Source organism: Liolophura sinensis, chromosome 10 (genome assembly GCF_032854445.1).
Source record: "Liolophura sinensis isolate JHLJ2023 chromosome 10, CUHK_Ljap_v2, whole genome shotgun sequence".
NCBI lineage: Eukaryota > Metazoa > Mollusca > Polyplacophora > Chitonida > Chitonidae > Liolophura > Liolophura sinensis.
The window spans coordinates 11,711,725-11,833,620 of record NC_088304.1 but is presented as its reverse complement, the minus strand read 5'-3'; the positions used below and the strand labels follow the sequence as shown (position 1 = coordinate 11,833,620).

The following is a 121,896-nucleotide window of genomic DNA, read 5'->3' as shown; positions in this document are numbered from 1 at the left end:
TGAATAACGTCAAAGGATGTCAGAAAATTCGTTCCTAAGAATAATTCCGCCATACCATAATTTCAACAGGTTCAGCGTGGAGCAGGAGTACCAAAGGGCACCATGGTGTAATTAAGATCAATGCATCGCCGACTGTCAGGTGGTCTTTGAATGAATTGAGAAACGCGTGCTTGGAACGAGAGTTCTAGAAATGTATGATGTACTCGGAAAACTACACTGTATGTGCTTCTAGGTCGTCTTTGACCACTAAAGGGTTATGCAGTTTGCTGGAAAAGAGTCCCGATAAATGGTTAAACAAAATTTTGATATCGTTAAATGCAGAACACAGCCCATTTAGTCCATCCCGTATATGTGGTATAAATTTATGCGTTAGGGGCGTAGATATAATCAATAAGTCTCTTTCTTTTGACGATTCTCTAGCCACTGGTTTTCGTTTCATCCAGAAATACATACGGTCGATATACTGAAGTGTAACTTGTCAATCCATAATTTAGTCGTAGCCTACGCCAGTGTCAGCTCCGCATTTGTAAATTCTTTTGGCTTTCTTTGTTTGTCGTAGGTTTAATGTGACTTTCAGCGTATCGTCCTGCTGGATATGACAACATAATGGCCATGCAGAAGAAGGTCACGTCCCATCATCTTTTCTCAAGTATCCCGTTTTGTTTTCTTGGTGTTTCTATCACCAAAGGTGCTAGCTACATATATTACAAAATGAGAATATGGAATTAAAGTTTTACTTCTATAAAAGAAGCCATACAAGAGCCATATAATAGGCTACAGCTTCGAAATTAAAACCAGAGCATCGACGACAATGTGATTGCTGGCAAATGGTCACATGCAACCAGCGAAATATTTTTGTCAATTTACCTCAATTAGGTATTGATGTTAATTGACGTGATCATTTGCGACTCATTTACATTGCTTATTTTCTTAAGCGCCATGCCGAAGATACCAGACAGGATAACCCAACCAGTCACAGTATACTAACACCTGATCTTGGCGCACCAAATCCCCAGGCACGGTTTCAGTCTGAATCGTGGTTCCAAAGAAAACACAACCTATGTGTACCACTGAACTGACTATTGAGGATACCATTGATTGCTTCATTGGGGGAACAGGGAGTTGAGTAGGCCTAATTGGCTTTGAATATCTCTTGACTAATGCTGTTTCAGGTTTGAATCAATACCCTGCTTCTCGCCTAAGACTTGAACGCCAGAGTGCCTATCAGCTCTTTGGCTATATAGATGATTTTCACCTGCCACAAATCCTGCAACCATCTTCAAAACGAGATATATTATCCATTAGGGATAAGTCAAACACTGAAATATATCGGATTATAAACGTGTATAAATTTCAATGACATTTGTTCTTTGCTAATGTACATCACTGCACTCCAAAACGTTTTAGTAATTATTTGCACTGGAGTGTGCATGTATACGCACACGTGCGTACAAACCGTGTCTAATACATTTTTGTTTACTTGCGGGTTTACTTTATTTATTAAGTTAGCATATTTTACATGTAGATCGATGCTCTGTGCTCTCGGAAGTGCCTTTCGTTCCTTGCCCACTACATCACGTGATAGAAACCTTGAGTCGGGAAACTCAAACTGACGTCATGAAACCTCAATTCTCTGACGTCATGGATCTGCGTCACTTATGGATGCTGTCTTTTCAAGGTTTAGCTGTCTGGCTATCAGATGGCTATTGCCATTAGATGACATTCCACGACACAAAAACTTGCATTAAGAATCTATCTACACGGCTTCTTCATTTCTTATTCAATTTAGGTTCCATTTTTTTTGTCTAGTGTTCGAGTTTTCTCCGGCAGAAATGCCGATTAGTGTGTACTTAAGCAGTCAACACTTAGTGAATAAAAAAAAAGACAACTGGACAAAGATTAAATCCAGAGCTGCGACGACATCGTGATAGTTGGCAATTGACAAATGGTCACACGTAGCCGGTGACCTACGGCCTCTTGTCATACAATTATCTATCCGCACCTTACGTACCACGATTTCAACCCTATGTGGACTTAATGCGGGCTTAAGAATCCAGCGTCATTCAGCTTTTAAAAAAAGAAATGAATCTATCAGCTTATTTTTTATACCCGTCGAACAGTCTAATGGATTTTTGTTGATGACGTGTTGGATGATCGTGTTAAAATTCAGCTGAAAACCACAGCTTTAGGTCAGGAGGTGTGCCGGGTGAAGTGCGGCGATTTCCCATGGGCTCATTTTCCAGTTTCTTCCACCCTATAGACCTAACGGGCCGTCAACATATTGTAGTGAAATATTATTTTGTACTACGTAACAGGCCATTAAAATTAAATGAAATAACATAAGGTGATTAGATTCAACTGGAAAAGAAATTGCTGCGACCACTGAAGTGTCATGCTGAAGAATTGTGACATGACAGCTGCTTCCTTGTAGCAGCAAGTGCCATTTTTAAAGTGTTGGTATGACAATGCCCGGCTTTAATCCCGGGGTCTCCCTACTTGGCTAGAGATATCTGATAGAGAGACTTGTAGATATATGTGTGTATATACGGACGTTCTTACAGAACATGATTATGTCTACATATAGTACATTTTATTCTCTAAGGAACTTATTATTCCAGAGCCTACGGATCAAATCATCGACTTTTAATCCAAACATGTTGCTCGCGAACTCTTCTGCTAATGACATACGACGCATAGTCTTACTAGTTCAAAACAAGTGGTCACGAGCAAGCGTCATGCAAGAGCATTGTGGAGAATGTGCATTGCGACCAAAGTGCCGAGAACAATGGAAGCGGGAGAATCCTGAAACTCCCCTGTCCAACATGTTCACGAATGAGACTGAAGCTACATTTCGTGTTTCCTAGCGAAAACCTTTACCATCAGTTGAGAATTACCGTCTGGAATTAACATTACAGATTATAAATACAATTACGAAATCGAAGACTTGCTTTCCCTGGTAGCCATAAGTGTAGTACTTTTGTTGACACCACATGGTCAAAATCTTTAATATCTACGAAGGATGACCAGATCAAAAGGTACCATGTATGGAAGTACAGGGCCTACTAGTGTTTTTATATATGAGTTTTCAGTTATATGAGTTCTAAGAGCATCTCAACGCATATACACATACTGTGTCTTCTTGTGGTAATGTGAAACTGACAAAGTCTCTGAAGCCGTAGACACCAAACATGACACCGAGTCACATTATACTGACACCGGGCCAGCCAGCCCTGTTTCCTTGCTCATACGTCTCAGCGATGAGCGCGAAGCGAGGAAGCAAAAAGGATCACTTTTTGACCCCAGATCTCACGACTTCGATTCAGGCCAAGAAGTGGGTGTAGATTTGGCACTGATGTAGACTGAGTGATGATACTGGCTCTTCACCTAGACAGGCGAGAGTCGTTGCCATGAATCGATGATTTCACACCATTTGCAGATAATTCCATAACCGTTATCACCCAATATATGATCAGATCGATTGCTGAGCCTTACCAAATCGTTAATCAAACGGCATTTATTACAGCCAAATAAATAAATAAGCCGGCTGTCACAAAATCATAACACCTAAGGTCGGCTGGCAAAATGAAGTGGTGATTTCACACTTTGTCTAAACAGTCAGAATCCTGTGTTGTCAAAATTACAGATTGGTTTCCAGACACAGACACTGCTACACAGTCAAAATCAATATTATAATGGTTGATGATCGGATCAAATGGCAAGACGGGGATGCGGTGTTTGAGTTCACGTTCCATACATTCATACTGACATCTAGACCAGACGATAAACTGAGCTGCCATGATGCTGAGACAACCCCTACTCCCGGGGTCACGTGCGCACGAGGTCAGCAGGACAACGATGATTGATAATCTATGATGTTACAGCAAAATAAAACTTAAAAGAAAAGGCAACAAGTAATGTAACTTTTTGGTTATTTATTGAGAGGACTGGAAACAGGAGAAAACGGCCATGGCCATTTTCCCTGCGGTACTTATAGAGAGTACAGATCTACCTTTAACCTTGACTTATTACATGGACATGGGATGCGCCATGATAGAACAACAGGAAACACGATACATTTATACATGGCTGAACAGAAAAAACATGATTCTAGTGGCGTCAGCGATATCGGGCTCTAGAGGTAACTCGTGCCTGATTGATTAGAATTGTTAACATGGCGGCGCTCTCCTTCTTCTCCATGTTGGCGATTTTTTCTTGTTTTGAATTGCGATATCTCGGTTATGCAACGTCACACAGAAACAAAAAGAAATGTTTTTCAAACTTTGTGAAGGATGTTTTATCGCAGTACATTTCATCTTCTCCTTTATGTAATCTCGACATTGTAACAAAAAAATGTCCACCAGGGAATGTATATAAATTAAGAAGAAAGTATATAAATAACACAGCCATGCGAAGAAAATCTTATCTATACCAATGATTAACTTATCTACATCAAAGGCACCAGGGGCGTTCTAAGCGGGTACATTTAATCCGCATGATATTTGTGTAACATTCTAGTTTCTAAGCTGTTGTTAATCAATACAATATTACTGTTCGTATGCTCAACGCCGCCATTTCTGACCAATAGACGAACCATTTTAGGTTGACTTTCTCTGATCTAATTGGTGAATAAAACTACCGTGAAGTCAAAATCGTCGAAACAGACATTTGTATAGTAGCCGTCAAACAAAATAGGCGTATCGAGTCAATAATCACAAGGCCAGTTCCCAAAACGTCATTTAACACAAACCACCAAAGAACTAAGAAAGTATATAAAGTACGAAGTTAGGAGGGGTACAGGTAAAGAAAAGCAGTCAGCAGTTTTCATTGATGTTGGAAGAAGTAGGCACATGACTGAAATCAAAATTCAAATCGTGTACCATGTTATTGTATAAGTTGTTGACAATCAAAATAAGTAAGTTGCGCTTTGATGGCGGCTGTTCATATAGCCCACGTGGCAATCACGATGAGGAATATACGTTACGTAAATTTAAGTTAAGGATGACGTTGTCAAGCCAAGAACAAATCGCGCATTATCTCGCACAATCTCGCTCATCAGATGGATCTGAAGGTGCAACTGACCCTATATGAAGTTATTAGTAAATGTTTGCATAGTGGAAAGTATGTAAGGGTACCATTCAACCGAAGTCGCCATAATGGTAAAGGAGTTTCACACCTGATGCTAATGCCCTAGTATTCTGGTGAAAATTCATCTTTCTCACTCGGAGATTCAAAATGTATACTTTTGTGTTTTATCATGGAATATGTTTTAACAAATCTCACGTGAAATTTTGGAGAGATTTATTCCAGTCTTCGTGACTGGTGTGGTAGTGGTTCGAATCCATTTCAGTTCAAATCTAGATTGGTTTGGCCATTAAGATTTCCGGTTATCTGACTAAAAAAAATCACTGCGGGTGCTTTTTCAATTCCCTAGTTTCAAGATGACCATTCCTTAACTTTCAAACAGCTTGGTTCTTAGTTCAGTTTACTTCAGGTCTGCAAGTAATTTTCGAATTGATGAATTCTCGGGCTTTTTGTCTTTAATCCTGTTGGTTTGAATGATATTAAGTATGAACAAATTAAGGCACTTGTTTGGAATCAATATTCAGTATAGTAAATACAGTCCAGTGGTTCCACAGATCAGCTAGGCATAAAATAGAAAGAAAGTAACCCCGATTATTCAAGGCATAGTTGATCTATACTTCGCTACCGTGTTTGAGCGGTCATCAGGCAATATGTACAGTAAAGAATAAATGGGCATGTATACATATAGATGTAACTTGCTTGTTCATTCACCAGCAGTCAGAATACAGATGTATACAAAGATATAGTAAAGCTGATTATTAGTCTAAACATATATGATTATAAACAAAACAAATGTTTAAATGACTGCAAGGCGGGAATCAAGCTTGGGTTGACTTGTTCTATCCCTTCATATATATGCATACAGTAAGTATAATTAGAGAAGAAAAGCTAGACATGCATATAAGTACGGATATGACAAGATACAAGGCTGGCTGATGGTGATACGATATAAGTTAGTTTGTCGCTAGAAATCTGATTCCATAATATTCATGAGTTGATAATTTTTGATTTATTTTTAAAAAGAAAAAAAAGAGTTCATAGTTTTGAGATATTGAAGAAGTTTGTTCCACTCTCGAGGGCATTCGAATGGATTTTTAAATAGAGAAAAAGAGTTCATAGTTTTGAGATATTGAGGAAGTTTGTTCCACTCTCGCTGGCTTTTCGAATGGATGGAGAGGTTCTTGTAAATGACATTTAGTCTTTGAATACGTGTAGGGTAAAAGTGTACATCAGACTGCAGTTTGAACATGGTTTGAAACGATGTTGGGAGGTAGGAGGAACTATATATTAACGTATTAACAAATTTGTAGGCAAGAGAAGGTGTTGAGTTGAAATAATTTTTTTTCAAGGATTTGTAATTGATGGAATAAGGGCTGGGTGTGTGTAAATCTGTGTGATGAAGTTATAATGCGGATTGCCCACTTTTGCAAAATATACAAAGGATTTAGGTAAGTCCTACACAGTTGATGACGTCACAAACATATTGGCCGAAATATAGGTGAACAATGCCTTCAAAACTTTTACTTTTACTTTTCTTCTATTTTAAATACACAAACTTTTGCCGGTTTTGTAGTTGGTACCGGTACCTCTTTTGATCTAAATTACCCCTTTATGACTCCTATACAATATAGCACTACGACTTACCTAAGTGTGTAGTTTGGCGAAAGAACCCCGTCTTTAATGGCATCATCAAAGGCTAGTGTTATGGCGGAAGCCGAGGTCGGCCAGGATAACGCTGGTCCCTTGGCGGGAATTAAGAACCCTAGGGTCACTTCTTCTCCCCACCCGCCATGGTGGGGTAGCACTAATACCAGGAACGAGGTAAGTAAGGCCACGGGGTAAGGAAGCGCTGCTCTCGTGTGATAGGTCCGCTCCATGGTGCTCTGTTCTTGTCAGTGCATACGTGCGGAATACTATATAAAATATGAAGTCCTTCCGGCCATCAAATATCCTTGTGGTAATGACCTTTGCTCCTTTTTCCTGGTATTTTCGCCCGAGTTATATACAGCTGAACCCCAGATGTCTGAATTGAGTTGAGACAATAACACAGCAGTTCTCCTGCATTGGATTTTTGTGTCGTAGAAGCTCACCAGTTATTTACAGTTACCCCCGTCGCATCTTTTGAAATAATCCCGACAAAGTGTGCTCGTTTCATCCTTGGTCGGTATTCTCAATATTTGAAAACCGGGATGAAATCCAACCAGATGATTCTCGGCCTCGTGAAAAAGACTTGTTGCTTTAGAGTAATGTTTGTTTTTCTGTTTTCCAACACTCGTTCTACCCGCACATGCACAATCCCGTCGATCTTTTAAAAATTGTTCCCAGTTATCACCACACATTTATGCGCAGTTCCGTTTTCATGGAAGCAAGGGTCCTCAACTCCATGCTTACAGGAAAATAATTGAAACACAAGAGTCCGGAAGACACGCCTCAGCAGAAAAGAAAACCTTAATGTTTTTCCGTAGCTAAGCACGTGGTATCTAGCCTTGTTAACTAAATCTACTCCAGTATCAGAGTGGAAGGGTGTTATACGCTACACATTATCTGACATTTGGACACCTTTTATCCAGGAAATCCAACGAGAAAGCGCGAAACATCAGCCATCATATGATCCGCTCACAACTCTTCCAAGGTAACCATGGTGCGAGTTTACTCTGTAAGCAGTATTTCCTCTGCAATCGGAAGCCAAAATTCTTGTAAGAAACCAAATATTCGGATTTATGTCTTGCGGCTCAAGCTGGAACCGCCCCACCTTGAAGGGTTACAGTCCGCTCCGATCTGCTACACGAGCCGTATTGTTGGCTCCGGGTCGCTAGACTGGCCAGCTCTCCCGCGGGGACGCTCTCACCTTTCTGTCGGCACTATCGATCTTTACCTGTGCTCTATCTAGAACCTGGATGATACGCGACTGTCTAGGCGACGCGTCGCTATTAAAGGTACCAGGTGCGGTATCATAACACTCTCGTAGCTTTGTGTACCTTAGGTTAGCCCGTGGGTCTCTGTACACACAAAGCTTTAACGCCACTCCGCCAACCATATCTATAATTAATACCATTTCATAAAAACACTTTTGTACAGGTAATACATAAAAAAAACAGCAGCATGTAATATAACATTCCTTCTGTGTACATAGATCTGTCTCCGTCATCCATGCGCTAATAAAATTACTCAGTCAGTAAATCACAAAAGTCGACTCAAGGCATCAATCAAACTGCGAGATAAAGCTCTTGTTATAACAGATCAAGCAACCATTAATCTAACCTTGCAGCAAGGTGTAGTAAATCACAGAGCATCGCAGCCTATTAAAGCGAGTAGATGCGTGACTTCTTCTTCAGATTATTTTGCGTCGTGAAAATTGTATAAAATTACCAAGGATATAAATCTCGCAGGTAGGATGGTGGTTGGGTGGGTGGGTGTCTGGGAGAGGTGGGAAAGAATAAGCCACTCTGAGTCATCACAGCAGGTATATGAAATAACGCGCATTTCTAGAGATTAAGGCTGGCCTTATATGCACCTTGTTCCACGAAAAGGTAATCACATAAAACACGAGGATGAAAACCCCATAGGCCGAATGGTGATGGAAAGAATATATCAATCACTGCAGGTCAAAACAAAAAAAATAACGCGCATTTGTACAGTTTTAGTTTGTCATTGAGGTACAGTGTATCTGGGGCAAGGTACTGTATATGCATCATGTTGCATAGCATCATCAAGTTGGATATATCAACAGCAGCATTCCAGCGACAAGAACATGCGTATTTCCATTTTGTTTGTCAACAGTAAATTATATTATATTTATTTATTTATTTGGTGTTTAACGCCGTACTCAAGAATATTTCACTTTTACGACGGCGGCCAGCTTTGTAGTGGGAGGAAACATGGCAGAGCCCGGGGGACACCCACGACCATCCGCAGGTTGCTGTCAGCCCTTCCCATGTACAGCCGGAGAGGAAGCCAGCATGACAACAACTTTTAAATATGGTACATGATTTGAAGCAATGTGTGATAAATTGTTGGGCATTATAGAATACCACAGTGAATTGCCGTGTGAATTCTTTATGGTTGATTTTGCGTTGTGAAATTGTTTAAATATATACGGTCGGTTAGCACGCCAGCGCAGCGTAATAACCCAGGAGTCCCACCAATGCGGTCGCTGTGAGTTCAAGTCCAGCTCATGCTGGCTTCTTCTCCGGCCGTACTTGGGAAGATCTGTCAGCAACCTGCGTATGGTCGTGGGTTTCACTTGGGCTCTGGCCGGTGTCCTCCCACATGATGCTGGCCGCCGTCGTATATGTGAAATATTCTTGACTACGGCGTAAAACACGAATGAAATAAATAAATAAATAAATATATATATACGAGATTTAAAACCTCCTAGGAAGAATGATGGGGTGGGAATACATTATTCTGAGTCATCACAGTAGGTGTATAAAATGACGCGCAGTTCTAACTTATTGTCTAAGCCTGTGGGGATAGGGACTGTATCTATATCGTCGCGGTTCGTTACACGAACAGTTGCAATCAGAGCTCAACTGAGATACATTTTTTGTATTGACGAAGCTCGCATTAAACCATCCGTTGAACAGAATAATTTTAATATTTCGAGCAAAAAACAAAAGCTTTTCAGTTTTAAGCTTAGAATAATAATTAAATGCATACATGTAAAAGGCTATTTACTAATCTGACATTCCATATTCGCATAATAATTGTGGACCACCTCGGTGACCTGAGGAAGTGAGCGTGCGCCTCGAACTGGGAAGACCCGAGATCAAACCTAAGTATGGGCATATCAAAGACCTTAAAAATGGTATTTGTTGCTGCCTCGTTTGGCGCTCAGCACTGAGAGGTTAGAGCAAGGAAACTGGACAGATTGCATTGGGTGGGGTGTCATGCCTGGTGTTTTCGGCATGATACTTCGGTGGCGGTAGCACTCTGGCGACATGGATTCGCCCTGCCACAAGAAGACAAAGCATGTCATTACACACATGCCATGACTCGTCTTCGTCATATGACCTAAAAATTAGAATGACCGAAAATGCCAATCATAAATACGTATATATATATATAAATGCTGATTGTCAACCACTACATTCACTTTGTGTTGTTTGCAGACTTCCAAGTTGAAAGACTATTGCACTGGCCCGGATAATGACAACTAATTATTTCGGACAGTGGTTTTTGGGGTTTCTCAGACAACTGCTAACCGCAGCTTTTTAAACTTTGGCAAGATGCAAAACTTTCACGGTTATTGTCTTCCAGAGTTAAATCCTTTCTGTTAAAGGCTTATTATTGAGTTTGTCACACAATCACAGGGCTTTGGGGCCACTGAATTTCTAGCACAACCTTTAAACATCTTATCAAAAACATCCTTCTGAAATTTGAAAAATAAAGGCATTTAAATCAATTAAAAACTTTAAACACTCGCCATTACTTGAATAAATGACGTCAGAAAAAGTTTTGAATGTTGATATAACTTTGGTCCCTTAGCACTGTTTTAATGTTATTGTATGTTAAACACAGCACTAATAATGTGCAAGTAATATCACTGCATTTTTTTGACCGAATTCTGCTTGAGCCATAGTGATAGTTGCGCGTGTGATTTGCTACTGTTAAAAGAATTTATGTAAAACGTTGGAGTGAAATCCTGCTTGAAGTGGGTTTACAGAGTCCGTATTTTACGGTTTACGTGTGACCAATTGGAAATTATCACACTGTCGACGTTGCTCTGGTTTTACTCTGTACGCTGTAACGTACGTTTTTTATTATATCCGAGTTGATCCGGAATCTACTTTTGACTTTGTACATATTTTTTATTTGAGATATAGCCAAAAACAATTTATGAGTGGTTTTCATGTTACTTAATTTCAATGTGATGCAAATTGAAATCTATGTTCGCTAGAAATCTACATATTAAGCCCATGGTGGCCACTTTCCGTGGCATCGGAACACATTTGAGGTGCCGCTCATGCTGGTTTCCTCTCTGGCTGTACATGGGAAGGTGTGACAGCAACATGCGGATGGTCGTGGGTTTTCCCCAGGCTCTGCCAGGTTTCCTCCCACCATAATGCTTGCCGCCGTCGTATAAGTGAAATATTCTTGAGTACGGCTTAAAACACCAAATAAATAAATAAATAAATAAATAAATAAATAAATAAATAAATATTTGAGCTACCATTCTCAGTTTTCCTGCTTAAGTGTTTTACTGGCATTCCAAAAAATTAGAAATTCAAGGCCATTAAACTAAGACCTAAATGGGAACAGGACAAGTGCTCTTGCTCTTGAACTGCCCAGTTAAACATAGCCCTATTCATTTGTGTTTTAAGTCACATTGTCATCACAGTCATTTATATGCTTAAATCTGAAAATCGGTTTCCCCCGAACATAACGGTTGCCGACGGGGATAAAGGATTGACATTACTCGGTGAATATGGCAGACGTTCCCCATTCTGGACGGTTCGGACTTCCAAACAATTAGTGCAGCATCTACACAGCATCCTATGGTAGCCGACCGAAAACATGGCTGTGTGGTTTTCAACTATATATTATAGCAAGAGGTATGACAGATATTGCATAAAAATGGTGCTCCGGCTGGTGCAAGGATGCCTGGTTCAAAACAGGGGTTTCTGTGCAAGTGAACTGGAAGTTCAATAGAGCGATGGTGACAGTTCCTGTGGTGATGGAGGAACTGTGAGCAAAAAGTTAGGTGACCACGTTGATCTATGCGTCGAAACAGATATTCGTATACAAGCCGTCAACCAAGATGGACGTGTTATGTCAATAATCGCAAGACTAATTACCGTAACGACGTTTAACACAAGTTACCCAAGAACTAAAATAGTGTATGATGTACGAAAATAGGACGGAATCATTCAAAGAGAAGCAGGCAACAGTTTTTAATGATGTTGAAAAGACGCAAGGTATGTTCTAGGCGAATGAGTGAAATCTGTATTTAAAATGTGTACCATGCTTAAATATAAGTTGTCGATAATAAAATATGTGTCTCAGGTGCGCTTTGATTGCAATTGTTCATATATCCAACCCGGTTTACGCAGTGTTAGACACAACCAGATATTCTGTACACTCCGTCCATATTTACTAACGAGAGAATTATACTCACTGTAAAACCTATTTCAGTTGATCACATGTTTAGGGTCAATCAAGTAAGGGCGCTAACCTTAAAGCCAATCCACCAGAGGATAGGGTAGGCAACACGTTAATATACCGTTAAATAAATTACGGCAACCGGAAATAATCGGATTACCTGCAAATAGATAGGCCCTAACGCGAGGCTGTGTTTGTGTGCTTATCGTCCTATAGCTATGTTTAAACAAACTGATGTGACAACAGATATGAATTCCTCGTGCTGCCTTTACAATGAAAACAAGCGATGATACAAACAGATGATGTTTAAATTTCGACTTAATCTATCATCCCTTTTAAATTAATGGAATACTAAAATCGCTGCACGTTCTGCGTATGGACATTTTTTTACATCTCTCGTCGAGGTATTTGTTCCGAGGTTTCAGAAGTTTTGGATAAATATAACGTCTTCATTAAATGATGCACTCTGGCTAATCCTTTCTTGCACTTCTGTCGAAACAAACATGTTTTTCCCCTATATTACATACATGGAGGGCCGTGGTATTTAGTTTCAAGTAAACACAGCGGTAAACAATGTCGCGTGGTTCCCAAAGGCTATATGAGTGATGTAATTTCCAATTAATACTTATCATATTGACCTTCTGCTTTCATTGCACGCAGTTAAAAACAACTGCAGGTAGTAAAACTAACAGTCATTAAATTTAACTATGAATCAGAAGTTTTGAAATTTGATTTGGATTTGCAAATAGTTTTATCGATTAGCTCTTGATAAGTGTAGGACGCTTAACTGTAGCAAAGTATAGCAAACGGTATAGTGTCTTTCTAAGCTCTGTCTGTCAGTCAGTCTGTCTGTCTGATAATTAAAAATGTTGACATCCTATCTTTCAACAAAAGCCGTTCACTTAAGAAGAACACAGGAAGAAATTTTAACGCAGTTTTTATTTTATTTTTTGTCTTCGCTCCCTTTTTGACGGCAGCCGACTCTCTATATTATAAGTGTTTTATTATTTCGGTCCCAATCACGTAATGCGTAAAAAACCAATCAAATCAAAAAATAAATGGATATGCGTTCAGTTGCACAGACAGTATTATAGTATTTAAATTTGAGCGTCATTTTCAGTACACACGTGAAAGTTAACATTTGAGTACGCATGTACAGGCCAGAATGAAGCTGCCGTCAAAACAAAATCATTCTGATTATCGTCGTCATTATCAGTGACACAAAGTCATTGTAGCGAAAGCAGTTAGCGAAAAACTCAGTGTAGGCCTACGCTAGCAAATGTTGTATATATGTATAATTATTACTTTTTGGCTTTTAATCAGTTTTGCTTTTGACGCATTTTTTTGTCTCGGCTTTACTAATCAAAAGCACAGCGTTTGTATGAGAATACCATCACACGTGACAATTCATGGCAGAATAAATTAAAACCAAAAAATTTAAATCAATTCCTGTATTCGCATTTAATCCGTAACTTTAATTTAAACCGGAAAACCAAAAAAAATCCAAGGCAAAAACGCTTCCCAGCTGCTGTACCCCCATCCTCGACCCCAGCAAAACCTACATTATGGAGGTAATAGAAAAGATGTCATAACTAACACTTGATTTTCACTATTCGTTACTTCTTCCCTATTTGACCCACGTCGGTAGCCTTTGGTTTTATTCATAATTTTTCCCTCTCTGTGCCGTTCTGGTTGCCACTCCTCCGCGTACCAGAGAGTAATTAATCAAATACAACGTAGTATATCGGTTATATATAGATTAACAAATATTATACCGGATGGACGCCACACACCCGAGGCATCCTGTCTGAGAAGTTTTCATCTATGCAGTGGCTACATACGCCGCGGCTGTATCGGTACGCTGATGGCTCCGACATGCAGGTCTAGTATAGATGTACCTCTATACCCCAGATTGTTGATACGCTATACCAGTTCAGGTTTTGACCGTTTGAACTAGCTAACATTATTCACATCTGGCGGAAATTCTAAATTATATTACCCAATATCTGTCACCATTCTCAGTATAATTCTTGTCATAACATTTGCTTCTGTAAAAAGAGAAATGCACCTGTAGACTGCATGTAAGAAATATCAAGATTTGGGCCTTTTCTCGAATTTTCGCTGTATTTAAGTATTTTCATAATATCGTTGCTATGTTAAACCCAACTCTTTTATTCTCTGAATAATAGCAAAATTGTTTAATTGAGAGATAATTAATAGACTGATTCAGTCATAAATTGGATCATGCAATTAAGTTCTTAACTAAGTATATAAAAGGTGGCGGTAATTTCCAGACTGAATGTAATGGATAGTTTATTAGTGTTATCATTCTATAGTTTTATATGTCTGTCTCTAAAATCTCTGAAGAACGAAAATATAAAAAAGACTTATTGTAATATGACTAAGATTCGTATTATTCCAGCTTGACACATTTCAGATTATAACATATAGATATACACACTGCAGAGTAACATATTACAGATTCACATATTAAAGAACTTATCACAGGTTCACATATTAGAAAATTAACTGATTACAGGCTCACATATCAGAGAATTAACTTATTACAGATTTGCAAATTAGAAAAATTAATTTATTGCAGATTCGCAATGAACCCTACACAGGCCTACAGGTATATGATATGATCGTAGCTACATGTACATATGTATGGTTATACCACGTAGGTTAGTATGAATGTCTTGTTTAAATGTGATTGCATGTTAAATGTGACGACAACACAACATTTTGAGTAATTTTAGCCCAGTGACGTGTAATAAATTGCAAACATCACTGCATTTTTTTTTACCTAATTTTGCTTAACCTACGGTGGTACGGAGCGTGTAGATTGCTACTATTTATGCATTTACATGAACAGTTAAAATAAAACCCTGACTGAGGTAAATTGACAGGAGTCCGTGTTTCACCGGTTGCGCGTTACCCTTTGCCAGCTACTATATTGTCGTCGCTGCTCTGGTTTTACTCTCTATGCTGTGCGTTTTTAATCATATTGTTAACAATTTAACTTAAACTTAGCCATTTTTCGTGACCGGTATCGATCACACGGAATTTCGCATAAAATGAACAGCGGGGGAGGGGAAGTGACATAGTGCTAAGTGCGCGACACCCAACGTGAGTCACATGACAAAGGCGTTTCAATCTCAGCTTTGGTCACGGAATTTGTACATTTTCCTGCTCTCTACTGATAATGGTTGCCTAGGTGACAATTAGCTGTCGACGAAGCTCTCTTGACTGCGTGGAGTCTAAGGTTTGTCGATGACCACTTGTTTTAGTCACACATAATGTGCATATCTTTACATCACACGGTTTCCCTTGGCCACTCCTGTTCCGTACACCCATGCAACCCAACAGTATACGCGAAAACCGTAGGTGAGAAGGTCTTCCAGCAACCTGCGGATGGTCCTGGGTTTTCAAAGGCCTCTGTCCGGTTTCCTCCCACCATAATGCTGGTCGTCGTCGTATAAATGAAATATTCTTGAGTACGGCGTAAAACACCAATCAAATAAATAAATAAATAAATACATGCGAAAATTTTGTGGGTGCGGGCTTTAACCAATGAAAATAAAAAGAACTAGCAATGTAGAGTGATATATAGTATCATATACATTTCGTGTAAAATCGAGTTAAATATAGATTTGCTTTTAAGCTTGCTTGTACGTGAACATCTAAAACTTGAAAATGTGACTTCTGTGTAGATAAATATATTTTTGCTTAGGTCATTACATACAAAAATTACATCCAAGAACACTTTCAGGTAACGATCGTGTTTTCGGTACATTAATCCAGGCGTTTGGTTGTCATGGAAACAATTTCTGTCAGCTTCTTGTTGCTGGCAGGAGGTAAGCTGCATTTGGAATGAATATTTGCACTGAAAAGATAAGCCTTTATCGGGATCCATTTTTCTAATTGTTTCAGATATTTCCTGAGATACAGGATACTGCTTTGACAGGATTTAGAGTGAGTGAGTGAGTGAGTGAGTGATTGGGGTTTAACATCGTACTCAACAATTTTTCAGCCATATGACAACGAAGGAATCCTTCGGGTGTATGTAATTTACCTCTTTGTTGCAGCAAGGATTTCCAACGCTGTTTTATCTAGTGCTGCTTCACTGAGACGACTTACCGAACTAAGACGCCACGCCCGAGCCATTATACTGAGCCATTATGTATGTATGTATGTATTTCTGTATGTCTGTCTGTATGTCTGTCTGTCTGTCTGTCTGGATGTATGGATGGATGGATGTATGTACGTATGTATGTATGTATGTACGTATGTGGGTATGTGGGTATACTTTGGGTTTTAAGTCGTGTTTTAAAAGATTCAGTCATTAGGTGTGTGTACGGGGGGTCATTAGTTGCGTGTACATGTACTGTATCTTCTTGTGACAGGGCGAGTCCATGCCACTGGAATGAAAGTGCTGCTGCCACTGATGTATCATGCCGAAGACACCAGACATGACACCCTACACAGTCACATTACAATAGACTGACACCGGACAAACCAGTCATGTTTCCTTGCTCTATTTTAGTGCTGAGCACCAAGCAAGGCTATAAGAATCATCTTTCAAGCCTTTGGTATGGCCCGACCCGGGTTTGATCCTTCGTCTCCCGACTTTGAGGCGAAAGGTCTAACCATTAGACCACCGAACCGGTCTATACAATTAAGTATACAAGAGTGTATTCTGTACAGTAAAGTTGATGGATTGAGTGAAGATTGTTTGACACCATACTCAAACATTTTTCACAGATATCATGGCGGCCATTACAGCATGGGTGGTGGAACCTGGATTTCCTGAAGTAAACCACCGATCTTAGGGATTATACTGGCAATCTTTTCCACGTGTATATATATATATATATATATATATATATATATATATATATATATATATATATATATATATATATATATATATATATATATATATGTATGTATATATATGTATGTATGTATATGATAACACCGTCGACCATTGTCTGGAAGGCTCCAGAGCACAATGAAAAACTGTGGAATAAAATCAAAAAGTATGTATATGAAATAGCACCGTCGATCGATCATTGTTTGGAAGGCTCCGGAGCACAATGAAAAACTGTGGAATGAAATCAATCCAAAGGATTCGTTTTAACATGAGTAATGAATTGTAAATGGATAGATGGTTGGTTATAGATAAACAATTCGCTGTGAGTTCATAACGTTGCAACCAAGTGGAACTATATATTTATTTATTTGATTCCTGTTTTACCCCGTACTTAAGAATATACTTCACTTTTACGACGGCGGCCAGCAGTATGGTGGGAGGACAAATTGAACTGCAGGTATATAACATTGACTGTTAATGCCATTGTGAATGCCAGCTATTGACACATGTGATCAGCATTTAGACCTCTCAATATGATGTATAAACACCATGGGCCTGTGAGCAATTTGCGAAAGCAGAATGGACTTCCGCTTGCCTGCGGCATTGCTCCTGTGACTTTCAGCCAATTAAAGGTTATAGAGGATAGGATCAAGGAAGCGATTTAGAAAACCCCATTTTGGGCAAACTGACAAAGTCTTTTGTTTTGACGTAGTTTATCTGTGGAAAAACACGCACATACAAATGCTGCCGACGTTGTGGTGTGTATTTAGTATGTGGAGTTTGTCTAAGGCCTTAATGGCAGAACTCACAATCGATTAGGAAATACGATATGAGTAGAGATCAGAATCCGTCCACCGGGCAAAGTATGCTTCGTTAATGTGAACACCCTCCAGTCATGATCAACACAACGTTTGTTTAAATAGCTGAATACATTGTAACTGTTAAGCTGTAAGCACTGCGCTTCTAAGTATACTGGTGATTGTAATGCGGCGATGCCCATCCATATGGATATAGAGAAAGCGGGTCTTAATGTTATTGTGTTAATGTTATTGTTTTAATGTTGTTTTACGTTAAACGTGATGACAACCCAGCAGTTTGAGTAATTCTGGACCAGTGATGTCTAATAAATTGCAACTTACATCACCGCATTTTTTGTTACGTAATTCAGCTTAAGCCATGGTGCTAGGGGCGTGTAATTCCCAACACATTTATATTTGCACCCCTCTTCTTCCATATGGCTAATTTACTTGTTGTAGTTGTTTAATGACATTTCAGGAATTTTTCACTTAAACGATGCTAGTCAGTTATATGGGTTGACGAAACCGGATTTCCCCGAGGTATTAAGCGAAAAACCTTTGGCAAGTTACTGACAGACTTTCCCATGTGTGACTTGCACGCCATACCAGTGGATAATGAGTGATCTTCATTCGGTGGCTTAATGGTTAGAGCGTCTGCCTCAAAATGGAGAGATCTGGGATCAAACCAGGGTCGGGTCATACCAAAGACTGGCAAGTTGCCAGGTATATACAGCTCAAAATAATACCATAAAGTTACTCCCATTTCATAGAAGCGTTCCTGCCTTGTTACGGTATTTTTTTTTTTTTTTTTTTTTTTTGCATTCTTCCTGCAGTAGGAACAGCTGATGGTATATTCTTTCCGTTACTATTTTACCTGCCTTGCGCAAAAGTTTAATCCAGATCTCTAATGATGTTTTCGCCGAAATTCTCTAAGGCTTTCCAGCTTCCTGAACTTACTAATATTTCCATATGCAATGACTATTTGATTTAGAATTATCCTCGTTTTTTTTCTCATGACAAAACTCTAAAAAAAGTTACATCTGCCTTTGATAATTGGAAATCAAGACATGTCCATAGGCATGTACTTAACACATGTACTTGATTGTCTAATGATATTTGCTTTAAGGCAATTGGTCGGACAAAGATTTTCAAATAAATCAATTTGGAACGCATTCAGTTGAATTAAATGAATAGTGGAAAACTATTTTCAGGAATTCTGATCTTTTTTCTACAGGGCAGGTGAATCATATAAGTGGAAAATATATGTGGAGGGATGTCAACAATTCAACTAAAATCCATCAACAACTTTTGACGCCAAAATAAATACAGCAAAAAACAAACACTCTCCGCAGCTTCGGCATGTTCTGTATTTCCACAAAAGCAAACAAAAAATACATAAATTTATATATTAAAACCCCCCACAAGGAGAGTGTTGCGTATCCATTATGGGTAGTACAGAAAACCACAAACCTGTACAACATTCACAAAAAGTGTATTCCGCATAGTTAAGGAAGCAAGAGAAAAAGTATCTACAGAAGATTCGTCAATCAGCATTGAAGATTCAACGGTGGAAAAAACATGATTGTTAACACTTGCTCTGGTGCATGCTTTTCACTTTTGATACGCTCTGACTGAAATACCGCCGATTTACCGTCATTCCGCGAAGCTGGTATCTACATTTGCATACATGTATATGGAAGTTCAAATAAAGCCGACAACTCTAAATCCTGTAGTGAAAAACAGATGTACAAAGAAACAATTGGATTTGACCTTAACAGTTTACTCATACTTGTCACTATGATAATGTTATAACAATGACATATTCTGTCGTGGGTTTCTCACTGGCTCTGCCTGGTTTCCTCCCACTATAATGCTGGCCGCCGTCGTATAAGTGAAATATTCTTGAGTACGGCGTAAAACACCAATCGAATAAATAAATAAATCAATCATGAAGCGTTAAGCAGCCCTTGAGCTAAGTAGCTAAGTGTGGTTCATGCCACTGGGGTCTGACCATTTTTCGATGGAAATGTTATGTAACAAACTGATAATAAGTGAAACTACATGTACTAAGTTGGCCAATTCAGCTCCTGTAGTTTTTACATTCTCATTTTCAACTATGAACAAGCAGCTTTATGGGAAGTTGTAGTTTGGGTTGCTATTCTTCTTGACCTAAATTGTGGAGGTGCACTCTTTAAATGCACATGCATAGCAGTTTTTGGTCATTTTTCTTATTGTTAAATATAATAAACTTAACATAATAAAAATAATTATATATTTTAATAACAAATGATCAATATTCATGAGGTGCTCTCCTAATATGTGAAAAGCCAGGTCAATCAAGTCAGCTCAGCACATGTTCGCAAACTTTATATAAAAGAATAAATCATCTTTCTAATTTTAATTTGAAAATCACTTGCATAAATCTATATCAACTACGTTTCAAACCTCCTCAACACTCAGTATGGACAGCTACAATTACATGCTTGCACTATACTGAAGAAATTGTGCAAAAACCATCAGAAGTACACACAAAAAATTAACTTTTCAATTTTAATATTATGCTGCACACACTGTTTATAAATTATATTTAGCTGAACGACAAGAAAAGCACATTTCCTTTTTTAAAAGGTATCCCCACCAAGAAACAAATCCAAAACTGAATATATGTTCTATAAGGCATGGAAAATGGTACATGTGATTGCAAGTCTTTGAATAGATACAAAATTTATACCCAAAGACAAAGGGTATAACACTTGATGAGTTTTACAAAATGAAAAACTAGCTACTTTTTAACATTTAAATCGCAATTTGAAAACTGAAAGTAACAATGCCCCTCATCAGGGCACAAAAAATCCTGATGTGAAGTTTGCTGGACATGAATTGTAACTCCACATATTTTACGGTAAATCCTGGAACTATTTGAAGCACTGTTTGCAAACCTTTTATATTTATGTGGCAAGAAAAGCTTGTCTTAAGACTTCTGCCCACTGCACGCTAAACTCATTACCCCACGGTCTCTATAGTCTCTAAGTCTCTATAGATGCTTGTTACGACAGAATGCCCCACCTTCACTGTTTGGAAACCCAGCCTCTTGGATCATTTCTGTGAACAGACAGAGTTTTATCTGCAGTACAAGCCACGATAAAAGCTGTTGTTCAATTAGCAGTTTACTTTTTTGCATATGGAGGCCATATGTCTGCTTTTGGTTTGCCAGTTTGTGACTGGAATGATTTTGAAAAATTTGAAGAAAATTCCATTAAGGTGGTCACCATATATTCATGTAGAAATCACAGGCTTGCAAAACCTGATTTGATTTTTTCAAAGTCAACAGCAATTTACAATCCTGGCTTAATGATTTTAAAATCATCATCAGTATACTGCACAGCCTGACTTCATCTATACAAAATCATCATCAATATGCAAACCTGACTTCATGTTTTCAAAATCATCATCAATATCAAGTCATCACTAGAAAATAAAACCCACGTTAAAAGCTTTAAATACTTTACTTAAAAACTTCAAAAGATTCTAAAAAGTTTTTTACAAACCTGACTTCTTCTTTCTTGATTTCACGGCCTGTATTCAGGGCCTCAGCCACCTCTGACACAATAGGGTCAAAGTTCAGACTGGCTGCTGCCACAACCTTTTCACCCCTGGTAACCACAACAATATTTAATAAAACAATATTTAATAAAACAATATTTAATACAACAATATATATTGGATTCTGTTTTATTTCTTTACTTATTTCATTGGTGTTTTACTCCGTACTCAAGAATATTTCACTTGTACGATGGTGGCCAGCATTATGGTGGGTGGAAACCGGGCAAAGCCTGGGGGAGGAATCTTTCTTTTCAAAAATACTTCAATTACAATAACAGTCTGTGGTCAAAATGAACTTTTTGACCCCTTTCCCCAGTGGTAACCACAAAAAAAATCACATACGCCATCACAGGAATCAACTAAAATCTCTTGCCCTGAAGAAACTTAACACACCCGAGGCATGTTTACATGTGCTAATTTGACCCACGACAGTGGTGAATTTCAAGGATGCAGGGAAGTGGACTGTAAAATAAAACAACCACCAGTTTGTGGCCAGTAGCTGACAAACCCCCTTCGGAAAAGACATGCAGTATGTCACAATGCCTCACTTAACTTATTTCACGATGGCACTACACACAACAGTGCACTTAACTTATGGTGGGTCACTAACATGTACATGATACTTACATATATGTATTTAGTCCGTAATGCACTGAAGATAAAAGTCCCTCAAAATGAAAACAATTCAATCATATGACTACATGAATGACACACAAAACAGAGTGGATTTTTGGCTTACTCCACTTTGACGTTAATATATACGTACTTTGTGTAATATGCCACGAATTTCAGCTCATCTGGGTTACCATGGATAATGATGTCGTCATACCCTGGGCCATAACCTGGAACAGAAGTCAAAAAAAACCCCACAAAGATAAGAGAACTGCAGACAGTACAATGATGGCAAAATGCTATGCTACTAAATGAAAAAAATTACTTCTTGACATCCCCCCCCCCCCCCCCACCCACCGTCCCAGCTATATTGACAAGGGAGAAAACTCTGCAAGTCAACACTAATAAAAAAAAAACTTGAGGTTTTATAGCTCTTGCTTTTCAACTACTTCACCATCCTCAATATGCAAGTGCATCACTTTGCTGAATATTTATAGTGTTGATCTTGATTAGTGCTATGACACTTGGTACACTAAACTTCCAAACTGTAGTAAAAAGATAAAAGACAGGTTTAGATAAGACACACTTCATATTAAATGGAAAGCTATACTTTTTGTACCAAAAAAAAATTTGGATTTTTAAAAAAATTAAATAGGGTGGATTAAACTTTTCTAATGGAGGCAGGCATTATCATTTCATGCTATCACAACTCAAAGCAACTGAAACTGCCAATCTCCTAAGTCTCTAATGATTTAATCATTTGAATAGATGCTTTAATTCCTTTGAGGTATATGGTTAGAGGTTGAGAATATTTAAGATAGAGACACTTATCTGTGTGTATTCTATCCCTGTATAATATATATTTCTATCTGTCATCACAAGGGCAACATAATAATGCACAAAGCACGAATAAAAATGTTAAACACAAGATATTTATTTATTTCATTAGTGTTTTATGGCGTACTCAAGAATATTTCACTTATACGACGACAGCCAGCATTATGGTGGGAGGAAACCGGGCTGGGAAAATGCGACCATCTGCAGGTTGCTGACAGACCTTCCCGCATACAGGAGAGGAAGTCAGAATGGGCTGGACTTGAACTCACACCGACTGCATTGATGAGACGCTCCTGGGTCATTACGCTGCACTAGCGTGCTAACCAACTGAGCCACGGAGTCCCCTAAACACAAGATATGACACGCATAAAACTATGTTTACTGAAGAGTACAGACTCAAGGACTGTTATCGAAAACTGTTGCATCTGTTGTCCATGAATCACTTATTTATTTATTACATTAAGTTTTTCACTTACGTCACCCTAACACTAATGTAAAAAGTAATAAAACAAATACAATGTAAATAATGGAAATAAAAACTAACAGTGACACATGGACAACTGGTTTTAATAGTTTATACAGAGCCCACTGACCTGTGTAGCGTATGCTCTTGCCGTACTGCACCGTCCAGAAATACGGGACGCTATGAAGCTCCTCCAATTTACCCAGGATGGTATAGGCAGCAATACGGCCTGTTAAGGAGACAAAATGGTTCTGACCAATCACATAGCCATAATCATTTCATGCTGAATTCAACTGGATACAGAACACACATGTATCCTTCCACAGATGCCTCCACTCAAATGATGGTCGATAGTCATTGTGACATATGGTTTGGTTGAATCCATATGGTTTAAGGATTTGTATCCATTTATTAAAAGAAAAGACAAAAACTGGAGCAAATGTATACATTTATCGAAACAGTATCATAAGGAAGTTTAAACAGCTTCACTTTTTTTATTTTTGTTGCACAACCCAGAGTGAGTGAGTGAGTGATTGGGGTTTAACGTCGTACTCAACAATTTTTCAGTCATATGACGACGAAGGAATCCTTAGGGTGCATGTTCGTGTAATGTGCCTCCTTGTTGCAGGACAGAGTTCCACCACTCTTTTATCTAAGTACTGCTTCACTGAGATGCCTTACTGAAGGCAAGTAAGCCGCCCTGCCCGAGCCATTATACTGATATGGGTCAATCAGTTGTTACACTATCCCCTTTATGCTGAACGCGAGGAAGTTACAACTTCCTCTTTTAAAGTCTGAGGTGTGACTCGATCCAGGATTGATCCTGGATCTACTGGTCCCGAAGCGGGACGCTCTACCAACTGTGCTATCTGGGCCGGTCAGCACACCCCAGACATTGCAGTTTAAAGTAAGGAAAACCCGCATGTTGAGACAACTGAAAGACTGCCATGTGATCAAATTTAACCAATCAGGCACAAGTACTTTCTATAACCCAAAGACGCAGTGTTTCACCCTAACCCTGTTTTGCCTTTTAACCATATACATGAGTGGCGCATACATGTACATGACATGACATCATGTTTCTGGTTGCTTTAACACGGCTTTGTCTATTTCAATCTCTCTTCCTAAATAACTCGGCTTATATTACTTGCTAATTCAATGGCAGCTATAGATGTGTCAAAATGACGAACAGGGTCCAGAATTTTGAACATGCAATGAACTGTAGTATCCTATTAACTTGTATCATAAAGCTCTCAAAAACAGCCGCGTCTAATAAGGTACATGTAAATGTATCTCACAAACTTTCCAATGTAACATTGTAAGTTGACAGGTGCTGGATCTGACTGATGTATTTACTGTAATTTATGTATTTCATTGCTGTTTGAACAATGCCACACTCAGGAATTGTTCACATAAACAATGGAGGTCACTTCATTTTGTGGGTGTCTAAAATCATGTAGAGTATGAGTGGAAAACCACCCACTTTTGGCAAGTTACTGATGAACTTTACTACCTGTCAGGTACAGGCTAGCACATCATTTTCTAGTGGGTCTCGAACAATCATTAGACTGCGCAAAAAGTGACCTGAGTCATCAACTGGTTATTGCCAATCAGGCGCCATGACGAACGTGAGCAGTGAAATTTTTGGAAGTTTTACTGTACATGCATTATGTTATTATTTATTTATTTGCTTGATTGGTGTTTTACGCCGTACTAAAGAATATTTCACTTATACGATGGCTGCCAGCATTATGGTGGGTGGAAACCGGGCAGAGCCCGGGGGAAACCCACGACCATTCGCAGGTTGCTGACAGACCTTCTCACGTACGGCCGGAACATGCATTATGACATACAGTGGAGCTCAGATTGGAACGTCATGAAACAAATGTTTCCTTTTCCCCTTCATGGCCTAAGGGTGTATAATATCACAAAATGTGAAAACAAAAGCGATATCTAAACTAAAACTGTGCAAAGTCACACTTTTATCACTGAAAGGAATGTGTACTTAAAACCCCGATTTGGTTTATATCCAATGGTATCACAATTCGAGACAATCTGATTACCATGGTGATGAGCCATCTGCCAATGGCCAATGTTGACCTTCTCATCATTAACTGTGAACAGCGGAAACTCCACGATGTCTCCTGCAGCAAGCACGTCTGGCAGATTGGTCTTCATTTTCTGGCAAAAAAAACCCCCCAAAAAACAACAACTCACAACATTAAATTTCTTACAACAGGATGTGTCTCAAACTATGGAGTATGCTTGTACATCAGCAGGAATTGATAAATCTGGTTTCAGATATTAAGACTTTCTTGTTTGTCTAATATGTCAAGTGATAACTAAAGTTTCACATTCTGGCCACACTGTTTTTCAGAAGTCACATCTAAAGAGTGAGTACTTGGGGTTTAACGTCGTACTTGACAGGTTTTCAGTCATATGACGAGAAAGGAATCCTTAGAGTGCATGTAATGTGCCTCTTTGTTGCAGGACAGGAGTTCCACCGCTCTTTTATTTAGTGTCGCTTCACTGAGGCGACTTACCAAAGGTAAGTAAGCCGTCCCGCCCGAGCCATTATACTGATACGGGCCAACCAGTCGTTGCACTATCCCCTTCATTTTAAATGCCAAGCAAGGGAACTGCAACTTCCTCTTTTAAAATCTTAGGTGTGACTCGACCCAGGATTGACCCTGGATCTCCCGCATTTTTGAAGTGACACATTTTAACATGCTCTTGCTGATTCATCCATCTCTAAAATAGGACAAGTTTAAGAGGTTTTTTTGGGGAAGCTTCATTAATTTCTTATCAGAAAAACTCGAGAGTGGCCTCAAAAGTATCATTTTAAGACCATGATGTGCTTCTGAAAGTGCATTTGTATATACCGATCTTTAGGTGAAAACCAGTAATCTGTGCATGTGTCACATTTACTGTTCAGAACCAGTAATAAAGTTCATGAAATTTATAATATGACCTGTTTTATATCTATTCCAAACTGTAGAATCATTTTAACACTATAAATAGAACCAGAATTTCAGATATTTTCTGAAAAACAACAATTTGAGCTGTTCTTGGCAATAGAGAAAATTTAGTTTGATTAGCAAATATGGACTTTTTTGCAAAAAATCTGCCCCCCCCCCCCCCAAAAAGTAATGCTTCTTCAGGTTAATCCTACGCCACAGGGCAACAACAAAGTTATATGGCAAAACTGATTTATAAAGTGTCATTAAGTTTTAAACCATTAAATTTGATTTTCACAAATTCCACATTCACAAATTGTTAAACATTTATATCAAAGTTACTTAACGTTTAGTTAATCCACTGAACAATTCAGCACAATAAATAAGGAAAAGTGACTCCGTGGAATTCATTTTGATGATCTCAATATTTCAACTTAAATGAAGTCATCCTCAGGAGAGTATATATAATACTTAATATTTATTTCTCCCTAACATTACTGGATTGATGTTAAGACTGTACTCAAGAGTTACGTGTATTCAAGTTAAACAAAAGGTCAGTTTTGCAGAAAATTATTAGATGTATGTTTTATTACATACGTATACCAATAGGTTTTATACCACGTACACATATTTATTTATTTAGTTTATTGGTATTCACCTGCGGATGGTCCTGGGTTTCCCCCGGGCTGTGCCTGGGTTTCCACCCACCATAATACTGGCCGCCGTCGTATGAGTTAAATATTGTTGAGTACGGCGTAAAACACCAATCATGTAAATCAATAAATATTGGTGTTTACGCCATAAATGCGTCAAAAATATTTCACACCAGTCGGAGGAAATCGAGCAGAGCCCGGGGGGAAACCCAAAACCATCAACTGGCAGACCCCCGACATACATGTAAGACCAGAAGTCTTACATGTAAGACAAGGAAGTCAGCATGAATTCTTGAGGGGGTCCTGAGTTACTGTCCTTTGCTAGCATGTTAACCACTCAGCCAAAGGTTTATTTATTTGATTGGTGTTTTACGCCGTACTCAAAAATATTTCACTTATACAATGGCGGTCAGCATTATGGTGGGTGGAAACCGGGCAGAGCCCGGGGGAAACCCACGACCATCCGCAGGTTGCTGAGAGACGATCCCATGTATGGCCGGAGAGGAAGCCAGCATGAGCTGGATTTGAACTCACAGCGACCGCATTGGTGAGAGACTCTTGGGTCATTACACTAATGACAGGTTCAAAGTTAATCCTATTTGCCACTAATGACAGGTTCCCAGTGAATCCTATTTGTGACTAATGACAGGTTCCCAGTGAATCCAATTTGCCACTAATGCCAGGTTCCCACTGAATCCTATTTGCCACTAATGACAGGTTCCCAGTGAATCCTATTTGTGACTAATGACAGGTTCCCAGTGAATCCAATTTGCCACTAATGCCAGGTTCCCACTGAATCCTATTTGCCACTAATGACAGGTTCCCGGTGAATTCTATTTGCCACTAATGACAGGTTCCCAGTGAATCCTTAGGAACTAAATGAATACTGACCTTGTCCACTTGTATGAAGCCCTGTTTGGTCATGTTCAACCCAGAATCTTTAGCAAATTCTGTCGCAGGTGCCACCCCTTGAACAACAAATATGACAAATGACCATGATCAATACATATCACATATTTTTCCACTGAAAGCCTAGTATGTATTTCAAAAAAAAGACTGACCTAATTTACATTAATGCAGATGAAGCGGTTAAGAGTCAGGGCAGAGCACCAAATCAATTGTGCCGTGCTCAATTTATTTATTTATTTATTTGATTGGTGTTTTACACCGTACTCAAGAATATTTCACTTATACGCCGACTGCCAGCATTATGGAGGGAGGAAGTTTGGCAGAGCACGGGGGCAACCCACGACCATCCACAGGTTGCTGACAGACCTATGATGTATGCAAAAGCTGAGCTCAATACATGCAGTAGTTTCCGATATACCACCCCTAACATTTACTTTAGCATTCCTTTCCCGGTTATTGGATATTGATGCCATTGATTCCGATGTGACATAAACATAATGACTACAAGGCCACAGGACACAGGTTCATGTCATTGTACATGTAGGACAGCTTTTGACAGTGTTGCATATGATCCATCTGCACCATACTCACCCACTCCCAAGACCACAAGGTCAGCTGGCAGTCGTGTTCCGTTGTCCAGCACCACCTCCTTCACCTGACCATTCTCTCCCACGATCTCGGACAGACCAGCCTTGAAATGAAACTTTATTCCTTTCTCCTCATGCATCTGGAAACAATATCAAACTGAGGTTAGAATACATTATACACCGTGAATTGACACTGTTGTTTTAAAGGAGCACCTATACAGTTTTTATAATACTAAAAGAATACACGATACACAAGATGTCATATACATGTGTATTCAGCATCTTATACAAACTACCGGCCCGGATAGCACAGTTGGTAGAGCGTCCGCTTCGGGACCAGTATATCTGGGATCAATCCTTGATCGAGTCACACCTAAGACTTTAAAAGAGGAACTTCCTCGCTTGGCGTTCAGCATGAAGGGGATAGTGCAACGACTGGTTGACCCGTATCAGTATAATGGCTCAGGCGGGGCGGCTTACTTGCCTTCGGTAAGTCGTCTCAGTGAAGCAGCACTAAATAAAAGAGCGGTGGAAATCCGTCCTGCTACAAGGAGGCACATTACACGTACATTCACCCTAAGGATTCCTTCGTCGTCATATGACTGAAAAATTGTTGAGTACGACGTTTAAACCCCAAGCACTCACTCACTCTTATACAAACTAGAATACATCACGTTGAAGAAGTCATGTGTACATGCAGCTCCTATACAACACCTTCAATTCATCAGACAAACTGTGATACAGCACATTCAATTCATCAGACAAGTATTAAACTGCAATCAGACATACTCTGATACAGCACTTTTGTCAGACAAACTGCAACATGGCACCTATATCAGGCAAGCTCCAATACAGCACTTTTATCCCACGAACTGTGATACAGCACATTCAATTCATCAGACAAGTATTAAACTGCAATCAGACAAACTCTGACACAGTACTTTTGTCAGACAAAACTGCAACATGGCACCTATATCAGGCAAGCTCCAATACAGCACTTTTATCCGACAAACTGTGATACAGCACATTCAATTCATCAGACAAGTATTAAACTGCAATCAGACAAACTCTGACACAGCACTTTTGTCAGACAAACTGCAACACGGCACCTATATCAGGCAAACTCCAATACAGCACTTTTATCCGACAAACTGTGATACAGCACATTCAATCCATCAGACAATTATTAAACTGCAATCAGACAAACTCTGACACAGTACTTTTGTCAGACAAACTGCAACACGGCACCTATATCAGACAAGCTCCAATACAGCATTTGTATCAGACAAATTGCAATCTAGCACTTTCATCACAAAAACTACAATACACCATTTTTAACCCCAATGCAGTACTTTTAACAGACAAACTGCTGAAATGCATTCTTGTCACACACACTACAAGACAGCATCTTTATCAGGCGATACTGCGATACAGCACATTTTATCGTACCAACTACTATACAGCACTTTCATCAAACTACAATACAGCACTTTCATCAAACTACAATACAGCACTTTCATCAAACTACAATACAGCACATTTTATCGTACCAACTACAATACAGCACTTTCATCAAACTACAATACAGCACTTTTATCAGGCAAACTGCAATACAACACTTTCCTTATACAAACTGCAATACGGCACCTTCATCAATCAAACTACAGTACAGGACCTTCATCAGACTGCAATACAGCACCTTCACCAAACAAACTGCAGTACAGCACCTTCATCAAACAAACTGCAGTACAGCACCTTCATCAAATAAACTGCAAAACAACACCTTTATCAAACGGAGACAAACAGAGATACAGCACCTTTACCAGAGAAACTGCAATATACCACCTTCATCAGACAAAACTGTCGGATACATGCGCCACCTTTATCAAACAAACTGCAATACAGCACCTTTTATCAGATAAACTGCAATACGGCAAACTTATAAGACAAAATGTTATAATTAACCAGCTTAATTAAGTTCAGTACAGAATATTCATCTGAAAACAGCCACTACAGAAACTCACATGGAGAACCTTCATATTATGTGAAGACATGTCATGTGAGCTATTTAGCACACAAACTGCCATTTGAAAACTGGCAATCTTCTAAAAACTTCCTTATAATATATACCACGTGGGCATAAAAAAATGGGCTGTACTTTGATGCTGCATTGCTCCATTATCCTTTGTTCAAACCCTTTCAAACTTCAGACATTGAAATGGCATGATTTTGTTAATATACTGACCAATTTTCAAGGTCATAGCTGGAGTAGTCTGTTCACAGGGTGAAAATGAAAACACATCCTCAAAAATGCTCACTTCGGTAACCCACATTGCATCACCTGTTAAGTGTCTTGAGTAAAGCGTGAGCTGCACCTGTGTGACACATGTTAATCAAGCGTCGTCTGGAAAAATTGTCTGGCTCTAGTGTCAGAGAAACCCTTCTACCAGACAGGCACAAGTTTTGCTGAGTCAAGATGGTGTGGCGGGCAAGGAACTGATTGCCTTTTCAAGTAAAACAAGGTAGAACATCATTCAGAAATGTCTGGAACATACATTTTTGACTCTATTTCGATTTTGGTCCCATGAACAGAAATCTTAAAGAATTAAATTGAAATTTGGTCTGCATACTTAGGACATAATGGCTTTTGAGTGTGTAAATTTTTAGAAGCTGACATAAGAGGGTTTTAGAGATATTGAGTGTCAAAGTACGGCCCAATTTTTTTATGCCCACCCGATATATATGCATGCATGTGGTGAATGACAGTTTGGAATGTCAGATGTCTGCTAGAATTTAGTGTGGTAATGTCATTTATGCCACTCCTTCACAGTCATTATCAGAGGCTCAGAGCTCTCCCATGTGGGCCCAGTAAACAATGAGTACCTCCACTCTTTCAAAGTCATTATCAGAGGCTCAGTGCTCTCTTATGTGGGCCCAGTAAACACTGAGTACCTCCACTCTTTCACAGTCATTATCAGAGGCTCAGAGCTCTCTCATGTGGGCCCAGTAAACATTGAGTAGCTATAGTTCACATCGTTCCAAAATTTATTCTTGTTTTTGATGGGGGCTACACTTCACAATGTGTGACAATATGCAGTGTTGCTGGTGACACCAAATATCCAAAATATTTTTTTTAAGGTAGATGTATAAAACCTTTATATGTGTAAGGTAATTGTAAATTAATAATATCTAATGATACTTTCAATGCAATTAAAATTCGAATTTTAACTTAGATTTTAGCTAGTTTGCTGTTTACTCTTATTTTGGACATGTTGGATGTACATGTAATCAATCACATGTCATGAGATAACTGGTTTTTATCATATTCTGGCTGCCATGTTTGTGATGTTCAACCATGAATCAATCCATCCACAATCTTTCAATATGCCAAAGACGGTATAGTCTGCAAACTGGCTGATATTTTCATTTTACAGAAGCACATGTAGGTGTATGTATTTATAAATACAACAGTAAATCTCCTGGCCAATGAAGCATGATCCTTAAAACCATTTTTACACCCCTAAAAATGGAAGTTTGAGAAATTTATTTGCATGCATATACAGTGTATGTATGCTTGGAGTTTGACCTTGTACAGTGTATGTATGCTTGAGGTTTAACATTGTACTTGTACAGTGTATGTGTGCTTGGGGTTTGACCTTGAACTTGTACAGTGTATGTATGCTTGGGGTTTGACCTTGTACTTGTACAGTGTATGTATGCTTGAGGTTTAACATTGTACTTGTACAGTGTATTTGTGCTTGGGGTTTGTCCTTGTACTTGTACAGTGTATGTATGCTTGAGGTTTAACATTGTACTTGTACAGTGTATGTGTGCTTGGGGTTTGACCTTGTACTTGTACAGTGTATGTATGCTTGAGGTGTAACATTGTACTTGTACAGTGTATGTGTGCTTGAGGTTTAACATTGTACTTATACAGTGTATGTGTGCTTGGGGTTTGACCTTGTACTTGTACAGTGTATGTATGCTTGGGGTTTAACATTGTACTTGTACAGTGTATGTATGCTTGGGGTTTGACCTTGTACAGTGTATGCATGCTTGAGGTTTAACATTGTACTTGTACAGTGTATGTATGCTTGGGATTTGACCTTGTACAGTGTATGTATGCTTGGGGTTTAACATTGTACTTGTACAGTGTATGTATGCTTGGGGTTTGACCTTGTACAGTGTATGTGTGCTTGGGGTTTAACATTGTACTTGTACAGTGTAGGCATGCTTGGGGTTTGACCTTGTACTTGTACAGTGTATGTATGCTTGGGGTTTAACATTGTACTTGTACAGTGTATGTATGTTTGTGGTTTAACATTGTACTTGTACAGTGTATGTATGCTTGGGGTTTAACATTGTACTTGGACAGTGTATGTATGTTTGTGGTTTGACTTTGTACTTGTACAGTGTATGTATGCTTGGGGTTTAACATTGTACTTGTACAGTGTATGTATGCTTGGGGTTTGACCTTGTACTTGTACAGTGTATGTATATTTGTGGTTTGACCTTGTACAGTGTATGTACGTTTGTGGTTTGACTTTGTACTTGTACAGTGTATGTATGTTTGTGGTTTGACTTTGTACTTGTACAGTGTATGTATGCTTGGGGTTTAAAATTGTACTTGTACAGTGTATGTGTGCTTGGGGTTTAACATTGTAGTTGTACAGTGTATGTATGCTTGGGGTTTAACATTGTACTTGTACAGTGTATGTATGCTTGGGGTTTGACCTTGTACTTGTACAGTACATGCATGTTTGGGGTTTGACCTTGTACAGTGTATGTATGCTTGGGGTTTGACCTTGTACAGTGTATGTATGCTTGGGGTTTAACACTGTACTTGTACAGTGTATGTATGCTTGGGGTTTAACATTGTACTTGTACAGTGTATGTGTGCTTGGGGTTTGACCTTGTACTTGTACAGTGCATGCATGTTTGGGGTTTGACCTTGTACAGTGTATGTATGCTTGGGGTTTAACATTGTAGTTGCACAGTGTATGTATGTTTGGGGTTTAACACTGTACTTGTACAGTGTATGTATGCTTGGGGTTTAACATTGTACTTGTACAGTGTATGTAAGCTTTGTTAAACATTGTACTGGTACAGTGTATGTATGCTTGGGGTTTGACCTTGTACAGTGTATGTATGTTTGAGGTTTAACATTGTACTTGTATAGTGTATGTATGCTTGGGATCTGACCTTGTACAGTGTATGTATGCTTGGGGTTTAACATTGTACTTGTACAGTGTATGTATGTTTGTGGTTTGACCTTGTTCTTGTACAGTGTATGTATGCTTGGGGTTTAACATTGTACTTGTATTTACGTTTGGGGTTTAACCTTGTACAGTGCATGTATGCTTGGGGTTTGACCTTGTACTTGTACAGTGCATGTATGCTTGAGGTTTAACATTGTTCTTTCATATGAATTTCTACCCAGTTTTTTTTTGAACTGCATGAGGTAGAAGTGACCAACAATTAGGAATTGTTACCTTTTGAATAATGGGACAAATTTTTGGTCCGAACACAGCTAGACAGGCCTCTCCTCTTACTAGAACAGTCACCGAGTTTGCCTTGTTATGTAAATTAGCGGCAACCTCCATACCTATGGGTAAATACATGCAAAAATTGTCCTTAATTAATTAGCAGGTTGTACATGTGTATATATATATATAAAAGCAACAACAAAATCAAAGTGTTACAAAGAAAGCTAAAAAGCGAAGACTTAAGAGGAAAATAGAGAAAATTAGCAAACTGTTATATGTATATGTTTGTTCTTACCCGATTTGTGAACAATGTCAGTGAACCCTCCTAAATTGTGTGAACAGAGCTGGCTGAACTTCGTGAACACAGCCAGCTGAATTGTGTGAACAGAACACGCTGAATTGTGAACAGAACTAGCTAAATTGTGTGAACACAGCTGGATGAATTGTGTGAACAGAGCTAGCTGAAGTATTTGAACAGATCTAGGTGAATTGTGTGAACAGAACTAGCTGAATTATGTAAACACAGCTACCTGAATTGTGTGAACAGAGCTAGCTGAATTGTTTGAACAGATCTAGCTGAATTGTGTGAACAGAACTAGCTGAATTGTGTGAACAGAACTAGCTGAATTGGGTGAACAGCACTAGCTGAATTGTTTGAACAGGTCTAGCTGAATTGTGTGAACAGAACTAGCTGAATTGTGTGAACAGAACTAGCTGAATTATGTGAACAAAGCTGGCTGAATTTTGTGAACACAGCTAGCTGAATAGTGTGAACAGAGCTAGCCGAATTATGTGAACACAGTTAGATGAATTGTGTGAACACAGTTAGATGAATTGTGTGAACAGAGCCAGCTGGACTGTGTGAGCAGAACTCGCTGAATTGTTTGAACAGATCTAGCTGAATTGTGAGAACAGAGCTGGCTGAATTTTGTAAAGACAGCTAGCTGAATAGTGTGAACAGAGCTAGCCAAATTGTGTGAACAGAGCTAGCCAAATTGTGTGAACACAGCTAGCTGAATTGTGTGAACAGAGCTAGCTGGACTGTGTGAACAGAGCTAGCCAAATTGTGTGAACACAGCTAGCTAAATTGTGTGAACAAAGCTAGCTAAATTGTGAGAACAGAACTGGCTGAATTTTGTGAAAACAGCTAGCTGAATAGTGTGAACAGAGCTAGCTAAATTGTGTCAACAGAGCTAGCCAAATTGTGTCAACAGAGCTGACTAAATTTTGTGAACAGATCTAATTTTGTGAAAATAGTCAGTTGAATAGTTTGAACAGAGCTAGATGAATTGTGTGAACACAGCTAGCTGGACTGTGTGAATAGGCTACAGCTACATGTAGCTGAATTTTGTGAACAGAGCTGGCTGAATTCTATGAACATAGTGGATTTGTGAATTCTGCTAAACTGTGAAAAATGCAGAATCTGTGAAAACTGCTGAATTTGGTAACTCTACTCTTGGTGTACACTGCCGACTGTAAACCCTGCAGAGCTGGGATGGCCATATGATCAAATGCATTTGTGGTATAGGCTGCTGACCCATTACATATATGCTGCGACTAAAATAACTGTTATATACATATAGCAGTTGCAGATATGCACAGTGCACATGTTCTGAATAATTTGTTCTTTTAGATACACTGCATGACAGCCTGATATGACGGTAGGGTATGGAAAAAAATAAAACACACTTAAAAACATATGCCAAATTGCCAAGGTTATATAGGTTGTTGTATTCCTTTCCTTTTTTCACCCTTTCTTTGTGAAAATTGCTTATTTTTTGCTTTCCAAAAGAAATTCTCTTGTCACCATCTGTTATCTCATTTGACATGCAAATAAAGCCTCATGTTTCTTTCACCATTTTATTTGTTCTTCTGAACACTGGTAAACTGTTAACACTCCTAATGCAGGAAATATTTTTGGGGGTGAAATATGTGACATGGCAGAGTACACATTTTCTGGATATTGAACAACTGTTGCTATAAACTACATGTATTTAAGACTGATATGACAGCAGTGAATATTTCAGCCACATTTTCAAGATGATCTTTCATCTGCATTCTATATCTGGTGCTTCGTTGTGCAATTCTTTTCCTTCCTTAATGTTTTTCTTTTTTTTGTCTTGGTAGATTTTTTTTTTTTACGATGGAAGAAATCTTTAAAAAATTCCACGATTAAAACAACTGTTGTTACCTTAGTTGACTTACCCTATTTCTCCTAAAATGTGGGACACCTGTGGCCCGTTTCACAAAGTGCATGTAACGTTACCTGCACTTAACTTTCATGGTGACCAGTATTGTAAGTGTTATGTCACCATGGTAGTTATGAGGACGTAGCACTACATGTGCTCTGTGAAACGGGGCCCTGGTCTGCTCATTTTAGCCAATATGTTTGTAATTCTAGCAGGAGTATGGAGTTTCTTTTTCTTGAATGCATGGTTACACCATCTAATGAATAAATGAATTATCATATGTTACCTTAGATGACATACCCTATTTCTCCTAAAATTTAGGACACCTGGTCCCCTCTTTTTAGCCACTATGTATGTATTTCTAGCAAGAATATTGAGTTTCTTTTCTCGCATGCACGGTTACACCATCTAATGAATAAATGAATTATCATATGTTACCTTAGATGACATACCCTATTTCTCCTAAAATTTGGGACACCTGGTCTGCTCATTTTAGCCAATATATATGTATTTCTAGCAAGAATATTGAGTTTCTTTTTCTCGCATGCATGGTTACACCATCTAATGAATAAATGAATAAATGAATAAATAAATAACATACTCCTGTCTTTACTTTCCCAAAAGACTGGTGAAGGAATGTAATATTATACTTTCAACACTTCTATTAAATACCAGTCCCAAATTTTAGAAGAATTGGGGTATTCATGCACGCATGTACGTATAAAAAAAGTCTCAAGGTTCTGAGCATTATTTTTATTTTATTTTATACATCCGAGTATGCTCATTTTTAACCTCCTCCATACAGCACGCTTTAAAAATTCCTTTGATTCCTATGAACTGCACAAAAAATTAACTTAAAATGCACTGATTGATGTTTCTTTGTAGTTTTTTTGTCACATCACAATACAGTACAAAGGCAATTACTGTGTACTATATTCTTTTGTTACTTTAGTTATTGTGCGTTCGCATTAATATTAAAGTAATACCAAGGCATGTTAGTAGAATATTCAACCCCAGATAAATAAATGTCAAACATCACAGATAAATGGACATTACACATGCACCCAGATCATATGCAAACTGATTCAATTAGTGTAAATTAAGCCTTATTAAATGGTATTACTAAAATGCACGTGCACACGTATTAAAAATGGAGAGCCAGGCATGCATGCATTGCGCAGTACATAAAAGACAAAGCAAAGAAAGAATTAAAAAAAAAAAAAAAATACAGATCATAGAAACAAAAAAAAAATGCAGCTATGATATGTGTTATACACATATACATGTATCTGACGTATCACAAACCTGTAGATGATTTCTCTCCTGGTGATTTCTACATGGTTTAACTGTCAAGCTTTTAGGCATTTTGGGCTGGGGTAGATATTCACAAAGTCTCACTGGTTTCTGAACAATGTTTATTTTATAACATGATGCATGAATTAAGTTCTAATAGGGAGATGACCTTCACAGACATCATGCTTGTCAAATGTCCTTGGCTTGACAATGTTGATAATTTCTGCTGTCGATGTGAATGAGATGTTAAGTTTTCATTACAGAGGCAATAAAGGTGTAATTTTTGGCAAACACTGATTGGCGCAAATCTAATAAATTTTTTGCTATTATTTTAGAATAGCTCAAATGATGACCAAATTATCAGCATCATCTGTGCATGCACATGTTAAAAATCCAAAATCAGTACAAAATTTCTCACATGTATAAAGTGGGTTGTATGAAAACTCTTTAAACTTTGGAATTATATTAACACTGTAAATAGTACAGGCACAGAGTCTGATATTTACTGAGAGGCAATAAATTTGAGATATTTTAGCTATTAATACAGAGCATTTCATTTCATAAAGTAAATATGGATGAAATGTTTCCCAAATCTCTTCATATATACTCTATTGAAGAGCAGATGTTGATTTCAGTAACAATGATATGTAAACACAGCCACATATTAAACAAAATCCCGTGACTGTTACATACTGGCACAGGAGATAACTGTTTGCATGGAAAACAACATTTCAAAATTGTCGCTCAAAAACATACATTCGATTAACACATGTACGTAGAAACTGTCATTCACAGACACGTCACCAATTCAAGCTATCAGTCGAGAACACACAGTTCATTTGCCCTATTCAAACAATGACTCAAGATCACACATCTAACCAATTCAAACTATGACTCAAGAACGTGCACTTGACCCGTTGAAACCATGACCCAAGAGCGCACATCTGCCATATTCAAACTGTGACTCAAGAACACATTAGATCAATCCAAATCGGTCACTCAAATACACACATTTCAAAAAAACAACCCAAATATTCCTTCAAAATGGGTCAACAGGATGTATCACACTATGATTTTATACTTTCAATCTATCTGATATGTCAAGTTGCATCACCATACTGCTTTAATCAAGACTGAAATGATATGTATGATATAAAAGATCCTATCATTGTTTCCCTCACATGGTTTTGCCAAACAATTAAGTCTTGAGTATTCATTGGTTAACAAGCATTGTTATTCTGTGATTAAATTCTTTTTTATTTGAATTAATCCTCGGACAGTTTCTGCTTTCTTGACTTTCTATTTTTATTTTTCTATTTTGTTGTCAGAAAAGACTTTTGTTAGAAAGTACACGTTTAAATCTGTGCAGTTACAAATGCGTCTTCTTCCTGGGAATGGTCAGATGCATATTTGTTTCTTTCTTGTATTTCTATTTTCATTTTTTCTCTGTTTATTGTAATCTGAAAAAGATGAATATTTTTCGGAAAATATATCTGTTTGATAGCTAGCCAAATAAATATTTGCTTCTTTCCTGACATTTTATGTTGATTTTTCTCTGTTTCTGAATATTTTTTCAGAAGTACGTCTGAAACAATTGGAAGGCGTCGATCGAAGTCTTAAAGGGAATATGCCTGGATGAATATTCCTGTTTATGCTGGTCAAAAGTGCAGTTCTATTCATAAGCAGAATAAAAACCAGATTATTGTCAAATAACACTTCAATAACACTTGATGTCGCCAGCAAACAACATCCACAGGTTTGGATTATAAAGTCAGGCTAAAAAAACAGGCCTCTGTAACCAAAGAACCCCAACGCCTACCGCCTGTTGCCAAAGAAACTATGTAGACAGCAGAAAACAATCAGTATACTTATACAACTGCACAGATGTATCACTGTTCTAATACACGTGCTTAATAACCACGTGTTTTAATCCACTGAGTTGATGAGCGCTGAGTGGAACACTGTACAACTTCCTCTATTAAAGTCTTAGGTGGGACTCGACCCAGGATTGATCCTGGACCTACAGCTCCCAAAGTGGACGCTCTACCAACTGTGCTATCCGGGCTGGTCAGGATGCAGAAGAAAGTGCAACTGAGACAAAAAAATGTCAAGGGAAAAAAAAAAAAAAACACGGAAGAATATCAAACCCTCTATTACTGTACATATATAAATCATATCAAATGGAAAGGGAAGTTCTAATGTGGTCAAACTAGATTTTCATCAAAATCAGACTACTGTTTATAAAGGTCACAAGATATGCATACAGGTATATAAATCCTGTAAAAATGTCTTTATTTTCCCTGAACGTATAAAACATGTGCATAATGGCAAGTATGCCGAGGCAAAAAGTGACGGCATAAATATAAACTGATACTCAAAGGGTGTACGTGTAAATCGGCACAATCACAACATAATTATGCTGACACAATTCACTATATAAATGGCAAGACCGACCCAAAAGTATGACACAGAAATAGAAATTAAACAAATGTTAGTCGAGTATATCAGTCTAGGATTTTGTCTTACGTTTTCGTTTGTATGTGATGTGTCACCCAAGTGGTGATTATTACTCAACAAAATGTCAGACGCCGATATAACTTGTCGACAGAGTCAACATAAGGCCCAATAAAAAATTACTAGTTTCCCATCAACACAATATTAGCTGGTGGATATTTTTCATTTTTTTCATTTTTTTTAAGGAAACTTGGGTCATAGAAAGAATATTCCAGATCAAAGACATGGGTTAATTGGGTCAATATAAAGTCAAAGAAGTGATTTCTTTGTGCATTTTATTTGCCGTCACTAATGAACAAAATAGTACTGATGCGGAAACAAGCTTATTTTTGTTTTGTTTTTCGTTTGACCAGGCGTAAACTTCAATATATAAAAGCACAATTTGATTTCAACTGTCATTCCTGTACATGTAATTATATACTGAAGGCCTAAAGCAAATTAAATAACTCAAACAGATTATTCAAAATAAACTAATCCTTTTGATCATATTATATATTAAATATAATTCATATGGTTAAATGAAAACCCATCAAGTACATGAGAACTATTTCAAACCACCACGACTACAGTAATTTCATGAAGGTGTCAAGCATTCAAGTCTTAAAGTTACCAAGAGTCAGATTTGAACTCTCGACCATAATTACTCTTACTGGCGGGTGCATATGGGAGAGAAAGCTTTGCTGTACTACCTTCTGCAGAGCAGTTCCCACTTTGTCCCCCAAGACAGTTTGGAAGGGTAGGGCGATGATGTCAACCACTGTGATAGAGGCCGCTTGACTAGCCAGACTGGAAGCTACTTCCATCCCTAGGGGGAGACAATGCGACACATGCAGACCCGTGTGGGTGACAGAGACTTACATCACACAGCATGCCAGGTAAAGTTTTCATGTATATATGCATACTTCCACAGTTATCTAACGTGTGTATCGAACAGCAGTTGGATATTACTGTTTGCTCGGCCATGACTGTTCTTATAACTCCAAGAAAAATGAACGACCATCTGCAGGTTGCTGCCAGACCATCTGCAGGTTGCTGCCAGACCGTCTAACATATGGCCAGAGAGGAAGCCAGCGTGAGCTTGACTTGAACTCACAGGGACTGCATTGGTGAGAGGCTCCTGGGTCATTATGCTTAGCTAGCGTGCTAACCAACTGAGCCACGGAGGCCCCTATTTAATATAATGATTAGGCCTTACAAGTATAAGGAGTGGTTCGCCTGCTAGTGTAGCACAATGTCCAAGGAGCCTCTCACCAATGTGACTGCTGTGAGTTCAAGTCCAGCTTATGCGTGCTTCTTCTTCAGCCGTAAGAGGTCTGTCAGCAACCTGCAGATGGTTATGGTGGGTTTTTCCCCATGCACTGCCTGATTTCTTCCTAACATAATGCTGGCCATATAAGTGAAATCTTCAGTACGGGGTAAAATAAACCACTTAAGTATAGGGATCACAGGAAATAAATATTGCTAATCCATTACAATGCCCAGATACGAAAAATGTTCACTATAGTCTTCTGGTTTATGTATTCTTTCTTATTAAAGTCCGGTCTTTAATAATAGCTCTCTAGTTTTTTATTCTCATTGCAACTGAACTGATATTGACCGGTATGATTGCAGACTCCAATTCCATCAGCCTGATAGTTTGTAAAATATACGAATTACTTGTCACTTCTATCTTGTATGTTTTATCTGTAAATGTATTGTGATTGTAACAGCTGCATAATGTTCATTGCGTGCCTCGCTATGTTTGTAAATATACAAACGCTCGGTGCGTTGTTTGTTGTCAATTCTGTACATACCACTCGCTCTCGAGCTGTGCGCCCTAAAGTCAAACAATGATGTATACATCGGGAATTAGTTTACGGTAAGAGCTGAACTGCTTTTGGCTAGATGGCTTGGGGGACGATGGATTGGTATTACGTATATCGAAAATATTTAATTTGATTTGTGTGATTTGTTTTAATGGCTAACAGGTAAGATTGGCCTCACTGGCAACGTTCCAAAATTCCTGTCATAGCAGACGGGATAGATCTAAGCTGGGGAGTCCCAGAAGAGATGGCACGGCTTAGAACACGAAAATGAATGTGTTCACGCAGGAGAAAGAAGTACACTTTAATATTTTCGGCCTGGCCAGCCAGTTACCCCCAGCGAAATTTACAGTGGCCAGCTTCCAGGGCAATCAGAGATCGTTATTCAGAGGGCTATGGCAGATGTGGTCAAGGTTCACGATTTGCAAGCCCTCGCGCAGGGAATACAGAAATTGGTGGTGTCTGTTCAACAGGATCTGGCGACAAGGAAGGTACACCAGACCCAAAGGCAGCTGAATCGTCTTACTGCTACCAGTGAAAATAAACGAATTGGTTGGTGAGGGTATTCCTGTTAGTTCGCTTTGAGATCGTCAAATATACTGAAATTTTCCCATCTTGCAGTTTGACAAAGCTATACTTATTGCACATTCTGATAGACTAAAGCCAATTTGGAGGCATAGCAGTCGACCAATCAATGAGACAGCTGAAGCAGCAGGAGCGAGAGGCAAGCACAGAGCCTTACTGGTCAAGAGCTAGTGCATGTTTACAAGAATTTATGGTTGATTGTGTAATAGACTTCCCTTTTATAAGCTGTTAAAATCATATTGTGTATGTTAAGATGAGGAGTTCTAGTGCTTTCTTATATATAAACACATTTTACGTTTGCTGTAATATTGTTTTCTATCAAAGTATGGAGAAGAGTGCAACACTGTTTTTATTGCAAAATCAAAAATCAGAAAAGGAAAGTGTACCAAAGGAAGAAAGCCATTCAAGATACTGTAAATGCCTTTTTATTCGCGAGCATAAACTTTCGTGGATTTGGTAAGAAGACACATTTGCAGGAATCAACTTTCGCGGATCTTAACAGAATTTCTGGATAGCCGATAAACGAAAATCAAACTTCAATACAGAAACTCAAGTAATAAAACAACTCAAGCATTCAAGTAACAATGTTATCATTTAAACTTGTTTGTACCTGTAAGATGTGACAATAATTCTATACAACACAGTAATTTGATCCGACAAAGGAAGTTAATCCTCCTAAGCTTTTAATCTTTTGATGACTGTTAACTTCTATAACACGAAACCCTTACCCTCTGTGTTAGCAAATATTCGTGTCACTCACTCCTGGAGATGACGAAAGATTAAATGTGATATAAATAAATCCCACTGTTTAATTCTCATGCATCAGCAATGTGAGTGAAACTTTGAGGGAACTGTGACAGATTTGAGGAAATTTCTCAGAAATCATCATTATGAAATGGAAGTTAGAAGTGCGGAAACCCCCGAGCGATGTATGTACAAATTATCGACTTGCAGGTTTTGTCAAAGCCGGAAAACATCCAAATTAGGTATTTCTAATTAACGTGTTTGAAAAAGTATTAGAACTGTAGTGCTTGTTAACGAATTTATAAATGTAATGCATGCTACATTAATAAATTACTTACATGGGTTTTATATTTGATGGTACTTAGTTTCGCAGAAATGTGTTTGCCGCGAAATCCGCGAATGTTAATACCATGCGAATAAAAAGGCATTTACAGTATTAATATTAAAAACGGAAGAGCAAGAAGTTGGTTAGAAACCTACAAGTAAGCATCACTACATGGAACCAATTTACTTTAACATTAGGCACACATTCTCATATTCATCAACAGAGCACTTAGTGATCAACAAAACAGATCCACACAACATTAAAAAGAGTGAAAGGAGCCCAAAAAGTATAACAAAATTCAAAACAACTTACCAATAAATGAAGATCCGATTATGACAACATTTTTCCCTGCCGCCTCAGATGCGATGTAGTTAGCGTCCTTGGGAGTTCTCAACAAACACACATTCTTCAAGTCCTTTCCTGGGACAGGAAGTGTTCTCGGCCTAAGATAAAGGGGTGAATATTTATTTACTTATATATTTATTCATTTGAACTACCATGTTAAGGATGTAGAACTGTAATGTTAGGGATGTAGAACTGCCATGTTAAAAATGTAAAACTGCCATGTTAAGGATGTAATACTAAGGATGTAATACTGCCATGTTAAGGATGTAATACTAAGGATGTAATACTAAGGATGTAATACTAAGGATGTAATACTAAGGATGTAATACTGCCATGTTAAGGATGTAGAACTACCATGTTAAGGATGTAGAACTACCATGTTAAGGATGGAACACAGCCATGTTAAGGATGAAATACAGCAATGTTAAGGGTGATTCATTCATTCAGTTATTTTATTTGTAATAGTTAAAGGATTTCACTACATGGGTCACACCAGGATTTGAACTTGCATCTCAGGGAAGCTAACAGGAAATTCCCACTAGCTACTGCTAGTATAAGCATTGAAAGGCTGCACCTGTTACACTCCTCCCCACTTAAATCCTTCCCCTCTCCCAAGTCACACCCACATTCACAGACCCAAAGCCCCACGCTTCTTGGAACCTGTTAGGTCACAGCACCTGTACAATGGTTGAAGGATTACACTACGTGGGTCACACCAGGATTCAAACTCGGGTCTCGATGGCCGAAGTCCAGGGCTCTACCACCTGAGCTAACGGGAAGTACCAGTGTAATGGTTGAAGGATTTCACTACGTGGGTCACACCAGGATTCAAACTCGGGTCTCGGAAGTCCAGCGCTCTACCACCTGAGCTAACGGGAAGTTCACTCTGGTTGCCGCTAGTAGAAGCACTGAAAGGCTGCGCCCATTACATATTATCTGAGTTTATTAAAGGCTGTTAAGTACAGAATATGTTAGTTTAGAAAGAAGGTCAAAAATGAGAACAATTTCACCATGCACCACCCTCCTCCTCATATCTGTCTAACCTGCTGACTTAAAGCTGTAGCCAAACTAGTGGGAGCTGGATTTGAACCTGAAACTGTTTGGTCATGACTGACTGATGCTGAAAAGTGCAAAAGCAGGCAGAATCTAGAGGAAAATTTCACATTCGACTAAATACCTATCTGACCTCCTGACAGAAAAGGTTGGTGAAGGATGGATTGATCTTTTTGAGAAAAGTTTGAGAAATGAGTGTTAGGAGTTCTCACCTTCCTCCTGTGGCCAGCACTGAAAAGGTGTTGGGGAGCACACTACCATTACCAAACTTCACAGATTTGAGAAAAGTTTGAGAAATGAGTGTTATAAGTTCTCACCTTCCTCCTGTGGCCAGCACTGAAAAAGTGTTGGGGAGCACACTACCATTACCAAACTTCACAGATTTGAGAATAGTTTGAGAAATGAGTGATACAAGTTCTCACCTTCCTCCTGTGGCCAGCACCAAAGAAGTGTATGGGAGCACACTACCATTACCAAACTTCACAGATTTAAGAAATGTTTGAGGAATGAGAGTGTTAGGAGTTCTCACCTTCCTCCTGTGGCCAGCACCAAAAAAGTGTACGGGAGCACACTACCATTACCAAACTTCACAGATTTGAGAATAGTTTGAGAAATGAGTGTTAGGAGTTCTCACCTTCCTCCTGTGGCCAGCACTGAAAAAGTGTACGGGAGCACACTACCATTACCAAACTTCACAGATTTGAGAAATGTTTGAGAAATGAGTGTTAGGAGTTCTCACCTTCCTCCAGTGGCCAGCACCAAAAAAGTGTAGGGGAGCTCACTACCATTACCAAACTTCACAGATTTGAGAAATGTTTGAGAAATGAGTGTTAGGAGTTCTCACCTTCCTCCTGTGGCCAGCACTGAAAAAGTGTACGGGAGCACACTACCATTACCAAACTTCACAGATTTGAGAATAGTTTCAGAAATGAGTGATATAAGTTCTCACCTTCCTCCTGTGGCCAGCACTGAAAAAGTGTACGGGAGCACACTACCATTACCAAACTTCACAGATTTGAGAAAAGTTTGAGAAATGAGTGTTATAAGTTCTCACCTTCCTCCTGTGGCCAGCACTGAAAAAGTGTACAGGAGCTCACTACCATTACCAAACTTCACAGATTTGAGAAATGTTTAAGGAATGAGTGTTAAGAGTTCTCACCTTCCTCCTGTGGCCAGCACTGAAAAAGTGTAGGGGAGTTAACTACCATTACCAAACTTCACAGATTTGAGAAAAGTTTGAGGAATGAGTGTTAGCAGTTCTCACCTTCCTCCTGTGGCCAGCACTGAAAAAGTGTAGGGGAGCTCACTACCATTACCAAACTTCACAGATTTGAGAAATGTTTGAGAAATGAGTGCTATAAGTTCCCACCTTCCTCCTGTGGCCAGCACTGAAAAAGTGTTGGGGAGCTCACTACCATTACCAAACTTCACAGATTTGAGAAATGTTTGAGAAATGAGTGTTAGGAGTTCTCACCTTCCTCCTGTGGCCAGCACCGAAAAAGTGTACGGGAGCACACTACCATTACCAAACTTCACAGATTTGAGAAAAGTTTGAGAAATGAGTGTTATAAGTTCTCACATTCCTCCCGTGGCCAGCACCAAAGAAGTGTATGGGAGCACACTACCATTACCAAACTTCACAGATTTGAGAAATGTTTGAGAAATGAGTGTTAGGAGTTCTCACCTTCCTCCTGTGGCCAGCACTAAAAAAGTGTTGGGGAGCACACTACCATTACCAAACTTCACAGATTTGAGAAAAGTTTGAGAAATGAGTGTTATAAGTTCTCACCTTCCTCCTGTGGCTAGCACTGAAAAAGTGTTGGGGAGCTCACTACCATTACCAAACTTCACAGATTTGAGAAATGTTTGAGAAATGAGTGCTATAAGTTCCCACCTTCCTCCTGTGGCCAGCACTGAAAAAGTGTTGGGGAGCTCACTACCATTACCAAACTTCACAGATTTGAGAAATGTTTGAGAAATGAGTGTTAGGAGTTCTCACCTTCCTCCTGTGGCCAGCACTGAAAAAGTGTAGGGGAGCACACTACCATTACCAAACTTCACAGATTTGAGAAAAGTTTGAGAAATGAGCGTCAGGAGTTCTCACCTTCCTCCTGTGGCCAGCACCAAAGAAGTGTACCGGAGCAAACTACCATCGCTGAACTTCACAGATTTGAGAAAAGTTTAAGAAATGAGTGTTATAAGTTCTCACCTTCCTCCTGTGGCCAGCACCAAAGAAGTATATGGGAGCACACTACCATCGCTAAACTTCACAGATTTACCAGATGTATCCACAGAAACAGCCTGAAAAGAACAAATGAGGAGAGTGCAAATTACTGCAGTCCAAAAATCATGAGCAATTTCCAGGCAAATGGCAAGGTAAAAACACTTGTATTTTCATGTACTCTGGTCGTTTGATTCATAAACTTTCAGGCGAGTTCATAACTTTACAGTCTAACAAGTGATAATGTTAACAGATAGAATGTTAAAATACTTGCAACCAATAAAAAGAATCGCAGGCTTTAAAAAAAAAAAACTAACTTATTAAGTTACAGCTTAAAAGTATACTTGTTTTCACACAAAAAATGCATAGTGATTTTACCTCCTTGTTTGTTTGAATGTCAATATCGTAAGATTCGTAAAAATCCTTTGATCTCAGCGCAATAGCATCAGCTGTTGTGCTCATTGCCTATGTGAAGAAACAGATAAAACAAACATGTACATAATACACTGCATGGACCTACCGTCATTCTTTAAACTTCTGACATGTTTGCCAGAAACATGGTGAAGGTGTTTATTCAAGCCTATTCTGACTGGCAAAATTATAGTTTTGTGAAGCCCTGACACTGGCCAATGCAACCAATGTAGTTTTGTCTCCAAAGTAAAAATGTGCCTAAATTGGTCTAAAAGTTGCTCTTTATGCGAAAAGGTTGAGCAATTATGGTATTCACTTTCAGTTAAATAAAGTGAATGGAAAGTATACAGTCTGAATTGGAACCTGGAGTGGTGAATTACTATCATACTGGGGAACTTTTCCACAGGTGACTGACAGATATACATTCCATACTGAAGTACATGTCTACATGTGTGCAATTTGTACATTACAAACAAACTGTCTTCACCAAGGCTGTGATGGATTGATTGATTTATTTATATATTTATTGGATTGGTGTTTTAAGCAGTGTTCAAAAACATTTCCCTTATACGACGTAGTGGGGGGGGGGGGCAGAGTTATGGTGAGAGGAAACCCACAACCATCTGCAGGTTGCTGGAAGGCTGCGTACTGAACTTGCACCTTTTGTGTCCTAACGATTCCCAACAAACTTAAGTCCCTAATGAAATAAAGTCTGCAGAAGAGCCTGCATTCGAACACGCCATGGAGGTCTAACGGGAGAGATAGGTTTTCAGGTCTTTAAAAAAATCTCATTGTTATGAACCTTGGGCTGGCATAAAATTATGCATCTCGAGGGCAGCCCGATTTACCCTATTAAAAAGTCCCTATCTTTTTCAGTTAATTTTATTTATTTATCTGATTGGTGTTTACGCCGTACTCAAGAATATTTCACTTATATGACGGCGGCCAGCATTAGGGTGGGTGGAAATCGGGCAGAGCCTGGGGGAAACACACGACCATCCGTTGCTGACGGTCCCAGGTAGGGCCAGAGAGGAAGCCGGCATGAGCTAGACTTGAACTCGCAGTGACCGCACTGGTGACCTTTTAAATTAATAGCCAGAGCAAAAACCAACCTAGACTATTTTTTTTTCTGACAGGTTTGGGTAAAAAATAGTTTTTGAAGGACTGCCTCAGAATAGTGTGTACACATTCAGTGGCAAACAATTCACACCTTGCTCAGTTTGATTCTGTCATATGGCAAACATTCTTCTTTGGTGGCCAGAGTTATCTTACCCTTGAAACCGTTTTGCCGGAGGGTTTCAGCACATGCAACAGAAGCTGGGCCTGTCAACAAGTGAGCGCAAGATTCAGCCACAGTTAACATTAACTGGAAGACTTTTTTCATTTCAGTCCCTATTATTTTAACAGTTCTTAATATTTTCAATGGGTACACAGCTGCAAGATAAGGGCCTATCATATTTTGGGATGATATTACTGAAACACCTCTCCTACATAAAAACATACTTCATCAGAATGCAATATTCAATAAAACACCCTGGCTTCCTCTCGGCCGTGGGTGGGATGGTCTACCAGCAACCTGCAGAGGGTCGTGGCTTTTCCCAGGGCTCTGCCTGGTTTCCTCCCACCACGTTTGCCGCTGTTGTTTAAGTGAAATGTTCTTGAGTACAGCGTAAAACACCAATCAAATAAATAAATAAATCAATACAACACATTCATAAATGTGCCTCCCAAATTTTTCACCACTTTGTTGTTGCGTACATCTGTACACATACACGGGCTTGCTTTCCAATGTTACGGTAAAGAAACGTTTAGATTTTGTTTCTGGTTTTGCACGCTAAGTATGGTTGTCAAGTTATGGGCACATTTTAAAACGTAGGATATTCCCTGTTTCCTTCCAGAATAAAACTGGTCGCCGCAGGTCCATCCGCAGGCTGGTGACCTGCAGTGCTTAAGTTCCTTAATTACTATGAGGTTGTGACTGTCACTGTAGTAGTGACTCATATACAGGCATTGTATCATGTATAATGGAAGCCCAAAAAGAAAACACTATTCAAATGATTTTCTTCAGGAAATTTTCATCCATGAATCAACCCTTATGATGTTGAGGTTTGTTTCTACACACGCACATGCAGACAGTACAGACTGGAAAAGCTGTTACGATGGCTTTACATACTCCAAAATTTAATTAGCAATAGCAGATAAAATATGTACAGGTAGCTCTGCCAATATAGAAACAAGACACTTTTCTTCTACAAAAAGGTGCATGTATTACTAATTCAACATGTTTAAATTTCCTCATCCAATGATCAACACCCCTCTTAGAATCGTGTGGAAAGGCATTGCTCATCAGCTAAACTGTGTTGTGTTTGGTTGAAGTTTTGCAGACTCAGCAGCTTTGACTTACCTCCTCCAATGATAAGCACTGTCTTGGAGTCTGATGGGGAAGCACGGCACATTGGTTTAATTCTCTTGTGATTGGACAAACTGGTCTTGTCTGCAGTAACTTTAACCTTCCCATCTGATACCTCAACCTGGATGATAACAAAAAAAAGATTAATAATAATAAACTTAAAAAAAGATATACATTCAAAGAGAGATTACTCTCTAGTATCTACATAAAAATCAAAGCGTTTTTTCACAACAGGAAATCCTTTTGTCATCCTGATTTAATGTGCGAATATTTACTGTGAGACAATAAATTTCCACATTGCCAGGATACTTTTTTTGTATGAGAAAACTTGAAAAACCGTATTTCACCCGAAGTCTGGTATGAAAATTGCACTTTTAAAGGCACAAAAAGGTGTTAAAAAGTGTACATGTAATTAACTTTTTTAAAAAAAAATTAATGGTTTTACACATGAGGATAAATAAATGAGAATCACTACTAAAATGAGCCAGTTGAAAAATGTGCGAAAATCTGCAGACACAACTAACAAAATTTATCTTGTGAGTGAGGTTACTAAAACTGTTGCTGTGGCTTAGCCAATTATAAAATGCACTCCGCTCTCCTTCTTCAGGCTGTCAGTAGATGTATAAGCTTGGGGATTGGCCAAAAATTATCACAAGACCAATATAGTGATTGAGTTAAAGAAATTATCTTGCTTTCCTTAAAAAATGAAGCCACTCTCCTATGAATTACTTCACCAATATGTCTATGTACAGGTAATGTACCTCACCTCAAACTTTTGTAAGCTATCCAGCCCAGGATATTCCTCGATGTCTCCAGTTTTCACATTAAAGCAAGCACCATGCCAAGGGCAGCGAACTCTGTCATTACAGAGGGCACCTGCAGGTATGGTACAATATTATATACATGTAGATGTTCACATGAGATAGACTTCAGTGTAGTATGTGTCAAACGACAATAAACATAATGATACTGTTAGCAATAAGGCTGAAACATCTACTCATTAAATTTTTTCATGTAATGTTTATAAGTTCAGAGTTTCTTCTGATTGTGGCAAGGATGCAAAATTTATACAGAACAATACTTTGATGTTAATTCCGGATAAGAGTCAACTTCACTCCGTAATTTTGTTGTCATAATAATACGCTGCAACCCAACAAAAAATCTTTGACTGTGACAAAACAGCATTCACAACTAATTCTTTAATATACCTGCACAATACAGGTATATGGAGCGCAGAATGGACATACAGGTGGTGAAAGGGATTCTTTATCATATGCTTTTAAAGGTACATTTTCAACGCTTTGACTAAAACCACTTGAAATGCATAAAGGCCGCATCCTCTTTTTTTTTTTGCTTGACTGATGATTTTTTGTTGTGGCTTTGAACATTTTTCAATTGCCTGTTTGTAGCACAAATGCTTTCTCCTCACAGAGTACGAGCTGACATACATATTTGTAGCCAAGTGCAAATTTCAAACTGCCCTCCAAACACACGTAAATAAACATGTACAATTTATTTATATATTTGACTGGTGTTGTACGCTGTACTCAAGAATATTTCACTTAACATATGATTTTCACTTCCACAGAGGTGGTTAGTTTTCTGGGTTGAGGAAACTTGAATGCTCAGCATAAACCATTCACCTCTGGCAAGTTACTGACAAACTTTCTCTGTGTGAGGAGCATATCATATACTATACGCACACAATCTTGGCAGAGGAAATGTTGTTCAACCATTACTAGACAACAATGACCCAATGAACATAATCAGTGGATTGTTGTAACAAAGGAACCAGTGTATTTATATATATATATATATATATATATATATATATATATATATATGTATATACATATGCTCACATTTCCTTTAGTTTTAAGTATCATATATTGTACAGTATGGTACCTTTGCTCAGTGGCGCCCCGTAGTGGGTACACTTTGCTGACACGGCATAGTACTGTCCCCCTGACCGTACCAGTAGGGCTTTCCCTTCCCCAACTTCCACGTCACGCATCCTACAAAATATACATTTATTTACTTATTGGATTGGTGTTTTACGTCATACTCAAGAATATTTCACTTATAAGATGGCGACCAGCATTATGGTGGGAGGAAACTGGGCAGAGCCCGGGGGAAACCCATGACCATCCGCAGGTTGCTGGAGGACCTTCCCACTTACAGTGAGAACAAAATATACAAATACTACGGGTGTATTCCATAATTTTCAACATTTTCTCTCAAATTTGGCAAAGAAAAAAAAAGCAATTCACATTTTTCCCAGTCCAGCCAGTAAGAATATCATCGTGCTTTTCAAACAAACTAAAAGCATCTTTTTAAGATGAAAAAAAGCTCTAAGAACAAGTTAATATAGTCACTGATGAAATAATTATGTCCATAAATTACATATATAATATTTCACTTTATAATTTATCACACAATGGGGTCAGGATTATGGGAAACTGAAATCCCCAATCAGTTCTCAAAGGAAAATAACCATTGCATCTATTTTATTGACGAATAAAAACTACTATTCAATTAGTCAAAATACTAAGATATCAGTTAACGTTATCCAACTTACAATGCATATCTGTTATTCACCTGAATGAGTTTGGCCTTCAACCTGCCAGCTTACAACATCTGCTAGCTCGCTTTCCCTTGACCGGCAACATAACCTTTATGCCTTTCCCAGTTCATGTTTCTATTAATTTATTTGATTGGTATTTTATGCTGTACTCAAGAATATTGCACCTATACAATGGCAGCCGGTATAAATTATGCAGGGACAAAATTTCATCATAAAGATGCAACATTTATAAAAATAGAATTTACAACAGAAACAGATACATGTAACGTTGTAGACGTTGCGCTACATTAAAGTGAACATAAAGTCAGCCACTAAATCTGAATTGTTTAATAAAGTAGTATTCCAGAAATGTTATAAAAGTATTTTTAAAAATTCTGCACCACTTGTAAACAAAATAAATAGCAAAAAAATCGTCAGAGGTTAGCCACTCATTTTGGCGACGCCATTTCTGCCATGTTACAGCTATCTTGAGTGACGTCACAAAAGCTTGGAGCTCTCCCGTACCATCGGTATTAAACGATGTGACAATGAGAAAATACAGACAAAAACGCCTGATGCCCAACCAAAGAGTGTCACCTCTGTTCTGTATTCAAGTGTTTCTTTCAGTTTGGCGCTCAGTCAGGGCGATATTCGTGGACACAAGCGTCATGTTTCAGCGGCCACGAATTCGGCCTAGATGGCTGTACCGAGTTTAGGGAATTTACCGAATATACCAGAACCTTCTGACTGATAACAGGCCGTTTTATTCAGATTTTGGGAGGATATTTTTGTAAATAAATCTGACTTTGCTAACAAAATATAATGCAAAGTCATAATAGTTTTCTTTTCTTTAGGCAATGACTCTCCTGAGGCGATTTTCTTGCCAGCTCACACTGAGAAGTTAACTGCAGTGTCCTGCCCGCATTGTGACATGGGCAGCCATTCTCAGTTCCTTGCTCATAAATGTGTACTCCAAAATGCATCAGTTTAACAGTTAAACTAATGGCAAAATCCAATTTATTGCATCGATATCTGTCTCTATAAGTCTACTGTCTTTAAGTCTACTATTTCTGTCTACCAGAAGAAACCACAGTGACAATAGACAGCCAATTATCCCGCGATGCTTTCGGCACTTTCGGCTTCCACAGCATGGCTACTCGGAGTGAATTGTCCGTCAGTGCCATATCCCCAATACTGAACTTCGTCTTCTTGGCTTTCAAATCTTTATAGAATTTTTTAAATATTTTTCTTTGATAACCGTGTGCTATATCCTTTCGTCTATGTACAATAGTGGCCGAATTTACATTCACTTTAAATTTTGATCTGATGCAACATTGGTTTGATGTCCTGATTTACAACATCTCATGAAATATAAGAATCAGTCTCTACCAAAATTAATTATCCCTTACTCGCCATCCTTGAGATCGCCGACATCGCAGACAACTTGTGTGATTCTCTCCCCTGACTGTGACGACATAGTGGCTGTGGTGACTGATGTTCTGCTTTCTTCGGCTTGACTGTATCGAGTTGCAACGATGCCTGCAACATTGTAACAACAGGCAAGTATGAGCAGTTTGATCAGTTGTTAACTTAATAGTGTATGTCACAACGTGTCTCTACAAAACAGAAGCAAATTTTATGTCTTCCATCTGTTTAAATATCAATACCTATAAATGTACATGTACATGCGTTAATAACATTTATATCACATCTGTCATGTCTGTATTTATTTAATTATCTGATTTGTGTTTTACGCCATACTCAAGAACCTTTCACTTATACGACGGCCACCAGCATTATTGTGGAAGGAAACTGGGCAGAACCCAGGGGAACCCACAACCATCCACAGGTTGCTGGTTGACCTTCCCACACACGGCCAGAGAGGAAGTCAGCATGGGCTGTACTTGAACTCACAGCGACTGCATTGGTGAGAGGCTCCTGGGTCATTATGCTGCTCTAGCGCTCTAACCAACTGAGCCATGGAGGACCCCTCGTGTCTGTAGTTCAAATGCATGAACATCAATTATCACTCAGCAGTTTCCATATCCTGTCTACACGCATGCATGCTTTGTTTTTGTTGTATGTGTTACTTTTTTTTTATCAGTGACTACAAATTGTGGCTATACAAGTCTGTTGCCATGGAAACTCTGAAAATCATGGAAAACTACATTTTAAATACATTAATTACCAACAATTCACACACAAGTTAATCCCCCTGAGAACCTGAATTTCACAAGAATATCATTAAAGGGAATTAGTGAATCGGAGACACTCTGCCGGTAAATGTAGCTCCAGGCAGTTGGGAACAGATCAACCATGTACATTGTACAAAGAGAAAAGAATATTAAAGAGAAAAATGCCTGCCTGGACAACCCACATGCTATGGGCTTATTGAAGCATGTAAACATTATTTGCGAAATGATATAGACCAACATGCACACGTACATGTGCATCTTGAGTGCATATGTACTGTGCACAAAAGTCAGTGTCCTATTATAAAGACATCCAGATACATGCAGATACCCTTACATACATAAGGTGTACACCTCAGGGGGAGGTACAGATGAGGCGTATATGGGGTTACTCCCCCTATATTGTCTGAGGTGCACTGTACCTCAAGTACACCCCAGTCATATGCTGCCTATCCCTCATATGTACCTCAGGAAAAAATCAACACTTAGAACATGTACCTCAGGTACACCTTAGAAACTTTGAGATTTTTTAAACAGTTTTTCAGTGTGAGGCAATGTATCTCAAATACACCTCAGCATCTTTGAAAAAAACTCAACACTTAGAACATGTACCTCAGGTACACCTTAGAAACTTTGAGAACTTTTGAACAATTTTTCAATGTGAGGCAATGTACCTCAAATACACCTCAGCAACTTTGAAAAAAATTCAACACTTAGAACATGTACCTCAGGTACACCTCAGAAACTTTTAGAACTTTTGAACAATTTTTCAATGTGAGGCAATGTACCTCAAATACACCTCAGCATCTTTGAAAAAAATCAACACTTAGAACATGTACCCCAGTACACCTTAGAAACTTTGAGAGTTTTTAAACAGTTTTTCAATGTGAGGCCATGTACCTCAAATACACCTCAGCATCTTTGAAAAAAATTCAACGCTTAGAACATGTACCTCAGGTACACCTCAGAAACTTTGAGAGTTTTTGATTATAATTTAGTGGTCATGTACCTCAGTCACACCTCAGCCACTTTTTTAAAACAAGAGATTCTCTAAGATGGATCAGAAGCTAGAGACCACGTGATCTTCCTAGTAACAACAGCTTGGGAGAAGAAAACGGTTCTCTCAACATTACTGTATAGGAAAATGCCTATTTTTTAATTGCTGTCAGCGAGCGATCTTGTATCTGTTGGATTTGAATAATTGTCAGTCTGCGTATTTCTGCAGAGCTTTCATGACGTTACATTGTGCAACTAGGCCTTACTGGTCACTAGCAACATGGCAAAAAAATGACCTGTTCCTGAATGCTTTAACATTAGGTCACCATTTTATTTTAGACATGAAAGGGTGGTCACGTGACCTTCAACTTTCGACCCATTTTACAGAATCAGGTTAGACATTTTGTACTCAAGAATGTTTCACTTATACGAGGAAACCAGACAGAGAGGCTTGATTCGAAGTTTGAGTACCGAATGGTGTGGCAACACATTTGTTTTCCGGAGCTAAAACTTAAGGCTCTGGATATGGCCCTGGTTTTTGCGTGGTCTATGTCCCTACATGACATGAGAAATCTCCCTGAATTAAGTCCATGAACAGAAACTTGCACTCATATAGGACATAAATGACACATGTACAGAATATATAATGTATTTCCCCTGAAGTTTAGCATGTAAAAATGCATTCAGAAGCACATAAAGGCTTGATACTTTTCACGCCAGTGCTTAATTAACTGGCCACCGTAGTATAAGCGAAATATTCTTGAGCATGGCATAAAACACCAACCAAACAAATGAATAAATAAAAAAATAAAATGGCCCTGTAAAGGAGGTGAATCACTCATAATCAAGCAGAATTTGTCACCTGAAAATGATAAACCTTCTGTGCAAAACAGTATTTAATACAGGTCTAAATGTATATGAATATCATGGTCAACACCAGTCATACACAGGAGCAATTTGGAGAGGCCTTGCATACAGGTAAAGTCTAAAAAAGACTTTACACCCAGAGGCCATTGAACAGACAAAAAAAAATATTCAATCAATAAATGCATCTTATAGGATGTCAAGCAGAAATGAAAATAATACATGTATCATCCTTCTGTATCAAATCTGCTGCAGGTAGCTTTATCATTGGGACAGATGTTAAGTATTCAGAAACGGTCTAGTTCCCGGAGTGGTTACTAATTTGCATGATAATCATGATAATATGCAAATCAAGTTTGGGCTCTCTCCCCAATTATTCGATAAATGCAAAAACCATAACCTACATGTACAAAACCTACAGGATTTTCTTCAGTGCAAAATTTTCTGAGGAAGTCAATTTAAGTGCTACATGTAAATATAGTGTATAGTTATAACAGAACTTACACATGATAATTTAGGCACCTGGAATGGCTAATTCATAATATCAGGACAGTTTTTGGCCAGACCTTACGTCATCTCCTGTTGTCCGAGAATGTGATTACGATGTGATATTTCCACCTTTTTACTGGCTTCAACATCATGTCAATGTTTATAGCTAGTGTGTAGGCAAATGGTAAAGTGCCATAAAAACGGTCTAAACAAGACTACATCTACCGGTCGATCAAGACCCGCGTAAGACCCGATCTTAAGACCTGCGTAAGGATGGTACCAACATTCGAAAATGGGCCGCCCATCATGGTCGTATGATCCGCCCCACCTCAGACCAAAATGTGGTTATGTAAATGTATATATACCGGTACATACATTTACATACATGCACTGATAAATCTACAGGTACATGTACATCAGCCATGCATGCAGTCGGGGTCCAGGTGATCTCATAAAATTTCCAAGATAGGTGTATTAATGCAATGTACATGTAAAGTTGAATTCGCTTTGAGAGCTAGTGGAGATTGTCGTACATGCTGGAGTTTCATCAAATATTAATACAAACATCTACATTTGAACAGTACGAAGATGGACATGTAGGTCACACTTAATTAGGTGCCAGGATCGACGTTCTGGTTGGAACTTCAATCATATAATGATTGATCCATTGCCAACAGGTACATGTATACCTGCATGGTGACATGTACTGGACAGCATATGTTTTCTAGCATTAACAAACTAGTACATGTACATGGTCAAAGAAAAAGACTTAATAAATGTACATATAACCTGGTACATGAACACTGTATTTCACCTAAATACTCAATTTCACCTAAATACTCAATTTCACCTAAATACCCTATTTCATCTAAATACTCAATTTCACCTACATAACCTATTTCACCTCAATACTATATTTCATCTAAATACCCTACTTCACCTAAATACTCTATTTCACCTAAATACCCTAATACTCTATTTCACCTAAATACTCTGTTTCACCTAAATACTGTATTTCAACTAAAGTTTAGCATTTTTCAAGCAACGTGTTTCTTGCCCAACTCTGATTCATCCAGCTTGCTGTCCGAGGTTTTTGATTAACTTCACGTGTTGGTATCATTTTAGTGTATTTTTTACACACTCAATATCAGGTGAAATACAATACCTGCACTAGCCTATGCACATGTGATCAATTAAGTTGTAATTGTTAAATAGAAAGAGATCTAGTGGGGGGAAAAAATGGCATCCAGTTTGCACAGATCTGTATAAAACCTGAATAACTAGTACACACATCAATAAAACATTTTTTATCTTTTCATACATGCTCCCTTAATAACACACTGACATGGAGATGTACTTACCTGAATCTGCCACAAGCCACTACATGCACAATACAGGTATCTAACAGAGAGGAATTCACAGGGCACCCCGATCCTTGTAAACTCAGACAGTCAGCTGACCGCACCAGCTTGTTTTAAACCCTCAAGCCTGTATCACAATCCAACTGCTATGTAGACATACATGCCAACTACATGCCGGTGTTCTTGTCTGAGAGCTTTATATTGAGATGGACAACATTCAAACCTCATCATGTGACATGGCTTAATTATGGGAGCTCTTCCTATCACATGAGTAGAAGACAATTACTACAGCTCTTAAACTTGAAAGAAAACACGTCAAGGACATTTAGATGCTGCTCTTCAATTGTTATTATAGACATGCACATAAATACATGTATTTACCTATTTTGCTAGTTCTTAACGTCATACTACAGCCAAGAAGTCTTCACTTTCATGTTAAAATATGGCAGTGAGTTGTTCAGGTGGAAGAAGCTAGCGCTCCAGACAGCCCAGTGTAAGAAAAACCACTAACCACGCCCACATTACTGATGAACTTTCTCACATGTGAATTACTGACATTTAATGCATTCTGTATTCATTGCATTGTAGTCTTACAAAGAACATACATGTAAGACTGTGTGAGTGAGTGAGTGAGTGAATGAGTGCTTGGGGTTTAACATCGTTTCTTTTTTCAGTCATATGACGACGAAGGAGTCCTTAGGGTGCATGTAATGAGCCTCCTTGTTCCAGGATGGATTTTCCCCTCTCTTTTATCTAGTGCTGCTTCACTGAGAGGACTTACCGAAGGCAAGTAAGCCGCCCCACCCTTGAGCCATTACAATGATACAGGTCAACCAGACTTAATTGGACTTAATGCTAACTGCCAAGTGAGGAAGCTAAACTTCCTCCTTTCATTTAATTCATTACTTTAACTCCTCACAATCTGTATTCCTACACATGTAATTATCAGCATGACCAAAGCAAAAAAATTAGAATAATAATATTGCATGTGGCCCAATAAAATCTTTTAATTGTCATGTACCGTATACATGCACAAAACTCAATTTTTTTACTTCGTTACTTAGAAAGAGCAATTCACAGCTACATGTAACCAAATTCTTGAAACACCTGGTCTGCTCTTTGTAGCCAATGTTACTGTAACAAGAATACACAATTATTCTTTTCTCACATGGTTAGACAATCACACGAACATCATACCTGTATACATGTCCTCATTTTAAAAAGTTAAAAAAAATTTTAAAAATTAAAAAGAAAAATAATCTCTAATTATTCACCAATATCTGTCCTAAACATTAGAAGAAATACTATTAAATGTTACTAAATAAAATAAAAATGGTGGGATAATATTTGTTTATTACTACACGTATAAAAAAGCATGAAAATACACGTATATGCTCCTATATTATTTTCTACAATTAAAACCTGTATGTACATGTATATGGACGGGCAAGCAGAACAAACACTTTAAGTCCTCGTGCGTCTCTGGGGGGACTTTCTCACAACTTTGTAAATCAATTTTTCATACCTTTTCGTGTAAATGACGTCACCTTATGGCACTTTAACATAGACAAGGTCTTTTATGAAAGAAGTTACAGAAAATATGGCTGACAAAGTTTTGTGAAAGCGGCCCCTGCACTGGATGTACATGTATTTGAACATACTTTAAATAGCGTTACTTTTTAGGAAAAATATTAATTGAAATTTTTAACTCAATCAATTAAAGATGTACTTTAATATGCATAGCTACTGAAAGTCATTACGTAAATTAATCCACCACACATTTCCTCAAGATGAACTTTCAAAAAAAGACTTTTATCCAGGTTTTGTCTGCACAGTTCATTTTTAGGATATATATATATATGCTGTAGAGGCTGTTACACAAGTTTCTAAACCTGACTGTATCAGTATTTGTGGTGAAGCCAGTGAACAGAAGGTCACGTCAAACAAGGAAAAAGACTTCATTAGGAATTATAACAGCCTTTCGAAAGCTACAGGACATGTCACTGTCGTGTAAATTTCGTCATGTGATAGCTGGACGCCCACAATCAAACATGCTAACCTCCTCATTGCACGTTGAAAAATTGAATGAACTTTAAATATTTAAATTTGCATATTGCTTGTCAATTGTTTTTTTTTTATGGATGAATCCGTAAATGACATGAAAACTGCAGCTTTATGAAACATTGGTGACAAGACACTTGAGTCAGACTTCAACAATAATGGGTATTCTAGGTCAATTTTGGAGTTTTAGTTCTCACAATCACAATCCACAGGTCCACAGATACATGTCCATAACGTATTACCTAAAACAAACAGATTCACAAGTGCACGGAGGGGACAATTTTTGTATATCTAGGTTAGCAGTGATCCTTAATCCTTGGATACACCACAGTTCTAATGGAATTTCAATGGTTATTTAATAGCACCTTCAGAGCAGGGTTCATATCTTAACCTGTCAATAAATGCTTACCGATATCTAAACATGTACACCCAATGTCTGAACTTTCTGCTCTTGGCCCAACGGTCATGTCAGCGCTATAAATTTACAACAAGCCAGTGAGGCATCAAATCAGGTCGGCTTGAAATTTGTTTATTTATTTGATTTTAGTTTAACGCCTTACTCAAGAATATTTTGGTTATATGACGACGTCCACTATTATGGTGGGAGAGGGCTCTCGTCCAGGACTAGCCCATTTTCCCGTATTCTGAGAGTTCTGTTAATTTAAGAAAGGTGTTTTGAGGTCTGTTTGCAAAACGGGATGATATTCTACTGGAAAATTGTAAGTTTCAGCACCAAAAATAACATTTTGTGACATTTATAGGCCTCTAAAATGCAGACAAGCAGTAATTTAAATGATGAGAATTAAAAAAAATATCTAATCCTTTACTTTTATTGTCCACTTCAATAAAAACATTTTGAAACCAAAGTATGATTTTTTTTCAACATATATTTTCTAGACAGGGTCACATGCATCATACCAAACCAATGAGCACAAACTCTGCGTGTCTCCTAATTAAACAAATATTAAGTCATAAATGTGAGTTGGTATAACTGTTAGGTTAAATTCCATTTTTAACTCTTTTTTCCTGTGCTACACATGTAATTAAAACTTTACTGTTCTGGAATGTATATTAAGTGAATGACTTCATGATAACACAATCCACATGTCCACAGATACATGTGCATGGCGTATTACCTAAAACAAACAGATTCACAGTGCACAGAGGGGGACAATTTTTGTGTATCTAGGTTTGGCAGTGATCCTTAATCCTTGGATAAACCACAGTTCTAATGGAGTTTCAATGGTTATTTTATAGCACCTCAGTGCAGGGTTCATATCTTAACCTGTCAATAAATGACTACGATATCTAAACATGTATACCCAATGTCTGAACTTTCTGCTCTTGGCCCCAACGGTTATGTCAACGCTATAAATTTACACTGAGCCAGAGAGGCATCAAATCAGGTCAGCTTGAAAATTGTTTATTTATTTGATTTTAGTTTAATGTCGTACTCAAGAATATTTTGGTTATACAACGACGTCCACTATTATGGTGGGAGAGGGCACTCGTCCATGACTAGCCCATTTTCCCATATTCTGAGAGTTCTGTTAATTTAAGAAAGGTGTTTTAAGGTCTGCCTTGCAAAACGGGATGACATTCTACTGGAAAATTGTGTTTCAGCGCCAAAAATAACATTTTGCAACATTTGTAGGCCTCTAAACATGCACTTTCGTGAATAAAATTTTAGGTCATTTTGGCTTGCTTTAATAGACGTATTAATACTACTCTCAAGAATTTTTAATATACATGTACAATGACAGTCAGTTTTATAAGAGAAGCACTCCAAAGTTTCCCACGAAAAACCACCAACCTTTGGCAAGTTAATGAACAGCTTTCCCACATGCAAGGTAAAGTACAGAAATGAACAACCTATTGTTGGAAGAAAAATGGTTTTGAAAGAATGTCAGACTGCACAAACAGGCAAATGAGGGCCATTAAGCAGAGAGAGCAAGGGAATCTACAAATTCCCTAGTGATGTTTCATGTTAAGTACCTGTACATCCCTGTATAGAACAATCTTATATACCTCCTGACTTTGTACGGTTACAGATGAGTCGGGGATAAATGGAATGAGTATGCATTATTAGACCTGCGTAATTTTAACACAGATGTAGTTAATTTAGCCCACCAGGGTCAATGCAAAGACATTTTCATACCAGCCTTTACAGCTTCCCAAGTTACAGCCAATCCACCACCCCCCCTCTCCCACCTCCCAAATTATCCCAGGGAAATTTAGCCCTAATTAGATTACTTGAAGAGGTGCCCGAATTAAAAACCCTCAAATCCACATCAAAGCAAAATACACATGCAGCCCTCCATCTTCAAGCAAATATAGACTCAGACTTAGGAATCAAGTACAAAAAGGGCAATAATCTTCCCTGGAGATCTTAAAATGTTATCAATGTTTACTGTTCAGCCAATGTGAATTTCTTTAATATGATCAATCTTAAAGATAATGGCCACATACAGTATCTATTTGGTATAAAAAAAAAGCACTAACAAATTTCCAACCTAGACAAGACAAAATGCAAGTACACATGTAGCTTGAACCTGGGATTAAGATAGACGTCTATCTTATTAAGTCTCACCTTTGTGTACCATTAAATTAAGCAATGAATTAAAGAGATCAATAAACAGGTTAATATAAATTTTAGTACATTTGTTTGCACTTGGTATGTATAATCTTCGCTTTGGGTTTTACGTCAGATATAACAATTTTCGAGTTATATGATATATTTATTTATTTGCTTAGCATGACAGCACATGTATGAGTGCAGAGCCCCAAACATTGCAGCACGTGTATTAGTACAGAGCCCCAAACATTGCAGCACATGTATTAGAGCAGAGCCCCAAACATTGCAGCACATGTATTAGTGCAGAGCCACAAGAATGGCAGCACATGTATTAGTACAGAGCCACAAGCATGGCAGCACATGTATGAGTGCAGAGCCACAAGAATGGCAGCACATGTATTAGTGCAGAGCCACAAGCATGGCAGCACATGTATTAGTACAGAGCCCCAAGCATGGCAGCACATGTATTCGTACAGAGCCCCAAGCATGGCAGCACATGTATTAGTACAGAGCCCCAAGCATGGCAGCACATGTATTAGTACAGAGCCCCAAGCATGGCAGCACATGTATTAGTACAGAGCCCCAAGCATGGCAGCACATGTATTAGTGCAGAGCCACAAACATTGCAGCACATGTATTAGTGCAGAGCCACAAGAATGGCAGCACATGTATTAGTGCAGAGCCCCAAACATTACAGCACATGTATTAGTGCAGAGCCACAAGAATGGCAGCACATGTATTAGTGCAGAGCCACAAGCACCGCAGCATCAAGTACTATTTTTAAAGTTTTTAAAATATACTATTAAACCAGAGTCCCAAGCATGGCAGCACATGTATTAGTGCAGAGCCCCAAGCATGGCAGCATTTTATCTGGTAGTTTATCAACACTGTATATTTATGAGAAATATACATGCTCATACATTTAAATGGAATATTTTTCACTTAGAAGTTACCATAGCTTACAAGGATAGAATGCATTTAATTAAAACATATCTTGTACAGAAATTGTACAAAGAAATGGAAATCTTCATGGGGAGACATTATATTAAAAAAAAGTTTCACATGTAAATTATGTGTTTGAAATTAAATTAACTAAATTTGGAGCCTATAAAAACTGAATTTCTTGTATGTTTTGAGCACATTATTACACTCATGCACATGTTGTGTTTTCATACATTTACAAGTATAGTATATACATATAGTACATACAAATGTCTTCAGTCCTGGAACACTACAATTTTTTTTGTGACTAAAGATCATACAGGGAGAGAATGACACATGCTGCATATGTTAATCTGTTTATACATGTGGTTGCATGAGGCAGCACAATTTCACTCATTACATGAGAACTGGGTTAAGGCCATCTTCTGCTAATTTTGTGTTTCTGGTCTCACAAACCTGTACGTCACAAGTTTGCAATATGTGGCAAACACAACACAAGGGCATTGTATTCAGACATCATTCTGTTTGTATTGTACCAATATACTCTTGATTCTACAAATTCCCTGCCCAACGTCAGCTTTGAAATCATGCCCACATCCTGTGTGCACATGTACTTAGCCACTGATACTCAAAAGTGAGTCTCCTCCCGGGGCTTTAATTTATTTATTTGATTGGTGTTTTACGCAGTATTCAAGAATATTTCACTTATACAACTGGGGATAGCATAACAGTGAGAGGAAACCGGGCAGAGCCTGGGGGAAACTCACGACCATCCACAGGTTGCTGGCAGACCTTCCCACATACAGGCCTGGGTCTTTAACAAATTTATGTCTATACTCATACATATATTCACTTAACCATGTGAACTTTATATTGTGTCTGCTAGTAACATTAAAGTAAGCACGCATACATGTAGTTCGTACATAAACTGAACTATCGTATATTATTAGCCTACATGCACATGTACAAGTAAGCTAAGTGAAATCAAAGATTTAATAACCCTTTAAAGATCCTTTATAGCAGAGTACATGAATCTATGAGTTGCATGTACATGCCAATGAAGCCTGTACTGTGTTAAACCGCTACATGTTACGTGCATGTAGTACACGTGTATAGTTTTTCTGTACAATTCTGCACTTGTGATATTTAAACCGAGGCATACATGAATAAAAAGCTATGGAAAGGCTGATCTTTCGAACTTATATACTGTAAATCCTCAACCTTTTCAACCATTAACACCCTTATAGCACTTGAATTTATGCATACATTTATTATGAAATTTATGCTGAAAAAAAAAAAAAAATGAAATTCGTGCCATTAAGATGCAAGCTTCAAAACACTGTGGAAATTATTTCTGTAACACCTCACAGTTCTCTCAGAATGATTCAAAATACTGGGTGCAGGGGCAGTTGAAAAGGTTGAAGAATTAGGGTTTGTGTAAATTGACCTGTCACCTTCATGTGTCAGTCTTACATGTGTATATAAACATTACAGATAATCCCAAAATCCAGGCTACTACAAACCCACTGCCGGAGTATAATATTGTACACAAAAAATACCACACGAATACCACAAGTTATTTAATTGTACACAACTGTAAACACTGCTCAATTGATTAATTAAGCCTACCTGTTGTGGCCACGCAGGTGTACAGTGCACAGTTGTGGGTGTCTTTTCCCTGTCAACCCTTAGCACAGGACTAACGACACAAGGGTCATCTCACACGTGTTATAGTGTGTATACGAGGACTAAACACAGATAATACCGGTATTTGTATCTGTACTTAGCATGTGTAAACCTTTTCTCAGGACGTGACCTACAAATCCTTGTACAAATACTTACTATATACATACAATACACTACTATGACTTTTTGCACTCTACATGTAACTCTTCAACCTTTTGAAATGTTCTGATAGAATTTTGGGGTGTAGAGAAGTAATACGCACAGTTTTATGAAGCTAGCATCATTTACTAATAGTGACACAAACCGATCATTTTCGTACTAACTGTAACCATAAATTTTAGAGGTCATAAAGGTAGAAGATTTCTACGTATAGCACATACATGTAGATGTATGGCCGTGTAATTAGTAACCTAAAGGTTGTGCAATAGCTTAATTATTTTACTAAAAATTCAATTTACTACAGTCATAAGAAGTGCAAGTTCAATTCCAGCATTAATTGTTTGTTCTAGGGTCTTAGTGATGACATCTTTAGGCAGTCAACAGCACTAATGGGTTTGTTTCTGCAGTGTTGTCTCCAGTCTGTTTCTACACATTTTTCAAAAGGCCACTTGTCCTCTGAAATATTCCACTGAAAAAAGTGCTTTATCGGCTGAAAAGGCTGAAGATTTACATTTGGTTTATTTTATTAAAAATTAAAAATGAATTAACTGTATATATATGGTCGAAGGATTTACTGACACTGGGATTTGAAAAAAAATCTTTAAAATGAATATGCTTAAATATAATCAAGAACTCGAAGCAGTGGAAAGCTACACCTGATAATACACACCAGCATGCCTGGCCCATTTTATAAGTTCTCCTCTGCAATGTCTGTCCCAAAGACACCCACATTCACAGGCCCACAGCCTGGTCAATGCTCGTCCAGGGGGACTTGTTTGATCACCACACCAGTGCAATGCTTGAAGGGTTTACTCCATGGATCACACAGGGATTTGAACTCTGAACCCCACAGCTGGGGTCATTACAGCAACCAATCAAAACTAAGTTAAAGTTCAATTCTCATTACAATGACAACATGTAGGCAGGGCCACTACATGAAGTACATGTACACGTATATGTACATAGCACTGGATAGCTACACGCACTTCCTTTTAAGTTGCTTGTATGCCACCTTAAGCACATTGTATATGGGCATGAATAAAGCTGGTTGCATGGTCCAGCCATCATATTAAAACCCATGTGAAAAAAGCATACAATGTACTTTTTTTCCAAACTGAACAAAATGCACATGTATTCAGTGTTTATACTCTGTTTATGTGTTTATAGTTTTACGGACCAAAGAAGGAGAAAGGTCATATATATATATATATATATATATATATATATATATATATATATATATATATATACACACACACACACATACGTGTGCTGAGTAAAACTTCCAGGCCGGCACCATGCAATTCTATAAAAGACCCCATCATTACATGTAGTATTGAGCATGTCAAATGTGTACGGGTATACAAAATGAAATTTACATGAAATCACCAACCAATTACAGCCATTAAATTGGTTAATGTTGACATGTTTAAGGGCACACACGTGAATGCAACACTTTTAAAATCACATCATCTTAGCAGGCCCTCACAATATTTATACACATATCCAGTAAGCTTATGATTCAAATGTTATATACGCAGAAAGTACATCATGGTTCCATGTGGAAGATTCAAATGAGTGTCATGTAAATGTAGTTGCACACGAAGGATATTGGCTTACATAACTGCCTGACCTCTGTTTACATCCTTGGATGCTCAGTCCCCAGCCTTTGCAGTATTTTTGATAAAAATATCCAGTACAATAAATTCAAATTTTACACATGCATGCATGTATACAGACAATGCATCTTGGTTCCATGCAGTATATATCAGCATCAATGCATTGTACATGAAGGATATTGGCTTACAGAACTGCTTGACCTCTTCCTACATTCTTGGATGCTTGGCCCCTAGCCTTTGCAGTATTTTTTTTATAAAAATATCCATTAGATTAGATTCAAATGTTATTGATTCAAATGTATACAATAAGTGCATCTTGGCTCCATGGCAACAACGTAATAGATCAGCTTTAAATTGTGCACAAATGGCAGTATATACTTATACATGAAGGATGTCTGTGTCACAGCCTTAAATGTCATATTTATGATAAACTCATCCAGTAGGCTTGAATCAAATTTTACACATACACAGATAAAGGTTTAAGTACATCTTGGTTCCATGGAAATGACCTCACAGATCAGCTTTGTGTATATATCGGAATATAGTTGTACATGAAGGATATTGGCTTACCCCCACCTGGCCCCTTCCTACCCCCCTTGGATGCTCGTCCCCCCATAGTGACGCTACACACGGTTCTCACGGCAGCAGGTGTACAGCTCACAGGTGCGACGATCCGACTAATGAATCTAAAGGTCACAAACCCCAACATTCAGGTCTCCAGGTAAGGCTGACGTGACAGGGAGGAGCAAAGACAGAATAGTCCCTGGAGAACTGTCAACCACACAGGTCAACCAGCCCTAGCAAATTCACTGCCACATCTGAGCGGAGTGAAAAAAAAAAAAAACAGCATCAAAAACAAAGGAGGTTTGTATGTATACAAGTGCAGGTCAGAGTGAACGCATGACTTGCAGTTCTGAACATTTCACTATTAATGTTCAGTCATCCATTTCACAGAAAGAACTGAGCAGTGTGTGTTAAAATGTGAAACTGAACTGGGAAATGAACGTCTTGCCTTCAGTGTGAATTTCAGTGCGGGCAATGTGCTTAATAAAACAATGACCTCATATACATATATCAAAGAGCATGTAGCGTACACATAAAGGCAACTGAATTTTAATGGGAAGCTGACTGTCTTGACTATACTATTATGTAGAAGTAGAAATAATCCCCTGTAGTGTATATATACACATATACATAACTTGGCTTTAATACACAAGCTACTTGTATGTAAGCCTAAACATACACAATCTACATCATTGTGTTCTACACAGGAAGGGTGTTTGTGTGTGGGGGGTGGGGAGTGGGGCAAGGGGGTTCTGAAGATATTTTCAATTAATCCTAAATGCTCAGGAAACCTCCAGAAATCTGTTCAGATCTTAATGAACGCTTGATCGGAGCTGGTATCACTGCAACCCTGCAGGAACTGGCTGGGGCTGATATCTGCAGATGTACAATGTATAATATGTACATGTATATACAGGCTCACATTTAGCTTTGAGATCAGTTGACCACGCTTCGACCTAAACCATGGGAATAAATCTTGCATAATGCCTGCACTGTCAAAGCTGTATGTAATGCGAACAGGTATCCTATGAGTTATTCTGAATTCATATTATATATATCGCCCTCAGAATGCGGGGACTTGGCAATTAACAAAACTGCAAACCAAAGCTTCCACCCAGAAAGGCTAAGAACATTTTCGATGACTGTGACAAGGTCTTCACTTTACAAAGAACTGGGTGATCTGAAGACAGAATTGCTACAGAACCAAAAAAAAAATACCCTGCTTCTGTAGCGTATAGCTTTGACCAGTTGAGGATACACTAAAGAGTATGTGTCTGAACCATTCAGATCTGGGCTGGCTGAACCATATACATATCTAGTCTGTGTCGCAAACATAGGGGCCCACCAGTAGGTTGTGTCTGAACCTTTTGGACATGGGCCGTCTGAACCATATACAGACCTAGTCTGTGTGGCAAACATAGGGGCCCACCTGTAGGTTGTGTCTGAACCTTTTGGACATGGGCCGTCTGAACCATATACAGACCTAGACTGCGTAGCAAACATAGGGGCCCAACCTTTTTCGACATGGGTTGTCTGAACCATATACAGACCTAGTCTGTGTTGCAAACATAGTGGCCTGTATGTAGGTTGTGTCTGAACCTTTTCAACCTGGGCTGGCTGAACCGTACACAGACCTAGTCTGTGTTCCCAACAAAGAGGCCTACTTGTAGGTTGTGTCTCAATGTTCTGCGCTTGGGCCTCATGTATAAACCAATGTATGAACACAATGGCAAAATGACAGGTCCTCTGCAATGGTCACATAGGGTTTACTTTTCTTTTGTTTTTGGGATGATGTTGTAAATGACAGCAAACAAGTATGTGTCTTCAAAAATATGACTCACACATAACTCAGAAGTTCACAACAAAGCCTTATTACCTGAACAATATACCAAGTGAATCCGAATCCTATGGCATTAATCAGAAAAGTGAAAAAAACAAAACAAAACAAATGAACAATATATTTTGTGGTAGCTGCTCAGTACCTTATATTGCAACTGTGTTGTACCAACATAAACTGTTCACATTTTCAATTACAGTACATACTAGTCATCAAATCTGCCCATGTACATGTAGTTATACACAGTAGCTGCATGATACAGTACTGCAGCTGCACAATACTGTGTCAGCCCCGAAGTTCCGGGCACAGCACAGTTACCTCGTCATACCGTCCTTCAGCTCCTCAATACTGCGCAGCTGTCAGCTACAGAGAACCGGGCACAGCACAGTTACCTCGTCATACCGTCCTTCAGCTGCTCAATACTGCGCAGCTGTCAGCTACAAAGAACCGGGCACAGCACAGTTACCTCGTCATACCGTCCTTCAGCTGCTCAGTACTGTGCAGTTGTCAGCCACAGAGTTCCGGGCACAGCACAGTTACCTCGTCATACCATCCTTCAGCTGCTCAATATTGTGCAGCTGTCAGCTACAGAGAACCGGGTACAGCACAGTTACCTCATCATACCGTCCTTCAGCTGCTCAATACTGCGCAGCTCTCAGCTACAGAGAACCGGGTACAGCACAGTTACCTCGTCATACCGTCCTTCAGCTGCTCAATATTGCGCAGCTGTCAGCTACAGAGAACCGGGTACAGCACAGTTACCTCGTCATACCGTCCTTCAGCTGCTCAATACTGCGCAGCTGTCAGCTACAGAGAACCGGGCACAGCACAGTTACCTCGTCATACGGTCATTTAGCTGCTCAACACTGCGCAGCTGTCAGCTACAGAGAACCAGGTACAGCACAGTTACCTCGTCATACCATCCTTCAGCTGCTCAATACTGCGCAGCTGTCAGCTACAGAGTACCGGGCACAGCACAGTTACCTTGTCATACCGTCCTTCAGCTGCTCAATACTGCGCAGCTGTCAGCTACAGAGTACCGGGCACAGCACAGTTACCTCGTCATACCGTCCTTCAGCTGCTCAATACTGCGCAGCTGTCAGATACAGAGAACCGGGCACAGCACAGTTACCTCGTCATACCGTCCTTCAGCTGCTCAATACTGCGCAGCTGTCAGCTACAGAGAACCGGGCAAAGCACAGTTACCTCGTCATACCGTCCTTCAGCTGCTCCATACTGCGCAGCTGTCAGAAACAGAGTACTGGACACAGCACAGTTACCTTGTCATACCGTCCTTCAGCTGCTCAATATTGCGCAGCTGTCAGCTACAAAGAACCGGGCACAGCACAGTTACCTCGTCATACCGTCCTTCAGCTGCTCAATACAGTACAGCTGTCAGCTACAGAGAAGCGGGCACAGCACAGTTACCTCGTCATAATGTACTACAGCTGCTCAATACTGCGCAGCTGTCAGATACAGAGAACCGGGCACAGCACAGTTACCTCGTCATACCGTACTGCAGCTGCTCAGTACTGTGCAGTTGTCAGCCACAGAGTACTGGGTACAGCACAGTTACCTCGTCATACCATCCTTCAGCTGCTCAATACTGCGCAGCTGTCAGCTACAGAGAAGCGGGCACAGCACAGTTACCTCGTCATAATGTACTACAGCTGCTCAATACTGCGCAGCTGTCAGATACAGAGAACCGGGCACAGCACAGTTACCTCGTCATACCGTACTGCAGCTGCTCAGTACTGTGCAGTTGTCAGTCACAGAGTACCAGGCACAGCACAGTTACCTCGTCATAATGTATTATGGCTGCTCAGTACTGTGCAGTTGTCAGCCACAGAGTACCAGGCACAGCACAGTTGCGTCGTCATACCGTGCTGCAGCTGCTCAATACTGTGCAGTTGTTAGTCACAGAGTACCGGGTACAGCACAGTTACCTCGTCATACCGTGCTGCAGCTCATCAGGACTGTCTAGCTGTCAGCCACAGGGTACCGGGCTAAGCACAGTTACCTCGTCATAATGTGCTGCAGCCGCTCATTACCGTCCAGTTGTCAGCCACAGAGTACCGGGTACAGCACAGTTACCTCATCACACTGTGCTACAGATGCTTTGTACTGTGCAGTTGTCAGCCACAGAGTACAGGGTACAGCACAGTTACCTCGTCATGATGTGCTGTACACAGAGTACAGGGTACAGCACAGTTACCTCGTCATGATGTGCTACAGCTGCTCAATACTGTGCAGTTGTCAGCCACAGAGTACAGGGTACAGCACAGTTACCTCGTCATGATGTGCTACAGCTGCTCAATACTGTGCAGTTTTCAGCCACAGAGTACCCATCACAGGACAGTTAACTCGTCATACCGTACTGCAGCAGCTCAGTACTGTGCAGTTGTCAGCCACAGAGTACGGGTACAGCACAGTTACCTCATCATACTGTGCTACAGCTGCTAAGTACTGTGCACTTGTCAGCCACAGAGTACCGGGTACAGCACAGCACCCTCGTCATAATGTGCTACAGCTGCTCAGTACTGTGCAGTTGTCAGCCACAGAGTACCCGTCACAGGACAGTTAACTCGTCATACCATACTACAGCAGCTCAGTACTATGCAGTTGTCAGCCACAGAGTACCGGATACATCACAGTTACCTCGTTATACTGTGCTACAGCTGCCCAATACTGTGCAGTTAGAAGCCACAAAGTCCCGGGTACAGCACAGCAACCTCATCATAATGTGCTACAGCTGTTCAATACTGTGCAGTTTTCAGCCACAGAGTGCCTGGTACAGCACAGTTACCTCATCATACCGTGTTACAGCTGCTCAGTACTGTGCAGTTGTCAGCCACAGAATACCGGGTACAGCACAGCTATCTCGTCATACCATGCTGCAGCTGCCCAGTACTGTGCAGTTTTTAGTCACAGAGTACCGGGTACAGCACAGTTAGCTCATCGTAACTTACTCCAGCTGCTCAGTACTGTGGAGTTGTCAGCCACAGAGTACTCGGTACAGCACAGTTACCTTGTCATAATGTGCTACACCTGCTCAGTACTGTGCAGCTGTCAGCCACAGAGTACCGGGTACAGCACAGTTACCTTGCCATACTGTGCTACAGAGGCACAGTACTGTGCAGTTGTCAGCCACAGAGTACCGGGTAGACGACAGTTACCTCGTCATACCTTTCTGCATTTGCTCAATACTGTGCACTTCTCAGCCACAGAGTACTGGGTACAGCACAGTTACCTCGTCATACTTTGCTACAGCTGCCCAGGGCTTGTAAACACAGAATACCGGGCACCGCGCAGTTCACTGGTCATACCGTACTGCAGCTGCTGAGTACTTTGCAGTTGTCAGCCACAGAGTACCGGGCACAGCACAGTTGACTCGTCATAACATACTGCAGCTGTTCAGTACTGTGCAGGTGTCAGCCATAGGGTACGGGGCACAGCACAGTTACCGAGTACAGCACAGTTACCTCGTCATACCGTACTGCAGCTGCTCAGTACTGTGGCGTTGTCAGCCACAGAGTACCGAAAACAGCACATTTACCTCGTCATACAGTGCTGCAGCTGCCCAGTACTGTGCAGGTGTCAGTCACAGAGTACTGAGTACAGCACGGTTACCTCGTCATACCATGCTGCAGCTGATCAGGACTGTCCAGCTGTCGGCCACAGAGTACCGAGCACACCACAGTTACCTCATCATATTGTGCTGCAGCTGCACAGTACTGTGCAGTTGTCAGCCACAGAGTACCGAAAACAGCACAGTTACCTCGTCATACCGTACTGCAGCTGCTCAGTACTGTGCAGTTGTCAGCCTCAGAGTACCGGGTAGACGACAGTTACCTCGTCATACCTTTCTGCATCTGCTCAATACTGTCCAGTTGTCAGCCACAGAGTACCGGGTACAGCACAGTTACCTCGTCATACCGTGCTGCAGCTGCTCAATACTGTGCAGCTGTCAGCTACAGAGTACCGGGCACAGCACAGTTACCTCGTGAAAATGTGCTACAGCTGCTCAGTACTGTGCAGTTGTCAGCCACAGAGTACCAAAAACAGCACAGTTATCTCATCATACCGTACTGCAGCTGCTTAGTACTGTGCAGTTGTCAGCCACAGGGTACTGGGCACAGTACAGTTGCTTCGTCATACCGTGCTGCAGCTGCTCAGTACTGTGCAGTTGTTAGTCACAGAGTACCGGGTACAGCACAGTTACCTTGTTATACCGTGCTGCAGCTGCTCAGGACTGTCCAGTTGTCAGCTACAGAGTACCGGGTACAGCACAGTTACCTCGTCATATTGTGATACAGAGGCTCAGTACTGTGCAGTTGTCAGCCACAGAGTACCGGGTAGACGACAGTTACCTCGTTATACCTTTCTGCATCTGCTCAATACTGTGCAGTTGTCAGCCACAGAGTACCGGGTACAGCACAGTTACCTCGTCATATTGTGCTACAGCTGCCCAGTACTGTGTGGTTGCAAGCTACAGAGTCCAAGATACAGCACAGTCACTTTGTCATACCGTGCTGTTCGTACTGTGCAATACCATGTACTGTGAAGTGTTATGTGGCAAAACTTTGAACCGTACATGTACTGGTACCACTAGTTTTAAAAGTTATAGAGCGTAAATTAATTAACTAATTAATTAAATCACACAGAGGCAAAAACCAGTCTATGGGGGAAAAAATGACTATGAATCCAGGGCTAAACAAATCCATACGCTACCTGCCCAGTTATAGAGTTCACTCTATAGCTCCACCCATAGAATCTACAAACCGGTATAAAACAAAAATACCTGTAGGCCTACCTACAGTAGGGCCTACATTGCACCTACTGAACGGAGGTGATGGAATTTGTATTTAGCTGTTTAAGTATTCTGAATGTTTGCCACTCCTCTCAATCTGCACAAATACGAAACTGGACTGATGCGATGAGTGATGAACTTATGAACAACAACAACGCCATGTATAACCATGGGTGAATGTAAACAAGAAAAAGGCAGTTCAGTTTAGCAAGTGTCAGGCTATGCTAAGGTGATGCCCTGTTTTCTTTCCACTTGAAGCACTCTGTAAGCTACTTACCAGTGGCTTTCAGGTGCTTTTTGCATACACTGAAGTAACAAGGTACACTGTTGTCAACAACATGCAGCCCAATGTATAAGGGAGGCAACCCATGCGTTACGTGATACAGAAAAAGTTATGTCCCTTCCTCTACGGGACCCTGGCTGCACGATTTTAACTGAAATTAGTTACATTGTAAGCTCGGTAAAGTTGGCACAAGATTCCAACACAACATTCAACACCATATTCGCCTTAATGCAACTCGTCCAGCTGCGAATATGGAGCTGAATGTTGTGTTGCAATATTGTGTCAACTTTACTTTGTAAAGCAACATTCAGCTGGTTATAAGACACATCTTGTGCACAAACGTGACGTGTATAATAGCGCGCGACTGAGGTAGTTAATAGTTCCGTTCAGATTCAGATTTGTTATAGGTTCATATTGTACATGAAGGTTACATGGATAATATCGTGCCATTTAGCCAGTTAAAAGTTCATCCAAAAGGACACATATTCCATTCTTACTACAAGCCTACAATGTTGGAAACATAAGATACATTTTGATATTTCGAACGATTTTATTGTCTAAAATACCTTCTTGAAATGGGTATTCTTTTACCTATAACCGAACCTAAAGGTACATCTCTACAGTCAGTTGACATACAGTTCAAGTCCTAAAGGCCCTTTAGTGAATATTTATCAAGTCAGCAACTTGCCTCAGTGTCAAAGGGCATTTTGTTTGCAACATAACTGAAACTGTGCATGTATGTAAAGGTGCATAGTTGTGGTCAGAAATCAAGGAGTCACCACAGATGCAACGCAAGTCGCACACGTCCGGTAATGGGCAATAAAGGACAGTATCTTGTTTCATCTTTGTATCCAATGCCATCTTAGACCATCTCCAACATACCTAGGTGTCAAAAATGTCCTCTAAAAATTCATGTTACGAGAAAGATGCCTGACTAGTGCAAGTTGCAGACGCCCTGGAAAGGGGATTAAACGACAGCATGTTGTCCATTCGTAATATTCAACGCAATCTCAAACTGTCTCCAACTTGCTATGGTGTCAAAAATGTCATTTGTTTATTTCAAAACAGGCTTTATAAGGTCAGAAAACACACAGTGCAAGTAGCAGACGCCCTGGAAAGGCAATTAAGCGACAGTATGTTGTTCATTTTTAATATTTAATGTCATCTTACACCGTCTGCTACTTGCTACGGTGTCAAAAATGCCTTCTCAAAAATGCCATTTGCTTAGTTCAAAACAGGGTTTATAGGACCACTTATAAGGTGAGAAAACATTCAGTGCAAGTCGCAGACGCCCTGGAAATGCATCTTAGAAGACGGTCTAAGATGGCATTAAATACAAGGAATGAACACCTTACTGTCGTTTAATTACCTATCCAGGGCGTCTGCGACTTGCACTGTATGTTTTTTTACTATAAAATGTAGCTTTAAGTTAGGTAACAGTCTCGTAAAATTAATTTTTAGAAAACATTTTTGACACCTAGGTGTGTTGGAGACGGTCTAAGATTTCATTGAATATTAAGAATGAACAGCATAGTGTCGTTTAATCGCCTTTCCAGGGCGTCTGTGACATGCACCCTGTGTTTTCTGTCTATAAAATTATACCTTTCAGTCAGGTATCTTCCTCGTAAAATGAATTTTAGAGGACATTTTTGATACCTAGGCATGTTCTAAGATGGCATGAAATATTAAGAGTAAACAAGACGCCGTCCTTATTGAACGTCTGCGACTTGCGTTGCATCTGTTGTGACTCCTGGTTTCCTGACCACAACTATGCACCTTTCCTTGCATGTGCAGTTTGAGTTATGTCGCAAACAAAATGCCCTTTGACACTGTATGTTAACTGACCATAGAAATGTACCCCTAGGGCCGGTTGTAGGTAAAAGAACACCCATTTCAAGAAGGTATTTTGGGCACTAAGCTCGTTCGAAATATATTTTATGTTTTCGGTAAGAAAAAAATGTGTGTCTCTTTGAACGAACTGTTAACTACCTGAGCAGCACGCTATTATTCACGTCACATTCGTGCACAAGATGTGTCTATAACCAGCTGAATGTTGCTTTACAAAGTAAAGTTGACACAATATTGCAACACAACATTCAGCTCCATATTCGTAGCTGGACGAGTTGCATTCTGGCTACTATGGAGTTGAATGTTGTGTTGGAATCTTTTGCCAACTTTACCGAGCTATCACACACTGTCGTCGTTGCCCTGGTTTACTCTCTGTTCTGTATGTCTTCCTTTACATAAAATGACAAATTTTGAAAATGGATGAAGGAGCTGTTTTCAACGTTTTTCTTCGCATGTATGTATGTTTGGGGTTTATAGGTCGTACTTAACAATTTTTAAGTCAAATGAAGGTGAGGAGTTATTAAGTGTGTTTTCATATAAATAGTTTCTTTTTGTGACATGGCGAAATTGTAACTCCAAACTCTGTCACGAAATGCTGTTTTTACATTTGTTGACCTTTACAGTCCTGAAACCACGTGACACAAATGAGTGTATTTATTTATTTGATTGGTGTTTTACGCCGTACTCAAGAATATTTCATTAATACGACGACGACCAGCATTGGTGTGGGAGGAAACCTGGCAAAACCCCGGGGGAAACCCACGACCATCCGCAGGTTGCTGATAGACCTTCCCACGTACGGTCGGAAGGGGGCCAGCATGAGATGGACTTGAACTCACAGCGACGGCATTGGTGAGAGCCTCCTGGGTCATTACGCTGTGCTAGCGCACTAACCATTTGAGCCAAACGAGTGTATTAATCACTACCCACTACTAAAAGAGAAATAATCACTATCTCTTTCTTCTGGGATATTTTTAGCTTCTTATCCAAAATTAAAATTCAAGGACTACACTTCGTCGGTGAACGGTTTCTTGAAGTAACACTAGGTCATGCTGGCTTGAGGGTATGACGAAGTATATTTGAGTTCTGTTGGCCATACTTTCTTGTAGTACTTACAGTACGTGCACCACCGTCACTGAGCTTGTGTACTTACACGTGCCAATACGGTATATCATCCTACAAAACCGTAGATCGCCACGTGCCTGTGTCTAGACATCTGTGCATGTAGGACTATGAGCTACGCTACATGCACTGCTGGACACAAGCTATATATGTATAGTTATATATATAGATCGTGAAACAAAAATGACACGTTCTGGAATGAAAGTATAATCCTGAACAAACGGTTATTGCAGGGACAGCAAAACCAGATCAGCGACGGCAGTGTGATAGTTAGCAAGTGGTCATACATAACTGGTGAACACCGGACACAGTTTAGCCCAGTCTTGGTTTTACCAAGACTGTTCATGTGCATGCTTAAGAAACAACGACTTATACGACATAAACGCCGTGGCTTGAGCGGAATTAGGGGCACAGCTGCAGAGATGTTAGTTTTACTTTAATCGTCTCAGACACGGTGTGTTTACTTCTGAATACGCCATGTTATGGCACCGATTCTACGCCATGGATGACCATTGCTTGGTCAATCCCTTACAGAAAACTTACTATACATCAGATCAGACAATAGTGAGTAAAGAACCATTACAATATGAATACGATGAGTGCTGATGTAGGTGGTGGGCAAACGCTAACAATATAGAAGACTATACAGTACACAAAGGAAAATTAGAGCAGCGACGACAGCGTGATAAGTGGCAAATGTTAACATGCAACTAATTTAATACAGCCTCTTGTCATTTTTTTCCTGCTGTTAAAATTTTATTCTAATTGCACATGGACAACGTACGCATCTCCCAAGTGACGTGGCTTAAGCAGAATTATGTAAAAAAAAAATAACGTGATATCAATTGCAATTTATCAAACTGAGACACAAAGTGTATCGTATCCTGCTCAACATTAACGCTAACAATCAACAAAAAAAGTGATGCACTAAAAGATGGGGAAAGATTTGCGTCTGAAGCTGTCACTTGTTTTCGTCACCCATCTTCATCTTCAAGTTCATATTCGGTTAAGGCCTTGCCTATGCTCCTAACCTTTAGAAAGGTTTCTTCAGCGAAACCCTACAGAACAATTTTCTACCTTAAGGCAATTGCAAATAATACATTTAAAAATCGGTTAATTCAAGAAATTGTAGCCTCACGCAAATCCATGGAAACATATATTAAACGTATTAAACTCATCCATCTGACAGGTTGAAGTCCCATTTGCAGATTTTAATCATGGGACTCTTAAATATATTTGTTGACTTTGGCGTGAATGGAATGTACACATCAGTTAAAAAATATATGCCAGTCAATGATTTTGGTCAATTAATTAATTCTTAATAAATTAACTGCATGTCTTAAAGAAACCAAGTATTTTTCACACTGGTCATCACATTTAACACACAATAGTATTCTGGATGGCAGTATTGTTCCCTTGTGAGTTCCTTGTGATGCTGTGTATGGCATAGAAAATATTTGACAGCATTTGTGGAGATGCTGTCATTAAATATTTAAAAGCCATTGGCGTTCATGATAAAATTTTGTATTCATATTTCAATAATCGATACAATGTTGTCCCTGTGATAGCAATTCGCCTGTTAGCGCAGCACAATGGTTCAGGCCATCTCATGCTGACTTCTGTGACCGAGTTGTTAACAGCACAATGATTCAGTCCACCTGATGCTGGCTTCCTCTACGGACGTACGAGGGAAGGTCTGTCAGCAATCTGTGGATGGTCGTCGGCCTCTTCTACCGTATTACTAATAGCTGCTGTTGGATATTAGTGGGATATTCCTGAGTAAGGCGTGAAACATCAATAAAATAAATATATAAGCGGTCAAACAATTATTGGTCAATGGGTGGATTAGCGCACGAGTCTAAAGTTTATTGTTACTTCCCTACTTACAGCAAACATTTGGTAAGCTGCGAAGGCCAACGTTTACTCTCAAAAAAGTAACTTTTAGGGTTGCCAAGCATGTAATGATAGATATTTTCCACCATACGGCTGAAATAGTGCCGATGGGGTTAAGACATACGGATACGGTCATGTAGTTTCTATTTAAATTAGGTACTGGTGCTAATAAGGAACCTTTCTCAGTCTATTTGAATGTTGACCAAAGTTATGTGGAATAATGTACATTCCTGCTTTCACATTGATGGTTTGTGCACAATCCAGAAGGATCTTTCTCATGTAGTACCGGTGAACAACGTTACGGTCAATCTGGCTTGGGCTGAACTCACCGTTGGACAGGAAAGGTACACCTACCCACCCATCCCACTGATACGCTCAGTTGTTATATTATGTTTGTAAATGAATGTCGTGGCCGAGTGGTAGGTGTGCTAAAGTAACATAATGGAACCCTGTGAGTTCATGTGCAGGAAGTAATACATGGTGGCTTCCTCTTCATGATCTAGTAATTAGAGGTGCTTTCCTTTCATTGGCTATGACTCACGTGTGGGTTCAGACGCTTTCTTTGGACCGAGAATTTGAAGATTCAGTCGCTTGTAGTGTTTAATTGTGGGACCTTGATGGCAACAAGCGGTGGCCATTTGTACAGTCTAAGATTCTAAGTATCTTAATTCCACCAATACGATGTGGACGTCAGTTTTTATCATGTGAGAAAACGTCACTAGCGTGAAAAAGATTAGTTGTTTGCACCGGTCGCTCCGGTTTCCGCCACCCATAAAACTAACCACCTTCGATAAAGTGAAAAATTCTTGAGTATGAGGTTAAGCAACAATTCAATAAAATAAGATAAACAAATTGTGCATAAAAATATTAACACCGTCTATAATAGAACATCAGTAGAATACAAGACGGTCTCCGTAGTCTGGTGGCTAGCATTCTTTAGTATAGCATAAATCCGATTAGAGAAGATTACAGACAAATATTGGTATAGAAAAAATTACAACATAAAACTGATAACGAGGTGACCTGTGTCGGATAAACCACTGTGATATTTAGGAGTTCAGCATGGAGAGTAAAACCAGAGCATGATAGTTGGAAAATGGTCACACTTCAGCATAGGGAGTAAAACGAGAGGATTATAGTTTTTAAATGGTCACACTTTAGCATGGTGAGTGAAACCAGAGCATGATAGTTGGCAAATGGTCACACTTCAGCATGGAGAGTAAAACCAGAGCATGATAGTTGACAAATGGTCACACTTCAGCATAGGGAGTAAATCCAGAGCATGATAGTTGGCAAATGGTCACACTTCAGCATGGAGAGTAAAACCAGAGCATGATAGTTGACAAATGGTCACATTTCAGCATAGAGAGTAAAACCAGAGCATGATAGTTGGCAAATGGTCACACTTCGGCATGGGGAGTAAAACCAGAGCATGATAGTTGGAAAATGGTCACACTTTAGCACGGAGGGCCAAACCAGAGCATGATAGTTGGCAAATGGTCACACTTTAGCATGGAGAGTAAAACCAGAGCATGATAGTTGGCAAATAGTCACACTTCAGCATGGATAGTAAAACCAGAGCATGATAGTAGACAAATAGTCACACTTTAGCACGGAGAGTCAAACCAGAGCATAATAGTTGGCAAATGGTCACACTTCAGCAAGAAGAGTAAAACCAGAGCATGGTAGCTGGCAAATAGTCACACTTTAGCATGGAGAGTAAAACCAGAGCATGATAGTAGGCAAATGGTCACACTTTAGCATAGAGAGTAAACCCAGAGCATGATAGCTGGCAAATGGTCACACTTTAGCACGGAGAGTAAAACCAGAGCATGTTAGTTGGAAAATGGTCACATTTCAGCATGGAGAGTAAAACCAGAGAATGACAGTTGGAAAATGGTCACACTTCAGCATGGAGAGTCAAACCAGAGAATGATAATTGGCAAATGGTCACACTTCAGCATGGAGAGCAAAACCAGAACATGATAGTTGGCAAATGGTCACACTTCAGCATGGAGATTAAAACCAGAGGATGGTAGTTGGCAAATGGTCACACTTTAGCATGGAGAGTAAAACCAGAGCATGATAGTTGGCAAATTGTCACATTTCAGCATGGATAGTCAAACCAGAGCATGATAGTTGGCAAATCGTCACAGTTTAGCATGGCGAATCAAACCAGAGCATGATAATTGGCAAATGGTCACACTTTAGTATGGAGAGTAAAACCAAAGCATGATAGTTGGCAAATAGTCACACTTTTGCACGGAGAGTCAAACCAGAGCATAATGGTTGGCAAATGGTCACACTTCGGCATGAAGAGTAAAACCAGAGCATGATAGTTGGCAAATGGTCACACTTTAGCATGGGGAGTAAAACCAGAGCATTATAGTTGGCAAATGGTCACACTTTAGCATGGAGAGTAAAGCCAGAGCATGATGGCAAATGGTCACATTTCAGCATAGAGAGTAAAACCAGAGCATGACAGTTGGTAATTGGTCACATTTCAGCATGGAGAGTAAAACCAGAGCATGATAGTTGGCAAATGGTCACAAATGGGGAAATACGGCCTTTTTTCACTGCGGTTGTGATTTTATTCTAACTGTTCCAACAGTTCTTCAAAATGCTTAAAAAGTAGTTACTAAAACTCCTCTAGTACAAAAATTCAAACAGAAGTTGGTAAAAATTGAAGAAATGATGGTTGCAAGTTGTTAGACATTATTAGTGTACAATTACTCAAAATGCTGTGTTCTCCTCGCGTTAAACAAACAATCACATATTTATCACATAGTTTACATTACCAGGTCTTCTCAGATATTTGCAAGATCAGGTGGCCATTGTAAACAAAACCAGACACGGTTTCTCGAAGGTATGCGGAAAGTGTTGTCTTCATGTGAGTCATCCAGCTGTGATCGAGAAACCTCTTGGGCTTAAGTGTTGCATTCTGTCAGAGCTTGCAAGGTAAGAATGTATTGGGTTACATTTCCATGCCCGACTCTGGTCTAACGTCAACACCTTTGGAAAGAGTCGAACCATGTGCAGCACTAGCACATGTCGAACTCCACACGACCAAAATGTGGCGCTGAAAATCCGCGAAGGTCATGTGACCGATATATATATAGATAGACAGAGGCACAGATTTCAGGTACGATGAGTAACCATGGAAGGTGAATACCGTCACAAATACATCTCTGAAATAAAATAAGCATCTGCCATGCCAATTAAACATGTCCGAAAACAAGAAATATAGGCCAACATGGATACGACGAATTAGTATCATGCACGTCCATCTCCCGCAAGGCCTCTCCCATCCCCCCACCCCCTCACCTCCCCCTTCTCCTTAAACACCTTTTTCGAAGAACGTGACTCGTGACATGTGTAACTTTGAATACCGACACAGTGGCATGTGGCAGTATTGTACGTATGTCCTTCAGTCTCGAGAAACAGATCATTCTTTCTTTCATCGATAAACGATCCTCAGTGTGTAGTAAGAGTTATGCCCCTTCGCACGCTGCAAGGCGACTTTTCACAATCAAGAGACAATCAATAGACTTTCTCGAGACAACCTGTCATCTGTTGTGTACACAGCATTATTCTCATGTCTTTCTTTAAGTGCGTAGAAAGGTCTGTAAAACATATCTCAGATCGAGCTACAAAGGTACTGGTGTGGAATGACTGGTGATTACTGTGTTAGCGGCACGAGAGGGAGGAGCGTTGACATATTGCGAATAGAGTTTAGTAATAATTTATAGCGACAATACACTCCTCAAATCTTGAATTTCAAAATTCCATGTTTATGAATAAAAGTTTTATAACGATTACATACATTTTATTTCACAGAACATAGCTTCCTAACTAACAACTAGGGTTCGTTTTCAGGAGTTACTACAATTTTTTATGAAGGATCTTGTGTTGCCACGGGATATAAACATTTAGGTTTGAGTTGTTTACTTTTTTGCGGGCATTAATTTCTTGGTCTATCAGCAACTTTTCGGAACTGGTTTTGTAGGGATTTAAATGGAACTTTGTGTACAAGTTAGAATTGGGATCAGGGTCAAGCTGCTAAAGGGCCAGTTGTAGATGGGAGATATTCTTAAGTAGAGGAGGTAAAAAACACCACCCAAAATAAATACGTAAATATGGCACCGCAATTCTCCAGCAGGCCTACATGGTATCCTGATTAAAGAGCTGGCTTTCCAATCAACAGTCGATTAGTTCGGACGATCAAGCTTTGGCTGAGTGAGCCAAGTGACCTTTATTATGTACCATTAGTTCAAACAGATGTCCACGTAAGGTACGCCACCTGGCTTGCTCGTCGTCTCCTTTTACAGTGTTACTAACATAGATTTGCTACCTTCACCGGCTCGTGCACAGGTACTGCCAGACTGATCTGTCATCTTGGTGTGACGGACTCGTTTGGTATTGTTGAAGAAGCAGCTGAGTTTAGGAGGGGATAGGGTGCAGTCCGTTTGCCTTTCAATAACCAGGACACAAGAGCTTTGTGCTCAAAAACCTTCTTGTATAGGGGGATTTGTGGATTTCCCTACTCTTGCTGCTTGAGGGACCTTGGTGCCCATAAGCACGCGTGCAGCCATTTGCGCAGCAATTCAATTCATTGAATCTATGCGTGGAAAACAGACATCCGTATACCAGCAGTCAGCCAAAACCTTCCAGATCAATAATCTCACGGCCGTTCCCAATAACGACGTCTAACACAAACTACCACAGAACTGAGAAAGTATATAAAGTAGGAAATTAGGGTGGAATCTTGCAAAGAGAAGCCGTCAACAGTTTGGACTGTTATGTTGGAAAAGCCCTAGGTATATGTATGTTCTGAGCGAATGAATGAGATCACCTGTCTCCCAACAATATGGTGGGCTGGTCTGCTCCAGTAACAATTGATCGCCTTCATATACTAATAAGTGATAAGTTCTTGACTTTGGCGTCAATCAGATAAAATCTCTCGTTCGAACACCATGCGGATACATGTTGCCCCATTTAACATGTAAGTTTTATAGACGTATCGGGTGCGCATGCCCGGTAGGTCCTCGCTGAGGGACAGGCAAGCATACAAGAGCAATCCGGAAAGCAATGTATTCCTGGACGGGCAAGCGCAGTTCAGCGCGTCTTGCAAATTATGTGAATCTTTCAGGCGCAAGCATAGTTTTATGGTAAAACTGAACTGATACCAGGGTTGTCCTCAAAGTCACAAATCCTCATGCGCTTCTATTTGTCAACAGTATGAAACGTCCATGACTTGCGTGATGATGAGCATAACTTTTTGAGACACTGCCTTAGAGCATTTGAACAGTAATAATTGGCCTTAGAGTACGATAGCTGTAGAGCTAGAGCCATGTCAGCAGGCGGACGCTTAAACGTCTCAGCAGAGCTGAATCCACTCTTCTCTATTTTCTCTATTGTATTTATTTATTTATTTGATTGGTGTTTTACGCCGTACTCAAGAATATTTTACTTATACGACGGCGGCCAGCATTATGGTGGAAGGGAACCGAGCAGATCCCGCGGCAAACCCACGACCATCCGCAGGTTGCAGCAAGACCTTCCCACGTACGGCCGGACAGGAAGACAGCTTGAGCTGGACTTGAACTCACGGCGAACGCATAGGTGGGTTGCTCCTGGGTCATTGCGCTGTGCTGGTGTGCGAACCCCCTCGGCTACGGAGGGCCCCTCGTTCCGCAAAAAATGTAAAAATTAAACATTTTTTCTCCTTTTAGAATAAATTTGTGACAGATTTTACATATATTTAATTATATTACTTAATTTATGACGACTTTGTGCTGAAAACTTGCTGTTGAGCTACTGATGCGCATGAATGCATTTGTATAGTTACATCACAATTGGCATTCTTGTTGTTGCTTTCAGCTTAAAACCAAGGTTTAGGAGCAGTTTTTATTCGGTTTTTCAAGTCAGATGTTGAGTTACTGACGCACATGCTAAATAGTGAATGCATTAGTGTAGTTATACATCACAGTTTGCGTGTTTGTTGCAGTTTACAGCGTAGAACCAAGGTTTATGTTTGATCCCATTAAAACGGTGAAAAGTTAAAAATTTTCAATTCGAGTCGCAATGCATAACCATAATGCAAAGGATACAGAAAGTTAGTGTGATCGGAACATCATTAATATTTACACTCTGTGCCTCAAGTGCTGTGAAAATGCAAAGTGTAAGTATTTTGCTTTTTTATTTTACAGAATAAATTCGTGATAACTTGTTTTCCTTGGTGTTTTGTATTTGGTGTTTTAAGTCATACTGACAGCTTGCTGACTTACAGAGTATACGGCAGGTGTGTGGGTTGTTGAAACCAAACGAAGTGACACGAAAACACTGCATCCAGTTAGATACATGAAGGGACTCCCAAATAAACGTATTGTACATCTGAGAGGATCTGCGACAGTAGGCTTTGCAAAATTCAGCAGTTAAACGAAACTGTGTGGTATCAAGGATGCTTTCCAAACATATGAACTGTTTTCATGACCACGGTGGTAAGGTTTATAAAGGCGACTGGGCCAACCAGGTGAATGGAAACCTCCGCACCTAAACAGTTACTTCATACATTCCCTGACAAAAGGCTTCTGCCGAATCAGCCAGAACAAGATTAAAGAGCGTTGATAGCGCACGTGAACAGGCCGACAACCAGTTATCGTCCATAGACGTTGTTGTTTTTAAGATAGATCATACCAGATGGTAACAACAAACAAGAATATACGCATAGAAAACAATATCAACAAATCTGTTCTCCCGATATAACAAATAAAACTTTGATTTGCTGTATTTTATGCTGATATATTGGCATAGCAATCAGTGCTTTGAAAGCTTGGGGTTGTCAATGATTTATGCAACAAACAATGAGCTTGAAAACTTGGCTGTTGGTGTTATATAATCAAACAAGGCGCTAGAAATCTTAGTTGTTAAGGTTACATGTGCCAAACAATGCGTTAGAAAACTTGCTTGCTGGTATTATATATACCAAACAATGTGCTTGAAAGCTTGGTTGTTGGTGTTACATGACCAAACAAAGCGCTTGAAATCTTAGTTGTTGAAGTTATATGTACCAAACAATGCATTTGAAAGCTTGGTTGCGGGTATTAAAAGTACCAAACAACGCGTTTGAAAGCTTGGTTGTTGGTGTTGCATGACCAAACAAGGCGCTTGAAAGCTTGGTTGCTGGTATTATATGTACCAAACAAGGCGGTTGAAATCTTAGTTGCTGAAGTTATATGTACCAAACAATGCGTTTGCAAGCTTGGTTGCGGGTATTAAAAGTACCAAACAACGCGTTTGAAAGCTTGGTTGTTGGTGTTGCATGACCAAACAAGGCGCTTGAAAGCTTGGTTGCTGGTATTATATGTACCAAACAAGGCGGTTGAAATCTTAGTTGCTGAAGTTATATGTACGAAACAATGCGTTTGCAAGCTTGGTTGCGGGTATTAAAAGTACCAAACAACGCGTTTGAAAGCTTGGTTGTTGGTGTTGCATGACCAAACAAGGCGCTTGAAATCTTCGACGCGGGTTTTATATGTACCAAACAATGCGCTTGAAAGCTTGGGTGTTGTTGTTACATCACCAAACAATGCGTTTGAAAGCTTGGTTGTTGGTGTTACATGACCAAACAAGGCGCTTGAAATCTTAGTTGCTGGTATTATATGTACCAAACAATGCGTTTGAAATCTTGGTTGTTGGTGTTATATGTACCAAACAATGCGTTTGAAAACTTGGTTGTTGGTGTTACATGACCAAGCAAGGCGCTTGAAATCTTCGTTGCGGGTTTTATATGTACCAAACAATGCGCTTGAAAACTTGGTTGCTGGTGTTCTATGTACTAAACAATGCACTTGAAAGCCCCGTGTTGGCGATAACATATGTACAAAGTAATGTCCTTAAAACCTTGGGGTTGTTCGCATTTATAGTAATAAAGTCTACAAAATTTACCGCCATCAGCTAAAAAAGCAGATGGCTAATTGACAGCAGTTGTGCTCAATCCCTCTGGGCGACCTTTAGTCTGTAGGGCAAGGGCTTGATGACAAGGCCCGGTTTGAAGTCCCGGGGGTCACAGGAAGGCAAGGGAGAGTTGGGGTCAGGGCTGAAGTGGAACGACTGTAACAAGGTCGTGATATAGAGGAAGATCCGGGATCTCGCGAACGTCTCACCGACACAGGAACGGCGTCCTATCCCGAACGGCATGAGGCTGTTGAAAACAAAAACACAAATCACAACGACATGACCTGCTACATAGATTACATACACCATATAGCATCTCTAACAAAAAATGTCGTGCTGTCTCCATTCTGGAGTTTTTTCTTTTGCTATATGTACTTGACTACAAAATCATTTTTTTGGACAAACAATATGGCCGCCAAAGTAGATATTACTAGAGGATATGTGCTAGAGAAATTACACCAAAATAAATATTGCTATCGCTGGAAGGACAGTACATAAAATTATGGTGTATTATAACGGGTTTGAAGGAATGTTTTGTTCGTGTACATACAATATCCTAAAAACTAATGCCGAAAGCAGGTCAGGACACGAAGTACTGAAGCAATGGAAGAAACCGAGTTGCATGTCACACTAATGTACAATTACGGAGTCTTGAGGATCCCTGTTCAGAAGGTAGAATATTATCTTCTCCAAGAACGGACATTACTAGCAAGGTAAATAGTTATGACTCAAAACAAGTAAGCTTACGCTTTTCTCTTAGGGTTTTCGGCAGTGACAAGTTGTCCCTCCTGATCCAGAAATCGTTCAGGTTTGAACTCCCAGGGGGCGCTCCAGGTTTTCTCATCATGGTGAATGAGCCACATGTTAGCCATAACCTAAAAAAGACCAGTGAAATCGAATAAAACAGCTTTACCCAACAAATCTCCAGACAAAGCTTAATTTCCTCCCTAAAAGATTTGGTAGGTCATAAAACTTAACGACTAAATCTCAGCGTATGGGGACAGTTCGCAATCAATAAACAAGACATTTCGCACACCCTCGGTGACCAAAAATCCGACTACTACCAATATCTCACATGTCATGTGTATCACCAGAAAAACTGTAAAACACATTGCATGTGATACAGATATACCCTACATCCTGCAGTGCCCTGATACACGCGTGCGCCACATATACAACTGTTCGTAGGTAGCTTACCAAAGGTCAATAGTTTATTCTGGGCATTCCGCTCCGTCTACCCAGAAAACTGACCGCCGCTGTATACTTTTTTTTTTTTTTAAAGTTTTTTTTTTGTATGGCGTTAAACAACGATCGAATAAATACATAAATAATATATCAATTAATAGCTTAAATCAGCAATGATGAAGAACATATACTTGGCAACAGGTAAATATGTACAGTGATATTTCGGGGATGGTGAAAGATGGTCCTTTTCCTCCCTCGACTATAAAACATTTTATTGTGCAATTCACATAGTGATTCTATAAGAATGTCCTTTAAACTGGAATACCCTGCTTTCACTGTTTATGCGGATTTGGTGACGATGTGACGACACTGAAAGGGTCCTTCATACTTGTACAGACTGCCTTGTGTCTGCCACCAGTATGACGTACGGATGTGTATCTCCCTCGCAGCCACTGTTTGTGGGGCTTTGGTGACAATACGCAACTGACGACGCCCATATGGCAATTTTCATAGTACAACGTTCGCTGAAGATCACGTGTCTGTCACCAGTATGGTGCCCATATCTGTTTGCCACGTTTGAGATTAATCGTCTGCAACATCAGCGTCAAAGATAGTTCACCCTGGTCACTCCCGCTTTTATCACCAAAAAACTGACCGCCGTCGTAAATGTCAAAAGTTTTAGAGTATGGCCTTTATATCAAAAAGCAATCAATCAAACTGAAATACGTCCTTTACCCTGATACAATTTTGACACTGAATACACGCGTATCAAAATACCATTGTGTCTTCCTTCTCAATACTTACTGTTTTGCTTTTCATTGCAGAAAGAAACACATTGGTAGGAAACATTTTCTATATGCTACGCTAACCAAAAGTATTCTGAACGAAGACGTGATAGTCAGCTTTACCGAGACATATAATTAAGATTAAAAGTAATCAGGTATGAAGGTGCTATGGTGACAGCTCTTGTATCTTAACTCACGACAAACTGGTGCCATTGAAAGTCATCATGATCCTAAAATTATTTCAGGCTAATGTTCTGTCGGGAGAACTTACCGTGGTATTTGCTGGAATTAGGTAGTCTCTGAACATGACGTCATCCGTCGTCAAGTGTGGCAAGCCAAGAGGCACGTGCGAAATGTACCTTAGCAACTCAAAGATGGCGGCCATGGTGTAGGGCATTTTCGCTCGGTCCTTCAGGCTAGAGAGTCTGTCCTGGCCAATCACGGCATCTATCTCCTCCTGAATCTTCTTGGCCACATCCGGGTGATTAGCGATGATGAGGAAAAACGAATTTAGAGACCCGAGAGTTGTTATAGAACCTGTAAATAAGCATTATTTTAGTTTACTTAAATTCGATAAATTCACTTAAAAAGTGGTGTAAACTGCTGAACTAAAGCAGCACATAAAATGACATACAGTTTTTATGTAAATGTGTGTCGACTAATTATTTAACCCGTGATTGTGTTATTATTCTCGCCAAATTTTATTTATGTAATCCTGTTTAAGCTATGGTACTAAGGAATCTGTCTCATTCACTAAACTGTACACTGATGGTCAGGTAGTTTTAAACAATACACATATAGCAAAGGCTGTAAAAGATATTTTCCCGCGTTCGCTGGATTTAAAGAATACCACACACTATTCAGATGGTACATCTTTTTAGGATCTACATTTGTACAAAACGGTTTCCTCTCTCGTAGATTGTACGACAAGAGGGATAGTTTCAAATCTGACTGTAAATTATCCTTATGTGGACAGCAATATACCGAAAGACGCTGCATATGACGTGAATTTATATCGCTTTGTAGAAATTTGCTAGATCGTGTATGTTGGGGGACAGTTTCACTCAAAACCACAAGTTATTATTGGAAAAACTAGTGTGTCAAGGTTATTCCCTCACTCTAAGTTTCTTAAGTTTTATAAATGAGTAGAATTCTCCTGTAAGGAAATATGGACAGAGCGACCAGAATCTCTGTGTTATGATTATTTCTTATTCCGCTAAACCCAGGGCTAAGGGAATTATATTCATCGTACTGAATTATATCGCCACGTTAGATAGATGAACAGTTGCAATCAAATTAAGCGCAACTGAGATACATATTTTGTTATCGACAATTTATATTCTAGCATGGTGCACGATTTGAGTGAGTGCTTGGGGTTTAACGTCGTACTTAACAATTTTTCAGTCATATGACGACGAAGGAATCCTTAGAGTGTGTGTAATGTGCCTCCTTGTTGCAGGACAGATTTCCACCACTCTTTTATTTAGTGCTGCTTCACTGAGACGACTTACCGAAGGCAAGTAAGGCGCGCCGCCCGAGCCATTATACTGATACGGGTCAACCAATGGTTGCACTAGCCCTTCATGCTGAACGCCAAACAAGGAAGAGACAACTTCCTCTTTTAAAGTCTTAGGTTACTCGGCCCAGGATTGACTCTGGATCTACCGCTCCAGAAGCGGGCGCTCTAAACAGGGTTTGAGTACTGATTTTACTCAATCACCTAGAACATACCTTGCATCTTTCCAGCATGATTGAATACTATTGACAGCTTCTCTGCATGATTCTGTCCTATTTTTGTACTATATATATACTTTCTTAGTTCTTTGGTGCTTTGTGTTATACGTTGTTTTTTGGGAATTGGCCTTACGATCATTAAGATTATTTGTTTACGACTGAAATACGAATGTCTGTTTCGACGCATAGATCTAGGCTCCTTGATTTTACATATAAAATAATGACAGGCTTACAGTAAAACCAGAGCAGCCACGAAAGTGTGATAATTGGCAAATGGTCACACATAACCGGTGAAATAACCTGCGGGTCAACAACCTGCGGATGGTCGTGGGTTTCCCCCGGGCTCTGCCCGGTTTCCACCCACCATAATGCTGACCGCAGTCGTTTAAGTGAAATATTCTTGAGTACGGCGTAAAACACCAATCAAATAAATAAATAAATCAATCAACAAAATTCAGACCGTCAGGAAGCGAATTCAACAGCAGATTTTTCTGAATGTACAGTATTTTCAACAATGGATCATCGGTCACAAGTCCCTACCAAACTGGGGGATACTGGGAGATATTGGTAGATATTGGTTGATATTCAGTGTGATTCGTGGCCTCCACGTGAAGAGTATGGTTCTAATACATATGTACTGTCATTCGATCATTTTTTATTCAGATTGCTGTTTAGCGCCATACCCAAGCATTTTCACTTACATGATGCTGGTCAGAATTACGGGTGGAGTAAACTGGAGTACCCAGGATAAACCACTGACCTTCGGCAGGTTACTGACGAGTTTTCCATGTTAGTTGTATAAATGTATACACCATGTTGGTGAGAGACAAGAGGTGTTGAAACAACGTTACGCTGAACAAATTCCCACGTGAGCATCGTGGACCGTTTATTGTCAGCATACCCATATAAGAATCGGTAGAGCCTACAAATTCAGGAGCATGGTATTGTGAACAAAACCACATGCACAGAGAATTCGGGGTAATCTACAAATTCCCTGTCCAAGGCCAGGTTTGAACCCACACCTACCGCTTGAGAGCGGGAGAATCTAAAACTTGTGATTATGAATCTCTGAGAGGCCTAAAAGGTCATACTCACTGATTTTGACAGTGCTAATACACTAAACTGATCATCTCAACGCAGTTTGCATAATATCAATTTTGACAAGAATTCCAAGTATCCGGGTCCTCCAGTCATCAGAGCTTTGATAAAATGGCAATGACCAGCTAACATATGGCTCGGACAATGCTTTAGGGTACAAACTGAAGACCTTGGGCACTACAAGACCTGTCAGTTTTACAAGCCTCCCTTTCTTACTGTAGGAAGAATTGATTGTACGAAATTTCATCAGCATTGAGAGATCAGTATTCAAGTCTACGAAACATTCGCTATCTACAAGTTCCTTTCCGGTCGTACGTGGGAAGGTCTGCCATCAAAATGCGGATGGTCGTGGGTTTTCTCCGGGCTTTGGTTTAATTCCTCGCACCATAATGTTGGCCACCGTCGTATAAGTGAAATATTCTTGAAAACGACGTAAAAAGACCATCCAAATAGATAAATACATAAATCTTCGAAGCCTGGGCCCTTCGCATTGTTCCTCTGCATGTTTTTTTGCATACGTAATGTGATGACAACACAGAATTTTGAGTAATTCTAGACCAGTGGCGTCTAATATATTGCAATTGAGATCACTGCAAATATTTTTCACCTAATTCGGCTTGTTGCTTCTAAAGTTGCTACTATTTAATCATTTACATAAAGAGTCATAACAAAATCCTGAAAAAATTTAACAAGTTGCCGTATTTTACACGTTATGTTTGTCCATTAGTCAATTATCACACCCTCGTCGCGGCTCTGGTTTAACGCTCCATCCCGTAGTTGTTTAACATTGCATTGTGCGGAAGCCTTTCTGTGATGACAAACCTGTCACTCTTACCTGCCCCGATAACTTCCTGGATAGTAGCTCTAATGGACGTGTCTTTCAGCCACACCTCGTCCCCCGCCTCTTGGAGCTCTTCCTGGATGTGGAGTAAATAGTCTATCATTCCTCTGGTCACCGTCGGGTCATATGTAGCCTAAAACATCCCATGTTTACACACAGCGGCGGTAATTAAACAGAATCTATTTCCTCACAATCAATTGTTTCTTCTTTTGTTTTTTTTATTTTAAAAATAAGTTTATTTTTGCACGACGGCAATATTTCTGTTTCATTTATATTTTAAGAATATGTAAAAATTCGGTTTTCTATTTTTTAGGTGTTTGTTTAGGGTTTGACGCATCTTTCGATATCACCATACATGTATACCAAACATTTTGTCAATGTCATGGCCAAAACACCAGACACTGTATATTTCAACATGTGCCATACATGTCTGATGACTAGTTTATCTCCTTTTTTTTAGATTTGAAAAAAGTGATATGGCTGATGCGATTCGCCGAGACATCTGTCCTCTGCGCTGAATTAATGAGTCTTTCACAGGATAAACTCGCTAGAAAGATACTCAGTGACAGAATACGGAAATATACGGTGTCAGTAGCCCTTATAATGGTTAGGTTAACGCATCGGCTGACGGCTACCAACACCATATATTTCCGTACCCTGTCACTAAGTAACCATGTAACTGATAGCATAATGACTTGTCCTATCCCATCATCCTTGGCACTAAAAGCAAAAGTATATTTAACAGAATTATCTGCTGCAATAGCAGAATACATTCTAGCATCACTCAGACAACAGACTTTCTGGTAAAATGAACAGATTAATTTTTTGAGTGTAGTAGAAGAAAGACAGACTTGGCGTATACGATCGCACTATATACATTTGACCGCCTTGTTTCAAAACCTTAAGGAATTGAGGAGCTCTTCAAATGAAGTATTCACATCGAACCTATATGACTCGTTTTAAACATGTTTCGGCGATAGAGACAAAAACTGAAAAAACATTTTTTTTGAAGTGACGCTGTTCTGTAGATGTGGAAGTATATAAGGCCAAAAACTAGGGATAGACAAGTGGATAGCGCTATATCATAAGACGACTCATACATATCTACCGGTGCACTCTAGTTGGACTAATCTGAAATTTTCCTTAATTCTTGAGTAAATCTATAGACTAACCAATCCTATGACGTCATAAACATGTATTTTGCTCAAATTAACACTGATAGCTGCCACCATATCGCTGGCCGCCGGCCAATATGTGAAATATTATTGAGCATGGTGTAAAACAAACAGTCAAATACACATAAATAATTCTAAACTGATACCATAGGAGCAAATGTAATTCTTCTAATTTTTTTTATACAATATAATGATAAAAATATAAATGAGCAGACAAGATGCCGCAAAAATTAGAAGAATTACCATCAAGAACAGAGGAACCTACCTTTGAGGCGTAATAGTAATCCTTAAAGAACTGTTCTGTGGACTTCCGTGCTGCTATGGCAACACGCCCTGGTCCATACGGAATGTACCTGACAATACGCACAACAGCAACTTTTGCGTAGTCAATGATGTTTTAAAAAAATTGTTATTAAACTAAGTATGGAAATTTTATACGAAAACTTAAAAGCTATATCCCCTGTGACCGACCAAACTTCGCTGTCCGAAACTAGTCTTTATTTATGTATTTATTTCATTGGTTTTACGTCGTACTCAACAATGTTTCACTTATATGAAGGTTGCTAGCAATGTGGTGTTAATATTGAATTATTAGATTATATATGCTAAATTTATCAGAATATTCAGTCGCCACAGCAGATTGCGTTCTGATATCATTTAGATAGCAGACTTTTTATTATTTATTTATTTGATTAGTGTTTTACCCCTTATTCATGAACGATTCACTTATACGACGGCGGCAAGTATTGTAGTGGGAGGGAACCCCGCAGAGCCTGAGGGAAACCCACGACCATCCGCAGGTTGTTGGCACATTTTACTGCATTTGACTCAGTGAAAAAATCTTAAGAGGTAAATAAAGGTATTTTCAGACCCTTTTCTTTCAATGATTTTTCTGCCAAAGCTTATTTCACTTTTACCGTTTATCCCCGTTACGCTTTGCTGTACATGAATGAAGGAAAACAATGACATATACTTAAAGACGTACTTCACACAGATTAAAACCAGAGCAGCCAAGACAGTGTTATAGCTATTACCACACGTATAAGAGGTCAAATACGACATCTTGTCAGTTTACCTCCTTGTTTCATATTAGCTCTTCACGGAAACACTTAAAAAGTAATAAATTACACGCCCACTGGTACCATGGCTTAAGCAGAATTTGGGGATTAAATTACCTGCGGTTTATCAGACATCTGTTGTCCCGAATTAATCAAAATACTCATTTGTCTTTTTTAATTTTTTTACACGCGATTTTGCCACAAACTTTGTTAACCGATATTTTCTAACATTGTTGATTGTAGATATTTCAATGGCTACCATACAAGTTTATTACTTCAATATATTTGTTGTTGTTGTTCTTGTAACAGATCTGCCGACTGACTTACCTTAAGAATGGAAATATAGTGAAGAACACAGCATAGCGTGCGGAAGCTCCCACAGCCACTGAGTCGTCCATGACCTGCACGTTAGTCAATATCGGGGCGCCATATTCGTGTCGTTTTCCTGTCAACTGATTGTAGACAAATATCATCAACGCATGCACACAATTAACAACATAGATGAATACATAATGAAGCAAATATATAAACAAATCAAAGAAATACCAATCAGAAAAAAAATTGCTGAAAAACTTTTCGAGTTTATTTTTTTATAAAGAACATCATTTGTGTAGAAATGTATATTTATATATTTCCACGTCACGTTTTGTGTACTGTTGCATTTCTACGGAATTAATTCAACCGACCATCACAACGACGTATTGTTTAACTCCGGGTCTTGATCAAACTTGGACCTCTTTTCTCAAGGATTTGGTGGCAGTATTCATTGATTCCATGATTGTTGTCTAACGCCCCACTCCAGATTTTTCACTTATACGGTGGCGATTGTTATGGGCAAGGAAAACGGGGTGCCGGTATTAAACCGCCGACCTTCGATAATGTACTGGAGACCTTTCACACGCTTGGTATTTGGTGTATATAAGCAGTTACTTGAGTGAAACTCGGCGGCAAGTGTAAATGTGACTGGGTGCAGCTGGTGTGTCATGTCTGGTGTCTTCGGCATGATATTTGAGTGGTGACAGCACGTTTGCGGCTTGGACTCCCAGCCACATGTTATACATATACACACCTAAGGACTCCTCAGCGTGATATGCTTGAACAATTATTAAATGCGATATATAAGCTCAAGTAAACATACATACGAGGCCTCTATGGTGGAATGTAACGTCCACGTATTTTCCTCGCCCGGATGAGCACTGTAAACATATCCTGCTCACCGGAACAAGCTCGACAGATAATATTCTCACTAGAATACACCTTTCGAGTATTTTTTTCAACGGGATGAGATTTATATACGATATCATTCTACTCACCGGAATAAGCCGTATACATATTTCACTTAATATGATGTAACGTGTATGTTTTCATCAACGCGGTGAGCTTTATATGCGTATTCTATTCACCATAACAACCTGTACAAGCTGAGACTTTTACTCGCTAGAATGTAACGTACACGTATTTTCATCAACTGGATGAGCTATGTGTGCGTATTCAACTCACCAGAGCAAGAATCTCACTAGAATGCAACACAGATGTATTTTCCATACCCGTATGCATGAGCAATAAAGCAATTGTACTTGTCAGAGCAGCAAAATACGGACTGGACAAATACATGTATTTACTCACTCAAAAGTAACATACATATTTTGTCACCGAGATGAATTGTACACGTCATTTTACTCACCAGAATGGTCAAAATATTGATCAGCGAAGGGTGGAAAACTTCGTCCATATTGACAGGTTTTCCTCCTCGACTCTTCAGCCAGTCTACCACGTGTTGGAGCTCGTCATGTACCGTGTTCTCCATGGACTGGACACCGTCCCCATACATACTCAAGATTTTGTACAGAAGTTTCCTCTGCTTCACCCACAGTGGAGACGGCGGCAAGAACGTCGTGCTGACGTTGAGGTCAGAACCAAAACCCGTAATCGGCGGCGGAGGTCTACCGGAGAACACCTCGGAAACGGCCTGAGAAGCGTAGGCTTCCCTCATCACATCTACACTGTTTAAGACGATGATGTCCTGTCCGAAGATGTTGATGTGGAATACATCGCCCCATTTCTTAGCTAGATCGGTGAACAAGATGTGAAATGTGTGAAAAACGGCCCAGGCATAGCCGATGACTGGTAACCCTGCAGGACCCGGGGGTAGGTTAGTAGCCTTCGGACTGGATCGTGTTCTAAGGAACCAGACCGACCACAGGGTGATCGCTATAAGAACCCAAGTCACCAAATCCATGTTTACACGAGCTTTTGCTTTCCCGAATGCAGCGCGAATGCTTTACGTGGCTTCGTACATACGGAGCGTTTCTTTTTTTGTTTACCTGACAGCCTTTGATTCTAACCAGGGCATATTGGCCTGGGCTGTCTGTGTCTCTAATCTCGCTTGTTGTGCGTCCCACTTTTTGAACCCAGATATGTACAGTCCTATGTACGTGCATAAATGATTATGCCCTTACGCCAGTTCAGCAGTACACAGCAGTTATGTAGTGGCAACATGCTCTTGTACGTGTTTCAAGTAAATTACGGTAAGTGGGAAGGTCTACCAGCAAACTGCGGATGGTCGTGGGTTTCCCCCGGGCTCTGCCCGGTGTCCTCCCACCATAATGCTGACCGCCGTTGTATAAGTGAAATATTCTTGAGTACGGCGTAAAACACCAATCAAATAAATAAATAAATAAATTAAATTAGGCTTCTAAAAGTTAGAGAAAATCTAACTTCTTGTTAAGCCCTATATAATCTAAGACTATGAATATAATCTCAATCGGAGCATCTTAATTGTGTTCTGTGAGGCATATAACGTGTAATGGTATTAGGCAGGGCGGCTCATTACCTAATGCCTATATTTCAGTGTATTAGTATGCACTAAGTATAATTACTCGATATTATTAACAACTTATGCAGACAATGTCTCCCACGTAAACCATATAATGACTTACTTCAGGTCACACTGTTAAAATATTATATATCCAACATTTTTGGCAGTGGTAGAGGAGAGAAAGCATTTTAAATGCTACCATTTAATAATTTACCTAAACCATTGTTGTAATATATATAATTACTATATTATGTCAGATTTAAACTAATATGTATTTTTCTACCATGTATGCATTTACATGAACAGTTAGAAAACCATGACGGAGGCAAACTGACGAGAGGTCGTATTTCACCGGTCACGTTTGACCATTTGTCAGTTATCACACTGTCGCCGCTGCTTAGGTTTTGCTGTCTGTGCTGTACCTGATTATGGTGAATGTTGTTTTCTGTACTCTGTTCGGCCTAACAAAGAATGGTTTCAGAAGAGAATCTTGTTTTGAGGAATTCATTCAAGGCATTGTAGTGATCGCCAAAAAATCCATGTCAACTGAAATGCAGATTTGATAGTTTATATTCACATCGATATAAAGCGAGTACAAATCTCACTATAGAAAGATCAGCAAAGATCCCATCCAGGCGAGGAAGACTCCGCCTATAAAGAGGTCAGGGTATTTGTTTTATCGTGGTGTGTCCCAAATTTGGACCCCGGGTTAAATAGATTTCCTCTGTATATAAACAGAGAGCAATGTAGCTACGCTACATGTCTGAAGCGAGGTCTAACTGTCTAGGTCAGACAGATCACGTAATTATGAAAACCGGATCAGGCAAACATCTTACCATCGTTCCATTGCCCGGCGATGGTCCGATGATACGAAGAGATGGCACGATGGCAAGAGGTGATGACACGATGCCACCGCCGGGGGACGAAGCGATTCCTCGACTTGAAAGTGTCTAGCCCCAACCTCACCTACACAGATACCCCGACCCCTCCAAATCTGTACCAAATCTAGCTCGTGCTTCTTCGGTGAAGCCGATCAAGGGCCTGGCAAAATGAAAAAAGGTTGAAATTGTTTAAACTGACGATATATTCATCGTGTTCAATTAGATCGTCACGTTGGATATCAGTTGTAATAAAAGGGCAGCTGACATATTTTATAATCGGCAACTTATATACTACTGTGGTACATGATTTGAATACTGATTTTATTCATATGCCTTGCGTCTTTCCAACATCAATGAAAACTGTTGACTGCTCTATACATGAATCGCCCTTAATTTCGTACTGTATATACTTTCTCAGCCTTTTGCATTAGCCCTTTGCATTAGACGTCGTTTTGTGAATCGGCCTTTCAATTATTGATGTGGGACGTTCATGTTGGTTGACGACTGGTATTAGAATGTGTGTCGACGCGTAGAGAAGACCAAACACGAGCACCGATATTTAAACTCTCCCAGAAAGCATTTAAATGTACAGTTTAAAGCAAACACGGACACACACTAGAATAGAAGGCTCACGTGGCGTGTTTCCAAATATTAACCCAGGAGTGCTGCATCGCACAAAGGGTTCAGTTAAAGGTGAAAGGTTCTATCTTGGCCTAGAACAGAATAAAGGGTGGTACCGTAGCACCTTCTCGGTAGCCGTACTCGGGAATGTTGCTATCATCCTTTCAAATTCAGCTCAGATTTTCTCATTATTACTGAGTAAAATGCTATTGTATAATGACGGGCTGGTCGGAAAGACTGTCTTGTACGTTTGTTTCATTTCAAATTTGTGTCTTGTATTACCTCGTAACGTTGATTTACTTTACATTAGTAAAATGTGCTACAAATATAAGGGTACTGATGTATTTTATTGTCTTGTATCCAAGAAAATTAATAAAAACTACTGGAAGTGAGAAAGTTTACTGTGAGATTAACCATTGTTTTAGCCTAGAGCCTTCCTGTAATAAAGACGTCATTAGTTTGAGCACACACTGAAAAATTATCTGCGGTAATGCCGAGTCTTTTACCGCCGGGACAGACAAGAGTACACATAACCTGGTACATTACATAGAAAAACGTCGACGTGTTAAAACCAAAATAAACCTTACCTCGACAAACATTCCTCTGAGTACTTAATATGAAGATATAAACCTGTGCCATAAAATAAGAACAACATAAATCAATCATAAAACTCTACTTGATTATGAAAATTTGTCACTGTTCCCGGATAACAACAGCTGAAAATTAGCAAAAAAAAAAAATAAATAAAAAAAAATAAAACGAAAGCAGATAGGCTTTAGTATATTTTTTGCCATAAACTCTGCACTTTTATATAGAAAACATAAGAGGACAATCGAGTGAACGATAAACTTCAGCGAAACGCATATATAAGTCATACATCACAATGGTGTGGTAACATATATAGGCAAAGCTCGATAGTTAAAATCTGTCACTCGATGGCCTTTTATCGCCACAAACTTTAGTATAATGTTCTGCCGTAAACTCTACACTTTTACAGTCATCATCTGTTTTACTCAACGGCCTTTTATCGTGACAAAGAAATTTGTGAATTTGGCATAATGTAAAACTTTTGCGGAGAATTGTAAAGAAAAGATCATCTCTCTCTATACATATATGCACGACTGATTAACTGTCTGGTTTTGTTGCTTTCGTTTCTCCTCAGTAGGACTGACGTACGTCTTTAAAATACATGTGACCATTTGCCAACTATCATACTGTCGTCGTTGCCCTGGTTTACTCTCTGTTCTGTACGTCTTCCATTACGTAAAATGAGAAATGTTGAAAATGGATGAAGGAGCTGTTTTCAACGTATTTCTTCGCATGTATATATGTTTGGGGTTTATACATGTTACTTAACAATTTTTTAGTCAAATGAAGGCGAGGAGTTATTAAGTGTGTGTTCTTATATATTACTTCTTTGTGTGGCAGGGCGAGATTTTAACGCCAAATTAAGTACTGCCGCCACTGAAACATCATGCCGAATACACAAAGGATGGCACTTCACATTTTCTTAGTAATATAAGTGTATATATTTATTTATGCTCATATTTATTTTATATGTTTAACGCCATATTCACGAATTTCCTCTCAGCGATAGCACCCTGATTTAACGGATGGAAAAAACCGGAGTGCCCGGGGTGAACCACTGAATTTAGGCAAGTCAATGACGAACGTTTTCTACTTGTGACGGTCATGTATATACAAAACATTGACTAAAGTCCAATGGTCAGCTGACTGCGCACTATCGCACGTGCGCTGTCAATTGTTTGTAATTTTAATGTACACCCTATCTCATTGTGTATCATCCTGTAAAACCGTATATCATCACGTGCACGTGTCTAGACATCTGTGCATGTAGGACTGTGAGCTACGCTACATGCACTACTGGACACACGCTATATATGTATAGTAATATATATAGCGTGAAACAAAAATGAAACGTTCTGCAATGAAAGTATAATACTGAAAAAACGATTATTGCAAGGACAGCAATTGGCAAATAGTCTTGCGTAACCGATGAAATCCGGACACAGTTTACCCTAGCCATGGTTTTACTACTACTACTGTTCTTTTACATGCTTAAGAAACAACGACCTATACGACATCAACGCCGTGGCTTGAGCGGAATTAGGGGCACAGCTGCAGAGATGTTAGTTTTACTTTAATCGTCTCAGACACGGAGTGTGTTTACTTCTGAATCCGCCATGCTATGACACCGATTCTACGCCATGGATAAACATTGCTTGGTCAATCCCTTACAGAAAACTTACTGTACATCAGATCAGACAATAGTGATTATAGAGACAATATTACATTATGAATACGATGAGTGCTGATGTAGGTGGTGGGCAAACGCTAACAATATAGAAGACTATACAGTACACAAAGGAAAATTAGAGCAGCGACGACGGCGCAGTAAGTGGCAAATGTTAACATGCAACTAATTTAATACAGCCTCTTGTCATTTTTTCTCCTGCAGTTAGAGTTTTATTGTAATTGCACATGGCAATGTGTATGCTTAAGAAGTAGCAACGTACGTGTCTCTCAAGTGACGTGGCTTAAGCAGAATTATGTAAGAAAATGACGTGATATCAGTTGCATTTTATTAAATTGAGACACAAAGTGTATCATATCCTGCTCACCACTCACGTTGACACCCGACAAAAAATATTGATGCACTGAAAGATGGGGAAAGTGTTGCGTCTGAAGCTGTCACTTGTTTTTGTCATCCATCTTCATCTTTGATTTCTTATTCGGCTAAGGCTGGGGCTATACTCCTGACCTTTAGAAAGGTTTCTTCTGGGCAAACCCAGAGAATAATTTTCTACCTTATGGCAAGTGTAAATACCACATTTTAAAATCGGTTAATTCAAGCAATTTTAGCCTCACGCAAATCCATGGAAACAAAGGTAGACAGGGAGGACAAAACAGCCCGCATTAAACTCATCCGTCTCACAGGTTGAAGTCCCATTTGCAGATTTTAATCATGTGACTCTTAAATATATTTGTCGACTTTGACGTGAATGGAATGTACACATCAGTTAAAAATTTCATGCCAGTCAATGACAAATGTAATGGCCACCACAAACCTTGAATTTCAAAATTCCCATGTTTATAAATGAGTGAGAGAGTTTTTGGGGTTTAGCTTGTTTATAAATGAAAGTTTCATAAGGTTTACATAATAACAGAATATAGCTTCCTAACTAATAACTAGGACTCGTTTTCAGGAGTTACTACTGTTTTATGAAGGATTTTATGTTGCCACAGAAAATCTGTCAGCAACTTTTTGAAAAAGGTTTTGTGGGGATTTAAATGAAACTGTGTACACGTTAGAATTGGGCTGAGGGGCAAGCTGCTAAAGGGCCCCTTTGTAGAGGCGAGACATTCTTGAGTCGAGGAGGTAAGTCGTTTGTCGTTTGCCTTTGAATAACCAGGACACACGAGCTTTGGGCTCAAAAACATTCTTGGGTAAGGGGATTTTGTGGGTTTTCTACTCCTGCTGCTTGTGGGACCTTAGTGCCCATAAGCACGCGTGCAGCCATTTGCGCAGCGCCTATAGTTCATTTAATCTATGCGTGGAAAACAGACATCTGTATACCAGCAGTCAGCCAAAACCTTCATGCTCAATAATCGCACGGCCCTTTCCAATAACGACGTCTAATACAATCTACCAAAGAACTAAGAAAGTATATAAAGAGATTTGGACTGTTATGTTGGAAAAGCCCTAGGTATATGTATGTTCTGAGCGAATGAATGAAATCACCTGTCTCCCAACAATATGGTGGGCTGGTCTGTATATGTTACACGTGGGACAATTCTTCAGTAACTTGTGTCAAGTATCGGTGGTTTGCCATATCAGTTTGCTCCATTAATAACTGATCGCCTTCATATACTAATAAGTGAAAAATTATTGACTTATTGGCGTTTAACTACAACCAAATGAAATCTCTGGTTCGAACGACATGCGGAGATATGTTGCCACATTTAACATGTAAGTTTTATAGACGTATCGGATGCGCATGCCCGGTTTGTCCTCGCTGAGGGACAGGCAAGCATACAGGAGCAATCCGGAAAGCAATTTAGTTCTCGACGGGCAAGCACAGTTCAGCGCGTCTTGCAAATTATGTGAATCTTTCAGGCGCAAGCATAGTTTCATGGTAAGACTGAACTGATTCCAGGGTTGTCCTCAAAGTCACAAATTATCATGCGCTTCTATTTGTCAACAGTATGAAACGTCCATGACTTGCGTGATGAAGCGCATGACTTTTTGAGACACTGCCTTAGAGCATTTTAACAATAATAATTGGCCTTAGAGTATGATAGCTGTAGAGCTAGAGCCATGTCAGCAGGCGGACGCTTAAACGTCTCAGCAGAGCTGAATCCACTCTCCTCTATTTTCTCTATTGTATTTACTTATTTATTTGATTGGTGTTTTACGCCGTACTCAAGAATATTTTACTTATACGACGGCGGCCAGCATTATGGTGGGAGGGAACCGAGCAGAGCCCGAGGGAAACCCACGACCATCCGCAGGTTGCTGGCAGACCTTCCCACGTACGGCCGGAGAGGAAGCCAGCATGAGCTGGACTTGAACTCACAGCGACCGCAATGGTGATCTCTAATGTATACGAAGCCTATATGAGGCTGTCTCACTCTCCAATGACAATGTGAAAAAGTGAATAGAATATAATTGTGAGCATTTTTAGTACTTCTGTTTATCAGCGTGACAAATATATCTCGCTATGTTATTGCGTGGAGTTTGTTCTAACCGCTTGTTTGTACGGGTCATCCTGCAATGTCCTGTCGATTCCTACTGAATCGGCGGGGAAAACCTGAGTAGATTCTTTCTACAGCCAGGATGAATCGTACAAGGTCAGTTAAATCGTGTAAATGTCAGGTAAAGTCATGGGGATGGGGGGTGGTGGGTGGTGGTGCATCATCATACTTGTTGATTTATTTATATTAGATTGATGTTGAGATCTATACTCTTAAATGTTTCACTTCATGTGTTACGGCCGACAGGTTTATGGATGGAAGAAGCCTGGAGAAACCACAGATAGGTACTGTAGCTAACAAATCCTCGTGATATATGATGTGGCAGATGGTCTATCTCACCGAGACAGTCGATCTTGAATCCGTTAATGATTACATAAAAATAGGCGTCTCAGTGCAGTTTGCAGCATAAAAACTAGGCTTTATGTTTGCTCTCATTCAGCGCGAAATATAAAATAAAACTCTTTGTTGGAATCTCAGCCTGATTGGTGTTTTACCTGACTGGTGTTTAACGAGTACTCAAGAATATTTTCACTTCCTGGATTGCGGCCAGCATTATGGTGGGAGGAAACGGGGCAGAGCCCGCGGGAAATCCACGACCATCAGCATATTGCTGCCAAACCTTCCCATGTACGGCCGGACAGGCAGCCAGCTTGAGCTGGGCTTGAGCTCACGGCGAACGGATAGGTGGGAGGCTCCTGGGTCATTGCGCTGTGCTGGCGTGCGAACCCAGTCGGCTACGGTGGGCCCCTCGTTCCGCAAAAAATGTAAAAATTAAATTTTTTTTTCTCCTTTCAGAATAAATTTGTGACAGACTTTTGTTACGACCCAAACTGTCTGTATTATAAAGAGATGGCTTGTTCCAAATACACGACACACACAAAAAAGTAACCAAAACCAGCAGATTTTAATTTACAACAATTTAATAGGTTTACCAAGAACAGATAACAAGACTTTTACAAATACTAAAGTACTTAAGTTTAACAAGAAAGGATAGCAGTATCTATACAAATACTAAAGTACTTACATGTACAACGGTGTCAAGTCCAAACGGACGCATATATTCCACAAAGCTGAAAAATTGCACACAGGCAATATTCCTTAAAATTGAAAATCCACAGTATAATTGAGTGTATGGCAAAATATACACAAAATTCCACAAACAGGGTCCGTGTACTAATAAGCACTGTGTACACAAGAACACAAATTAAATATCCAAGTTCAGACTGAACAAGTGCTCGGTGGAGATAGGATATAACAAAGCCAGAGGCTATAAAGACACCAAAATTCAGCACAAAAGGTGGAATTGTCTAGAATAAGAAAATTCTTGAACACTTGTTGTAAACAAACAGGCCCCGAACTGAGCGTATTCTGGAACATTCTAAGGCAGAGGCAGACAGCAGGACCTGAACTCAGTATATGTAAACAGTGGCAAGCTAAATTTAGAAGCTGACGGCAGTCGTGCACATAACGCTTTACATATATTTAATTATATTACTTAATTTATGACGACTTTGTGCTGAAAACTTGCTGTTGAGCTACTGATGGGCATGAATACATTTGTATAGTTACATCACAATTGGCATTCTTGTTGTTGTTTTCAGCTTAAAACAAAGGTTTAGAAGCAGTTTTTATTCGGTTTTTCAAGTCAGATGTTGAGTTACTGACGCACATTGTTACGGGATTGAAAACAGCAACAGAAAACAGACTCAGTGACTCAATATTACAATGTAAACAATGCTTTATATATATATATATATAAAATGAGACGTACAGTTTTACAGACAGTTCAACAACAACAACAACATACACATCAGTATTACCGGTCTTTAAAAGTTTCCAGTTCACCTTTGCATCCCAAGGAATGTATTCCAGGAAATCCAACGTAAAGACCACGGGATAAACACACAATTCACAAATTGTCCTAGACAGGTACTTCGCCAGGTTAGCGAACACGAACACAGGTTACACAGAACTGGAACAGTCAAGCCTTTGAATGACGTCACACCCGCAGAGCACAACACAGGGTAAATACAGGCATGGAGGTATAATCCACTTCAGATCAGTCACAGCTCCCGCAGAAGCTCACAAACGAGCCGTTCAGAGACGTAGAGTAATGTCACCTTGTGGCAGAACGAACGTCCTTTGCCAAAACTGAAAACTTCAGTTTAGAGTCCTTGATGACCTTGTCGGTCAGGTGAGGTCAGCGTGTTAAACAAATTACACAGTCCACACTGTATAATCATAATAAAGATCCGAACACCAATAAACGTGACTTCCGCAGAAATTCACATAAACCAGACATCAGTACTACTGTGGTACACAAACGGTGTCGGCATAAAAATCTGTCCTCCCAAATGAAACTGGCATCACCAGCTCATATCAAAATAATGGACTCGATACGAGAGCGTCTCACACTCTCCTGGCTCCCAGTGGATGCAGCAAAAATACCTCCCCTCTGCACAGAAAACACGGCTTATATACGCTCCAGGTGGATTCAACTATTCTTAGACACAGAATTAACAGCCAATGAACAGCCAGTTAAATAAACAGAGCCTTGAACAAGGTGCTTTCAGCCAGGTCCGCGCTGTACATATATAACAGGGCCTGTTATGCTTATAACATATAACACAAAGGTCCGAAGACTAACAGTACATGAAAACGTTAAATAGTCATACACAACACCCCCACCCTTCAGGGAAAGAAAGTTTTGCATAAAACTTTCTTTAACATATTCATAATCATGAATAATAATAACGTTTACCACAGTCTTTAAAAACAAAGCTGCAGAAAACCAACTGGACACGTGACAAACAATCAGCAATCACATTATCTTTCCCTTTTATGTGTCTAATCTCTAGATTAAATTCTTGCAAAAGCAAACTCCACCGTAACAATCTTCGGTTTTTACCTTTTAGTTTGTGCAAGAAGGTTAAGGGATTGTGATCTGTATACACAACAATGGGGTAACTTGACGAAGTCACGTATACTTCAAAATGCTGTAATGCTAGAATCAAGGACAGACACTCCTTTTCTATTATCGAATAATTTCTCTGGCACTTGTCAAATTTGCGAGAGAAAAAACATACAGGGTGATCAACGTGATCTGTTTCATTTTCTTGTAACAAAACTGCCCCAGCAGATATATCACTAGCATCAACAGCTAGCTTAAATGGTAAATTAAAATCAGGTGCTACAAGTATGGGGCCGCTGCTTAGCATGGCCTTTAATCTATCAAAAGATCTCTGACACTCAATGGACCACAAGAATTTAGCACCTTTCTTTAACAGCTGAGTTAATGGCTCACTAACAAACTTCATTCAGAACTTTCGATAATAACCTGCCATGCCCAAAAAACGCTTTAACTCTCTCTTACAACTTGGCACTGGAAAACAAGAGATAACAACTCCACTAGGATGTACAACATTGAGATCAGTGCTATCTCTGTCTACATATGGCTTTAACATGTTAACGTGACAAAGTTGTCTAGATTTGCGCCGATCAGGAGTGAAAATAATATAATTAAGATCACTTAGCCTCTTGTCTACTACATAAGGTTCAAAATAACGAGCTTCAAGTGGATTACCACTAACTGGAAGTAAGGCCAGTACCTTCTGACTAACTTCAAATTTGCGTCTTACTGTCTCTTTGTCATACTTAGTTTTCATACTCTTCTGAGAAGCTGTAAGATTCTCTCTGGCTAACTCACATACTCTGTTGAGCTTAGTACAAAATCTTGACACATACTGTAATAGGTTAACATTGTCACTATCACCAGACACAAACTTTTCCTTGAACAACTGTAGTGGACCACGCACAGTATGGCCAAACACAAGCTCAAATGGACTAAATCCAAGTGACTCTTGTACAGACTCTCTTACAGCAAACATTAACAAAGGTACACCCTCGTCCCAATCTTTCCCTGTCTCAAAGCAGTAAGTTCTTATCATACTTTTCAGTGTCTGATGGAATCTCTCTAGTGCTCCTTGACTTTGTGGGTGATAAGCTGAGGATTTATACTGGCTAATACCTAGCTCATGCATAACTTGTTGGAACACACCAGACATGAAATTTGAACCTTGGTCTGACTGTACTGACTTAGGCAGACCAAACATGGTGAAGAACTTAACTAAAGCCTTAATTACAGTCTTGGCAGTAATATTCCTTAGTGGAATTGCCTCTGGGAAACGAGTTGAAGTACACATTATGGTTAACATATACTGATTTCCAGACTTTGTCTTAGGTAGCGGACCAACACAATCTATTAATATTCTACTGAATGGCTCACCAATTGCAGGAATAGGCCTCAAGGCTGCCTTGGGGATTGTCTGGTTAGGTTTCCCCACTAACTGACATGCATGACAAGACCTGCAAAATTCAGTAACATCTTCCCTTACTCCTGGCCAATAAAAATGACTGAGAATCTTATGATAGGTCTTATTAACACCTAAATGACCTGCTAACGGCGTTTCATGCGCTATAGTCAGTATGTCTTTACGATAAGACTTGGGCACAACTACCTGATGCTTAATTGCCCATTCATCCTCCAACGAAACATCGGGAGGCCTCCACTGCCGCATCAATATGCCAGACTTGACATAGTAGTAGCATGGGTCAGGTAAAGATTCAAAATCTTTAGCTGCATCATTAAACAAGCAAGAAATACTTGGATCACTGTGTTGTTCAGTAATCAACTCAGTCCTACAAAATGGCTGATCACCACTAACAAAATTAGTATCTACTTCCTGCTGGCTGTCTAATTTGGAAGAATCTCCATCCAACATGTTGTTGAGAAAAGTCTCACTCAAATCAACAGTACTACCCTGGTCTGTACTAACTTTTCTAGACATAGCTCTTGTAACAACACAGGACGGATATAAACCCGCTATCTCGCTTTCAACTGGCTCTGTGACTGAATTCAGAGAAGGCTTATCAACCATTAAGGGATCAACAGTAACTTTATCATGTGCCAAGTCATTTCCCAACAACAAATGAATACCCTCAAAAGGTAATGAAGGCTTAATGCCTACCCTGACAGGTCCAGATATCAAATCTGATGACAAATAAATATCATGAAGGGGAACACTGACAAAGTCACTAGACTCTACACCTCTAATAAGGGCACGAACCTCAGAGTATGACTCTTCAGAAAAGGGCAGAGTATTCATCAACAACAGAGACTGAGATGCCCCAGTATCCCTTAATATCTTTATAGGGGTAGCACAAGACATGTCGCTTTTAAGCGACACTGAACCAGAATTGATAAACGGAGCGAAGCTATCCATAGAGCATTTGGGAATCTTATCCAATCCCGTATCAGCTAACTCAGATCTGCTTTTAACTGCTGATGTAACTTCCGGCAATGTTTTGTGCATTGCAACACAAAGACCTGTGGGCTTAGACTCATTCTGAGCTTCCCGTATCCTTTTCAACTTGTAACATTCACTCATCACGTGACCTACCCGCTTGCAAAAATTACAAGTGACCCTATTTCGAGGACTACCATTCCAATCTGAACTACGTGAACCATGAGCTGTAGAACAACTGGAGCCTGGTGTAGAACTCTTCTATGTAGAGCTACCTCTACCTGTTGCATGTGACTGGGTATTTCTACGTGTAAATGAATTAAATGGCTTACCCGTGTATGTAACCTTATGTGTCAAGGAATAATCATCAGCTAAACTGGCTGCCTCTTCAAGTGTACTCGCCTTCTGCACATGAACGAACACCTTTACATCATTATGAATACAACGCTTGAACTCTTCTACCAGCACAAGCTGACGCAAACTTTCAAAATCCCTGCCTATTTTCTTGGCTATACACCAGCGATCAAACAACTGCTCCTTAGCTCGACCAAACTCGACGTATGTCTGATCTCTACCTTTTTCACAGTTACGAAATTTCTGGCGGTAAGCTTCAGGCACCAATTCATAACCCTTCAAAATTACCTCTTTCACATAGTCATAATTGGAAGCACTCTCTACACTTAACTGAGTGTAAATTTCCCTGGCCTTTCCAATTAGCACACTCTGTAATAACATAGTCCAGAACTCTTTAGGCCACTTCAAGCTATTTGCAATTTTCTCAAAATGCAGAAAATACTTATCCACCTCTTTTTCCTGAAAGGATGGAACTAACCGAATGTATTTGGTCACATCAAATCCTGTACCCTGTCTACCGGAAGGACCCGGTTTCTCATCTCTCTCTATCTCTAACTTTTTCATTTGGAACTCCAATTCTCTTTCCCTCTCTCTTTCTTGCATTTCTCTCTCCTCTCTCTGCACTTCCCTCTCTCTTTCTTTTTCCTCTCTCTGCATTTTCAACTTTTCTAACTCTATCTCATGTTCCCTCTCTTTCTCTCTCTCTCTTTCCTCTTTCTCCAATCTCAACTTTTCTAACTCAAACTGCTTAAACTTAAGCTCGGCATCAGACTGACCCTCGAACTCATAATCAGATAATGCAGAACTATCAAACTTCCCTATCTCCACTAAATGTTTCAACAAAGTATGCTGCATATCTCTTTTCCTCCATGAAGACATCATGGACAAACCTAAAAATGTCCCTAACTTAACCAAGTCTTCCTTCTTTAAACTCTCAAAAACATCCTGATCGGGCGCATTAACAAACTGTTTAGGATCAAAATCTCCCATTGTAAATATTTAGCCACTGAATCATTCACCGTTAAAATTAAGCAATCGCTTCTCACTTGTGTTTAACTTCAAATCTCCGGTGCAAAACAAAAGGGAAACAATCAGTTCCCGGACAAGCCCCCAATTTCTGTTACGGTATTGAAAACAGCAACAGAAAACAGACTCAGTGACTCAATATTACAATGTAAACAATGCTTTATATATATATAAAATGAGACGTACAGTTTTACAGACAGTTCAACAACAACAACAACATACACATCAGTATTACCGGTCTTTAAAAGTTTCCAGTTCACCTTTGCATCCCAAGGAATGTATTCCAGGAAATCCAACGTAAAGACCACGGGATAAACACACAATTCACAAATTGTCCTAGACAGGTACTTCGCCCGGTTAGCGAACACGAACACAGGTTACACAGAACTGGAACAGTCAAGCCTTTGAATGACGTCACACCCGCAGAGCACAACACAGGGTAAATACAGGCATGGAGGTATAATCCACTTCAGATCAGTCACAGCTCCCGCAGAAGCTCACAAACGAGCCGTTCAGAGACGTAGAGTAATGTCACCTTGTGGCAGAACGAACGTCCTTTGCCAAAACTGAAAACTTCAGTTTAGAGTCCTTGATGACCTTGTCGGTCAGGTGAGGTCAGCGTGTTAAACAAATTACACAGTCCACACTGTATAATCATAATAAAGATCCGAACACCAATAAACGTGACTTCCGCAGAAATTCACATAAACCAGACATCAGTACTACTGTGGTACACAAACGGTGTCGGCATAAAAATCTGTCCTCCCAAATGAAACTGGCATCACCAGCTCATATCAAAATAATGGACTCGATACGAGAGCGTCTCACACTCTCCTGGCTCCCAGTGGATGCAGCAAAAATACCTCCCCTCTGCACAGAAAACACGGCTTATATACGCTCCAGGTGGATTCAACTATTCTTAGACACAGAATTAACAGCCAATGAACAGCCAGTTAAATAAACAGAGCCTTGGACAAGGTGCTTTCAGCCAGGTCCGCGCTGTACATATATAACAGGGCCTGTTATGCTTATAACATATAACACAAAGGTCCGAAGACTAACAGTACATGAAAACGTTAAATAGTCATACATAACAACATGCCAAATAGTAAATGCATTAGTGTAGTTATACATCACAGTTTGCGTGTTTGTTGCAGTTTACAGCGTAGAACCAAGGTTTATGTTTGATCCCATTAAAACGGTGAAAAGTTAAAAATTTTCAATTCGAGTCGCAATGCGTAACCATAATGCAAAGGATACAGACAGTTATTGTGATCGGAACATCATTAATATTTACACTTTGTGCCTCAAGTGCTGTGAAAATGCAAAGTGTAAGTATTTTGCTTTTCTATTTTATAGAATAAACTCGTGATTGCTTGCTTTTCTTGATGTTTTGTATTTTGTGTTTTAAGTCATACTGACAGCTTGCTGACTTACAGAGTATACGTCAGTATATGTGCTTGAAAACTTGGTTGTTAGTGCAATGTGGCCAAGCCGTGCACTTGAAAGCCCCGGGTTGTTGGTGACAGATGACCAAGCCATGCGCTTGAAAGCCTCGGGTTGTTGGTGACATATGTACAAAGTAATGTCCTTAAAAGTTTGGGGTTGTTCACATTTATAGTAACAAAATCTACAAAATTTACCGTCATCAGCTAAAAAAACAGATGGCTAATTGACACCAGTGGTGCTCATTTCCTCTCGGTGACCCTAAGTCTATAGGGCAAAGGCTTGATGATAAGGCCCGGTTTGAAGTCTCGGGGGTCACAGGAAGGCAAAGGAGAGTTGGGATCAGGGCTGAAGTTGAACGACTGTAACAAGGTCGTGATGTAGAGGAAGATCCGGGATCTCGCGAACGTCTCACCGACACAGGAACGGCGTCCTATCCCGAACGGCATGAGGCTGTTGAAAACAAAAACACAAATCACAACGACATGACCTGCTGCATTGATCACATACACCATATATGATCTCTAACAAAAAAATGTCATGCTGACTCTTATCTGGAGTTTATGTTTCATTATCTGCACTTGACCATGAAAACCTTTTGTTAGACAAACAATATGGCCGCCAAAGTAGATATAAATGGAGAATATGCGATAGAGAAAGTACACCAAAATAAATATTGCTGTCGCTGGAAGAACAGTACATAAAAGAACGGTATACTGTAACGGCTGAGAGGAATTTTTAGTTCATGTACATACACTTTCCTAAGAACTATTGCCGGAGGCAATGTTTATTTTTTTTTGATTCATTTACCCTAATTCTTCAAACTCTGCAACCAGTATTTTCAAACATTCTTTTTTGACATAAACAAATCATTTAGCATCATTTTTATAATAATTATATGCACACATTCCACTGAAGAAAAGTGCTTTAGAGGTCAGGAAGGTTGGGAATTTACAGTACTTATTCACTTGATTGAAGTTTTACGCCAAACTAAACAATATTTCACTTCTAAGACGGGGGCAAGTATTATGGTGGGAAAAAAACTGCACAGTGCCCGGGGGAACTCAACACCATCTGCAGGTTTCACGTTATTAGGTGAGTACTAAAACAAAGAAACCTTTCAGAGGGCATAGGAGTGAGATGTTCACTAGTGAAGGTGGTGGCGGCTATCAAGGGAAAGAAAAGCAGGTCAGAACACAAATTACTAAAGTAATGGGAGAAACCGAGTTGGGTGTCACACTAATATACAATTACGGAGGCTTGAAGATTCCTGTTCAGAAGGTAGAATTTTATCTTCTCCAAGAACGGACATTATCAGCGACGTAAATAGTTATGCCTCTAAACAAGTAAGCTTACGCTTTTCTCTTAGGGCTCTCGGCAGTGACAAGTTGTCCCTGCTGATCCAGAAATCGTTCAGGTTTGAACTCCCAGGGGGCGCTCCAATTGTTCTCATCATGGTGAATGAGCCACATGTTAGTCATAACCTAAAAAAGACCAGTGAAACCGAAGAAAACAGCTTTACCCAGCAAATATCCAGACAAAGCTTTGTTTCTCCCATAAAGCATTTGACAGGTCATAAGTCTAAACGTCTAAAGTTCAGCGTACGGACGCAGTTCGCGATCAATAAACAAGAGTTTTCGCACACCATCGGTGTCCAAAAAGTCGGCTACAACCAATATCTCACACGCCTTGTGTGTTACAAGAAAAGCTGTAAACACAATGCATGCGATACAGATATACCCTACGTCCTGCAGTGCCCTCATACACACGTTTGTACGTCACATGTGCGACAGTTCGTCAGTAGCTTGCCAATTGTCAATAGTTTATTCCGGGCATTCCGCTTCCTCTATACATAAAACTGACCGGCGTCGCATACTTGAATGATCGAATAAATACATAAATAGTATATCAATCAACAGCCTAAATCAGCAATGATGCAGAACTTATCATATACTTGGCAGCAGGTAAACATGTACAGTGATATTTGTGGGATGGTGAAAGATGGTTCTTTTTCTCCCTTCACTGAGAAACTTTCTATTGTGCAATTTACATAGTGATTAGGAAACCATTTCTATATGCTACGCAAGCCAAAACTATTCCAAACGAAGACGCGTTAGTCAGCTTTACCGAGAAGACGTATAATTAAGACTAAAATTTCCTGAATTTCCTGAATTATTGGGCACATTATTATTATTTCCTGAAGTGATCAGCTTTGAAGGCGCTATTGTGACCGTGTTTATTTAGCATCATGATGCTAAAATTATTTCGGGCTAATGTTCTGTCGGGAGAACTTACCGTGATATTTGCAGGAATTAAATATCCTCTGAATATGACGTCATCCGTCGTCAAGCGTGGCACGCCAAGAGGCACGTGCGAAATGTACCTTAGCAACTCAAAGATGGCGGCCATGGTGTAGGGCATGTTCGTTCGGTCCTTCAGACTAGAGAGCCTGTCCTGGCCAATCACGGCATCTATCTCCTCCTGAATCTTCTTGGCCACATCCGGGTGTTTAGCGATGATGAGGAAAAACGAATTTAGAGACCCGAGAGTTGTTATAGAACCTGTAAATAAGCAGCAGGTTTATTTGATTTTCTTTAAATCTGATTGACGTTTTATTGCCATACTAAAAATATTTTCACTTAAAAAACTGCTGGACTAAATAACCACTATTGGCATACACATGACAAACAGTTTTTATGTAAATGTTTGCCGACTAATTATCAAGAGGTGATTTTGCTATCATTATCACCAAATCTTTATTTATGTAATCCTGTTTAAGCTATGGTACTAGGGAATCTTCCTCATTCACTACATGGCATATTGATGATTCGGTAGTTTTAAGCAATCCGTATGTAAAAAGGCTGTGAAAGATATTTACCCACTTTAGCTAGATTTAATGAATATCACAGGCTATCCAGATGGTACAACTTATATGGATCTGCATTTGTATCAAAATGGTTTCCTCACCCGATTTCAAATTTGACATTGTAAATTATCCTTATTTGGATAGAAGTATACCGAAGGATCCTATATATGACGTGAGCTTTTCTCAAATTGCAGCATTTGTTAGATCCTGTGACGATTTCATTCAAAATCATAAGTTATTACCGGAAAATTCAGTGTCAAGGTTTTTCCATCAAACGACCTCACTTTAAGTTTCTTAAGTTTTACAATGAGCAAAATTTTCTTATGGACAGAGCGACCGGAATCTCTGGCGCTCTGTTTCCTATCCTGGGGCTAAGTGAATTATATTCATCCCGTTGAATTAGATGTCCACGATACATTGATTGATTCATTTATTTGATTGGTATTTGATTGGTGTTTGACGCCGTATTCAAGAATATTTCACTTATACGACAGCGGCCAGCATTATGACTGGAGGATAACGGGAAAATATTGCTATTTACAGGCGGAAAAAGGAGGTAAATTTCTACTGTGGAATTTTGCATGCAGATTTTGATTATTCCGTTATCGGGAAAGGGTTAATGCATTAGCAGGAACGGAGTAATCCATCAAATCAACGAAAGCAAGAGAATTCAAGACAATCTACGAAATCCCTATTGAATTCTAGTGTTGAACCCACACCTACCGCCTGAGGTCGGAAGAAGCTAAACCTTGTGATTATGAATCTCTCAAAGGCCCAACAGGTCACACTTACTGATTTTGACAGTGCTAATACAACAAACTGATCATTTCGGATTTGTATAATATCTATTTTAATAAAAATCCCAAGGATTCGGGTCGACAGTTCGCTGTCGACAAGTTCCTTTCCGGTCGTAAATGGGAAGGTCTGCCTTGAAAATGCGGATGTTCGTGGGTTTATCCCGAACTTTGCTTTATTTCCTCGCACCATATTATAGCTCCAGTCGTATAACTGAAATATTCTTGACACCATTCAAATAAATAAATACATAAATCTCTGAGGCCTGGGCCCTTTGCATTGTTCATCAGCAGGGTTTTTCCATATCAAATGTGACGACAACACAGGATTTTGAGTAATTCTAGACCAGTGGCATCTAACATATTGCAATTACGATCACTGCTTACATTTTCACCTAATTCTGCTTGTTGCTTCTAAAGTTGCTACTGTTTAACCATTTACATGAAAAATTATAACAAAACACTGCAAAAAATTAACAAGTTGCCGTATTTCACACGTTACACTGTAACATCAGTCAATTATCACACCCTCATCGCAGCTCTGGCTTTATGCTCCATCCCGCAGTTGTTCAACATTGCATTGTGCGGAAGCCATTCTGTGAAGACAAACCTGTCACTCTTACCTGCCCCGATAACTTCCTGGATAGTAGCTCTGATGGACGTGTCTTTCAGCCACACCTCGTCCCCCGCATCTCGGAGCTCTTCCTGGTAGTGGAGTAGGTAGTCTATCATCCCTCTGGTCACCGTCGGGTCACAGGTAGCCTAGAACATCCCATGTTAACACACTGCTAATTGGATAATAGCTCACAGCAGCGGTAATTAAGAGAGAATCTATTTCCTCACAATGAAGTGTGTTTTTTTTATTTGATTTTAAACATAATTTGTTTTTACAAGAGCGTATTACTTTTGTCTTCTAACTGATTTTATGAAAATTTTTTTAGATGATTGTTTAGGGTTCAACGCATCTTTCGATATCTCCTTATACCAAACCTTTTGTCATTGTCATGGCCAAGACACCAGACATCGTATCCTGCAACATGCCATACTTGTCTGATGATTAGATTATTTCCTTTCCTTTTGGTGTGAAAAAAGTGATGTGGCGTGTGCGGTGAATCTTTCCTGTGCTATTGTGCTACTGGCACTCTTTTATCTTTTTTTAGATACGCTACTTTTCCTGCATATAGTTTCAGCCACTACAACGGTTTCAGCCGCTACGACATATCAGTCTTTGTCATGTCTTAGCCTCCACGACGTTTCAGTCACTGCACTGGTTCAGCCACCGTGATGTGTAAGCCGCTGCGACCCATGCATATTGACCGGCTTACATCTAAATCTAAAATTTCCGTTGATTCTGGCGTAATTCTATAGAATAACCAATCCTATGATGTCATAAACATGTATTTTGCACAAATCAAATCCGATAGCTCCCACCATACACTGGCCGCAGACCAATATGTGAAATATTCTTGAGTATGGTGTAAAACACCGGTCAAATACACATCAATAAATCCAAACTGATTTATTTTACTGATTGGTACCACTGAAAATAAGAAGCAGCAATTTTAAACTTTTTGTGTTTGTTCAGAAAAGTATATAGATGTTTTTCATTATATGGACTCACCAAATGGGAAAAGTCGATCTGTATTCATGGTTACAATTACAATGTATACTGGATAATATGAGCAGACAAGATGTCCCAAAAATTAGAAGAATTACGGTAAAGAACAGAGGAACCTACCTTTGATGCGTCATAGTAATCCTTAAAGAACTGTTCTGTGGACTTCCGTAATGCTATGGCAACACGTCCTGGTCCATACGGAATGTACCTGACAATACGCACAATAGCACAATAGATATTTAGCTGAATATGGGAATTTTACAGGAAATCTTAGAAACTAGAAAAGAGAAAAGTCGATATGATGATGTGAATGGCGACACGCATGATCAATGTAGTTCATAAAGCCCACCATGCAATCCAAATATTACTGCATTTAACTCCGAAGCTTACTTTTTCCCCGCTAAGCTTTACTGTGCATAAATTAAGGGAAACAATGAAATATACTTAAACGAGAAGAAAATTTAAATACCAATCAAATACCATTGAAAAGAGTATGCCGTTCCTCGGAGGTGCATTCCATAAAAAATTCTAATATGTACCTCAAGGTGATAAATTATAAATAACGTCCGCCCCAACACCCGCTGTGGGCGACTCCATTTTATCTAAGAACGAGCCCTGAAGTCTTCTGTGTCAGGAGGAGAATTGGTTTCGGAAACCGCCGAAGTGCAGTTCGTACATTTCCGGTAGAACTCTTCTTTCCAGAAGGTAGCAAACAGTACAGTTCGTTTTCCGCTTGACGAGCGGGAAACAGGAATGCTGGACGTAGGTTCCGAGTTTACACGGGCAAGCCGGCAGTTTTAACGACTTTCATTGGCTGAGAGGCAACACACTCCAAGCATAAATTACAGGGTGTTAAAGATGGAGGGCGTGATACACTCAGCGATTTATGCCAGCTTTGCCGTATTCAGGCTTTACGTGTATGGCGAGGAAAAATTGCACAATTATGCAGCAGGCATCACCGGATAGAACAGAAAGTGCTTTTTTCAGCATAGAGTGTCATGTTTTTAGGTTTTCTTTTCCTTTAAAGGCGTACAGCACACAGATTAAAACCAGAGCAGCCACGACAGTGTTATAGATGTTATCACATGTAAAAGAGGTGAAATACGACATCTTGTCAATTTACCTCAGTGTTTTATATTAGCCGTTCATGGAAATACTTAAATAGTGACAAATTACACTTTCCCTGGCAACATGGCTTAAGGAGAATTAGAGGAACAAATAAACTGACGTTAATTGCGATTTATTAGACATGTCTGGTCCAGAACTACTCAAAATCGTGAGATTTCATCACTTTTTATAACACGCCGTTTTGCCACCAGCTTTATTCACCAATATTTCTAACAGTATTGCTTGTTGATTTTTCATTGGCTACCATACAAGTTTATTACTTCAATATATTTGTTGATGTTGTTTTTGAAATAGATCTGCGTGACTGACTTACTTTAAGAATGGAAATATAGTGAAGAGCACAGCATATCGTGCGGAGGCTGCCACAGCCGCTGAGTCGTCCATTACCTGCGCGTTCTTTAATATCGGGGCGCCATATTCGTGTCGTTTTCCTGTCAACTGATTGTAGACAAAAATCATCCTGAGTAAAATTTATTTATTTATTTATTTGATTGGTGTTTTACACCGTACTCAAGAATATTTCACTTATACGACGGCGGCCAGAATTATGGTGGGTGGAAACCAGGCAGAGCCTGGGGGAAACCCACGACCATCCGCATGTTGCTGGAAGACCTTCCCACGTACGGCCTGAGAGGAAGCCAGCATGAGCTGGACTTGAACTCACAGCGACCGCATTGGTGAGAGACTCCTGGGTCATTACGCTGCGCTAGCACGCTATCTACCTGAGCCACTTGGACGCCCTGCCACATGTCATACATATACACACCTAAGAACTCCTCAGCGTCATATGGTTGAAAAATTATTAAATACGATGTATCAGCCCAAGTAAACATGTATATGAGGCCTCCGTGGCCAAGGACTTAGCTTGCTACCGCCTCACAATGGTTCAAGACTCTCACAAATGCAGTTGCTGAGAGCTCCCAGTCCAGCTTATACTGGTTTCAACAGTGGTCGTACGTGGGTAGGTCTTCCAGCAACCTGCGAATAATCGTGGGTTTCTCCCTGGCTCCTTCGGTTTCCGTCAACCATAACGGCGTTAGACACCAAACTTCCCTCACCAAAATGATCAAAGCCAGTATTTTACTCACCAGAATATATTGAACTCATATTTCCCTCACCTGGATTACCATGATGCACGCACTGGGCTCACCAGTAAATTAAACTGTACAAATATTTGCTGTCCACGCTGCTATGACCTTTAGTATATGAGGTTTCTGCATCAAAACGAATCTTACACTTATTGTTCCCATCAAAACAAGCGGTACACGCATTTTACTCATAAACTCATAAGTACTTGTCAGAGCAGCAAAGTACCGGCCGGACAAATACATGTATTTACTCACTACAAAGTAACGTACGCATACTTTTGTCACTGAGGTGAATTGCGTACGTCATTTTACTCACCAGAATGGTCAAAATATTGATCAGCGAAGGGTGGAAAACTTCGTCCATATTGACAGGTTTTCCTCCTCGATTCTTCAGCCAGTCTACCACGTGTTGGAGCTCGTCATGTACTGTGTTCTCCATGGACTGGACACCGTCCCCATACATACTCAAGATTTTGTACAGAAGTTTCCTCTGCTTCACCCACAGTGGAGACGGCGGCAGGAACGACGTGGTGGCATTGATGTCAGGACTAAAACCCGTACTTGGCGGCGGCGGAGGTCTACCGGAGAACACCTCGGAAACGGCCTGAGAAGCGTAGGCTTCCCTCATCACATCTACACTGTTCAACACGATGATGTCCTGTCCGAAGATGTTGATGTGGAATACATCGCCCCATTTCTTAGCTAGATCGGTGAACAAGATGTGAAATGTGTAAAAAACGGCCCAGGCATAGCCGATGACTGGTAACCCTGCAGGACCCGGGGGTAGGTTAGTAGCCTTCCGACTGGATCGTGTTCTAAGGAACCAGACCGACGAGAAGGTGATCGCTATAAGAACCCAAGTCACCAAATCCATGTTTACACGAGCTTTTGCTTACTCGAATGCAGCGCGAATCCTTTACGTGGCTTCGTACATACGGAGCGTTTCTTTTTTTGTTGACCTCTTTTTTTTGTTGAGGTCGTTGACCTGTTGACAGCCTTTGATTCTAACCAGGGCATAATGGCCTGGGCTGTCTGTGTCTCTAATCTCGCTCGTTGTGCGTCCCACTTTCTTAACCCAGATATGCATCGCAGTCATATTTACGTCAATGAATGATTATGTCTTTACGCCATTTCAGCGGTACATTACAGTGCTAACATGCACGTGTACGTGTTACAATTAAATGAAGCTTCTAAATGTGCGAACAATCTAACTTCTTGTTAAGCCTTATATAGTATAAGATGAAGAATATAATCTCAATCAGAACACCTTGATTGTGTTCTTTTAGGCATATAACGTGTTATATAAACAATGGTATTAGGCAGGGCGGCTCGTTACCTCATGCGTATATTTCAGTGTATTAGTATGCACTAAGTATAATTACTCGATGTTATTTACAGCTTATACAGACAATGCCTCCCACGTAAACTATAGAGAGGTTCACTCCCTATGCTGTACGTTTTATGAGGAGTCTTTTTTTAGGAGTCCGCTTAAGGCAATGCAGTGATCACCAAAAGAATCCATCTCAACTGAAAAGCAGATTTGAGGGTTTGTACTCACACCGATATAAAGCGAGTACAGATCGTACTATACAAAGTTAGCATGGGCCTTTTCTTCCAGACAGCATT

General features: G+C 39.6%; 3 protein-coding genes across 3 annotated transcripts; all 3 read right to left on the bottom strand.

Annotated features, from left to right (window-relative positions):
- Positions 1–20,884: 20,884 nt before the first annotated feature.
- On the bottom strand, positions 20,885–74,894 carry LOC135476275 (apoptosis-inducing factor 3-like). The gene is made up of 17 exons (XM_064756255.1): positions 74,851–74,894; positions 53,828–53,957; positions 51,761–51,870; positions 50,622–50,731; positions 49,850–49,976; positions 48,656–48,768; positions 47,413–47,499; positions 47,023–47,114; positions 43,728–43,858; positions 40,649–40,764; positions 28,482–28,617; positions 27,873–27,949; positions 25,435–25,552; positions 23,502–23,600; positions 22,226–22,301; positions 21,405–21,509; positions 20,885–20,958 (listed from the first exon to the last, which is right to left on the bottom strand). Exons 2-17 carry the CDS (start codon positions 53,893–53,895, stop codon positions 20,925–20,927), a joined length of 1,599 nt encoding a protein of 532 aa, XP_064612325.1. The 5' UTR covers positions 53,896–53,957; positions 74,851–74,894; the 3' UTR covers positions 20,885–20,924.
- Positions 74,895–85,530: 10,636 nt separating this feature from the next.
- LOC135476481 (cytochrome P450 2D9-like) lies at positions 85,531–97,878 on the bottom strand. Its single transcript, XM_064756512.1, has 7 exons — positions 97,236–97,878; positions 95,879–96,003; positions 94,759–94,846; positions 93,313–93,451; positions 89,917–90,182; positions 88,423–88,550; positions 85,531–87,922 (listed from the first exon to the last, which is right to left on the bottom strand). Exons 1-7 carry the CDS (start codon positions 97,788–97,790, stop codon positions 87,712–87,714), a joined length of 1,512 nt encoding a protein of 503 aa, XP_064612582.1. The 5' UTR covers positions 97,791–97,878; the 3' UTR covers positions 85,531–87,711.
- A 14,596-nt stretch (positions 97,879–112,474) lies between these two features.
- On the bottom strand, positions 112,475–121,194 carry LOC135476718 (cytochrome P450 2U1-like). The gene is made up of 7 exons (XM_064756835.1): positions 120,587–121,194; positions 119,496–119,620; positions 118,175–118,262; positions 117,060–117,198; positions 115,072–115,337; positions 114,133–114,260; positions 112,475–113,229 (listed from the first exon to the last, which is right to left on the bottom strand). The coding sequence occupies exons 1-7, from the start codon at positions 121,142–121,144 to the stop codon at positions 113,019–113,021; spliced, it is 1,515 nt and encodes a 504-aa protein (XP_064612905.1). The 5' UTR covers positions 121,145–121,194; the 3' UTR covers positions 112,475–113,018.
- Positions 121,195–121,896: the final 702 nt, after the last annotated feature.

Excerpts from the sequence above, each read along its gene's own strand:
- LOC135476481 (XM_064756512.1), bottom strand. The coding sequence starts at position 97,790 with ATGGATTTGGTGACTTGGGTTCTTATAGCGATCACCCTGTGGTCGGTC. Across the intron at positions 90,183-93,312 it reads CCAGGAAGTTATCGGGGCAG|GTTCTATAACAACTCTCGGG; the intron begins GTAAGAGTGACA and ends GCTTATTTACAG. Across the intron at positions 88,551-89,916 it reads TAATTCCAGCAAATACCACG|GTTATGGCTAACATGTGGCT; the intron begins GTAAGTTCTCCC and ends GGTCTTTTTTAG.
- LOC135476718 (XM_064756835.1), bottom strand. The coding sequence starts at position 121,144 with ATGGATTTGGTGACTTGGGTTCTTATAGCGATCACCTTCTCGTCGGTC. Across the intron at positions 115,338-117,059 it reads CCAGGAAGTTATCGGGGCAG|GTTCTATAACAACTCTCGGG; the intron begins GTAAGAGTGACA and ends GCTTATTTACAG. Across the intron at positions 113,230-114,132 it reads GAGAGCCCTAAGAGAAAAGC|CCTCATGCCGTTCGGGATAG; the intron begins GTAAGCTTACTT and ends TGTTTTCAACAG.
- LOC135476275 (XM_064756255.1), bottom strand. The coding sequence starts at position 53,895 with ATGTCGTCACAGTCAGGGGAGAGAATCACACAAGTTGTCTGCGATGTC. Across the intron at positions 22,302-23,501 it reads CAAGAGCATACGCTACACAG|GTTATGGCCCAGGGTATGAC; the intron begins GTCAGTGGGCTC and ends CTTCTGTTCCAG. Across the intron at positions 20,959-21,404 it reads ATCAAGAAAGAAGAAGTCAG|AAATGATCCAAGAGGCTGGG; the intron begins GTTTGTAAAAAA and ends GTCTGTTCACAG.